We start from the raw sequence: 144,179 nt of genomic DNA, 5'->3' as shown, positions 1-144,179 counted from the left end.
CTTGTAATTAATGTGATATACTATTGCTACTTATGGTCGTGTTGGCAATCTGCAGGAAAATAATGATGTCAATACGAGAAGGGAGAAACCTTGAGAGAAAATTGAAAATACTTTTTCATGGAGATAAATTTGATTAGTTTTTGGATTATATCCCACAATAGTGGGTTATATTTTTTGGTACATCTTGATTTTTGCTAAAATCATACATATTTTAGAAAATATAAATATTTAAGCTTTAAGAGGTCCCATTTGATGTAATTAATTGAAGAGAGTTAGATCAAAATTTCTTGGATATAACCTCTCTACTTCTAATCATACCTATAATGGAGTCTCCTTCGCACCTATCAAAATGCTAATAAAAAACTATTTTTAGATTAGCTTTTGGGTGGTCAAAGGAATTCATTTAGAAGTGTTTTTTAAAGTATTTATTCCTTATTATAAGCTTTCCAAATAGTATAATTTTATATATATTTAATTTTATTAATATATTTATGGTCTATTTCTTATGAATGTATGTTTTTCGTTGAACATTAAGGATTTTGTTTCACACATTCAAAATTTAAAAAAAAAAGAAAAAAAAAGTAAAAAGTATCTTTTCCCTAGGTATTTATATCCTCATTTCAATACAAAAAGAAGAAGTTAATTCAAATGCATACAAAAAGAATTTATACGTTACAGAATACACCTTTGTCCAAATTATAATTACTTTGAGCTGAAAAATAAACTAAAAAAATATATGTAACAAAAAATTATGAAAAAATATCCATCCACTAGATATTGGTGTGACAATTATATATTTTAAAAGTTAGAATTTCCTTCTTGCTATAAAAATGTTATGCATTACAAAATAAATGTCACTTTTGAAAAATACTTATTATTGCAAATATCAAGTTATTAAAATTTACATGGCAATATGGACAATTAATCTAGAATTATTTAAAAATATATATATTTAGCATCTATATGAAAAATATCACATATTAGTAGCTTACTTCATCTTTAAATTATTAATGCTTCAAGTACTATAGGTTTTAGAAAGTAAAGATCTAATGCAAAATTCTAATTTCAGTGTCAAATTTGGCCAAAAAGCATAACCATGTATTATGGGATTTCATTTTTAAAAAGTACTAGTACTAGAGATAAATAATATTAATATGTTGGGAGACTAAGGTTGTGAGGTTTGAAATTTGCAATGACTAATTTATTTTTTCTTTGAGAGGGAATTTAATTAACTCTTGTGAGGTGTTAGTGGGGTTTAGGGTTTGGGAATCCCTAGCTAAGTTTGAAATTTGGATGGACACTTGGATAGGCCTTTAGAGAGAGTTGTGTGATCATTTTCCTTGGTTAGAGAAAAAATAAACCACTAGGATATATTAAATTTAGGCAGGGAGCAAATGGACATGCATTAATGCATGTATCACATGATTTACCAGCTCAAAAGTCATCATAATTGGGAGTGATGAGTTTTGGGGTGCGGGTCAGAAGATTAAGAGGGTGTTCAAGTGATTGTCCCCCTCTTTAATGAGGAAAAGTCCCTTATTAATGTAGTGGAGTACACTCTACACCTCCTCATCAAAGGCCCCCAAGTTGCAACTCCTTTATGTCTAATTTGTGAAGGAGTTGGGTGTTAGCTACTTCTCATTTTGGTGAAAATATTGTTCTTTCTTGTGAAGAAGGATTTGGGTTTTAGTCACTTCTCCTTTTTGAGAAAATCCTGTCAAGTCTCGAGAAGAGAGGATAGAGAGTTGGGAAAAGAAAGGAGTTCTTCCAATGTGGAGATAATGATCAAAATGGATCGCATAGCTTGTCTAGAGATTAGTTTTATCTTCCCTTACATGTTTAGTTAGTTTTTCAAATATGTTTTATCGTATGTCCTTAAGTTGAGAAAGAAAATTTACGTTGAATTAATATATTGGGGTCATTTGAAAGGATGAAAGTGCTAAAGTTTTTGGTTTTGTGATTTTATTGATAACCGTGGTTATAAAGGTGGTTTCTCTTGGTTGGGTGTATATTTGCAATCACTTATGGTTTGATGATATCACTATATTGTAGGGTGGAGAGGAAGATGATTCTAATATCATGTTTTTATTTTAATTTTGGATGGCAAATATAATCAATCATTTGATATTTTATGATTAAAAAATGGATTGTTTTATTTCCATTGAAGGTTTGTTGTAAAGAAAAATGTCATAGAAAGGAAAAGGTCGTAGTTAAAGCAAGACAAAAACCTCTTGCCTCTAAAACACACACTCATTCAAATACAAAAGCACAAGGCTACATTGCAACAACTCAATTATTTTTTATTCTCTCCTTGCAATCAAACTACTCATTTGCACCAAATTGAATTACAAAATTTTGACCTTCCATTGGTCTTTAATGGGTGTTACCACACTCTATTTGCACATCCCATACTCAAAATTATTGGTCTTATTTTATTCTCTGGCTGATTCTACACAACCCCTTAACTATTGGGCCAATTTATTTGGCAATATCATCTACCACAATCCAACTCAGTTTGCCTTGGGTTGCTAACTCTATTTTATTTATATCTTCCTCATTTCAGATAAGCTTGGTGTCCATACATATTCTTCTCCCAATACTTGGTCAATTTCATCACTGGTGCTCTATATACCATTTGATCGCTTGTTTCACTTCCTTGATATGTTTTATACACCTTCACCACTTCATCTGGTATAGAAACCGAATCAAATTTGCACCTACTAATATCATTTGTTGGATAATCCATTTTGTGCATATCTTGCAATAATTGTAATATGTTTGTGTGACCTATATATACTTCCATATTTTTCTTGCATATCTGCCAGTCAATAATTCATTTGTCTCTTGGACTAATTGACTTTACTTAAATTAGTTTTGCATTTGTCAATTTGCATTAGTTTGAATGTTTCTAAGTCCTCCTACAAATATATTCTTCTCACTGAATGACTTCTCTACATAATTCAACTCTTGTATTTATATTTCTTTCATTCTATATTCCATTCTTCTTCACTGCAAACCTCTTCTCTTGCAAATACGACTCTATACATGTGATGCTCCCTCCTCTATCCTACCATTTGAGAGGTAAGTGCACCAATTATGGGACCTGAATTGATTTCAACATCTATCCATTTTTCTTTTTTTGAAAATTCTTCATAGATAATAAAATTTGATGCTTATGAAAGACTCCATTTTGATTCACACTTGAGAGATATTGGCAAAGGTTGCAGAATTTGGTTTTATTTTAACTTTCTAAGCATAGTGAACCAAATAGAGAAATACTAACCAAAATAGAAAACCAAAACAAAACAAATTGACAATTATTTTTTGGCAGTGCTAGCTACTTGTCGGACTTTAAGCTCTCCTGCACCAAACACGTTGGGTGGGAAAGTTTGTGAGCATAAGATCAAAAAACAAGGCTATTTAGTAAAAATACTCTTTTAGGTTTAAACAACCTATAGTAGACCCCATTAATACTTCAAGTACATCAGAAGTATTCTTCCTTCACCTCCATCTCATGCTTAGCTTAAACACTTACCGACCTCATCCACCAATTGTGTCTCCTCCTCTTCCCTCTTGTAGACTCATGCCCACCAAAGTGTGACATCCTCCACCAAAAACTCCCTCCTCTCCTCTTCTCCTTCATGGAATCTTGTCCACTGTAAACTGACCACATCCACCAAGTCTCCCCAATAACATCAACTACTTCCTCTATATGAATGCATTAAACATTCTAAAACCAATCTAAAACATCCACTTCCATTGCTATAATGTCATCTTCAGCATTCATTGCTGCAACTTTCTTTGTTGCTTCACTAAACAACCCTTCAATTCTCTCAATCTCTTCCTCAAACAATGCACAATCCTCTTTCCATCCTTGATTAAATATTAAACCCTCATTAACCTCTCCCTTCTAATCTACCTCCTATTCTAATATCTCAACTCTCGAGGTATTTTTTCCCCATCACATTCTCAGCTTTCATTCACAAATTGACGGTTCTCCATGATCATTCTCTACCCTTTTTCTCTTCATTAATGTGGGCTACTTTGACATCTTTCTTCTTCCAGCTACAACTATCATTTCTCAATGGGAATCCCATAATCCCATAGCTATCTTTCCAATATAATTCTAAAAATGAGATCAACATGGGCCCCTTAAAGATCCACCTTGTCCTCTTCTTTGGAATCATCTTCTTATTTGCTGTAATATTTCTCATGCATCACACTCTTTTTTATGTCTTTAAGCTCTTAACTGATCATGACTTTGCACACCTGCAATGATCCTTTTGAACTCTCCACAACCACTTCATACTCTCAATTGCAAACTACCTCATGTTTGGCAATATGTTCTCACAACTCCACTCTTCACCTGCAAGGTCCTGACTGTTGTGCAAGTGTAAGGAAAAAACCTAGATAATTAAATATTGCAAAACAATTTAGATAAAAAGAAATATTGAAGAAAATAAATGAACATCAAAACAACACAAAAGAAACAAATTTATGTGGTAAAACCTTGACCAAATGAAAAGGAAACATCCATGAGGCAAGGTATCAGTATTCTTATTTATCAGGAGAAAATATTTAAAAACTCCATAGCTTCTCTTCTTTTGCAGTCTGAATTTTGAAAAACACAACAACTATTACAACATTTTTGCCTTCATAGGCAACATAGATATATACAAAAAAAATTATAAATGAAACCACCATGAACATAGAAATATTCCACTCAACTCCTTAAAATAAAACATGAACTTTCTCACAAAAAGGAAATTCTTAGAAGAAAATAGAAACTTTCTTACAAAGAACTCCTTAAAGGAAAGTAGGAACTTTCTCACAAAGAAGAAGTGATAATTTGAAGGTGAGAAGAAATTAGGAATTTCTCATTTCTATTATTTGATGATTGTAATTGTTGTCACTATCTAAAAATCCCCACCTTGACAACAATTTACCTGATACCTACCCAAAACAACCATCACCCCTTTTGCAAGCTAAGAGAAGCTAGAGTCCATTTCAACTTCTCTACTAGTACTAGTTTAGTAAACATGTGCACAATTTTTAGGTGTATGAACTTTCTCAAGGACTATTCCATCTCCATCAATAACCTGTCTTACAAAAATGGTAAATAATTTCAATATGCTTGGTTCTACTATGATAAGATGGATTTTTAGCCAAATGAATAGTACTTTGACTATCACAAAATACAATCACTTTGTCCTGCACCTTTCCAAGCTCACCCAAATAACCCTTCAACCAAATTGCCTCTTTACATGCATGTGAGTCAACCATGTACTTTGACTCAGTTGTGGATAAAGAAACAATTTTTTGAAGCTTTGGCATCCAACAAATAGCTCCACCTACAAGAGTAAAGACATAACCTGATGTAGATCTCCTTTTGTCCAAATCACCTGCAAATTCAAAATCAACATAACCACACACTAAACCACCACAACCATCATAAGTGATACAATAATAACTTGTGCCTTTGAGATACCAAATAACCCATTTCACTGCTACCCAATTCTCTTTACCTAGATTTACCATGTATCTAATGACAACACCAATTGCATGTGAAATATTCATTCTTGTACATATCATCACATAAATTAAAATTCCTACTGCATTAGCATACGATACACAAGACATATAATCCTTTTCTTCCTTAGTACTAGGACATAAACTTGAAGAAATCTTAAAATGGGAAGCCAAAGGGATATTTATAGGTTTCACATTTTTCATACCAAATCTTATGAGGATCTTTTCCATATATTTCTTCCATGGTAACAAAATCTTACCATGTTCCTCATCTCTATGTATCTCTATGCCCAAATTTTTTTTTTCTACTCCTAGATCTTTAATATCGAATATCCTAGCCAACTGCAACTTTAACTTATTGATTCCAACCATGCTTTTACTTGTTACAAGCATATCATCAACATATAATACCAAGATAATGAATAAGTCATTTTTCAAACTTTTAAAGTAAACACGATGGTCATACTGACTTATTAAAAATTTTGGCTCACCATTAAGGAATCAAACTTCTTATACCACTGCTTGGATGACTGCTTCGGGCCATAAAATGACTTATTGAGTTTGCAAACAAATTTCCTATTGAAATCTTGAACAAAACCTTCTGATTCCTCCATATATATCTCCTCATCCAAATCTCCATGTAAAATATTGTTTTAACATCTAGTTACTCCATCTCAAGGTCAAGTAATGCAACTAATGCTAATACAACCCGAATAGAAACAAGCTTAACAACTGGTGAAAAAACCTCATGAAAATCAATACCTTCTTTCTAAGAATATCCATTTGCTACCAACCTTACTTTGTACCTTACAATTTATCATCAACACCCTTTTTCAGTTTGTAAAACCACTTGCAACCCACAAGTTTTCTACCCTTTGGAGTTTCTACCAAGTCTCATGTCTTATTCTTCTCCAAGGCTTCCATTTCTTCTTTCATTACTATTTTCCATTTAGCATTTTTAGTGTCATTCACTGCTTCCTAATAACAACCTGGTTCCCCATCATTAGATATCAAAGTAACTGATGAAACAAAATCATCATATCTTTTAGGAGGATATTTGGCTCATGGAGATCTGCTTAGAGATGGTTTTGGTGTTTCCACACTTTATTGGATGTCTTGTAAATCCGCACCTTATTCTTTAGAAGGATTTTCTTGCTCCATCTCTTTGGTAGATGGTTGAGTCTCCAACTAGCCTTGTTGACATTGGAGTACTTTCTCCTATTTCAAATTATTTTCTAGAATATCTGATTTTGTTAGAGAAGATTCATCAAATACTACATCTTTTCTAATGATGATTTTGTGGTTAGTAAGATCCCACAATATATATCCCTTAACACCATCACCATAACCAACAAATGATATTTACTAGATTTAGGGTCTAACTTAGAACATTGATCCTTAGAAACAAGAGCATAAGAATCACAAAAAAAATATTCAAATTTGAATAAACATATGAATAACTTGTCCATACCTCTTCAGGAGTCTTACAATCTATTGCAACTGATGGTGACCAATTTATCAGATAGCATGTTGTATTGATAATATTTCCCCACAACTCTTGCTACAATTTGGCATTATTGAGCATGCTCCTTTATCTCTCTAGAAGAGTCTTATTCATGCATTCAGGAACACCATTTTGCCAAGGAGTGTAAATCGTAGTTTTATACCTTACAATCTGGGCTTCCTTGTAATAATTTTCAAACTCCAAAGATGTGAACTGACCTCCATTGTTTGTTCTTAAACACTTGATTGATCTTCCAGTACTCTTTTCAACCAAAACTCTAAACTACTTGAATACACCAAACACATAATTTGATTTTCTTTTAATAAAATATACCCATACCTTTCTGGAGTAGTCATCTATAAATGTCACAAAATATGATGCTCCCCTAAAAGAAACTATAGGGGATGGACCTGAAACATCTGAATTTACATAGTCTAGAACACCTTTACTTGTATGGCTACTTGATTTAAACTTCTATCTACATTGCTTCCCAAAGACACAGTGCTTGCAAAAATTCAAATTCAAATATTTTAAACTTGGAAGTAACTTATGGTTTACTAGTACCTTTATCCCTTTCTCGCTCATATGACCCAATTGCTGATACCATAAATGAGTAAATTCATCATCTTCTAGCTTGCAAAGGTTTCCAAATTTTATAGTCTTCATGACCACTAAAATTACCTTAGACACTTTAAGAACTCCACCTTGACAAGAGAATTTATAACCACTAGAATCCAAAACACCCAAGGAAATCAAATTTTTTTCAGTTCTAGTGCATGTATTACCTATGTTAACATCTTTACAACACCATCAAAAATATTGATTGTAATGCTCCCAATTCCAACAATCTTACAATAATAATCATTTCCCATAAGAACAACACCTCCATCAATAGGTTGGTAGGTGGAAAACCAACTCCTATGTGGACACATATGATTATAAGCATCAGATTCCAAAATCCATTCATCTTGATGCTATAAGATATTACAAACAGATAACACTTCACCAACCATACCTAAACCTATCAACATATTTTTCTTCCTTTTTAGATCTATAATTCTCCTCTTTCCTCTTCCAACAATCTTTTTTGAGATGCCTTGACTTATTACAATACCAAAATGTCATACCCTTTTTGCCTCTTCACTTGGATCTGGATTTATCTCTCGAACCCTCCCCCTTTTCTATGGATCGACCTCTAGTTACCATTTTTTCTGATGTGGAGGCTTCTACATTAGAATTTCTTTGTACCTCTTCAAACAAAAAAGCTCCCACAATAGAATCAAATTCAACAAAGACAATTATACTAAAGCTAATGGAAGTGACTAAGTGATTTCATGATTCGGGCAAAGAACATAACAGTGTGGTTGCTTTGTCTTCATCTTCTATTTTTACATCCATACTACCCAATTGACAAATAAGGGTATTGAAAACATTTAATTGATCGATAATTTTTGTACCTTCCTTCATTCACAAACTATACAGTTGCCTCTTCTAGTAAATCTGGTTTGTCAAAGAATTTGTCATGTAAACACTCTCCATTTTGCTCCATAAACATATTATTGTATTTTCTCCAACAATATTAAAGAGAACCTTGTCTAGCAAACACAACCAAATTGTGCTTAGAGCTCTCATATCCAGATCTTGTCAATCCTCATTGGACATATTTGTAGGTTTCTTTGATTTTCTAGCCAATGCCTTGTGCAATCCTTGCCGCACTATCAAATATCATGTCTTGAGCTTCCATATCTCAAAGTTATTTTTTCTATTAAATTTATCTACCTCAAACCTAGCATTCAGAGCCTTTTCCATTTGATGTTTGAAAAATCAACACCAAATTCTAAAACAACCACTGCAAAAAAATATTACTCTAATACCACTTGTTGTGCAAGAGGAGACAAAAATCCCAGATAATTAAATATTTTAAAACAAGTTAGATGCAAAGAAATATTGAGGAAAATAAATATTCATCAAAACAACACAAAAGACATGAATTTATGTGGTAAAACCTTGACAAAATGACAAGGTAACATCCACAAGGAAAGGTATTGGTATTCTTATTGTTCAGTAGAAAATAATTACAAACTTCACATTCTTCTTTTGCAATATGAATTTTGTAAAACACAACACCAACAATTACAACACTTCTGCCTTCAGTGGAAACATAGATATATATAGAAATTATTCTAAATGCATCTGCCACCAACATAGAAATATCCCACTCAACTCCTTAAAAGAAAACGGGAATTTTCTCACAAAGAAGAACTCCTTAAAAGAAAACATAAACTTTCTCACAAATAAGAACTCCTTAAAAGAAAATTGAAACTTTCTCACAAAGAAAAAGTGCTATTCTGAAGGTGAGAAGAAATTAGGAATATATATTTTTTATTATTCCATATTTCTAATTGTTGTCTCTATCCAACGCCAATACACATCACTCCACTTTCGATACTCTACCTATGCATTCAAAACATTTGATTGTGATACTATTTGATGCAAGACAAAAAAAAAAAAACCTCTTTCCTCTAATAGCAGACTGTGGGTTGGATTCACGAGGAGTGGGGAGGCCACCCAATGTAGCTAGTAGAGATAGGAAGAGTCGGGCTTCCATTGTGGACAGAGCCCAGAGTCGAATGTTACTAGAAATGGGGATGGGATCCCCCTCTCTTGCTAAATGAAAATTATTTCATGGGATATAAGGGGATTGAATCATCCCCATAAGTATGACCTTCTATCCAACCTGGTTAGGGATCATAAGCCAGATATTTTGCCTTGTTCAAGAGACTAAAATACCTAGTTGTGAAGTGGAAAAGATTAAATTGGCGATTTTTAGAGATTGTGGTGTTCATTGTGTTGATGTGAATGGTGCTTCTGGCACTATTGCCACCCTTTGGAATCTGAGACTGTTATGTGATAAGGTGGTTCTCTCTTCTCCTAATCACATTGCTACTAGATTCTATAATCTTAAAGATGGATCCTCTTGGATTATTTCCAACATCTATGCTCCTAATGGGAGATTTGCTAGGAAAGTTCTCTGGTCTTCCATTTTTTAGGCTAGATCACTTTTCCCTAATGAGAAATGGATTATTATGGGTGATTTCAACACCCCTCTCTTAAACTTGGAGAAATTTGGGCGCATGCCTATTTCTATTGACAATAGACAAGACCTGGCTGATATGATTAGTTCTTTGAGCCTATTGGACCTGGATCTTATTGGGGACAAATTCACTTGGTATAATAGATGAAGTGGGGATGACCTCATATAGGTTAAGCTGGATAGAGGCCTTGTCTCTCCTGACTGCATACAAAATGCTTCTTGTAAACTCAATGCCTTGACCCGATTAGGATCTGATCACTTCCCTATTTGTCTTTCAGTGACTATGTTGTCTAGTAGAAATGCGTACCCCTTTAGATGTGAGAAAATGTGGTTGATGGCCCCTAACATCCATGATAAAATTATGGAGTGGTGGAATATTGATATCTAGGGTACGACCATGTTTCGTATTGCCAAGAAACTATCCAATGTCAAGTCCAATGTTCAACATTGGAACAAATTCTCTTTTGGTAATATTTTAAAAATTAAGGATAAGCTCAAGCAGGATCTTGAGGAGGTTCAGAACATATCCAAGATTTCGGGTTTGATAATGACATCTTGAACAAATAAGTTGAGATTTTAACTAAACTGCATGATATTATTGCTAAAGAGGAGGAATTTTGGAAGCAGAGATCTAGAGCCTTATGGCTTAAAAGCAGTGACAAAAATACTAAGTTTTTTTATATAATGACCCTCAAGCTAGGCCTGCTAATAGAATCAGTAAAATTTAGGTTGCCCAGAGATGGATTGATAAGAATGAAGATATTTTCCAGGAAGCCATCAATTACTTCAATAATCTCTTATCGGTTGATGACCCTCTTAATGCTTTGGCCCAAGATGAGATTTTGAAGGAAGTTCCCAACATTGTCTATCAGGATATGAACATGGAGTTAACCAGAATCCCTTCTCATGATGAAGTTTGCAATGCGGTCTTCTCTTTTGAAGGTAACAAAGTCCCTGGCCCTAATGGTTTCCCTTTGTTCTTCTTTCAAAACTTTTGGTAGATTTTAGGCTCTAATGTGGTCATAGCAGCGCAAGAACTTTTTCGGTCTCACTCTCTTCTGAAGGAGCTGAATGCCACCTTCTTTGTCCTCATTCCCAAGAAACCTAATGCCTGTTCTTTTTCAGGATTTTAGACCTATTAGTCTATGCAATTCCATTTATAGAATTTTCACCAAGATCCTGGCTCTTAGGCTTAAGAAATACCTTCCCTCTTTAATTTCAAAACACCAGAATGGATTTGTTCCTTGGAGACAGATTTTGGAGTCCATAATTGTGGTGCATGAGAACATTCACTCCTTATCTATCAATAAAAAACCTAGTTTTTTTTTTTCTGAAATTGGATCTATTGAAATCTTTTGATAGAGTCAATTGGAGTTTTCTTCTCAGAATTCTTAGGGTGTTTGGATTTAGAGATAATTTCAGCTAGATTATTGATCAATGTGTGTCCACTCCCAAATTTTCAGTCTTGATCAATGGTGTTGCCTCTAGTTTCTTCTCTGCGTTGAGTGGCATTAGATAGGGGGATCCTTTATCTCCTTTCCTTTTCATTCTGATGAGTGAAGCACTCAATAAAATTATCCAAAGGGAAGTTAGAAAAGTTAATCTTTTGGGCTTACCTCCCTCTTCTCAGGCCTCTACTTGTTCTCACCAACAATTCATGGATGATACTTTGTTGATGGAGGAAAGTTCAGTTAAGGAAGCTAAGAATTTAAAAAAGACTCTAGATACTTATGAACAAGGTAATGGACAAAAAATTAGCGCGGCTAAAAGTTCCTTTGTTTTCTTTAACACCCCAGATCACAGGAAAGTGAAGATTGCCATGATTCTGGGATGTAAAGTTGGGGTTCTACCTGACTCTTATTTAGGCCTTCCCCTCTGCCATGGCCCAACCCCTGATTCCTTCTGGGTGAATCTTATTGATAGATTCTAGGATAAATTGGCTAGGAGGAAAGGTACTTTTTAAAGCCAGGCAGCTAAGCTCCAGCTTCTCAAAGCTACGCTACAGAGCCTCCCAGTGTATGCTATGAGTTTATTCAAAATTATGTCAAAATTGCAGATAGACTAGAAAGAATTCAAAAAAAAAATTTGTGGACAGGGACTGAAACTAAGAATAGGTTGCATCTTGTGGCTTGGAAACAAGTTTTCCTTCCCAAGTCCATGGGGGGTTGGACATTAGAAATATGAGAGAATTCAATAAAGCCTTGATGGTCAAGCAAATGTGGCGATGCCTTATAGAGAAAAATGAATGGATTGATATTTTCAAACATAAATACCACATCCAGGGTATCCAAAACATGCTTGAATCTTATGACCTTCCCAATTTTGTCTCTGATTTATGGAGCAACTTCTTTGGTACCACCAATATTATCTTGCATGGTTGTAGATGGGTGCTGGGGAAAGGAACTAAAATTAGATTTTGGGAGGAATGGTGGATTGGTGATGGCCCCCTTTCAGATTCTGTTTGGACTCCTCCTTTCAAAGAATTATGTCTCAAAAAAATTGGCTCCTGGGTGGCTGATTATATTAGGGATGGAGCTTAGTTAGATCTCAAATTTGTGGATGATGCTTTGATACCTTTGCATCCTTAGTTAAACCATATTCATATCCCTCACTCTCATGTGGAGGATGAAGTGTTCTATAATTTCTCCTCTTCTAGGAAATTCAAGGTTGCTAATGCCTACAAATTCATCTCCAGAAGTTTCTCTCCTTCCCTCTTCTGGGTTGGTATCTGGAATAAGCTTTTAACTCTGAAAAATTAACATTTTTTTTTGTCTTTTCATGAAGAGTAAGATCTCTACCATTGACAACCTTTGCAAAAGAGGTCTTCCTATTACTAATAGATGCTTCCTATGCAAATAAGCAGAGGAAAGTGTTGGATGTTTGTTGCTTCATTGCTCTTTTTCTATGGAAATCTGGAGTTTCTTTCTTGATATTTGGAACACTGATTGGGTCTTCCCTGATTTTGTTCAAAGGTTGTGGTTTGAATGGAAGTGCCCCTTCAACAATCAGGCTTTGGGAGTCCTCTAGAATATGTCTCTTCCTCATATTGCTTGGGGTATTTGGAAAGAAAGAAACAATAGAGTTTTTAGAGATTTGGAATCTCATGTGCTTGTTGTGGCTATTATAATTAGGAGTGCTATCAAGGAGAATTTTATTCACTCCTGCCCTAGTAGAAGAACCGACCATCCTCTCCCTACTCTTTAGGATGTGTGGGATATTATCAAACGGTGGCAAATTGGATGGAATATCTCCATTCCTATGCACAAAATTAAACAATGCAGGAAAAATGTTCTATGGAATCCCCCCCTATGGGATGGATCAAACTCAATGTGGACGGGGCGACTAAAGGGAATCTTGGGCCAGCTCGGTGTAGAGGAGTGGATAGGAATCATATGGGTCTTCTGGTTTCTACGGTGGCGCTCCCTCTGGGCACCTAGTCCAACCATTTTGCCGAGGCAAGCGTTGCTCATGTAGGGTTACACATGGATAAAAGGGAAGGATTTAGAGAGGTCTGGTTGGAATCTGACTCACTTAACATTACCAATTGTTTGAATGGGTGTACGGATCCTAGCTAGACTATTTCCAACTTGATCAAAGACTACTGTGACATGATTAAAGAGTTGGATAAATTCAAAATCTCTCATGTATTTTGGGAAGGCAATAAAGCAACAGATTTATTGGCCAATATGGCGGTGGGCTACGTGGAGGCAAAATGGTGGAGCAATCGAGACTCTTTCCCAAAAAACTTGTGTGACCTAGCATATGATGGTACCATCCACTTGTGGTAATTTATGAAGAATAATCATGATTTGATTAAGTTGTTGGAGAAATGGTTTCATTTCGATTTCCCTATTCAAAAATCTAGAAACTTCCCTTGTCTCTAGATTTTTTGTATTCTTGTGTGGCCCCTGTCCTAATCCTATTTGGAGACTTGTCTTGTGTGACCCATTTCCTACTTCTATTTTGCGACTTGGACCATTATGGATGGGGGAAACAATAGGAAAGAACAACCCACTTTTGATAAATGGAAGAAAAATAAGGAGGTGTGGTAGGAAATTGTTGATGGGGAAATGGTTCCCTTCTTGGACAAACTCCATGGCTCTTCTCCTCTTCTCACATAAAAATTTGTCAATGGGTGTAAGAAAGGGATTTTGACGGCTTATGGTGCTAATTACCAGGTGGATGAAACCTTGGTGGCTATGGTTATAGGTTTGGCTATGAATGGTAGAAGGTTTTACAGAGACAGAAAAACTGGGGAGGAAAACATTGCTAATTTTTTTTATAAATATAAGGAGCGATTAAGAGTTAACAAATTGGTGGATGGTGGCTACAACAAAAAATAATTAATAGCTCCCTAGGTGGATATGGCTGAGTTAATCATTAGGTACATTACGCTTGATGGCAGATATACCAACATCTTTTTTTATCATTTTACTATTTTTAATCACTTTAGGCATGACAAAGTTATATCGATTCCATTCTATCTCGTTTCTTCGTTGGAGAATAGTCTTGAAAAACATGTCAAGCATCCAAATAATCCGGTCCTCCATAAAGGGATTATTGTGCTCATTATGGAGTATGTCAAAGCCCATGAAGTTGTGCCCTCTCTCTCTCTCAGAAAAGCCAAATCCCTATTACTGATGTTCAAGATGTCTCTGTTATGGATATGGAGATTGAGGATAGTGGGAGCGCCAAACCTCTTGTTGACCCTGATTACAAGTTGAATGAAGAGGGTTAGATGTTGGTCACTCCTGAACCCATAGCAGTAAGAACCCCCCTAGATGGGCTGCAAGTAAGTACAAATCAGCTAGCAAGATGGTCTCTCAAACTGAGCCTTATTCCAAAAGGAAGAAGTAGGCTGCTAAAGACTATGGTACCAAGACCTTTGATCGGGAAATCAAGCTAGACATTCCTCTTCATGTCCTGAAGGAGAAGAAGGGGACTCTACCCAAAGATGTGGATAGTGGCTTATAGAAGGATAGTACTATGATGAACCTAGTGATGGAAGTGACTAGAAGTCATGAGAACTACTGGAAGTGGGTGGGGATGGAGATTGATACCCTCAAAGATGGGATTAAGGAGATAAGTGATATCTTCACTAGTTTGCCTAAGCCAAATGAAACAGAGAAACTCATGATCATGACCTAGAAGATTTCCCATGATGTGGAGGCTATGAAATGTAATCATGAGCAAATAATTGAGAAGGTTGAGCAGTCTATGGGGGAAATCAAGAATTGTTAGAATAACCAGTGGACAACTAAGAGGGGGGGTGAATCAGTTGTTAATAGATTATATTAATCAAACCACTTTATAACCTCTAATCAGAGCACATAAACATTGAATACCAGAATAGTAGAGAAACAGATACCGATAAGCAATAAAACTTAATAATGAAACAGAGAATTAACACAATGCAACCATACGACATAACCCATGATTTATATGTGGAAAACCTGGTAAAGGGAAAAACCATGGTGGGAAGCCTACCCACAGTCAAATAATACCATTGCAGAAAGTATGTGATACAATAAGGGGCCTGCACATGTAGGAACACACACTACCTAGAGTGTACAACTCATTACAAAGGAGTCTCACTGACTACATAGCACTTTATAACCTCTAATCAGAGCACATAAACATTGAATACCAGAATAGTAGAGAAACAGATACTGGTAAGCAATAAAACTTAATAATGAAACAGAGAATTAACACAATGCAACCATATGACATAACCCGTGATTTATATGTGGAAAAACTGGTAGAGGGAAAAACCATGGTGGGAAGCCTACCCACAGTTAGATAATACCATTGCAGAAAGTATGTGATACAATAAGGGGCCTGCACATGTAGGAACACACACTGCCTAGAGCGTATAGCTCATTACAAAGGAGTCTCACTGACTACATAGAGGTTATAACCACCTCAATATAATTGGACAACAATCTAGAAGAATGGACTACCAATGATAGCATCTACCATGCTTGATTACAGTCCCAGTTAAGCTCAATACCGGAGGCCTGTTTCATGACCATGATTTACAATGAGTTCTTACATCAATTTATACAAACCCTAAGGTATAAATTAATTAAGTTGGCCACCTAAAAGATATTACAATAAGATCATTACATACATCCATATTACAATGATATACCATGTTGTCTCTAGACCAAAACAACATTAACCAATCCATAAATCATCCTAGTAACGTGTAAAGAACACGTTACATGATATGAGTCCACAACCTAGATAGATACCAGACCTAATTAGATCCACCACACCAAAGTGATGTCTCCAATCAATCAAGGCATGAACAAAGATCACCTTATACATCATGAATTCCATCTAGAAGCCTCACCAACACCACTTATCCATCCTTTCAAATATTCTCAGTAGAAGCTTTACTGGTAAAGCCCTAAACCCTTACCGGTATAGGCTTACTAAAATGTATGATAGCAATCGATAATCAAGTCAATACCAACTGACCAAAACATACTCCAAAAACATGCAACACACTAAACCAAACATATTTCATTGATCCAAACATGTCAGGAGTATCCAACTGATATTCCCTTCTGTCGGTAACACTAGCTCTTCTACCGATAACCAAAATTTGTCTGCCGATAACCAATCATAACATCTAGTGTTGACATCAATGACAAAACATCAATGTAAAATATAATCAATTCTTTCATATTGCCAACAATCTCCCCCTTTGGCATTGATGGAAACACTAGATGTGAAAAAAGAAAACATCTAAGTGCTAAGAAATGCCAAAAATTTCTCATAGAAGATATAACAATGAAAAACTGAAAAATCCCAGCAACTCCCTCTGAGGGGTGCAGACCAATCTGAAACTGATCTGAATCTCTCTCCTCTATGATATATTATGAAATTATTTTTCACATTATGTATCTCCCCCCCTTTGACATCAATGCCAAAAATATGAAATAGATATCAAAATCATGTGAATCTCAAAGATGACTACCCCCCCTGAGTAGTAGTACCACTACATCAATCTAGAGCAAAGGATAAAGTTGATGATGCATACAAGACTGATTCTCTACTCCATCAATTAAGTTTTTTCCAGAGGGGTAGATACCCCTAACTTGTCTCTCAACTATTCAAATGATTCCTTAGATAGCAGTTTAGTGAATATATCTACAATTTTCTCTTTAGTGTTCATATAAACCAATTTGACTTCCTTTTCTTCCACTTTTTCTTTCATAAAGTTATATTTTATTCATATGTGCTTAGTCTTAGAGTGAAATACAGATTCTTAGATATGTCAATAGCTACAGAGTTATCATAATAGATAACTACCGGTTCACTGCAATTTACCTTGATATCCTTCAACATTTGCTTCATCCACAAGACTTGAGTGTAATTAGTTGTTGCTGCAACATATTCAGCTTCTGTAGTAGATAAAGAAATGCATGATTGTTTTATGTTGATCCATGAAACCACTTTCTTTCGAAGAAAGAAAGCTCCACCAGAAGTGCTCTTCCTGTCATCAGTATCTCCTGCATAATCTACATCTGTATATGCACATAAAGTGAAGTTATCATCTCTAGAGTACCATAAGCCATATTATGTTGTTCCTTGCAAATATCGGAATATCCTCTTTACTGCACATTCATTATTTTCTTTAGGATTAATTTGATATCTTGAAACAATACTTACTACATTCATAATATCCGGTCTAGTGTGAGTTAGATATAACAAGCCACTAATCATAGACTTATACCTTGTTGAATTTACTGGTGCAGATGTGTCTTTCATAGATAATTTCTCACTTGTCACCATAGGAGTACTTACTGGTTTGGAATTATCCATACCAAACTTCTTCAATAATTCCCTTAGATACTTCGTTTGACACATAAAAAATGACTTTGTTAGTTTGAGTAATCTGCAAACCTAAGAAAAATCTCATCTCACCAGTCATAAACATTTCTAATTCATTCTTCATATTATCAGAGAATTCCATGCACAATTTATCTTCACCTCCAAAAATAGTATCATCAACAAATACTTCAATAATCAGAATATCATCATCAGTGATCTTGTAATATAAATTACTGTCAGCATTACCTTTAGTAAAACCAAGCTTCAAAACATATTTATCCAACCTTGTATACCAAGTTCTAGGAACTTGTTTTAATCCATATAATGCTTTCCTTAACCTGCAAACCATATATTTGTCACATGTCAGTAAAAATCCATCAGCCTGCTTAATGTATACTTCTTCCTCAAGTTCACCATTCAAAAATGCACATTTAACATCCATTTTATAGACATTCTAGTTCTTGTATGCTACATAGGCAAGAAATAGTCTAACAAATTCAATTCTAGCTACAGGTGCAAATGTCTCACCATAATCAATTCCTTCCATTTGATAATATCTCTTACAAACCAGTCTAGCCTTGTTTCTTACAACTTGACCATCCTCATTTAGTTTATTCCTGAGAACTCATTTAGTTCCAATAACATTCTTATTTTTTGGCCGGGGAACTAAAGTCTAAGTCTTATTCTTCTCTATCTGATTTAATTCATCTTCCATAGATTTTAACCAATATTCATCTTTACAAGCTTCAATAACAGATGCCGGTTCAATTTGAGAAATAAGACACACCTCTTCATTTGCCAGTCTTCTTCTTGTCATAACTCCCTTGTTCCTATCTCCAATGATTTGATCTTCAAAATAATTTGATCTTCAGAATGATTATATCTTACATACCTTGGTGTCTTCTGAACTTCAGGTTCTTTGTTTTGTTCAACAGTCACAATTGAATATTCTGATTATACTGGTGTAAATGTCTCAGTGTCTTGTACTGATTGAGGCATTCTCAGATTATATTAATCACATCTAGGATCAAACTTCCCAATTTAATCATCCCTTTTGATATAACATTTACTTCCAAAAATTCTGAAATCTTTAAGAATAGGTGTATGTCCAAACCATAATTCATAAGGAGTCTTACCGCTTTCACCTTTGATATGAACTCTGTTGAATGTGTAGACTCTTGTAATCATTTCTTCTCTCTAGTAGATTTGAGGCAATTTGGCTTCAATCATCATGGTTCTTGATGCATCCAAAATGGTTCTATTCTTCCTTTCCACTACTTTGTTCTGCTGAGGAGTTCGAGGTGCAGATAATTGTCTCCTAATTCCATTTATCTCACAAAAACTGTTAAAAATTCATGAGATGTGAACTCGTCGCCTTGATCTGATCTCAGACATTTAATTTTCAATCTAGTTTATGTTTGCACCATTGCTTTAAAGATCTTGAATTTCTCATAAGCTTTAGACTTCTCCCTTAGAAAAGTCACCCACATCATTCTAGAATAATCATCAATTATTAGCATGAAGTACCTATCACCTTGAAAGATTTCGGTCTTTGTTGGACCACATAAGTCAGTATGAATCAAATCAAGCACACCATTAGATTTATCATGTATGCTCTTAAAAGAAGTTCTAACTTTCTTTCCCAATTGACATTCCTTGTGTACCAGATTATGAGGCTTTATAATCTTAGGTATATCTCTAATTGCCTTTGTTGAACTGATCTTAAAAATACAATCAAAATTAACATGACACAACCTCTTATGCCATAACCAACTGTCATAAATATGAGCGATCAAACATGTCTTATCACTGGTGTTCAAGTGAAAGATATTATCTCTAGTCTGAGTAATGGTTGCAATCTCCAAAATAGGTCTCTTAATGATTTTGCATTTACTATCTTTGAATTGAAGTTGGAATCCCTTATCCACCAATTGACCAACACTTAAAAGATTGTGCTTTAAACCTTCTACATAGTAAACATTGTAAGTATTATACTTACCATCCAGAGAAATAATACCTCTACCTTTGATCATAGAAGCTTTGTCATCCCCAAATCAGACTTGACCGCCATTTTATTCTTGCAAGTACAAAAAATTTCTTTTATATCCAGTCATATGATGTGAGCATCCACTATCAATTATCCATTCATCCTTGTCTTCAACTTTTTCTACCAGGGCCTTTTCTTCATTCTTGATAATCGGTTCTGGTTCATCTTCCTTTATAGCATAGAACACCCATTCCTTTCCATTGCCGAATCCACTTGCAGAGTCTTTATTGTTTCATCATCTAAGTCATCACTTACTCCTTCCTCATCCGCTATGTAGCATAGTTTGTTTTTCTTGAATCTATATTTGTTCTAATTAGGCTTAAATTATTTCTTAACTCTTTCTTCAAATCTTGCATTCCTTTCAGGACATCTAGATGCAAATGATCAATCTTATTAATGCAAAACATTTAAAAGGTGCTACTTCATGTCGATCCTTTAGGTACTCTTCTAGCAAATAAGGCTTCAAGTTGCTCAAATTCTTCATCCTCTTTCCTCATATCTTCCAATTATTTTGCATATAGGAATTTCCAATCACTTTTCGGTAGATGATGATGCATAAAAAGCAGGTTCAGATTTTGCAATTCTAGAGGGTCCCAATTCTTCAAGCTCAAAAATAGATAACTTCCTAATTAGAATGTCTTTGTTAGCTGAAGTGTTTGCCATTTCTCTCAATTCATTAATTGTAGTAGCCTTCATCTTGTAAGCCGGTGGTAGGGCTCTCAAAACTTTAGAAACTATTTCATCTTCACTCAGAGATCCTTGACAACATTGAATTCCCATGACAACCTCATTTACTCTTTCCATAAATGTAGCAATTCTTTCATTTTCTTCCATCTTCAAGTTCTCATATCTTACCGGATAACCATCAATTTTGGCAATTTTGATAGTAGGGTCACCTTCATTTAGATTTTGCAATTTATCCCACATAAACTTTGTAGATGATTTATTAGTCAATCCCATGATTTGTTGATCAGTGAGTGCACATAAGAGGGCTTCATTTTTTATATTTTTGTCCAAGTTTGCTGGAGAAGGATTGCCCGATGTCAGATCATAAGGTATATATCATTTCTCAGTGATCTCTCAAATATCCTTACCAAGACATCTAAGATGAGTCTCCATTCGGATTTTCCATATCCCATAGTTTTTTCCATCAAGCTTAGGGATTTCTCTTTTGAAAATAGCTATCGGTGGATTTGAATTATTAATTGCCATAGGATCTACCTCAAGAAGTTAAGATTTTGTAAAAGAGGACCAAATATAAGATACCAATTGTTAGAATAACCGGTGGACAACTAAGAGGGGCGGGGGGGGGTGAATTAGTTGTTAATAGATTATATTAATCAAACCACTTTATAACCTCTAACCGGAGCACATAAACATTGAATACCTGAATATCAGAAACAAATATCTGTAAGCAATAAAATTTAAGAAAGAAACAAAGAATTAATACAATGCAACCATACCACATAACACCATGATTTATATGTGGAAAACCCGATAAAGGGAAAAACCACGGTGGGAAGTGTAATGCCCCACCAGGAAACCCCGAAGAGATAAAGCTAAAACACACAAAAGGAGTGCAATAATTTTTTTTTTTTTAAGTTAAACACAACACAATGATACAACGAGATATCAAAGTTCAGATTATACAGCGGAAGACATCAACTAGCACCTAAAGGGTTTCCCAACGTGATGACTTAATTCCACATTTAACTTAACTCACACTAATTAATCCAATAAGCTGATTATCTTAATAACGAGATAATACTTTAAACAAGGATAATTTCTTTCAGTAAGATAAAATTATAGATCACATGATAATGTTCATCCATTAAGATTTATTCATACCTTACATTCAAGCTATTCATTTAAATATAAGCCATGCATCTAATTTTATAACACACTTTAATTTCATCATAAATTAATGAGATCTTTCCATGCATAATTAATTTACTTAACAATAACTGAATATATTCCATTATTCTAATCTACATTCTTTCATGATCCAGTTTACTGCATTTTAAAGACGACTACAAACATGCATTTATGATTAATCTCATCTAATCCACTTGTACATTCTATCAAAATGTCATTCATACATGCTAACATTAAACATGAAACATAAGAACAAAAGCATCTCATAACACCAAATTGATCTTGGAGTTCACCCTTAGAGGGCTACATCTCCGGGTCAGCTCAACTGCAAGACCCCTCTGATAATTAAATAAGTTAAGAATACATGAGGTTCACATCATTTACAATCCTACCATCAAGGCAAAACATAACCAATATACAAATGACCACATCGGTCAATAAATACATAAATGATCCCTGAATAGGAAGGATCCAACTGAACCTAAAAGAAGCAAATACAAAGGTCCACTAGAGCATCCACAAAACTAAGTCATCGCAACCCAAGGTCTAGCATGAAACCAGGTACTCACAAGGGTATAAACAATAGGACGACTCCACAAAAATGCTCCTATCAAGACAACACACAACACACTAGTGAACGTAAGGGACAAGTGTCATCACACAACGTGGTATGGTTACCAAGGTAAGTCTTCATAGGTTCTGGCACCATACACTGGGTTACCCTAGCAACCTAATCCGAACCTCTGACCCATGCAAGCATCATGTGGACCCACACATCCTTTCATGACGACAAGAATGATGGTTTGCCATCTCAGGCCTTCTCACAACATGTCGAGTCTGTGTTAGCACTCATCCCATGTGTGAGGCACAATTATCTCACTTAGAGATTACCATTCTAATCTACTATTGGGTTATCACTTTTTAGACACACTTTCGATGGGTTACCCAGTAGCCACTTTAGGCATAGCCCACAAGTGAAAGTCACTTTCCCATACGACACTAGACTATACTCAGATGAACTCAAAATCCAAGGAACACACATGGTCAAGCAAACGGAGTTCAAAATGGAAGGAACAACCATTTGGTCAAACATGACTTCATAAGAGGTGCACTGACAGACGGTACTCTAACTAGAGACCTGACCAACTATGGTCAACCACAAATCATCATTCGACACCCGCACAAAGGATATGACCAATTACGACACCACCACAAAGAAACAGTCAAACTTGAGACCGAGGACTGAAACAGGTACCCCAAATCAATCCATACGATAGGGTCCTATCAAACAAAACAAGGTCTTGCCATTACTTAAGCAAAAGAGAATACAGAAATTAAACTTGCATAAGCAATAATCGGTAGATACAATCTTTTCCCATGTTGATTTAGACATAAAAGTCGATCCAGTTTTCTAAATGGTCTAAGTTTTCTAAATACATTAACAGAAAAATCACCATTACAAGGTGAATACAATACCTCAATTGCAATAGTACCATTTGTCTATTTCTCAATATAGAGGAAAAATATAAACTAAACCATTTGTTTTACTAAATGAAATATCATTATCTTACAAATTTTCCAAACGATACATTATTAAATTTCCAATATTTCCAATAGTATATCGTTTAAATTTTCAAAATTCCCAATGATAAAATATTTCATCTTATTCTCAATTACTCAAATAATATATTCCTGAACAAAATATAATTTAAAATTTATCAATTAATAAATATATTTTATTTCAACAATTATGCAATAATAAAATAAAATAATATTTTATCTTTTCCAATTAAGATACTTCCTGCAAGCATCTAATAAAAGAAAATGCAAATTAAACATTAATTAATATATATATTAATTACTTATTAATTAAATATATACATTAATTAATAATTTAATAAATAAAATTTATCATTAATACTTTTTAATAAAAAAAAGTAATATAAAAAAAAACTTTTATTAAAATAAAATTAAAACTTTTTATCATAACATAAAAAAAATACTTAACAAAAACTTTATTTAAAAGTTAGTTTTAAACCCACATGGGTTGGCCCACCACGTGGGTTGAGTGTTCCCCATTGTATGGGGAACAACGCTGCTTTATGGGCAGCGCTCCCCATATAATGGGGACCATAGTCCCCATTGTGGTGAGTGGGTTGAGCCTCGTGCTCCCCACTTGCCACATTAAATAAGTTTTTATATTTTTTTCAGAACAAAATGGGGATATTTTTCAGAATAACAAAAGACCAGCATAAACATTATTTTTTTAAAAATGAAAACACCAGAAAGCCCCAAATATTGAGACTGGTAAAATTTCTTTCATTCTTCCATTTCCATTTAACCAAGCTCAACAGATCTCTCTGATTAAAGCATGAAGTTGAAAACAATTATTTGGAATTTTAACAAATTTTTATTGTAAACAGTCAATCCCAAGTTTATTTTTTATTTTAAAACAACCATAGAAACCATAATCTAAACTTGGAATGGAAACAAAACAAGAGGGGATTGGATTGGAATTTAAAAATTACAACTGTTTCATTCTCCCCCAAATAGATGAGATTTTCTTTTTTTCTTCACAAACAGATTTCTTCAAAAATCCAAAACAAATTCTTTAAAACAAGAAGCCAATGAAATAAACCAAAGACCTACCTAGCTCAACAATCATGGCAAGATTGAAGAAGAGCCCAATTCTCCAGCTCAAGAAATTCCTTCTCCTCCCAAAACCTCTAAAAATATTTTCCAAAAATATTTTCAAAAAAAAACAATCTCCCATATTTTTCCAAAAACCTAGGTTAAATGGGAGAAGTTTGACCAAAATTTTATTTTTGGAATTTAAATATTGCCTACCCATAGTCAAATAATACTTCTGCAGAAAGTATGTGATACAATAAGGGGCTTGCACATGTAGGAAGGCACACTGTCTAGAGCGTATTGCTCAATATAAAGGAGTCTCACTGATTACAGAGAGGTTATAACCACCTCAATATAATTGGACAACAATCCAGAAGAATGAATTGCCAATGATAACATCTACCATGCCTGATTACAGTCGCGGTTAAGCTCAACATCAGAGGCCTTTGAACTCTTACATAAACCCAATTCGATCACCTATGATCGACCAAATCCTCTACCTGAATGATATTACATTATTTACACATTTCATTCCATTTTCAGGACCATGATCTAAAATGAGATCATACATCAATTTATACAAACCCTATGGCCTAAACCAATTAGGTCGGCCACCTAAAAGATATTACAATAAGATCATTACATACATCCATATTACAATGATATACCATGTCGTCTTTAGACCAAAACAAGATTAACCAATCCGTAAATCATCCCAGTAACATGTAGAGAATGCGTTACATGATATCGGTCTATAACCTAGACAGATACCAAACCTAATTATATCGACCACGCCAAAGCGATGTCTCCAATCAGTTGAGGCACAGACAAAGATCACCTTCTGTATCCTAAATTCCATCTAGAAGCTGCACCAACAACACTTATGCATCCTGTCAAAGATTCTCAGTAAAAGCTCTATCAATAAAGCCCTAAACCCTTACCGGTATAGGCTTACTAGAATGTATGATAGCATCTGATCATCAAGTCAATACCAACTGACCAAAACATACTCCAGAAACATTGAACACACTAAACCAAACATATTTGATTGATCCAATCATGTCGGTAGTATCCAATTGATAGTCCCTTCTATCAGTAACACTAGTTCTTCTATCGGTAACTAGAATTTGTCTGTCAGTAACCAATCATAACAGCTAGTGTTGACATCAATGACAAAACATCAATGCAACACATAATCAATTCCTTCATATTGCCAACAAGAGTAACCTTAAGAATCTGGTCGACATAAGCAAGGAGGCCGTGAGAAATAGTATGGAGGGGTGGGAAAAGATTAATGCCATGGTGGCAGAGTACAGATCCAACCCTATGGATAGTGATTATCCTGGTGACAGTAACAGAAAGAAAGAACTGGGTGGTTAAGACTCTGATGTGGGAGGCAACAAAATTATGGGCCCTACTTCCAGGACCAGAACCAAGAGCAACAATAAGGGTACCTCCAGGTTCATCATGGAGGACTTGGAGGAAATCAATAAGATTACCATCTAGAAGAACAAGGAGTTGGTAGACTCACTTAACTAAGTGCTTGTCTGTACTTTGTTTTGTTGTTTCTTTCTGCTTTTGATCTTGGTTTGAGGTGTTCCCCTCTTTTGCTGTTTGTTTCTGTTTGGTTGGCTGATGGCCAGTTTCTGTAAAACTCTTGGTTTCGGGTCCATGTAAAACTCGTTTATCTTTATCAAAAACATAACAACTCAAATTATTTTTATTCACTCCTTACAATCAAACTATTCATCTATACCAAGTTGAATTATAAATGTTTGACCTTCCATTGGCCATTCATGGTGCTCTATATACCATTTGATTACCTGTTTGACTTCGTTCCTTGATGCATTTTCTGCCCCTTCAATGCTTCATCTGGTATAAAACTGAATCGAGTTTGCACCTGCCAATATAATTTGTTTGACAATCCATTTTGTACATATCCTACAATCATTCCAATTCTTTCCTACATATGACCTATCTGCACTCTCACATTTTGCTTACATATCTACAAGTCAATAATTAATTTGACTCTTGCACTGATCGACTTTACCTAAATCACTTTTGCATTTATCAATCTACATTGGTTCAATTATTTCTAAGTCAAACAAATCTATTCCTCTCATTGAATGGCTTCACTACATGATTCAACAATTGTATTTGTTTTTCTTTCATTTCATATTCCATTCTTCTTCACCTTAAACTTGTTCTCCTCTAAACTCAACTCTATACATGGGATTATCCCTCCTCTCTCCTGCCATTCGATGGGTAGGTGTCTTAATTATGAGAGTTGAATCCATTTTGCATTTGTTGAGAAATCTTCATACATAGATAATGTAGACTTTGATGCATATCAAAAAATCTATGTTTGATTTACACTAGAGAGATATTGATCAAGGTTGCAGAATTTGGTTTTATTTTAACTTCCCTATCATAGCTAACCAAACCGAGAAATGGCAACCAAAACAATTCAAACTCAAAAAAAATAAACTGATAAATATTTTTGAGTGGTGCTGATTACTTGTCAGCTCGGGTGCTCCTGCACCTTTAGCCCTTCTATCATTGAAAAAAAAAAAGCATTATAAAAATTTCAAGCTTATTCAAAGAGTAGAACAAGTTTCTTCCATTGGCATGTAAATCACTATATTTATTAGGTTTGATATGTATGGGATATAGGAAATATTGATTGTTGAGGTTTTGCATTAAGGAGACATTAATTGTAACATTTGAAACTAAGTAAATAAATCAACTCTCACTTGGTAATAAAGACAAAACACATTTGTTCAAATTGTAATAATCAGAGTAATTAAATGTTAGCCAATCCAAACTCCTTTTTGTTAACTAATCCTTCTAGCTTGAAAAAATTACCATAATTTAATGCTTGAATAATTACAGTGGAACGGACCTTATGTTTTTATTCATTTCGTGATCCCAAATTTAGGGCATAATAATGTGTGGAAAATAGATTGTATAAGAATATATTTCTTAATAATAACCCACAATAACAAATTGGCAGTGTATCTCCACATTTGTTCCTCGATAAACAATTAATATATGTTTATATAAAACCAAGGAAACAAATGGATAAATACCAATAAATAGACAGTGTGAAAAGAAAATTAATATTTTCAGATTTATTTTAACATACTAGGAAACAATATTTCCATGTTTACATCAACATATTAGGATGAACATGTTTACAAATTTTTTGAAATATCACTAAATGTACACATTTATTATTCCAAGAATATATATATATGTTATAAGCACATCACAATCTAAACATAAACTCAATTATATTTGAGGTGTATTAAAATTATAAATCTAGAAACTTTGGCTACATATTTTCAACATATAGAAATAGATACATTTATATACCCATGATAGATAGAAATAATAATGCACTTGCACAGTAATTTAATGGTTGGAGAGAGATTAATGTTTATGTGTGGAGCATATGGACATAGAGCAAACACCCTTATTCATATCTATACATGTAGATTTCATATAGATATGTACTTTGTAGGGACTATATTCATAAAAGAAAAAATAAGTGTGTAAATATGTTTTGAATATAATTATAGTAATTATATATAACATAAAATGAATTTTCTTTTATGCATATTTTTCTCATTATGTGTATAAGAAAGTATAAAAAAATGTTTGTGTTAAATAGAGATCTAACTGTCTACAATATGTTCACAATTTTAGAGCATTGTTTTGTGTATTAATAAATTAATAATATTTGCAAATTTATGTAAAACTTTCTTATAGAGTGAGGCAATACACTTTTTCATACAAAATTTTGTTTCAAATTTGGCAAGGCAATTTTACATGTGCCATTAAAATGGAGCTACACCATTTGTGATAAATAATAAGGAATAATATTATTAAACTTGTATTCACTCAATAACATGCTTAGAAAACCTTTGTCACTACAATGCTTTTAAGACCAGTATGGTGCAATACTTAGTAGCAGGATCCCACATGACCAAGTGGTAAAAGCTGAAGCCCATTAAGTCCCTGCGCATAATAACTTTCCCTTGTCATTTTGTCTATCAAGGCCTCCATAGTGGCAACTAATATTTAGCTCTAGTGCCTCCATCTCTCATATCATCTCAGAGCTAAAAAATAGAATAAAAATATCACATGAGAAATTGAGGTAATACAATTTGAGAGTATGTGTACATCACACCTCATTCTTCTTTAGACTTATCGTATGGATTTGTAATATGAGATTGGCTTGAGCTTGTGAGGGTAATTGAAGCAATTTTCATGATACATCTAATGAATAAAAATATAATAAACAAGAGCTTCGATGAAACTAGAGAACTTCTCTTTTTATCAAAAAAAGGAGATTTGTTCTATCTATAAAACATTTAAGCAATAGAAAGAAATAATTGATTGCAATGTAGGGAATAGTTTTCTTTTTAAATAAAATGCAACGACTTGAAAAATATATTGAATATTAAAGTAGGGGAATTACAATAACATGAAAAAGTAAATAGAAGATTTTAAGGGAAAGGAATACCAATGTAAGGAATAGTTGTTTCATGGTAGATCAAACTTTAGTGACACCTAAGTTGTTTCTTTCCTAATTTGCAAACAAAGAATTGGTTGAAAATTAGTCTATCCATACTGATATTATAAAGAAATTTCTAGTTCTTTTAACACAAAAGTACCCATAATCCTATTGTCTTGAAGCTGGTGCTTCAAACATTTAGTATCAGACAAGGTAGCAAATTGTTTTAGCATATTTATAGTTCAAATGATAAAATTATGAATTTTAGGTGCCTAGTTTTCCTAGTTGTAACTCAAAGTTCCTGTTGAGAATATATAGGTCAAATCAAAGCCTTTAATATTATTAAACACAATGGTCATCAATTACATAAAAACATAAAGATCAATAACTTTTAATTGTTGATGTAAGATTTGGCACCTTTAGGATATGGTTCAAAATCAAAGTGTTTTTTGTTATATGTATTTAAGACATCTATCTTAAAATTTAGACTACAAAATATTTGGTACAAGGTGAAGATCCATGTTCATTATGCAAGATCCGTAGCTTAAATTTTGAGTTACATTCTTAGGATGATCATCTTGTGAGTACAGAAATTGAAGATGAATTAGGTAGTGGGATATCCACAATAATTATTACGATGATCATATTGTGAGTATACACATTGAAGATGAATTAAGTCGTGGAATATCCACAATAATTATGGATTACCAAGTGCATAACTAATTGTTCCTTTAAGTTTCCTAGCCCTCGCTTAATTTCTTTATCTTCTAAATCACTATATTCATTCTTATGCACTCAATGGAAATTCTTTAATTATGCTAAAAATATTGCACTTGTAATCTTGTCCAGATAGTTTTTCTATTTCTCAATGTCTACTTAAAAAACAACCACTTTTTCAGTTTTTTTGTTTGATTTAACTTGTGCCAACAATTATATAGTTGTATCTAGTAGACATATTTTTTTTAATTATTAAATAGCTAGAAGGGCCAACATCCATTATATTAAAATAAAAAAGAGAACACAGAAAAGAGGAGTCTGTAATTGTCAAAAACCCAAATGAAATTACAAAACAAATTTTTTTAACAACATTGTTAGAACAATTGGTTATGTTAGTAGATTTATATTTTTTTCTTAAAAAAAATAGTTTCTAGTTTTTTGTGTGACTTAAGTTGTGCCAATAGTTCTATAGTTGTATCCGGTACGTACATTGTTAAACCATCTAATATGTTAGTAGAATTTTTCTTTTCTCTTTAGATTTGTTAATCTAAGGTTTGAGTTGAGGGATACTTGAAATGATGGAATTTATTTCTAATGGGTTTATACACTGGGAATGGTTACAAATTAGAAAATCTTAGATAGATATAAATGCTACTATCAAGAGACTTTTAGTTGTGCCTTTTTAGATATTAGTAGCAGAGTTGCATAGAAATGGAAACAATATCTATAAATAAATAAAAAGTTAAAGATCCTTTGATGCAGATACAACTAGACACAAAAATTATAAAAATATACATATATTCAACTATTTAAAAGGTTACAACACAGTAGAATATAAATATTTAAATATTATTTTATATATGTTTCCTTTTTTATATTTTAGTTTATAATATTAGTGTTGTTATATTACATTTGTACCTTTATTATTTTTATATGTGTGTGAGAGATAAAAACATTTTTTTATGTTTATTATTATTTTTTTAATTAAATTTTTTTTAGTGCTTTTATAAACCCTAAATAAGACATGGTGCTAGAGGATGTGGTGCCATATTCAAACCTATTTGAATAAGGTACGAATATAATGCTCAAATATGGATAAAAAATCTAGGCTATATAGATATGTATTATAGGCATGTCTACTTTGCGCTACACTACACGTGTTCATATGAGAGGAAGTATTCGATAACTCTACAAGAAGCAAAAGTTCTAGTCCATTAAAAACGTAATTTTTTTGATAAATTCAGACACCAAGATAAAATGCCAAAAAATAGTTTAACAATATCTATCATTGGCAATTAAAACTAGGCTGGATCATAAAAAATACTTTTATTCAATCCAATTTCTCTAATGATATTCTAAGATCCCTTCACTTAAATCAATATCAAAATTTATAAAATGGGTTATATTAAACAACATATCTTCTAATATATTGCTACTCTTTTCTAAACTTTTCCTATTGGTTCGTCCATGTCTACAAGAACTCATATAGACTTGGCTAAAGAAGATATTTGCAATACAATAGCACTTACTAGAATAACAGTGTTGACATTTTGAGTTTATTGGCATTTTGCATAGAGATCGCATTAATGATATGTGGTCATTGATGTCAATTGAAATGGTAAAAGGTATTAATGGTATTGCTGATATTGTTGTTCTTTATATTGGCTAGTAACCGGTAAGAAGAGAGTTGTAGAAGATATTGTTACTGGTATGTAAAGTTTGTGAGTTTAACCATTGAACTAGTGTAAAGGATCAAACCTTTCTATGTAATGTAACCGGCAAACTCTATCAGTTGTTAAACCCTAACCGATCAAGTTTGTTGGTTTATTATCTGATGAACGACAATGATGGAGACACATGTGCTCAATATATGAGGATAAATTCAAATTCATTTGGTGTGTTTTCTTATTGTCTATTGATGGAGGAAAGTGGATTGCATTTAATGCACAATGTGTGATGAGTTACAAAGTCCAATGGAGCGGTGATAATGGAGTGGTTGGAATTGTCTTGAAGAATGTGAAGAGGTTTTCATGATTTCTAATTATCAAGATTGAACTGACTTGTTTGTAATCTCAATGATGAGATTTAGGTTTTTATTTTGTTACTGACCTAATTGATTTGTATTTAAGGTCGATGAAGTTGTTTGTAAATATTGTTGGAAAGATTGGTAGAAAACCTATTGAGTATGTGGTCGCCCAACCAGTGAATGGATCTGCACTTTGAGTGAAGGAAGATTGAAGCTTAGAAGGATCTGATCAAGCAAATGTAGTGCTACTCAGATAAATCAAGAAAACCTGTTGTTTTCTAACAATTATAGTAGAAGTAAAATCCCTTAATCGGGTAAGCTCTAACACGCCTGGTTACTCATTAAATCCTCTAACAAGGTGGTCCATTAGCTTGGATTCTTAAATCCTCCAGTGAGGTTACTCCTAATAGGGTATTGTGCTTCTAACAAGGCATATTTGTAAATCCCTTAACTGGGTGATTCCTAACCGGAATTAGTTCTTAATTGAAGTTATGTAAAGCTCTAATAGGCTTTGGCTCCTGACAGGGCAAACTTCAAAAGAGTTTAGATAGTTATCCTTGTGAGTCCCATCTCACCGTGGTTTTTACCTATTTGGGTTTTCCAAGTATAAACATTTGTGTCAAGTGGTGAATGCTTTTGTGGTTGTGATCTTATTTGTTTTGAACCTCTTGGCATAGAATTTGAAAAAATTCCAATAATATAAAATATTAAATTTTGAGTCTAGAAATATGTAGTTTATTTTAGTACTCATATGATACAAATTAGGTTTGAATAGGTTTGTACAAAAATAACTTTTTGAAAGGTCATACTTTTAAGACCATACCATGCACATGTCCAATAAGCATAATTTGAGCTAAAAAACGTGTATTATTCTAAATCCATTTTAGAAAATTTGTGCATTATACTTAACCGGATGAGGATATTTTCTAGATATCTATTTTTTATTCATCTCTATTGATGTTTCTTAAAACCCTTCATTTTTGGAAAGCATAATTTGAGTTAGCTAGAATAATCCTTTTTTGATTTATTTATTTTTCATTATGTAAATTTTTTTGCATATTTAAATGGCATACATATATTAAATTAAAATAAAAAAAATAAAGAGTTACTAGAAAAATTAAACACCTAACATTTCAAGTTTATGGAATAGTTTGCTTAGAAATTAATTAAAACAGAAAGAAAAAAATCCAAAAATAAAAAAACTACATATTTGAAAACTAGGCTCTATCATCTCTAATGGGTTTTAATTTCACAAAAAACAAAATTAAAAAAGAAATCAGACCATCAATATTGCTAAAGTTAATTTTTTCTCTTGCTTTTATTATGATCTTGTACTTGTAGGTCCAAGGCTAAAGGTTGGGTTACTATGCCTTTTCTAAGCCTAAAACCAAATGAAAAACAAGGTTATTGTTTTCAAACATTTTGGAATGAGTATCCATGTTAATAAATGAGTTGGTATACATTTGAAACTTCTCATTAAATAGAAAATTTTCTTAAGAAAGGAGTTAAATGATTTTTATTAGAAGCCTCTTGATCAAGTTCTCCTATCCATCCAAATTTACAACCAATTAGAGATTATTACTTAGTTTTTTTTGGAGATATGATTAAATGAATACCTCCTAAGATGGATCTTCACCATTCCATAAAACTAGTTCTAGGGAACTAGTCATCCAACATCAAACCTTGTAGGATCAATATATACAAAAAAAAATGGTGATAAAAAATATTGTTCATAAGATGTTAGAAACAAGTATTATCAAGCATAGATAGAGTGCTCACTTCATGCACATGGTGAGGTTACATTAGAATTCTCAAACACAAGGTGCATGTGCTCAATCTACAAATTTCTCAACATTTACACCATCTAAGGTAAATTTCTTATTCCAAGGATTGATCATTTACTAGGAGAACTAAATGAAACTTATTTTATAAAAGGATATATCTCAGATCGAGTTATTGAAGAATATATTAACAAGATAAAATTTAAGGCTAGTGAGGATTATTATGAGTTTTTTATGATGTCACTTTTTCATACCAATTTAGAAAATTTTGAGGAATTTTCTATTAATATTCTTTGATGAAGTGTTAAATTATAACAATACATTGGAAAAAGTTTTGAAACATGTATATCCAAAATTAAAAAATTGTAAAGATCACCCACCTCTATGTTAATGCTTTCAAGTATGATTTTGGTCTCAAGGAGGTGGAGTTCTTAGGAAACATCTTTGGATGAAGGAGTAAAGGTTGATCGTATAAAAATTAAGCCTATCATAAAATGGCCTATTCCCAAAACCATTCAATGATTGAAGGGTTTACATGGGTTGACTAGATATTATTAAAGATTCTTGAGAAACTACGGCCATATAGTGGTAACCCTCACAATTATATTTAAGAAGGATTATTTTGAACAGAATTAGTTAGCTAATACAATATTTGAGAGATTGAAGGATTTTATGTTTACAGATCTTCACTTCACAAAGGGTTTTATTATAGATTATGATGCTTCTGATGGTATAAGAGTAACTATCATGTTGAGGAGAGTTAGTTATTACTTTTGAGAGTCAGCAACTAAAGAGTACAAAATCAACCTAAATCTGTCTATAAGAAATAGTAGCTATTTTTTATGTAATAATTTAACAGTGGAGACCATATCAAAAGGAAAGACACTACAAAGTTAAGAAATTTTATGATATTCTTTTTGAATAAATATTCTCTTTTAAAAAGGAACAAAAATGGGCCACTGAGATGTTGGGATATATGACTTTGAGATTTATAATAGAATGTAAAGGAAACTATGGTGATAGATGTTTTATTTGGAAGGATGAAAAATATAAAGTATTATTATTTTTCATTTTAATATTTTAACCATCTTAAGTAAAAAAATCCAAATTAAAGTTGTGGATTGCCTGGCTAAAGATCCCACATTTTATTATATTATCTTATCCCTTTATAATGAATATAATAAAAAAATATTTTAGAGAATATACATAAGCTATATTTTATGCGTAATATTATTCTCATTGACTGTGATACCATATTTACTAGATAATTTTGTTAAATAATATTATCTTGTTTGTGTACTCAATTGGCCCATAGCTCTTCATACCATCCTCAATTGGATGGAAAAGATATTGTTGTTAATATCTGTTTTTAAGTTTTTTCATTTTAGATAAGTCTTAGTGGGTAGATTAGTAACCACTAAGAATATGGTTATATAACACTTCCTTCCATAGTTTATAAAAAATGTCTCTATTTATGGCACTCATCCATCAATAACAATACAAATGGGGGTGAACCAAAGAGTTCAATATTTGGATGAACATATGCATCATCAACAATAAGTTCTTTCAAGACTGAAGCAGAATTTGGCCATGACACAAAATCAAATGAAGTAAGAGACCGACCAACATCATAGAGAAATGAGTTTAAATCGGGGAATAGGTTTTATTGATATTGTAGGGTGTTATAAGAAAATGTCCTTCAAATAATTAAAACGAACAAACAAACAAACAAACAAACAAATTATAAACATGAACAAAGAAGTTAAGGATTGGAACACTAAGTATTTACTCAATGGAAAAGTTTACTAATTGAAGATGCCACACGGGCATTTAAAAAATCCACACTTGATCTTAGCATTGAGGATATAACTCTTTAAAGAGGCTGGCATACAACACACTTAATTCCTAGAATATGCATAATGTGACAAGTAGCCAAACTTTAACTTCTATTTAAGTCATATTTTTTTTGTGTAGTTATTTAGACTGGCCTAAAGCTTATATGTTATTTTTTAAGATGGATTTGGTTATATCTTATACATAATTAGGCTATATATAAGAGGTGGTGATTCTTATTTAATTATTAGATTGTGAATGATATTATTGTTTTAGATATTTTGAGGTTTTCTCCCTCAAAATGACTTGCTATGCTTATTTTTGATTAGTTTTACTATTCTTATTTTTCATTAAGAGTCAAACAGGTTTTGAAATCAACATTCTTAGTTATTATTGAGTATTTTAAGCATATTTCATGTTATATTATTCTCTTGTGGTACTTATTTCAGTACACCTATAATAGAATGTTAGGTTTAATTTTTTTAATTTTTTAATTATTTGTGTTTATCTCTTAGTTCAATTTTATGATAAATATAAATAACTTGCAACACTTACTTTTTAAATAATTTTGACTATATAGATATTTTCAATAAAAAATAAAATATATAAACTAATTAAACCATTTGATATTTAAATTAAAATGGAAAATTTATTTCTCTTTGAAATATTTGGGATCCCTCATATAATTTATTTTCCTTTTATGTTGAATAGGAACATGTGGTTTTATTTTTCCTTCATCTTTTATTTTCTCTCACCTCCTGCACTAAATCTATGCACAAATTTCCTTGTACAAAATATTATAACTTGAAAAATCACCAAAAGTTATGTCACAACCCTCCTTTATCACTTTTGGTTTGATACAATTTCTATTATATCTTTTTGTGTGGTTGAGCTATTGAATATGGTTGAATAAATATTATAAAAGGTTAAAAAATGGACCCACATACACACTTGGAGAATATAATTTAAACAGGCATTTTTTTTATTTATTTATTTTCCCATTCCCAATTATGGCACATGTTGTAGGAGAAATTAGAAGCTTCTAGATGATTCTTCATTCTTTAATACCTTGCATGTAATTCCCCCACTAGGATATTAATCAATTTTGCATGGATCTAATATTGGAAAAAGAATCTCATTTTCAATTAATTTCTCTAGATAGTGGAATTAAGGGCTTTTTCCTATATATTGTATACAATTTTTCAAAAGAGGGAGTTGGATATGCTTTGAAGAAAGTTTTCTCAAGTGGTTTTTTTTTTGTAGTCATATTTTTCATTTTCGAGAATAGTTAAGTTGTTTTGAAGAACTTTTCCAAGCTTGCAAGGAAGGATCAAGGAAGGCTAGGCTTGAAGATTTGGAGGGGATTCAACATCAAAAGGCTTCTCCAAGTTCCCTCTCTTTTTGGCATCTGATATTTCTTTATGTAAATTTTTTATATTTTCAAAGGAAATATCTCCTCTTAGACTATTTTCGTTGAACACAACTTTCTGAAGGAAATCATTTATTAATTGTTAGATAGATTAATTAGAAATGATAATCTATTTTTTTTTCATTAAAGAAATGCATTGATAAAAGTTTCTTTTCTTTTTAAAATGCAAATGCAGATTTTTCTTTTATTTGTTAATCTATTTAAAAGAAAGAAATCAGATTCTGTTTTTTTCTGTTTTTTTGGTAATCTAGAGGGAATCTTGAATCTGCAAAAAAGAAAGCATAAATAAATCATGCTTTTCAACATCTCCATTTCTTTTTCTTTTAAAAAAAATAACTCAATTTCTATTATCTCTGAATTCTTCTCAAATTTGTTGTATAAATCCTTGTGGAAAATATTATCTTGTTATTTTCAGAAAACCCTCTCTCTGTGAATATTAATTTCCTAAGAATCTCTCAAAGAAAGTTTTGTTTATCTCAACATAAGGCAAAATTTTTGGATATGATCATTGTGAAATCAAAATTCAAACATTTACCTATCTCTGAGGAAAATTTAGTTCTTTGTTGTATTGCTGAAACAAATTTCTCTATTACCATTCACTCCGGTGATTAAATTTTTATTCCTATTCTTATAGTAATATTTTTTATATATATCCCTCTTAAATTATTAAATAAACTATGATAAAACCATATATATTTATATTTACATTTTGCAATGTTAGAACTTACACAAAAAAATATATATATATAAAATGTTACGAAGTAGTCCGAAGAATAATTTTTTTCTTGCATAGAATAATGGGCCAATGCAGCGGGCAGAGTTATTACTACTGCAGGGGAGTGGAGGGGACTACAAGGGCAAAGTTATTACTACCATCGGGGAGTGGTACCCACCACTACCCTGCGGTCACTGTTACGGCAGTGGCCCACAGGGGAGTGGAGTGGACCAAGGTTGTCCCCTCATCAATGCGGGCCTACACCCACAAGTCTGCAGTGGTGATGGGACCCGTGGCCCCCACTCCCACTTGGATTTAAAAGCCACTACAAAAATCTAATTCATGGCAAATTTGGATTTTGTTACCTTTTTTTTTTAAATTTAAATTTTAGTTTAATAAAAAAATTGAACTTAGATAAATTTATAATTAAATCATCTTTAGTAAATTTATAATTAATTTACCTTTAGTAAAAATTTAATTGTAAATTAAATTATATCCAATTTTTTTATTAGAATCTTTCAATCTATTTAAGATTTATTGGGTCACTTAGTTGGCATTTTAGATTCATTAAAAACAATTAAATTAATATCATTGTGATTAATCCAAAATTTGTCTAATGCCTAAACTGATTTCTATTTTTGAACTAGTGACTCTATAAGTGATTATTCTCATGGTAGAAATAAAACATTGCTTAACCTTACATGTAACTTACACTATCCTTGCTTCATATGAATTACTTATATGTTAATTGCATTTATTGATGAGCAGGTTACATTTTCATCATCTTCATGCAAGTCACACATTTTAATTATCAATATGTGAGTTAATAATTGTTAATATCATGCAAGTTATATTTCAATATTAAATAGTTTAGTTGTAGAAGGATGGTATTTTTTTATCAAGTGGTACATGAATTCCATAGAAGTAGTTATTTCAATTAATTAAACTTTGCAATGTCTAATTATGTACATTCATTTCATAATTGTTTCAAGCATGATGTTTTCATATCTTTTTAGTTAGAAAACTAAATAAAGGAAGTCAAAAAACCAAAACCTAGTAGTGTTTGGTATTTACGGTGCCTCTGGGTCATGCTTATGGGTAATGCCATCGTGTTGAACTACTACACTTAATGCCTAATAAAGTTGCATCAACGACGTCTGTGGCATCGTCCCTATAATTTGTTGGGGAGTAATAAGGGACATTTGGAAGTTAAAATCCAAGGGGCAGGTAATCCCCCTTGGATTGATAATCTAATAAGACAATCCTTAAATGATTTTACATCCGTTGAGTTAAACCATAGTAAACCCTCTTCAGGGTTGATTGAGTGAAATAATTTTATGAAATTGATTTAATTTTTTTGTAGAGTTGTTGTCGAATGACAATTGGGTCAAGGGTGATGCTTATGATAGGTATTAGGATCTAGTTGTTTTAGGCCATAAGAAATAGGCCATCTTGAGCCTTTGTTTAAGTGCTACCATTGTGGGTAGCAACCGCAAAGAAACTGTGTGGGACATTGACCCTAGAAAGGGTTGCATACCCACCAACCAGTTTACATCAAACCATAGATTAGAAAATAGAACTACATACTTTACACCTTGATCCCGTGGCGAAACGAGTATGTAGGTAGTCTAGGGACGGACTTGTCCCTAGTACTCAGGCGTTTGTGGATGGGGTCTAGGTTTTGGTAAGAAAAAGGATTGAGAAAAATCCTAATTTGAAAGATAAGTGAAATAAAAGGAAAAAGTAATTCAATGCATTCTTGGAAGGAATTCCGTATGGATTCGCTTGAATTATCGAGGCTTTAAGCCAAATTCTGAGGCGGAATTCAAGCTTGCACTATGTTATGTTGATTTCTCCTAAGGATGATGACCTCGGTGCACTCCTATTAGGGGAGTGTAGTACTTAGCGAGTGACTCAGGACCCGAATGGTCCCAATGAGTCTAAGTCTCTGGCCAAAGCACCTCCTGTCCCAATTAGATAGATGCCTATGCCATATGGGTAGATACCTATCCCGTATTGGATAGATGAAACCTTTTGTTCCGTATGGACAGATGCCTAACCCATATGGTTAGATGCTCATCCCAAATGGATGAATGCCTAATCCAAATGGATGGATGCCCAAAGTATGCGATTGAATCAAATACAATGATTAAATTAAACAAAAAAAAAGTCCTCAAATTTTGTTGAGATAAGTAAAGTGGGTTATTACATGTGGTATTAGAGCTAGGTTCAAATATAGGCCTTGTGGTCACTTCAATTTACACAACTAAGGGAATGTCTTGCAATGGTAGAAATTAAATTATAAAATCGTAAATCAAAGAACTAACTACATAATTTAATTTTTAGGTAAAAACCCTAGATGGCTAGAAGAAGAGGAAGAGGAAGAGGAAGAGGAAGGGGAAATGGAAGATGTTTTACCACTAGGAGACAAAGGGAGGCTAACCACAAGGAAAATCATGAAGAAAACCATGAGGAAGACCATGAAGGAATCAACATAATGAAGATGGGGTTAAGGCTATAATCAACCTACTAACTGAACAAAGGGATAAAATCAACTTCTTGGAACAATCAATGCAAGACCTTAGGGCAAGGCAGAATGATATTGAAAATCGAAGTGGAATTGAAAATGGAAACCTTGTTAGCAATCAAGGGAATATGAAGGACAATAGAAAAGAAAATAACATATTGGAACTCTCTAAGGATTTGAAGAAAATCACCCCCCCTAAGTTCGATGGGAGGCAAATTGGTGAAGGAGCTGAAAATTGGTTAAATGAAATGGAAAAGTATTTTGAACTAAGAGATTTTAGCGAAACAACCAAGGCCTTATGGGGTTCCTATCAACTCAGAGGGGCGGCAGCTAGTTGGTGGACCAACACCAAGGAGCAAAATGGGTATAGTAGGGATACGATCACATGGGATCAATTTGTTCACCACTTCTGTAAAAGGTGGCTCCCTCAATTGTTCTTTGATGAGAAGGTGACAGAATTCCATAATATATGACAAGGGCCCCTATCAATCCAACAATATTGGGATAAGTTTGCCAAATTGCTTAAGTACGTACCTATGTACCAGAAAGGTGAAGAAGGTCAAGTGAGGAAGTTCATTTTGGGACTAAATACCAACATAGGGGCAGCGGTTGACATGCATGAACCCAAAAACATGAATGAAGTACTTGAAAAGTCTCTAAGAAAGGAGAGAAATATTCAAGCCCTAACAGCACCAAGGCAGAACTATAATGGGAACCACTCTTTTAAAAGGAAGCAGGAATTCAAGGGGAACACTAACTTCAACAAAAGTCAAAGGAATAATTCTTCTGAAAGAAGGCCACCCCCTAATCAATATTAGAGGAATGGAAGTAATAATAATAATAGGGGTGACTATAATAGGAATGACCAATAGAACATGATAACTTATCCACCCAAGGCCAATGAAACAAGGAATGATCCCCCTAGGAATCAAGGCAGGAGGGGTCATCCAGGTGGATGTTTTATGTGTTGGGAAAACCATTTTGCTAGAGAATGTCCTAGGATGCAAGGTCATATTAGGGCCAATCAACCACAACAAGGGCCCCAACAAAGGATTCATGCAATAGTTAGGAACCGAAGAGAAATATTCCAGAATGTTGCCGTGGAAACTACAAGTACAATATTTGAACAACCGATTTCAATTCTATCAAGGGCACCTTACCGAATGAACACAACTAAATTACAAGAGCTCAAAATGCAATTAGAGGAACTCTTAGCTAAGGGATTAATAAGGCCAAGGGTATCACCATGGGGCGCACCTGTCTTATTCATTAAGAAGAAGGATGGAACCTTAAGACTATGCATCGACTATAGGATGTTGAACAAGGTCACAATAAAGAATAGGTATCCCTTACCTCGAATGGAGGATATTTTTGACCAAATGAAAGGAGAAACAATTTTCTCAAAGATAGACCTTCGATTGGGATATCATCAACTCAGAATTAAGGAGGAGGACATTCCGAAGATAGCTTTCAGGACTAGATATGGGCATTATGAATTCACAGGAGTACCTTTTGGTGTAACAATGCCCCAACAACATTTATGAACCTAATGAATAGTGTACTCCATGAATACTTGGACAAATTTGTTTTGGTATTTTTGGATGACATCTTGATTTACTCTAGTAATGAGGAGGAACATTTAGTACACCTACAAATGGTTTTGCAAAGGTTGCAGGAACAAAATTTATATGGGAAACTATCAAAATGTGCCTTCTTCGAGGAAAAGATTCACTACCTTGGGCATATAATATCAAAGGAAGGAATAGTAGTTGATCTAGATAAGATAAAGGCAATAGTAGAATGGTCGATCCCTAAAAATCTTTATGGGGCTACTAGGGTACTATAGGAGGTTTGTGGAAGGATTCTCTAAGATAGCGAACCCCATCACCTCATTGCAAAGGAAGGGTAAAAGGTTTGTGTGGATAGAGAAAACTAATAAGGAATTTCAAATTTTGAAGGGGAAACTAACTTCAGCACCCATTCCAAAAGTACCAGATCTAAATGGACACTTCACAGTCGTAACTAACGCTTCTATTGAAGGTGTAGGAGGAGTACTTGTCCAAGATGAAGGGGTAGTAGCTTACGAATCTAGGAAGTTGAAGACTCATGAAGTTAATTATGCACCCCATGACTTAGAGTTAGCAGCGATTGTGCATACCCTACAGAAATGGAGGCACTTCTTACTAGGGAAGCCCTTTGAGTTGAAGTCAAATAACCAAGGACTAAAGTACATCTTTACCCAACCCCACTTAAATGCTAGACAAAGAAGGTGGTTAGAGTTTCTAAGTGAATATGATTTTGAAATTGAATATATTAAAGGGAAGGAAAATAGGGTGGCAGATGCTTTAAGTAGGAGGAGACACTTGATGACTATAGCAACATTCAAAACTTCTTTCAAAAGGAAAGTAATGAATGAGTAGGGACATGACCCATGGTATGAGCAAGTCAAATTGACTTTAGAATAGGATCCAACTGATCCTAAGATTGAAGGGTATACATTAGATGAAGATGGATTGCTCAGATACAATAATAGAATCTATGTTCCTAGTTCAGGGGACTTAAGGAAGGTAGTCTTGTCAGAGGCTCATAATGCCCATTACTCAGGGCACCCGAGGGTTAACAAACTTTATGCAGATCTAAAGAAGCTATACTTTTGGAAAGGGATGAAGAATGACATATTCAAATATGTGGCTAAATGTTTGGAGTGTCAAAGAGTAAAGGAAGAGCATAGACATCCAGCTGGATTATTACAGTTACATGATGTACCTCAACACAAGTGGCAAGTTATTAGCATGGATTTTGTGCAAGGGTTGCCCATGTCACCTTCTAGGCATGATATAATAATGGTGGTAATTGATAAACTCACCAAGGTGGCACACTTTATGCCAGGGAATCTGATGGATGATGCACCTACCTTAGCAAGGCACTTTGTTAAGGAAATATTTAGGTTGCATGGAATACTAGAGAAAATCATATTAGATAGAGATGCTAGATTCATTTCAAGCTTTTGGAAAACTCTTCAATCAGCTCTGGGAACTCGACTAAATTTTATTACTGCATACCATTCTGAAACTGACAGTCAAACAGTGAGGACAAATCAGATTTTGGAAGACGTACTTCGCATGTACTACATGGATGAACAGAAGAAATGGGAAGATTACCTACCTCTAGTAGAGTTTTCTTACAATAATACATATCAAACATCTTTGGGAAGGACACCTTTCGAAGCATTGTATGGTAGGCCATGTTGAACACCTTTGAGTTGGGATAGTCTTGAAGATAGATTAATTGTTGGACCAGATATGTTGAAGGAAATGGAAAGGAAATCTAAGGAAATAAGGGAAAGATTGAAGGAAGCTTCAGATAGGTAGAAAAGTTATGCAGACAAGAACAAGACACCAAGGGAGTTTGAGGTGGGAGAGAAAGTCTTCCTAAGGGTTAGGCCACACAAGAGTCCCATAAGGTGTAATGCCCCGCCAGGAAACCCCTAAGGGTTTAAGTTAAAAACACTCAATTAGAGTGCAAATTTTTATTTTTTTTTATTATAATAATTAGAAGCGTTAATACAAAGTTACAACATTAAGGTAGTTGAAGTTATCTCAATTCATAATTAGATACGACACTAAAATACAATGGAGATTATCTGTCAACTTAGATATCACAGCGGAAGGCTCAACCAATCCTAAGGAGTTTCCTAACGCGATTACATAACCTTACACCTAACTCAACTTGCGTCATTAGATCTATTAAACTGGGTAACTTAATTACGGAATAACGCATAGATCTTGATTAATGGTTTGGCATCTTCGAATTTTAGGAATCGATCATCTACTTCGGGTGGATAGGAGGCCCTTGATAGGTTATTTAATTAATGCACTTTATTTTCATAATTTCATTAAGAGGTCTTCCAAAAGGGTTCATGCTTTTAATATAGAGAGGTTCATTCCTTGGGTTTGAGGTATCCATTCACAAATGATTTCATCCTTTAATGTGTTAATAATAGGCTTAATGAGATTCATACATTTAAGGTTAAACTATGATTAGTAAAGCGTGGTTTCCTTCATTTGACTTTAAAATATTCACCCACATTTGATACCTCTTTTAAATTATTAAACAATATGGTTAATACGATAAACTTGTTTCTTTCGGATTAACTTCCATGAGTAGAGTGAGGTCTCTTCATTTGTTATCATGCGTAGCCTACTAATGAGTTGAAGTTCGTTTATGAAAGGTATAATGTGAGTAGTCATGGAATTCATTTGAAGTTTTAATAATGCAATAAATGGACTAACTTCATTAAGATGGATATGCATTTGGACAACGGAAAAACACCCTTTAACTTTAATATATAGTTAGCAAGATAATATTTAACATTTCAAGATTAAAGTATAAGTTCCAAGAGATGTTCTTCCATTAGGTTGGAATTACAAATCATCTTGTGGAATATCACCCCTTTTTTTTTGTTAAATGAAGATAATGTGAGGGAGATTCTTTTATTAGATTTAATGTATCAACAACTAATTGAATCCCTTCTTTTTCAGTTCATCTTTAACAATCGTAAAGAAATTCATTTGTTGGGGTTATAATTAGGGTGGACTAGTTGAGTTTCACCAATTATCAAGTTAAATTTCGGTAAGGTTGCTTTGTTAAGATTAAATGTAAATGACCAAACATCTATATCCAATATAATGAAACATAATTAACATAACGTTTCCCATTCTAGTTCAATCTTAGCAAACGTGAGGAATTCCTTTTATAAAGATTAACATATGGGTTTTCTAGTTGGGTTCACCCGGTTATCAAGTTAGTCTGATGAGTATTTTTGTTAAGATTAAAATGTGACATAACTTAACCATTTCGTCCAATGTAATGAAACATAATTGACATGGCGTGATTCATTTTCTAAGGTAAAAAGATAGATATTTATATGATGTTCATTCTTTAGTTTTCCATTTAAGAATTGTGACATAAATCTTAACTTCATTTCCTTTTTACATCCATTCCATTTATATACTTAATAACAAGTTAACCCCATAAAGTATTCTAACAAGATTCTTTCCACCATTACAACTTAAATTAACATTATCAATTTACCTTTTCCACAACTTTAATCTCAATATTTAAATACCTTGCCATATTCATAATTCACCACGTTTTACGAATTTAAAAGACTATATTTATCCATTTGAATAATGTTATGCACTTAAATTTGATTTCATTAAATTTCCACCATACACTTAAGCAAGAGTATAACCATTCATGAACAAGTACGCTAAAAACATCACATAACACAGGTATGATCTCGGAGTTCACCCCGGATGGGCTACATCTCCGGGTCTGCTCAACTGCAAGACCCCTTTGGTATTATGTCGTTAGGAATACAAAATTTATAAGTCTTTTACATCTTGCCACTTAGGCGAGTAAAATCAATATTCAACAGACACTTCAATCGGGATATACATAATTGGTCCCTTCTAAAGCGGATCCAACAGACAATTCAAGCAAATACAAGTTCTAATGACTGACAAAACTCTGACTAGGAACGTAACTAGCTATGACCAACACAAGAAAACAAATGACAGAGTCCAACAACAAACCTAGCAAGAACTTGCCAACACTTAACACCAGCTAAGAGCATAAAATGAACTTGCCATCTTTACCATTATATATTTCACATCATCAAGGGAGGAATGACTAAACTATTTGTTTTACTAAAAGAAGGTATCATCTACTTCCGAACCTCAAAACGACACATTATTAAGTTTTCTGGTGATCTCGTTAGCGTATCAGTTGAGTTTCTTCAAAATTTTCATGATGATCTTAAAATACTTTAGCATTTAGATTCCTATTTCTAGGTTCACGGATTGACCAGATCAAATCACAAGTTGCTGCTGAATATCGGAATATTTTTAAAAAAAAGTGAAGTCATCAATTGTTAAGACGCTATTCAATATACACATATAAAATGTCCTTCAAATATATATATACATATATATTAATCATATTATCTAATAACACTCGAGTTTCGAATTCATTATTTATTAATACATATACAAACTCCACATGGAATATCTATATTAATTAATTATTATTTTAAAAAAAAACTTTATAAAAAAAAACTATTAATAAATCTCAAATTAACTAATTTAATATACCGTGGAGATTGTTTATTTCATTTTTTTTTTAAATTAAAAAAAAATTTAAAAACAAATACAAAAAAAATTACTAACCATACATTGGGGTGGGGGTTCCACGTGGACTCCACGCGGCCCCCTCCCAAGGCAGCTCACGCTACCATGGGTAGCGGCTGCTACCAAAGGGTAGCAAGCAGCTGCCATGGCAGCGCTGCTACCATTTGGTAGCAGTCCGCTACCATGGTAGCAGACTCTGCGCTCCACACCCCGTGGTGGGGTTTCAAACCAGCCATGGGGTTTTTTTTCTGCGTTATTTATTTTTTTATTTTTTTGTTTTATGTATTTTTTGAAATATTATTTTTTTAAAACGAATCTTTTTTTTTTTACTGTCAAAAATGAAAAGGGCACACAGCAAAAACGAAATACAGACTGAAATTTCCTTCTCCAACAGCTTATATTCCCTTTTTTTTTAAAAAAATTTAGCAATAACCAAAAGGATTGACAAAGGGATTGTAAAAACCCTACACCCATTTTTTAACAGCCATAAAAAAGAATTCACAGATTTATACCAAAATCTTCATTATGGGAGAAAATGTTTCCATTCAAGTTTTAAAATCACAAAATTCATTAAGAGCAAGGATCTGATTTAAGAACAACCAAATTTGGGAGGAGACTGAAAACTAAACCTCAAACACATTCATGGATAATACCTTTTTTTTGAATTCAACAATAACTTAAAAAAAAGAGGCCCGAATCCTACCTCATAATGAAATTTCCGGGCATGAATCTTGATGAAGAGCTTCAGCCACTCCAAGCAAGCAAGAAAAAAACTCCATTCTTTTCTTCCCAAACCATGTTTTTTTCAAAAAAGAGACCAAAAAGCCAAGAACCCCCAAAATGCTTGCAAAACTAAGATTAAAAGAAAACCCCAAATTTTGCCCTAATTTTCAATTTCGAAATTAGGCATTTATTTTTGAAATAAAATGAATGGAAAATGAAATGGAAGTCTTTCATTTACCTTATTTAATACATCTCATTGTTTTTCCTTATTAAAATTATACTGCTTCTATTTCTTTTTAAATTTTTAATTTCTCAATATCGATTTAGTTCTACATTTATATTTTGGAACTATTGACCGGATAAGGCGTTTTGATTAACATAATTTTCTAAAAATCAAACCTTTATATTATGTCGACTTTACAAGTAAAGAGAAACTAATTTCATTTAAATAATAATAATTTACCCCTTTTCTTCCAAAAATGCGAAAATGAGTAATTTAATTCTATCTCTCCAATGACTCTAAAATTTTTCCCTTTCTAAAATGCATAACTCAATAAATTCGTTATTTTAAAATTAGCTATTAAATTAACTCGCTATAACATAATAAAGCGACATTTTTAAATAAATGACTAATCTAATGCAAGAGCCTTTTTTATTCAAATTTCTCAACTACATGTGCGTAAATGTTACAAATGCGTAAATGAGTACACTAACCCCAGTTAAATACCTTAAGCTAGCTACAATCATAATTTAAAGCAAATCTCTTTAATTACTAATTAATCGTATAAAAGAAACTTCCTATTTAAATTTCTATATCTCTAATGTGTACGTTTAATCATAATTTTAAATTTAATACTTAGGATAACATACCTCACTTACCTCGCGCAAGGCATGTAAATCGAGGAAGTCTTCCAATTCTCTCGACACGCATCCCAATGAAAGAAAGCTCCATGAATCCACGCACGATGCTCACCTAACCATGGCTAAGGCAAGACGAGAGTTATATGACCACTAAATCCGAATTCAAAAGATGAAGGAGCATACTCAACCTTGCAAATTCCAAAGGGGATGAACCTTGCCCTAAGCGATGTTGTACCTGCAAATCTCCTGCACCCATGAATTCATACAAGCATGCATATACAAATACCTATTCAATGAGGACGTTAGCTCAAGATTTATCACAAGGGTAAGGAAACAATTACATTTACACGAAAATCGATGCAAAAGCACAATAATAAGTATGCACAATTTATTTATATTATCTAAGCTACACATTGCATGTCGGTTAATCTACCATTCGAGAATGCCACATAGGAAGTCAATCAAGGTTAAACGGGTTTTAAAAATCCGACTAGGGTATGGGCATTACATTCTCCCCCCCTAGGTTCCGACTTACTCCTGGAAGTCGCAAAGTTAAACGGAAGTCCTGCAACACTTATTAGTCCTTAAACTCAATTAACAATTATCAATTTACACAAACAACTATTTTGTCAACAATTTAAAACATTATTCACCAATAAAAATGCATCTAACATCATTCACACCTTCAAATATTCTATAATTTTCACACAATTATAGCAAAGATACGAGACTTTTCCCTCCTTATTACACCAAATTAAAGCAATTAAAATACACATAGACACAGCTATCCTTCTCATTTATCAATCATGACAAGAAAACAGGCTCTCGAGGTCAATTTCTTTCATCAATTCCTCTCTTTCACAAGATTTTATCACATAGAACTAGTTTCTCATAAAACAATTTCCAGGGTCAAGTTAACTTCTCAACAAATAAGAACAACATAAGAACTCAATCGTTTACATTTTTCAGACATACAAGATCCTTCCCAATGACTATGCCCCATAACATAGTGACAAGTTAATACCATTTAATCCATGATTACACATAATATCCATCCACAATACTGGTTTGCACAACACAATAGGCCACATGTGAGTATGTCTAATGCTCGGTCAAAGGTAACATATATGATCCACATCTCTATGTCTGCTCTCAGAATACATACATGATCAACAAATATCCATCATCTCACTCAAGGGCTTGATGGTGCTAGGGTACACCATAGCGGTGCCACCTTCCATACAAGTCCCCCGTGAATATCCCTTGTTGTGTAAGGTGTTTAGCCTCCAAGAGATAGTCACCACTCAAAGGTAGGTAGTGGATCTTAGCTGTTTTCACAGCCTCACATACCTCCATCCTCAAGGTTCCTTGCATCTACTTCCTCGTATACACTCATCCAAGCCCGTCTCCCACGTTCTTGGAGAGGAATTCACATTACAACACAAGACCAGCATTCAAAAACAACAAGGATAAACCGGTTTAGCCACCAAAGTACAAAAGATTTAAGGTAATAATTGTCAATTCCAACAATAAAACAAGAAAATAATTTCCGGATTTGCAACATCAAATCAAGTAAAATCAAGATCGCAAGATCGTGGCTAAACTGTCGAGGTCAAAGTAAAATAAATTTGCTGGCCCACAAGAAAATAAATAAGTAAATAAATATAAGAAATTCATAAGTGCACATTACATCACTATGTCACTAATAGCTAGCCACCAACGAGGAAGGAAGGAACAATCGTCTAGCTATCCTAGTAGCTCATCATGTGGTGTGACCAAGTCACACATCCACATGGCATGGCAGTGTGCACCTCGGCATCACCCCGCATCACGTCGTCACGTGGCATGGCTCTACCCTATACCTATTGGTAGGCCGCATGGCGATGTCTACTACATCCCGCATCGTGTCTCAGCACGGCATGGCAATACTCCAAGTGGACAAAGCACACAATGGACGTATCCCGCATGGCAGTGTACCCCGCGGATAAGGCACGCGCTGGTCACACTCCGCATAGCGATGTTCCTCTCAGGATATTCGCCGTAAGCCAGAGGTATACATGGCTAAGGTCTACCCATAAGTCTACCAACACTAACCAGTTGGTAACTTATGTAGAACAATAACACGCCTCTCATGAAGACAAGGCAACAAATGGTCCAACATGTAAGAAAGTACCACGCCTCTCATGAAGACAAGGCAACAAATGCTCCAATATGCAAGAAAATACCACGCCTCTCATGAAGACAAGGCAACAAATGCTCCAATGGAATCCAACAATATGCTCAAAAACTGTCATCTATATGCTCAAGATAAAGGATAGGAATAAGGCTGGCACACATGAACCTCATAAATCGGTTCATCCCAAGGGGAAGTATTGAGTACACCTATGTTATAGTTTCGTTACAAAACCATGTTTTTCCTCGAAATAGGGAAGCTAAAGTCGCTTCGCGTCGACATTACTCATACGCTGTTCATTCTATTCAAGGAATGGTGACTTCTACTACTACCCCTTCACATACTGACTTATCAACAACCCGTGGGTTGGCACTCAGTAAGGGAAACAACAAGCAACATCACATAGATAGGTATGGTTTCCCATACTCATAAACAAACACATTCCCCATGGTTGATTACTTCACCATCCCATGGGCACACAAAGCAAGTACGGGTTTTCTCACGACACACACCGAATAGCACTATTACTGGTTTAGTCACATTTACGGGGAGTACTTTACATTATGCTAACATATACTTAAGGGAAGTTTTAATTATGCTTTACACATGAATCACCAAACAATGTTTACTCTTGATCCACATACTAAAATTTTCAACAATTCAAATTTACACAACGAGATAACATCATTCTAATATCTTTCTCAATCTTCCCTAAGTATTTTCATTCACATTATTAACTATGCAATTTCCCTTTTCAAGATGAAAAACTTTCCCCTTTCAATTAGAAGCCCAAAGCAACATAAAATTTCACATGCATTATAGCAAAACTTCTTCTTAAATCACTGCATTCTAAATAGTGTTTCAAAAACAACAATTCCTATATTTTAAACGAGAGGAGGAAGAGAGTTGGAAAATCAACTATTTCCTATGAATACACAAAAATTTCAAAATCACACCATATGCTCGGACATAATTTTATCATTTGAGTTGCACGGTTTTCATTTTGCTATCTTTTAGGAAGGTTCCAAAACATCCTAACATGACGTTTCTAATCATTATTGCTGCACTATAATGTTCTAGTTTTCCGGACAAGAATTCAAAACAACCAATTTTTCTTTTGTAATACAAGTCTTCTAAAGCACAATCACTATTCATAATATGTTACAATACAATAATACCTCAAATTTAACATTGAAACTTCATAATATGATAAGGAGGTAAATAAAGAGCTATCTACTAGATTTTTTATTTTTTTTTTTACACATTTAATGCATACAAATCAGCAAGTCTTTTATTTACTCATTTCGAAACACAATAAGACAATTACCCATATCTATAGTAAGTTAAAAGTGCACCACTAAATAGGTCCTAGTCACACTAGTTGAATAAGCACATAAAACAATCTTTTGAGGAGCACATCAATTTACTCTTGAAACTACTACAACATGTCCTCTTTTGGTTTTCCTTTCACATCAAGCAATTTTCACAAAATCAACTATACGCATTTTGAAGCACCTTACTTAAGATGAAATTTAATTATATTACTCCTACCAAGCACATGGAGCACCCTTTAATGCAACCATACAATTTTCTATCATTAACCAGAAATTTACTCCTAAATCAATCCTTTTCACAATCTAAAGCACAAAAAAAACGTTATGAAGCTCACACAAGGCTCAAGAATATCATCCTTTCTCTTGCAATTAGAAAACTTAAATAAAAGATAACTATACATATCAATTCCTGTTAATTTACTTAGAGAGAGAAGAGGAAGAGTCATATTCACTCAATTTTCTACAAAATAAGCATTAGCATTTGTCATACTAGCCTTTCAAGTGGACAATCATTAAAATAGATCAAAACCATAAACAAGCACATTTCATACTTTTAGGTTCAAAACATTAACAACCAACTTAGATGGATTAGTCAAAAAGTAAAACAAAGCAAGAATGAAGGTACATACGAATCATTTTCAAAGAAGAGAAGTCATAGACCAAGACCTCAATAGGTAGACAAAACACCCATAATTATTTCCAAAACACCCACATCAATAAGGTGAAAACAAAGTGTGAACACACATGTTACACACAAATAGGGTTTGTTAAATCACACCCTCACATCAAGGTGGACAAGCATACAACATAAAGATAGACACGCACACAACAATTGAGGGCACAAGCGAAACCAGAGATCCCAGTGTTGCAACATGGGCTCTGATACCAAGTGTAATGCCCCGCCAGGAAACCCCTAAGGGTTTAAGTTAAAAACACTCAATTAGAGTACAAATTTTTTTTTTTTTTTTATTATAATAATTAGAAGCGTTAATACAAAGTTACAACATTAAGGTAGTTGAAGTTATCTCAATTCATAATTAGACACGACACTAAAATACAATGGAGATTATCTGTCAACTTAGATATCACAGCGGAAGGCTCAACCAATCCTAAGGAGTTTCCTAACGCGATTACATAACCTTACACCTAACTCAACTTGCGTCATTAGATCTATTAAACTGGGTAACTTAATTACGGAATAACGCATAGATCTCGATTAATGGTTTGGCATCTTCGAATTTTAGGAATCGATCATCTACTTCGGGTGGATAGGAGGCCCTTGATAGGTTATTTAATTAATGCACTTTATTTTCATAATTTCATTAAGAGGTCTTCCAAAAGGGTTCATGCTTTTAATATAGAGAGGTTCATTCCTCGGGTTTGAGGTATCCATTCACAAATGATTTCATCCTTTAATGTGTTAATAATAGGCTTAATGAGATTCATACATTTAAGGTTAAACTATGATTAGTAAAGCGTGGTTTCCTTCATTTGACTTTAAAATATTCACCCACATTTGATACCTCTTTTAAATTATTAAACAATATGGTTAATACGATAAACTTGTTTCTTTCGGATTAACTTCCATGAGTAGAGTGAGGTCTCTTCATTTGTTATCATGCGTAGCCTACTAATGAGTTGAAGTTCGTTTATGAAAGGTATAATGTGAGTAGTCATGGAATTCATTTGAAGTTTTAATAATGCAATAAATGGACTAACTTCATTAAGATGGATATGCATTTGGACAACGGAAAAACACCCTTTAACTTTAATATATAGTTAGCAAGATAATATTTAACATTTCAAGATTAAAGTATAAGTTCCAAGAGATGTTCTTCCATTAGGTTGGAATTACAAATCATCTTGTGGAATATCACCCCTTTTTTTTTGTTAAATGAAGATAATGTGAGGGAGATTCTTTTATTAGATTTAATGTATCAACAACTAATTGAATCCCTTCTTTTTCAGTTCATCTTTAACAATCGTAAAGAAATTCATTTGTTGGGGTTATAATTAGGGTGGACTAGTTGAGTTTCACCAATTATCAAGTTAAATTTCGGTAAGGTTGCTTTGTTAAGATTAAATGTAAATGACCAAACATCTATATCCAATATAATGAAACATAATTAACATGACGTTTCCCATTCTAGTTCAATCTTAGCAAACGTGAGGAATTCCTTTTATAAAGATTAACATATGGGTTTTCTAGTTGGGTTCACCCGGTTATCAAGTTAGTCTGATGAGTATTTTTGTTAAGATTAAAATGTGACATAACTTAACCATTTCGTCCAATGTAATGAAACATAATTGACATGGCGTGATTCATTTTCTAAGGTAAAAAGATAGATATTTATATGATGTTCATTCTTTAGTTTTCCATTTAAGAATTGTGACATAAATCTTAACTTCATTTCCTTTTTACATCCATTCCATTTATATACTTAATAACAAGTTAACCCCATAAAGTATTCTAACAAGATTCTTTCCACCATTACAACTTAAATTAACATTATCAATTTACCTTTTCCACAACTTTAATCTCAATATTTAAATACCTTGCCATATTCATAATTCACCACGTTTTACGAATTTAAAAGACTATATTTATCCATTTGAATAATGTTATGCACTTAAATTTGATTTCATTAAATTTCCACCATACACTTAAGCAAGAGTATAACCATTCATGAACAAGTACGCTAAAAACATCACATAACACAGGTATGATCTCGGAGTTCACTCCGGATGGGCTACATCTCCGGGTCTGCTCAACTGCAAGACCCCTTTGGTATTATGTCGTTAGGAATACAAAATTTATAAGTCTTTTACATCTTGCCACTTAGGCGAGTAAAATCAATATTCAACAGACACTTCGATCGGGATATACATAATTGGTCCCTTCTAAAGCGGATCCAACAGACAATTCAAGCAAATACAAGTTCTAATGACTGACAAAACTCTGACTAGGAACGTAACTAGCTATGACCAACACAAGAAAACAAATGACAGAGTCCAACAACAAACCTAGCAAGAACTTGCCAACACTTAACACCAGCTAAGAGCATAAAATGAACTTGCCATCTTTACCATTATATATTTCACATCATCAAGGGAGGAATGACTAAACTATTTGTTTTACTAAAAGAAGGTATCATCTACTTCCGAACCTCAAAACGACACATTATTAAGTTTTCTGGTGATCTCGTTAGCGTATCAGTTGAGTTTCTTCAAAATTTTCATGATGATCTTAAAATACTTTAGCATTTAGATTCCTATTTCTAGGTTCACGGATTGACCAGATCAAATCACAAGTTGCTGCTGAATATCGGAATATTTTTAAAAAAAAGTGAAGTCATCAATTGTTAAGACGCTATTCAATATACACATATAAAATGTCCTTCAAATATATATATACATATATATTAATCATATTATCTAATAACACTCGAGTTTCGAATTCATTATTTATTAATACATATACAAACTCCACATGGAATATCTATATTAATTAATTATTATTTTAAAAAAAAACTTTATAAAAAAAAACTATTAATAAATCTCAAATTAACTAATTTAATATACCGTGGAGATTGTTTATTTCATTTTTTTTTTAAATTAAAAAAAAATTTAAAAACAAATACAAAAAAAATTACTAACCATACATTGGGGTGGGGGTTCCACGTGGACTCCACGCGGCCCCCTCCCAAGGCAGCTCACGCTACCATGGGTAGCGGCTGCTACCAAAGGGTAGCAAGCAGCTGCCATGGCAGCGCTGCTACCATTTGGTAGCAGTCCGCTACCATGGTAGCAGACTCTGCGCTCCACACCCCGTGGTGGGGTTTCAAACCAGCCATGGGGTTTTTTTTCTGCGTTATTTATTTTTTTATTTTTTTGTTTTATGTATTTTTTGAAATATTATTTTTTTAAAACGAATCTTTTTTTTTTTACTGTCAAAAATGAAAAGGGCACACAGCAAAAACGAAATACAGACTGAAATTTCCTTCTCCAACAGCTTATATTCCCTTTTTTTTTAAAAAAATTTAGCAATAACCAAAAGGATTGACAAAGGGATTGTAAAAACCCTACACCCATTTTTTAACAGCCATAAAAAAGAATTCACAGATTTATACCAAAATCTTCATTATGGGAGAAAATGTTTCCATTCAAGCTTTAAAATCACAAAATTCATTAAGAGCAAGGATCTGATTTAAGAACAACCAAATTTGGGAGGAGACTGAAAACTAAACCTCAAACACATTCATGGATAATACCTTTTTTTTGAATTCAACAATAACTTAAAAAAAAGAGGCCCGAATCCTACCTCATAATGAAATTTCCGGGCATGAATCTTGATGAAGAGCTTCAGCCACTCCAAGCAAGCAAGAAAAAAACTCCATTCTTTTCTTCCCAAACCATGTTTTTTTCAAAAAAGAGACCAAAAAGCCAAGAACCCCCAAAATGCTTGCAAAACTAAGATTAAAAGAAAACCCCAAATTTTGCCCTAATTTTCAATTTCGAAATTAGGCATTTATTTTTGAAATAAAATGAATGGAAAATGAAATGGAAGTCTTTCATTTACCTTATTTAATACATCTCATTGTTTTTCCTTATTAAAATTATACTGCTTCTATTTCTTTTTAAATTTTTAATTTCTCAATATCGATTTAGTTCTACATTTATATTTTGGAACTATTGACCGGATAAGGCGTTTTGATTAACATAATTTTCTAAAAATCAAACCTTTATATTATGTCGACTTTACAAGTAAAGAGAAACTAATTTCATTTAAATAATAATAATTTACCCCTTTTCTTCCAAAAATGCGAAAATGAGTAATTTAATTCTATCTCTCCAATGACTCTAAAATTTTTCCCTTTCTAAAATGCATAACTCAATAAATTCGTTATTTTAAAATTAGCTATTAAATTAACTCGCTATAACATAATAAAGCGACATTTTTAAATAAATGACTAATCTAATGCAAGAGCCTTGTTTATTCAAATTTCTCAACTACATGTGCGTAAATGTTACAAATGCGTAAATGAGTACACTAACCCCAGTTAAATACCTTAAGCTAGCTACAATCATAATTTAAAGCAAATCTCTTTAATTACTAATTAATCGTATAAAAGAAACTTCCTATTTAAATTTCTATATCTCTAATGTGTACGTTTAATCATAATTTTAAATTTAATACTTAGGATAACATACCTCACTTACCTCGCGCAAGGCATGTAAATCGAGGAAGTCCTCCAATTCTCTCGACACGCATCCCAATGAAAGAAAGCTCCACGAATCCACGCACGATGCTCACCTAACCATGGCTAAGGCAAGACGAGAGTTATATGACCACTAAATCCGAATTCAAAAGATGAAGGAGCATACTCAACCTTGCAAATTCCAAAGGGGATGAACCTTGCCCTAAGCGATGTTGTACCTGCAAATCTCCTGCACCCATGAATTCATACAAGCATGCATATACAAATACCTATTCAATGAGGACGTTAGCTCAAGATTTATCACAAGGGTAAGGAAACAATTACATTTACACGAAAATCGATGCAAAAGCACAATAATAAGTATGCACAATTTATTTATATTATCTAAGCTACACATTGCATGTCGGTTAATCTACCATTCGAGAATGCCACATAGGAAGTCAATCAAGGTTAAACGGGTTTTAAAAATCCGACTAGGGTATGGGCATTACATAAGGTTTGGGAAGAAGACTAAGCTTGCACCTCGTTATGTTGGGCCTTTTGAAATATTGTAAAGGATTAATCCAGTTGCATACCGATTGGCCTTACCTCCCCAGTTGATCCGAGTCCATGATGTCTTCCATGTATCTCTTCTTAAAAAGTATGTACCTGATGAGAAACATATTTTGAATTGGGATGCCTTGCAGGTCTAGGAAATAGGAGGAATAATGATAGAGCCATTCAGAATCTTGGAGAGGCGCCAGTGCCAATTGTGCAATAGAGAGCTTGGTCAATGCAAAGTACAATGGAATCAGTATGATGAAAAAAATGCCACATGGGAAGATACTAGGGAAATGCAATAGTTGTTTCCTTTTTTGTTTTAAACTAATCATGAACTATAGACTCGATTTGGATACATTCAATAAGTGCATCGCGATGATGCACAAATTAAGGGGGGGAGGATGTCACAACCCTCCTTTATTACTTTTGGTTTGATACAATTTCTATTATATATTTTTGTGTGGTTCAGCTATTGAATATGGTTGAATAAATATTATAAAAGGTTAAATAATGGACCCACATACACACTTTAAGAATATAATTTAAATAGGCATTTTATTTATTAATTTTTTATCCCATTCCCAATTATGGCACATGTTGTAGGAAAAATTAGAAGCTTCTAGAGGATTCTTCATTCTTTAATACCTTGCATGTAACTCCCCCACTAGGATATTAATCAATTTTGCATGGATCCAATATTGGAAAAAGAATCTCATTTTCAATTAATTTCTCTAGATAGTTGAATTAAGGGGTTTTTCCTATATATTGTATCCAAGTTTTCAAAAGAGGGAGATGGTTATGCTTTGAAGAAAGTTTTCTCAAGTAGTTTTTTTTGTTTTTAGTAGTCATATTTTTCATTTTGGAGAATAGTTAAGTTGTTTTGAAGAATTTTTCCAAGCTTGCAAGGAAGGATCAAGGAAGGCTAGGCTTGAAGATTTGGAGGGGATTCAACATCAAAAGGCTTCTCTAGGTTCCCTCTCTTTTTGGCATTTGATATTTCTTTATGTAAATTTTTTTATATTTTCAAAGGAAATATCTCCTCTTAGACTCTTTTCATTGAAAACAACTTTCTCAAGGAAATCATTTCTTAATTGTTAGATAGATTAATTAGAAATGATAATCTATTTTTTTTCCATTAAAGAAATGCATTGATAAAAGTTTCTTTTCTTTTTAAAATGCAAATGTTGATTTTTCTTTTATTTGTTAATCTATTTAAAAGAAACAAATCAGATTCTACTTTTTTTGTTTCTTTTGTAATCTAGAGGAAATCTTGAATCTGGAAAAAAAAAAAAAAAAGAATAAATAAATCATGCTTTTCAACATCTCCATTTCTTTTTCTTTAAAAAAAAACAACTCAATTTCTATTATCTCTGAATTCTTCTCAAATTTGTTGGATAAATCCCCATGGAAAATACTATCTTGTTATTTTTAGAAAACCCTCTCTCTGTGAATATTAATTTCCTGAGAATCTCTCAATGAAAGTTTTGTTTATATCAACATGAGGCAAAATTTTTGGATATGATCCCTTTGAAATCAAAATTCAAACATTTATCTATCTCTAAGGAAAATTTAGTTCTCTGTTGTATTGCTAAAACAAATTTCTCTATTACCATTCACTCATGTGATTAAATTTTTATTCCTATTCTTATAGTAATATTTTATATATATATCCCTCTTAAATTATTAAATAAACTGTAATAAAACCATATTTTGTTGCATAGAATAATGGGCCAATGCAAGGGGCAGAGTTATTACTACTACAGGGGAGTGGAGGGGACCACAAGGGCAGAGTTATTACTACCATTGGGGATTGGTACCCCCCACTACCCTGTGGTCATTGTTAAGACAGTGGCCCACAGGGGAGTGGAGGGGACCATGGCTGCCCCCTCATCACTATGGGCCTGCACCCGCAGGTCTGCAGTGGTGATGGGACCCATGGCCCCCACTCCCACTTGGCTTTAAAATCCACTACAAAAATCTAATTCATGGAAAATTTGGATTTTGTTAACTTTTTTTTTAAATCTAAATTTTAGTTTAATAAAAAAATTGAACTTAGGTAAATTTATAATCAAATCATCTTTAGTAAATTTATAATTAATTTACCTTTAGTAAAATTTTAATTGTAAATTAAATTATATCCAATTGTTATATTAGAATCTTTCAATCTATTTAAGATTTATTGGGTCACTTAGTTGGCATTTTAGATTCATTAAAAACAATTAAATTCATATCATTATGATTAATCCAAAATTTGTCTAATGCCCAAACTGATTTCTATTTTTGAACTAGTGACTCTATAAGTGATTATTCTCATGGTAGAAATAAAACATTGCTTAACCTTGCATGTAACTTACACTATCCTTGCTTCATGCGAATTACTTATATGTTAATTGTATTTATTGATGAGCGAGTTATATCTTTATCATCTTCATGCAAGTTACACGTTTTAATTTTCAATATGTGAGTTCATAATTGTCATTATCATGCAAGTTATATTTCAATATTAAATAGTTTAGTTGTAGAAGGATGGTATTTTTTTATCAAGTGGTACATGAATTCCATAGAAGTAGTTATTTCAATTAATTAAACTTTGCAATGTTTAATTATGTACATTCATTTCATTATTGTTTCAAGCATGATGTTTTCCTAGCTTTTTAGTTAGAAAACTAAATAAAGGAAGTCGGAAAACCAAAACCTAGTAGAGTTCGGTATTTACGGTGCCTCTGGGTCACGCTTATGGGTAATGCTGTCATGTTGAACTACTGCACTTAACGCCTAATAAAGCTGCATCAATGACGTCTGTGGCATTGTCCCTAAAAATCGTCGAGGAGTAATACGGGACACTTGAAAGTTAAAATCCAAGGGGCGGGTAATCCCCCTTGGATCAATAATCTAATAAGATAATCCTTAAATGATTTTACATCCATTGAGCTAAACCATAGTAAACCCCCTTCAGGGTTGATTGAGTGAAATACTTTTATGAAATTGATTTAATGTTTTTTGTAGAGTTGTTTTTGAATGACAATTGGGTCAAGGGTGACGCTTATGATAGGTATTAGGATCTAGTTGTTTTAGGCCACCAGCAATAGGCCATCTTGAGCCTTTGTTTAAGAGCTATGACCGTGGGTAGCAACCGCAGAGCAACTGTCTGGGACATTGACCCTAGAAAGGGTTGCGTACCCACCAAACCATAGATTAGAAAATAGAACTACATACTTTACGCCTTGATCCCATGGTGAAACGGGTATGTAGGCAGTCTAGGGATGAAGTTGTCCCTAGTACTCAGGCATTTGTGGATGGGGTCTAGGTTTTGGTAAGAAAAAGGATTGAGAAGAAGCCTAATTTGAAAGATAAGTGAAATAAAAGGAAAAAGTAATTTAATGCATACTCAGAAGGAATCCTGTATGGATTAGCTTGATTCCCTGAGGCTTTAAGCCAAATTCTGATGTGGAATTCAAGCTTGAACTATGTTTTGTTGATTTCTCGTAAGGATGACGACCTCGGTGCACTCCTATTAGGGGAGTGTAGTACTTAGCGATTGACTCAGGACCCGAATGGTCTCGATGAGTCTAAGTCTCTGGCCAGAGCACCTCCTATCCCAATTGGATAGATGCCTAACCCATATGGGTAGATGCCTATCTCGTATTGGATAGATGAAACCTTTTGTTCCATATGGACAGATGCCTAACCCGTATGGTTAGATGCTCATCCCAAATGGATGAATGCCTAATCCAAATGGATGGATGCCCAGAGTATGCGATTGAATCAAATACAATGATTAAATTAAACAAAAAAAACTATGGTCGAATTTTGTTGGGTTAAGTAAAGTGGGTTATTACAAGTTAACTAATATAATATCTATTTTTTTAAATATAAAATAATACATGGTGTTCTATGTATACATGAAATATTTTTTATATGTTTTAAGTTGCCTTTATAACTAGAATGAAGATCCTTTGAAGGAAGGTAATTGGATGGCTATTTCCAGGTTGGTCCTTCAAATTTTCTCAAAATTTTGTGTTTGAAATTTTTGGTTTGGACTAATAAATAAAATAAACATAACATGATAATTTATATGATTAAAGTCTTTAGAGTAATTTTTTTTAAAAGTATAAATTTTAAAATACATAAATTGATAAAAAAAATTATTTTATTTTCTAGTAAATTACGTTGTTTATCGAACATCAAGGCTTTTGTTCCACACACATGAAAACATAAAAAATAGAGAAATTAAAAAAATAATCTATACACTACATATGGATGTATTTGTTTCAAAAATAGTAATTTAGATATATTCAACAAGTTATGTGCTATAGAATAAAATTATTTTAAAATTATAATTAATTTCATATTAAAAAATAATAATAAATAAAATATGTAATAGAAAACATGTGCAACCTACATATCATTGGTATCAATCTATATTTAAGAAATTATAATTTTATCTCTTTTTTTAGTAAAAAAGGTTATATATTATGAAATAAAAGTCAATTTAGAAATATTATAACTATAACAAATTTTATTGAAACATAAACAAAATATATAACAAGTGTATATACAATCTAAACAATTTTTTTTAAAAGCTACTAGTTCACATTATCTTTGGATCCTTAATGATTTAGATCTTATAAGTGATAGAAAGAGAAAATTTGGTTGGATACATTGTTGTGAGATAAACTTTATTATTGTAATTTTTGAAGTGTAAAAGATCAAAATAGTATTTTACAAATGTACTTTTGGTCCTAAGATCAACATCCACTTCTACTCAAAACCTGGAATACAACTTGTAATCTTTTAATTGAACAATTCTCTACTATTATGGGTTGGCCTCCCAAATCCCCCACTTCAATTATAGTTTGATGTATGTTTGAAATCCATTGGTAACTCACTTGGTATCTTCCTAATAATTATATAGTCACTTCCAAATTTACTCATACTAATTTTTCTTGCATCTTAGTTAATTGAAATACCTTAAAAATATTCCTTTGGATATTACTCCAAAATCTGTCGATGATTTTTAGTCTCATCCATTTAACTATGAGGGGTTGTCTTTCCGTTGTTATATGTATTATGAGACAAGCCACCTAGTATTGAATTTTCCTAGGTACATGCATAAAATTGACTACCAAGTGACATGATGGAATGATACTCTATCGTATCACTTTAATATTTGATTCCAAAGTCACCAAGGTTAACAAGTGTGCAATAAATACTTAAGAAATAGTTACAGAAATAGTTTCTAAAGCTATGTGGTGGTCAATGTTTGCTTATAGAAACTCATAACCTTTTGTGGATACATGGAATATACTGCAAAAGAATAAAAAAGGATCACTATAAAAATGTATAGTCTCATGACGTAATTACCATTCACATTTTAAAATGGGTAAATTGTATGACACTCATGTTTTTGGGTTTGATACCCCTCTTTTATTTTATATAACAGGTTCGGCACCTAAATGTTTCTCCTTGATTAAAAAAAATTATCTATTGTTTACAAGTGAAAGATGTGTACACTTTGTGAATATTTTTCTTTCTTTTATATTTATTTTAATAATTTCACTAAAAATATCTATATGGCTCCCATTAACCCGTAAAAGGTTTGTATCATAAATTCTCAAAATAAAAATAAAATAAAAATCTATAACGACATCTTGATTTTTCTACCACGGACCTCTATATGAAAACTAGAAGTAGGAAACAAGAGAAGAATACCCTAGGTTCATCATGGATGAGATCCAGGATATCAACAAGATGTTGATTCTGAAGAATTCAGAGATGTTGCAATCTCTAGTCTAGTGAGTTTTGGGTTTTTACTTGTTGTGTTTTATTTTTTGTTGCATAGCTTGGCCCCTATTTTTGTGGTTGTTATGCCATTGGTTATGGACTGGTTAGCGTTTTTTTTTTTTTTTTTTTCTCTTTAACTTTGGGTTTAGGGTCCCTGTAAAACCTGTTTATCTTAATAAAAAATGACATATTGAATTTTTTTAGCCAATGAATCTAGATAAACATACCTTCTTAAATTGATAGGAAAACTATAATGGCGTTTAAAAATTACTCTTCTTATATGATTTCATTTATTTTATGAATATTTAGTAATAATAATTTATGGAACCATCTTGCACTTTTGTTGTTCAAAGCACATCTACTAGGGAAAAAAACGGTTTTTTTGGCTTTGAGATAAATTGCCCTTTCCTTTTGATGTTTGTTACATGTTCACATCTAAATTTTCAAGATATCTTCTTGTGTCTCTTTGGATATGGACTTAAATAATGCTTCTCTCAAATATTTTTCAAACACATTTACAACAAAAAGGAACAAAGTTCCTTGGAGAAGATTATGAGAATTGTGAGAATTGGTGCTTATAGGTTGTTTTATTGATTCCAATATCCATACTTAGGAATACTGTTACGATACTTTACAACCATGTAAATCTAAAGTATGAAAATAGTTCCATTGCTAAAAAAATTGTGATTATATGCTTAGATTAGTTTTAAATCAAGTTGGAGGAGGACCTTAATGGGAACAACCTTCGATAAAGAATGTATTAATTGGTAGATTGATATTTTTGACCAAATTTAAATACCTTATAGGAATGAACTGTAGACTATTAGAAACTCTATGCATGGATTCATTGAAATTATCCTATTCACATAATAGTTCTTTCTTCTTCTTTTTTTAAATTATTTAAAAATAGATTATTCTAAGTAAGGGTCCATGATTTCATGAATTAAAATTTGATTTATAATACTCAAACTTGTGGTGAAATAAATAGTTATAGATGATAGACACAAAAGATATTTTTTTTTTTAGCATTGTCATAAATTTAGACATCTAATTATGTATTATCATGAAAAAGGAAATAATATTTTGATGAAAATGTTAAAAAAACTAAACACTACTATAGCTACATACCCACAAGAATTAACCCACACAACTACATATATAACAACATAATGAAATTACATAACTACTTAGAGAAGAAAAAAAATGAAACCACACAACTATTGATTCCTCTAGAGGTAACAACTTATGTAGATGAGATAAAAATGAAGAAAGATAAACAAGTGTCTAGTGATGAGTACTTGTCATTTTAATATTGTAATAGAAGTAATAAATTTATTAATATAAGTATATAATATTTTAATTTTATATAACTATATTTGGTTGTTTGAATTAACTGATTTGATTTATATAATTTAAAAATAAAAATAATCAATGTCATTCGAACTATAATTGAAATTTAGAGTTTGAATTAGGGTTAAGTTAGAGTTATGTTTAAAGTTGGTGTTAGGTTAGACTTAGACTTTAAATATTATAAGATTCAAGTAGACATGTGATTAGATTTAAGATTAAGTTAGGGTTAGAATCATATAGATAAACATTAGAATTTTTTATATTATTGTATTTTAATTATTATATTATTAATTTATTATAATTATACTATAGTATTATTTATAAATTTTTATTTATCTACTATGTTATTTTATTATCAATTTTTTTATATTATTAAATTGCATGAGGAAAACTAAATAGTATTATTAATTTATATTTTTTTATAAATTTATTTATTTGTATAAAGCTTTAAAAGATTTAGATAACTATTCTAAATAATTTGGTAAATATTTTTTTATTGGATGTGTAAAATAAATTTGAAAAGGGAATTTAAACATATTAAATATTATCTTAGTGTATTTAAAAATTTGCCTGAAAAAAATCATTGAAATCTGGTTATAAGGTGTAAATTTTTTGAGATAATTATATTAAAAAAAATTCATTTCTATAGTTTAAAATCTTAAAAACCATGCATATTAACTTTTGAAATATTGAAGAAATATGTTAAAAGAAAAAATTCATAATTCTAATTGATGAAAAAATGAAAAAGCTATTGAATAATTAAAAAATAATTTACAAAATTCAATTGTAACCTATTGCAATAATACGAAAGTACTAATAATAAAACCCAATTGAAAAAAAAGTACAGGGAAAAAGGCTTACCCTCTGTTTTTAATTAGATCATCAGTGAAAGGAGAATGAAAAGAAACCATTCCAATAGAATGAAACCCCATTAAAAATATATGTTAACTCACTTGATCAACTTCTTACACAATCACACCATTTATATTGCAATACACAAACATTTAGGAGGACACGTATGGTGCTGCCGTGTAGAGATTTGCAGAAGAATGAAGCCAAGTTACAAAACAGGCATGCCACTTATCAAGTTGTATATGCCATCTTTTCGCAGTATATTGTTTCACTGCATTGAGTTTCGTTTTAGTTTCGAATTCACTTGAATCGAGACATTTTAACCCAATTAGCCGTACGTAGTCAAAAGAACAATTATTGTTAGCTATTATGTCTAATTATATTCAATCAACATAATAGTTGTCTGAAGTGATATAAACCCTACATATTATATGGATCTTTTTTTTTCAGCAGAATTCTTGGATAATTTTCAATCCTATTATAAAGTTTCCATAATATCATAATTTGCTTGGTAACTGCAATGGTATTGTAAGGGTCTGCCACATACTCTTAATGTTATATTTTATAAATAAAAATACTTTAGTCAAATTGATATGTGCGAAAAATATTTAAAATGATGTGCAAGTTTGGTGGCAACAAAAGAGCTTGGCTGGGCACTACAAATAACACTTTAGTAAGATTAATTTGCAATGGAAAGAGTGCAGAGGACAGAGAGAGGGAGAATATTGATTGAAGTGGCAGGCCATGAAATACTTGCACATTTTCTATGGTGGTAGAGTAGTATGATTTAACATAAAGAAAGAGCGATAACAATGAAAAATGGGGAAGCATCTGAAAAACTTGAACATGGTTGCCCACTTGACCATTTTCCATTTTCAGTACCGAGCTGTGTAGTGCTTCGAGATGTAGTGGGAGAATGATATCATCACTAGCGTGGACTGGTAAAAATTAAACTACATTTTAATCTCACCTTAAGAGATTTTTTACACATATTATCTATTTAAATATCTTTGATCCATAAATTTTATAATGGAACAAATCTTTACAGGCTCTCCTGTTTTAACAATTAGTATCAAAGTTAGATTACAACATTGACTGCACATATCAATACTGAATCTATAAGAAAAACATTACCAAATTTAAAAAGAATGTTTGATTGTAGATATCATTGCAAATGACAAATAATGTATTAAATGAAATCTTTATTTAGATGATAGTTGCTGATAAGTATCGAGAGTGGCATTATCGGATTTAATACAATTTTCTTTTCTTCTATCTCACCTCTATTGTCAATGGAATTATAACAAAACATCTCTACAAAAAGAATTTGATAACAAATCATGCCAAGTGCTAGTTTTGACAAATTGATTGTGTGAAAATGGAGGACCTCTAGTCAAGGAATGCAAACCAGGGACTTATTCATAAATTATTTCTAAACTTTCATTAAGGAATAACAAATTAGACTAAAATTTAGTCTTATTGGAAAGCTAAAAATTGTGATCAGTTGTTCCCTTTAAATGTGATTGAATATGATTAGATATGACTAAATTGAAGATGCAAGAATTAGGTAAAATGTAAGGAAATTGACAAGATTCAGCATTAAAAATAGATCAAAAAGCTAACACAAAAGTAAAAATATACAAACAAGATAAAAGAAGGATCCTATCACTATAATATGAGCCACAAAGTGTTGGTCAAGTGTGCTAAGCACCCTAGACCTAAAGGTGCTTATGTCTATTGAAACTTTGGATTTCTAAATTAAGATTCTCTATAAATCATTCCTTCCACAATGCAGTCAAAAGTACTGATCATGTATACAAATCAATATAGACTTAGTGTTTTCACCCATTTGAAATATGAAATTTAATGTCTTTGTTGCTATTTACAATTTTGCTACTTTTGTTGATCGGATCTATAGCTTACCAAAAAAAGGGGGAAATGTTGTGCTACATATCGACTTCCCTAAGTAACACTAGGTAACTATTTTCACTTCGACTACAACAATGTTGGATGAAAGATATCTTATCCCTTATCGAACAAAGGCTAAAAACTTTAAGGAAAATCTTGAACTGACAAATGATCTTGATATGAAACTCCTTACATTGAATTCTTGCATAAAGTTTGATTTTGATTGATAGGTATTAATGCATGGAGCAACACATAACTTGATCATGATTACTAAACATGAATGCTTGAATGCTTGACTTTAGATTTCTCCTCAATTGCATTGAAGATTCCTAATTGAAATGCTCAATTGGAGTAATAGGAGAGTGATTTCTTAGAGATAGATGTTCAAATGAGGGAGGGAGATGCATTTATACATAGCTTACACCTTTTTAGGTTTAAATTTCAAAGAAGGTGAACATCATGGATCACTTTCCTGCTAACCAAAATCTTGACTATTAGGATTTCAAATTTGGGCCCAGAATGTATGGACTAGGATGCTAGGTACCATAGTCTAGGATGTCTATGGCACTAGGCTCCATAATCCTAACTTTTTGAGCCAAAATCAATGTCAATGAACTTGGAATTGTGTTGGGTTTCCAAAAAAAAGGCCATGGGTTGAGCACAATTAGACATGAATTAGGGGCATGAAGAAGAACCACCAAAGTGAGCCCAAAATGAGTGTGAAATTATAGAGGGATAAAATTTATGACATGATAGGATCATATTATATAAGTAATTATATAAGATTTAACATGCTAAAAAAAACACTATAAGCACCTAGACCTATTGCTTGAGGCTCACATTTAGACTATATTGCAAGTTAATCACTAAATATAACATACACACACACACACACATATGGATGCATGCATGCACACATGCACGCACACACACATGCCCACATGCACACACACACATGCACACACACATAAGAATAATAATTTTTACATGCAACTGCATGCACACAAGAGTATAATCATATATCATGGAATAGTTCATGCTAAACATTGAACGTCATAACCTTGCACACAAATACAACAAAAGGGAGCAATTTTGAACAGAAATATTGTTTCATTTATAGCAATTGAATTACATGTTTTTACATATATCTATCTCAAAATATAGGCATGAATAAAAGTTGAAGTTCTTCTATTTCACCTCTACCATTCTTGTGCTCTAGAAGCATGCATAAAATAGTAAAATGTTACATTTAACTAAGGCCCACCTCTAGTCTTTCTTCCTTTTTATTCTTTAATTACTCTTAAATATTTTGTTTATTTCACATGAGCTCCTTTTTTTATATGAGAGGTTACAATATAGATTTTTAAACATAAGAATTGTCTTCCTTTTTTTTCTATTTCAACCTATAAATGTCTCCTTTCTTCACATAAAAACTGCTTTGGTATTTTTTTTATGCTTTATCTCCCCTCTTTTAATGGCCCCCTCTACTTGAAATCCCTCAAAAATTGATGTTTTTAGACCACCAAAATCTTAAAAAATTATGTTAGTCTTACGTAAATGAAAATCTCACTACCAAAATCTCCTACCCTTCTCTCTTCATTGTTGTTGTTCATATACACAACTAAAATTATGTAAAATGATTCAAAATCAAATAGTGGGTAGGAGTGTTTGTATTTACATTGGTTATGAGAGCTCCAAAATTTAGATAGAATCGTACGCAAGAAGAATGATGATTGCATAGGTGCTTTAAATGTACTATACTCTTGTACAACTTTCATGGGTTATCTAATATTCAAACCTAGGACGTCTCATTTGTAGCTAGGGTGCTCTACCATCTAGCTATCAACATTCTTGGTCAGTTATCCATTTTTGGTTTAGCTTTGGCCCATTTTCCAACACCCTCCCGTGAGCCACAATACAAATGATCAAGGATTATAGGTTATCTTGGCTTTGCTCAATTATGTTGTGATACCATATTTAATATTTAATAGACCAAATATTGTTTTAACCTAAGGCCTCCAATTTTCTTCTTTGTTACTTTACCTTTAAACATTGGACCCTCTTGATGACCAATCTATCTTTCATTTGGATGTGACCCATTTTCTAATAGCCCCTGCAACACTTAATGGAAATAGTTTACAAATATTCTATTCGTATAAATATTAAATTAGAAACAATATAAGATTTCAACCTCAATCTCAATCCCTTATAAATTAATATTTTCTTTGGTGAATTTGTAAGCAATATAATATTAGAAATCAGAGAAAATAGTTATGATTACGAAGCCTGTATATGTTCCAAAAAAATCGTCTCGATTCAACACCATATTTCGTTAATTCGAATCAACTAAGCTAAACTAACATCTAAACATGCCAATAAGGATTTGTGAACTAAAATGAAGCTGATTCGTAGAAAATTGCACGACTCTACGTGGGCTTAATTTAGCTGGGCAACTCAAAGAAGTGAAATAATATGGAACAGAAAAATGGCATATAGAGATTTATAAGTGTCATTTGTATTTTGTAACTTGCCTTCATATTTCTGCAAATCTCAACACGGCAGCACCGTACGTGTCTTCATCAATGTTGGTTTCTTGCAATATAAATAATGTGATTATGTAAGAATTCAATCGCCTGAATTAACAGATAAGTTTAATGGAGGTTGACGCCATTGGAGTATTTCCTTCAGATTGCCCTTTTGCTGATGATCTAATTAAAAACAAATGGTAAGCATTTTTCATTATGTTTTTCCTTCAATTGAACATAGTGTACTAATGAACAGAATGTCTTTGCATTAGGGTTAACAAGTGAGTAATTTTAATTTGAAAAGTGGCCTAAATATTGTATGTTTATGTTATTTTTTAAAAATTTATATTGATTATGCTTTTTTAATATGTACATTGTTCTAAAGTTTTAGTACTATGTATAATATCTCTCTACATAGTAAGGTTTATGTTCAAGCTTCATTTTCAATTATGTCAAATGATATTTATAGATGAGTTGTAGTTGCTGAAATGATTTTTTATAATATTGTCAACATACTTATCTATAATTTGTTTATAATTATAGTTTTTATTGATAATGACTACAAAAGATATAAATTTTGTTTAAGTAGTCTTTCTTTAAAAGAAAACATTTAATGAATCATTTAAAAAGTAGAAAAATGATTTCTTTTTATATATTAAGCAAGAAAAGGATCTTGATCCCAAGTTTAGAATAACAAAATAACCATCATAAAAGCCAGAGAGTCAAGCAAACCCCAACCAAGATCAAAATGGCACACAAGCCACAAATAGTATCAAATTATGAGTAGAATAAGATGTACACGGACTAATGTGCCATAAAAAATGGCACAGAGGTCAATAATAACATAAATAACATAAATAGAAACAAAATGTAGAACCAAAACAACAAAAGAGAACAACATCTAGAATAAAAAATTGAATGTTGTGAGTAAGATTATCTAAAATTATGAGCTTTGTCCAACAAAATGGTTTACCATTTGAATCCTAATAAGATTATCCTCATTATATGAAGAAGAGTCAATAAGAACATGAAATCATTTATTGAATGCAAATAGATAAAAATAGAGGGAGACATTTTTCATGCATGTATATTTAAGTTATTATTCATTGAACACTCTTCACCACATTTATCTCATATGTAATGGACAATAATCATAATGGAGAGAAAATGTATGGGAGAAATTAATAAGGGATATGTAGCTCTAGAAAGATCTATATTATCACTAAATACAATGAAGATAGATGGATATTATATCATAGATAATGGAGAAGTGATGAAGAATCAGTTTGGTTTGAATGCCTAGAGTATATACTTAAGAGGTTGCTTTCAACCTTATTATTGGACATCAATTCCTATTATTTTGTTGTAAGGATTGGAATGTAATATTTAATCATCTAACAATTTATATCTGTATTTTTAGATATAAATCCATAGGTTATTCTCTATAACGAATCACATGTCATGACATCTATTGATGTGAATGTAACTAGAAATACTATCACATTTCATCTATTTTTTCTAAACACCCAAGTAAATACTTTAGAGCATTTTTTTAAGCCCTATTAATGGCTTTAATTCCCATTTTAACATTTAAAAGGTTGACATCTAATATATTTTTATCTCTAAATTTTCTAACAAACTAACAGGTCTATTATAATTTATTGATACCATTATCAATTTAGAGAAAAAAAATTGTTAGATGATAAAAATCTTATTTCAATATTTTCAATGAAAAATGACCAATAAGTTTAGAAACATGCTCTCAGGTATACACTCTAGATATTAAAACCTAATAAATGAATTTTGATATTACTTTTCTCATACTCACATTAGTAAATGGAACAACATGTGATTCAGAATTGAAGAATGTCCATGGATTCTTGTCTATAACTAAAAAAAGAAATCTATTAGAAGATAAAGTCCTATTCCAATCTTTACAATGTGAAATCAAGTATTGAACTCTATTAATAGGCTCAAAAACCTCCTCTCAATTATATGCTCATGGCATTCAAACCAAACTTATTCATCATCACTCCTTCCATTATCTAGAAGAAGATATCCCTCTACATTTATTATATTCAATGATAATACAAACATTTATATGCCAATGTTTACATTTTCTCATCGTCATAAGTTCAATCCATAATTTGTATGATATTATTGTGGTGAAGAGAATTCAATCAAGAATGGCTTGAATGTGCATGCATTAAAAAAATTTCCTTATATTTTTATCTATATTGCATGCCCTAAATGATTTAATATTTGTATTATTTCTCTTTTATAAAAGGATGGAACTTGTAGCTTTAAAATGGTAATTCATTTTATTTGACAAAGATCATAGTTTTAGATGGTTTGCTTCACCACAGTAAGTTTTTCATTTTAGAAAATGACCACAAAATAGCTAGAATTATTTAACTTTATTTTTTAGAAATAAATTTAAATTAAAATATAATAAATTTGGTATTAGATATTGTAAAGCAGACAAATCGAACCCTAATCGTTCTCCCCTCCCCAACTCGGAGGAGAGAGAAGGGAGGTCACTAGGGTTGATGGTTTTCACTTAGGAGAGACTTTACATTCAAAAGAGGGGTTGAAACCCACAAGATCCAATCCCTTACAATGCAGGATTGGATTCTAAATGAGTTTCAAGGGTTAAGACATCAAGGATACCCTCTTTTGTAAAGAAATGTAGATAGGATGATTGAACTAAGAATGCATGTAAAATAGGAAAGATTCGCTTATAAACAGAGATAGGGATACAGGATGAAGTTGCGGACCTGGAATTAGCAGTAAAATGTCAAGACGGTGCTGTTCTGCAAATTTGAGCGAAAGTTGATGAGACGATGGCGCCCGGCGTGCACACGGTCCTCCGAAAAATCCGCGAAACGAAGGTGGATCTGTTCGTCTCTGCACAAGGATTCCAGATCTTCAATTACAGCCGCGTACCTGCAACCTACACATAGAAAAGAGAGGATGATTGGGGGGTTAGCGATGAGGGGTTTGCCTTTAGGTCAAACCCCGGTTTTGGAATTAACCAAGAAATGAGAATGTTGTAAATGTAAATGTTTGTAATGTAAACAAGTACTGATACCTTGTTGTAAGAATGTTTGTATTCTTACATGCGAAGGTGTAATGTATGTAGTATGTTGTATGTTGTATGTGATCTCCTCTTCAATGGTTGAATCCTTGTCTTGAATGCAACACTTAGCCTTGAATGGAGACTTAGAATGCTCAATTGCTTGAAGGAATGCTTGAATGCTTGAATGTTTGAATGTTTGAATATTGCTTCCGCGTCTTTCACACATATGTCCTCCTCCCCCTTTTTTCCTTTCTAGGAGAGGAAAAGTAGTTTATATACTCGTCAATTAGGGCTGATAGACTGATTTTTCCGACCTTAGGCCGACCAGGAAACATTATTTCCCGAATTGCAAACTTAAAGACCCGATGCCCAAAAGGAGACCGGGCCCAAAATAGGGCCAGGGACCAGGGCGTTGGGCGCCATGGTCCTAGGGGACCAGGGCGTTGGGCGCCATGGTCCTAGGGGACCAGGGTGCTGGGCGCCCTAGTCCTGAAGGACCAGGGCACTGGGCGCCATGGTCCCACCTCCCGGGATAGTAGGGTGCAAGGAGGGATCATGCCAAGGTGCAGAAAAATGCAGTTTTTGGTGTCACAAGCAGGTTTCGGGGTCTCCATTCAGGTTTAACGTTGCATCGCCATCGTGAAGACCCAAATGCAGTCAAAATTGCAAGTGTCGCAATTTTAGGATGCTACAGATATATAGTAAGAAAATAGTAAAATTGGTATATCTTTATAGTGAAAAATAGTTAAAAAAAAGTATTTAATTCATTTTGAGTTTATTTGTTGTGGATACCTCATATTTTATATGAACTTAGAAATTAAATTGAAATAAAAACAACTAAATATTTTATTAGTCAAATTAATTCCTCAAATAAACATGGGTTGTATGATCCACTTCAAATCAAATTTATTGCATGTAAATATATATTAGTTTCAATGTCATTATCTTATTAGAAAAGGTAAGAAATTTTGATAGCAATATTATTTTTACATTAAAGGATAAATTTGATAATTGACCTTAATTACTATAAATTAAATTTTTATAATAGTAGTTCATTGTAATTTGTAAGTCCAAGTGCACAAATTCTCGCATTTCGTCTAGGGCAAAAGGGCAGTCGTTATCCAGTTGTTCCTATTATAAACCATTAAGAGTATTAGAATCCAGTCATTATCAAATTTGTGCACTACAACTCATTTAAGGGTAAATGTGAAGGCATCACTACGTTAACGAATCAAAGATGTCATTGAGGAGTACAAAAGGAACCTACTGTTTCTTTCTCTTCGACCTTGATTTCTTCCCTCTAGATGAATAGATTGCTATCTTTGGAGGTGCTTGGTCCACCAGATCTGAACCATCACGAGGTTTATAGGAGCTGCTTCAGATGTACCCTTTATAACAAAAGAGGAATTGTTAAAAAGAAATAACATTCGGAAAAATGGAAAGCATACAATATACAATTAAAATAATACAGTGGACACTATAACTAAAAATTACCATATTGTTTACTCCCTTCCTTTCTTGTATGCTAAAAATTACCATATTGTTTACTCCCTTCCTCTCCTGCATACAAGAAAGTTGGGAGATATTGAATCTTTCATTTTTATTTTTTTTTCACTTAAATAACTTTATTAAATAAAAAATGATAGCCTCGATATCTCTCAACTTTCTTTATATATATATAAGTTAGTATTAGTCAAAGTTACGTAATAGAATCTCTTTGTCCTTTTTGAAGCTCCTCTTTTCAAACCATGGAATTTCTATACAATGAAAAACAATGTTGATTATATTGCTTTGAACAATTAGTATCAAGTTTGCATCATTCAAAGTAACATAAGAGCTTTGCTATGTCTTTTTTGAAGATCCTCTTTTTAAGCCCTAGAATTTGTATGTAGTGAAACACAATGTTGTTAGATGAGATATCCATAAGTTAGAGTTATTTTAGATAAGTAGATTTAACCAAAAAAAAAATTTGAGTAGGAGGGTAAATCTTGTTTTTTTCTCTTCTTCATCATTTATTGTCTACTTGTAGAAGATAAATTTTGTAATTTATTAGTTTTGGTATATTTTCTCTATTAAATAAGGGAATAATATAGTGACAAGTTTTACAAAGCTATAAATTCTTAAATTATTAAATCAAATTAGACTTACATGATAAGTAAAAGAGAAATGATAATATATACGTATAAAACATGAATAAAATAAGTAAATTGTTTAGTGAAATTCCTTACAATGATGTCAATACAACTATAGTTGGTTATAGAAAATATATTTTGTAATTTATTAATTTCAATATTTTTTTTCTATTAAATAAGGGAATAATATAATGACAAGTTTTACAAAGCTATAAAATCCTAAATTCTAAAATCAATTAGACATAACCATGACATGCAGTCAAAGAGACAAACCCTTTCCATCATTTAACAACATCTTGCAAGCTCTAATATTTTGGGTTTGATTTGAATACTTCTCAAGATAAAATTAGTGATACGGCTAATATTTCCCATGCTACTAAAAGAATAATTAGTACAATAGAGATCTTCCATTATCACACGGTCTCATGAATTTCATATCCACTTCACAATCCAAATTATCTAACATTGTTGGCTATATGGAAGAGTTTTACTGAAGGAGTTTTGTTTATCTTTCAATCACTGGATAATTATATACATTTTCATACGAGATATTATGAAATGGAAAAAAAATCACATTTACTCTTGTACAGTGTTATATATGCTCATCTTTTCATATGGGACAAAAATCATGTATAGATCTTGACCAAATCAATCAATGCTATTAAGGAACTATTGGACCATCCTAGAATGCTAAAAACTATTCAATATAATTTCATGTCTTTTCATTTCAAAAGACATTAGCACTTATTTACCAATGTGGGCTTTTTGTAGTGGAATTTTTATATGATTTTGTAGCTTAGAGAAATCAGAGCAAGAAGATTATGCAACTGAGGTGAGTTTTACTTATATTTTTTATTTTAAGTTCACGTTGTCAAATTTGATTAGATAGAATTCAAAATAATAAAATATATTTTAATTTCTGATTTTATTTAATTGTTTTTATTAAAAAATTTCTTATATCTTAACTCCATGCAATATCTTCTCTTTTTTTTAAAAAAAACAACAACATTTATTAGGATTGATTTGTGCGATGTTGGCAAGATTGTGAATCTACTTAATACATGTTAGTTCTATTTTATTGTGATTTTGTCACTGACATATCCACTTTGTTCTTCCTACAACCTTTTTCATTCATGAGACCCTTTCTTTGATTTTGTCAAATAGTTCACATGTATCCTGTATGCTTCCATGATCCTTGGGCCTTGAAGTATACGAGCTAATGAAAAAACATATAGTTTTGAGGAAATATAATGTATCATGTGTAAATCTTGTGAAAAATAATTTAAATTATAAATTTAACATATGAAGATGGTTTGAAATCTACTATTTGTTATGCATGGAAATAGTTTTTGTTATGAATTCTTTTGCAACATTTGTAATATATGGTATGCACTCAATAGTAACTAATAATTCCATGCAAAAATCCTCATAAACATAATAAATAGAAAAAATAATAATAATTTAAACTCACCAATTAAACATAAATTCATTTCAAAGTTCAAAATATCAAAAAACAAATATGAATTTGACCATTAGATATTAAAATAATATTAAACCTAATTTCTTAGGATATCATGTTTCTAAATCCTAGTACCTTCCACAGATCTAAACATGCATTTTTTAAGAATATGGACATGGTAGGATTAAAATTCCATTGCAAGTAATTTCATTCTTTAGAAACTTTTATCTTCTTGAAAACTCATTAACTCGTGACATTAATCATATCATGGTTGGAAATCCCTATGGAATGTTGGAATGTGAAGTCCAAATTGGGCTCTTAGCTTGCAGTGGTTGCGTCATCTTGGATTCCCATCTAGTAGTGGTTGGGTGATCATGGCCTTCTTAGCTAGTAGTGGTTACATCATCATGGATTACCCTCTAGTATTTTGACATGTGTTTACATGTAGTTGTGCGATTCATACTTACTATAAATAGTAATTTTGACATGTGTTTACATGTAGTTGTGTGAGTCAAAATTACTATATTTAGTAAGTTACCTTCAATTAGGATTTTGCAAAGTTCAATTGTTTTATGCTCGTCAAAGTCATGTTTTGATGTACAATTTAGAGATTGTTGTAACTCTATAATTCCTAAGAATCAATGCGAAAGTATTTTGCTAGTTTTGTTTTATTGGTATATTTTTACAAGGTTTTTCCACGTAAATTTGAGTGTTATGTCACTTTGTTCTTCTCAAACAATTTTCTACACTTGTATTTTTCCTTTCAGATTGCCAGTGTTGTCTTTTTAAAAAAATTAAATTTACATGAGTCGTGGGAATATAAAACTAGAGCTAGACTAATTAAGACTAAATTCATAATCTTATCTTATTCCAAATAGTAACTAAATTTAGGAAATAATTATTTAGAAAAATCCCTTTCACAGTTTCCCTTGGCTTATAAGGCTGAGAGATATCTCTTCCATTAAAATTATCCATGACTTACATCTAGGCTCCTCAATTTTTTTATTGGTATATTTTTACAAGGTTTTTCCACTTAAATTTGAGTGTTATGCCACTTTGTTCTTCTCAAACAATTTTCTACACTTGTATTTTTCCTTTCAGATTCACAATGTTGTCTTTTTAAAAAAATCAAATTTACATGAGTCCTAAGAATATTAAACTTGAGCTAGACTAATTAAGAATTATTCATAATCTTATCTTATTCCAAATACTAACTACATTTAGGAAATAATTATTTAGAAAAATCGCTTTAATGGTTTCCCTTGGCTTACAAGGTTGAGAGATATCTCTTCCATTAAAATTATCCATGACTTACATCTAGGCTCCTCAGTTGTGGTATGTTTTACATAAAATTTAAATGATAATTTTCATGTGCCTCTTTGAGCATTTATACTTTAGGAATTTTAGTACTTAAAAGAATCCACCAAATTCATCTACGAGTTGTACATATATTTATTTTGTGGGATTGAATTTATTAATTTAAAAAAATAAATGTGAAAGGATTATGTTCTTAGAAATAATTATATTTTAAAGAAACTTTACTAATGATAAATTCAAAAGTATTTATGTTGATTTAATCCTATGTCTATTAAAAATAACTATTCCAGGTTGGTTGTGTAGATAATTGACTTACCACATAAATTTAGAAACATTGTAATTGTGGCCATTTTAACCCTCATATGATTCATCATCACATTATGGTATGTTTTCTTCTTACTCGATATTTAGATGAATTTTATATGAATTTGATGATAAACAAGAGACAATGCGTCAAGATCTTGACAATAGCATAATTAGTTTAAAGTATAAAATAGAAAAGAAGGAAGAAGAAATAAGGAGGAATAGAGATAGAGAGACATACAGAGACATAGAGAGACATAAAGATATAGATACAGAGGTGTAGCAAGGGAAAGTTGGAGAGAGATAAGTGGGAGAAATGTCTAGAGATAGAGGGAAGAGAGAAATATACAAAGAGATAGGTTGATCAAGAGAGGAAGAGATAGACAGATATAAAGGAAGAGGGATAATGAGAGATATAGATGGTGACATAGAGTAATAGACAAATAGAGATATAATAGGAAGAGAGAGATAAAGAGATAAGCATGGATACAAATAAATAAAGAGCAGAGATATACAAGTATATATGGAGAGAGGGAGAGATTGAGAGAAAGGAGGGAGACACATATATAGTAGACTACACTTTTAAGTGTTACTATCCTCTCTCCTCTCCATATTAAATAATGCTAGCATGTATTAGCTTAATCATTCGCAATAGTAAATGAGACTCATTCTCCTTTCAAGGGAAAGAGAAATGATAAAGTAATTGAATGTGTAAGGCTATTCCATATAATGTATAATAATAAATATAACTTAACAATATATTTTTCATAAATTGTATATCTATTTAAATATTGAATATACAAAAATACTCAACATATAATATATTTAATGCTTTATTTAATATTATGTTTAAAAATAATAATGTGAATTAAATTCAAACAATATCTAATAATAAATATAATTTAACCATATATTTAATAAATTATATATAAAATTTAATTATTATACACATTAATTATATAGTATATTGTATTTCTATTTAATAGTGCATGTTATAAAAAAAAATATATACTAATATTAGGTTTTATTCATTGTTATGTTAGATTATTATAAAATTTGTTTCTTGGTGTCAAATAATTTTTAGGAACAAAAGTTCGCATAAGAATCCTATCAATTCATTACAATATTTATTTTGATATAATATTTTACCTCTAATTTCCATCTAAATATTCATAGGTTGAAATATTTCATATACAAATAGTTAAAGAAGGTATGAAAATATATTATGAATCCAATTTGTAGATATTATTGTGTGAAATGATTGAGAAGGACAAAGTAAATGTAAATTCTACATGGTAAATGAGAGCAACTATAAACTTAATCTCTTTTATCATGTTTTTTTTTGTTAATTTTTACCTCCTACATATCTACAATAAAGAACAAAGAAAAGTCATTACATACTTTTTTTTTTTCTATTCTTTAAGTATTTTAGAATAGATAATTTATATTTATAAATAAAATTAATTTTTTAACTTGCAAAATTTAATCAAAAATATTTATTTATAATAATATTTTATAAAATTGAAATATATATTTTATTTTATTTTTGTCTATATCAAATTATATAAAAATAAGATAAAAGAAAAATATTATACAATTAATTAAAAAAAATTCTAATAAAATTTTATAAATTTATAAATACCTAATATTAAATCTTTACCAATTTCTTTTAACATTTAAGAATTTTTTCTTTTCAATTTGCTCATTTCAAATAACCATCTCACCATATATATACCCAATATACACAACATGCATACAATAATTAGTATAAAATATTTATGCCCAAAATACATATTTACCTATTATTAATTCAAATTTGATTTCATTCATTATTTTTTTAATTAGTATATGAGATTCAAGTAAAAGCAGATTTTATAAATTAATCCTTTTATTTCCTAGACTACCATACACCACTATGAACATTTTAATTCTATATGTAATTACATTCTGAAAAAATGAATATGATCTTCGGATCAAAAAATAAAAAATAATAATAATTGGATGATATTAGCTGTTTACGACACGATTTAGTGTTCATTATTTAAAATGTCGTATTTTTTTCATTTTATTTGGTGGTTCAGTCCCATTATATGCATTTCGTGTGGTAAAAGCTGATTTGATTATGTAGCAGTAATAAATGATGTACCTTGTTGTTTTATTTTAATTATACAATAGTAATAAATGATGTACCTCTTTCATGTATGATTATATGTTTTCTTTTGAAAATTTTAAATTTTACAATAACATAAATCAATAAGAATAAAGTAAAATAGGACTTTTTACAATCATTTAAAATAAATAAAAATTTGGATTATAGAATTTCTATTGAAAAAAAATTAATTTTATGCATTCATTGGCTAAATTAATTAAAGAATTGAATTCAATGAATGCAATAGTATCTTGCCTTGGTGGGAACTTATAATGCCTTTGGGTCATAGTATGATTAATATATATAATCCTAATACATTTTAATTTTTCTATGTTTAAATTGTATCAAGTAGGGATTAATGAGAGCCATGTACTCCACAGAGATAATTTTTATTGATTTCAATTATGTTTTATGCTCTCATTTCATTTAAATCTAATTAAAGCGGGATGTGTCTGTCAGGCCCCACCTTTAGATACAAATTAATTATTTATGTTTTGATGCTACCTTGAGTTGGATTAGTTGATTCAAATGGTTTAGATAGATATTTTATGATAAGACCTTCATTATGACTATGCTGCATGAGTAAAATGGTTTCATTATACTCATAGAATCTTTTATAGTTAAGGTAAAGATGGAATGCAAAAATGACTTTGTTGATAAATTGTATTAATGTAGAATGGACACATTTAAAAGGATAATATATGATAATTATAAGTTCATGTTACTTTGATTATAGTACTATGTTGTATTGGCAATTGTGATTAAGGGTGATTCGACCTTAGACTTAAAATAAGCAAGTTGAGGGAAAGAAAGCTCATGATGTTAAGGTAAGTACTTTTATTACTTTGCCTTGCTTTGTATTTTGAAAGAAGATTAAGAGTAAGGATTGAGTACCAATTATATTTGATAACTCTAACGGAAGGAACACCACTATAGTGAAATCAATGCGTATGCGAAGACTAAATCTTGAATAAAAATTAAATAATTTTTATTATGTGAATAGTGTTCTTTTATACAATATGGTTTGGAAGATTTAGTTATTTTAAGATATGTGGAGTATGAATAAATTCACTTTCTTGGTTATATTACCATAGTTTACTAATCAATGCACTTGAGTGTGATCTAAGCGTAGGCCTGAAGAAACTGTTCAGAAGAAAATAATCTCCATATGAGGAGAAGATATATTTATGTAAAGGTTACACAAAGGACGGAAGCTACAAGGAGGTATGGGTTATTTTGAAGAGTTCGCCTAATTGATCTTAATTAATTTTCAATATGAACCTATTGAAATTTACTAGTATGTTACCAAAAATGTAATAGTAAGTAGGAAGAATGGAAAACCCATTAGAAAACACTAGAATCATTGAATATTAAGCTAAATATGAAAGATATGGATAATACTACATATGATTAAGGATAGTTAATGGGACATTTGGCATTCTAATTAATAACTATTGTGAGATCCATGTACAGTCATATAAGTATGTATCTATTCTTTATATTTCTTTAACCTTGCAATGAGTTAATGTTGGATCTAATATAAGGCCCCACCAATAGATAGGAACATACACTTCATGTTTCGGTGTTACTTCAAGATATTTATTTGATTTAGATGATGTGGGAATTCGATTTATGATTAAGTCTAGATTTCAGTACATTTCAAGTGTATAGAGGTATAATTATAATTTTGAATCATTCTAGTGTGATTGGATTGTACTTATGTTTCTATTTTTAATCAAATTTTGTTTGATAGTGGAATATACCTTTAGTGATATGGTAGGTGATCCATTACAAGGCAAATCACTCTAGTTCATATCATGGTTGAGTAAAATGTATCATAATTATATCAATTGATTACACATTAATTTTAAAGGCATACATGTCAAAAGTTGTTTACATCCTTGATTATATGCATTTTGTTAGGGTAAGATTATAAGTGTGAATTAAAAATTGTATGATGTACCTATTGATTATTTTACCACTAGTTTCATATAATGATCACCTCTGTGTTGGAATAATGAACATAAAGTTTTAGAAGAACCAAAATGAATTATATTAATACTCCAATATCAATACTTATTTCCATGACAACATCTATAATATGTTAATACAAGTATGCTCTCTTTTGGGCAGACTAAATATTCTAAATATTCCAGTGGATGTAGCTATTCATAAAGATTCCCACCCCACCCATCATACTATAAATCACTAAAACTTTGATTAAGAAATCATGAGTGCACACAATGAATTAAAAATAGTCTTATTCATATCCTCAACTATTATAATTCTTATAGTCTGACACAAGTATAGTATTCAACACTTGGACTTTGGAATTAGTATTATAATAGAGACGAGGATGAGTTTTAATGCCATTACTTGGGAAGTGATAGCCTAGCCGACTATCCTTACAAGAGCCATTAATTAAACAGGCTGCCAACGATTTGAGGCAATATGTGAGTTAAAAGAATTCAAATACTGTCTTGTAGTCAATTGGCCCTTGGTCTACTGGTGAAGTTGAATGGTTCCAAATGAGCCCACCAGAGATCAAGTCTTGCTGAGTGCAAGGCTCCGACATCATAAAGGATGAGGCCGGAATTGTGCCCTTGTGAAGGCCCTCGCTGAACTGACAGCTCACAACTCACGGGAATCAATTTAATGTAATACTCCTCCTACGTAGGCTCACACTCAACGATTTCATAAATATGAGTAGTAAATGCTGACAGGGGGTGGCAATGGAGGTCATGGCGCAAACATGTGTTGTGTTGAAATTAGATGAGAGATAAGAAAGAAATTAATGTGAGGGTAGGCCAGAGGTAAGGGCATCATGATAAGAAAGTCATGGACAGTATGGGGGAGTCCACCTTATTTTTTGGGCATTTTTCTAGCAAGGCAGTAGTAGATACAGGGTCTGGCAAAAAATTCATTGATTTTTAAGCTTTGATGGATGTTGCCTGGTTATGCTCGAACATCTGATGTAGTTCATCAAATATATTATTTAGGTTCTTTTATTTAGCAACTTTTGTTGGAAGTTATCCCTCTGGCGTAGCTGGTCTGGAGGACTGTAGATCAAATTTGGCCTTACGCCTGTCAATTACAATGGCATGAACAGTTTATAATGCCTTTTCATCAATTCCACTTTCTGCACAATCTCGTAATTATTTTATTTCATGGGACTGCGACTCCTTCAGGCATTCTGTAAAAATAATGGTGTTATGGGATGAGGCGTGGCAATATGCCAGTTCAAAAGCTCCCATTTTAGCTCAAGTCGAGAGGACACTGCGAAAGATTTTGGCTTACATCTGCATTTATCATTTGCTTGAAAGCTTCTAAAGCCTTTTCAACAAATCCATTTTTTTTTCTGGGTGCGCTATCTACAATGATGACAGCTGCAAAACCAAATCCCCAGTAGGCCCCGTATTATGTGTTCCAGGTTGGGAGGATACTAGCAACAGAGTTGGCTTTCATCTGCCAGTTTTATTTTCATGACATTTTCTAAATCCCTTTCACCATATCATTGTTGCAAAACCATGCAATCATCGCATTCCCTAGGAGGACATTTCTTTGTGGAATTTCGTAAACAATTAAGCTCCCACACTGGCACATGTCGGGAGGAAACTGTTATGTGGCGTCGAGTCACAAGTTGGAAGCTGGCGATGGAAGCAAGGCTGCCTTCTGGGCGTTTGAAAAATCTTGTCTCTGATACTTCATTTATGCTGGGGAAACTTTGCAAAGGGATGTACCTGTGGAAAAGCATCAAGGGCATTATATTCTAAGTTTTTATCCTGGAGCTAAAATGGTAAGTAGATTTTCTACATCTACTTTAGAGTTTGAAAAAAATCCACGTTGCCAATTAAAATAGTGCAAGTAATTGTTTAAAATATTGTGTATTAAAAGTCACATTAGGAGTTAGATCGACATTGAGCTGAATTCAAGTCCTTAGTTCATTTGTTTAAGTCGATAAATTTTACTTCAATTCTAATTTATTTGAGATTCAATCCTTGTTAGCAATAATACTGTTAATTCTGAACTTTTATTACAAGGTACAATAACCAAATATGGAATTGTGTAGCTGTATACTCTAAATAGTGTCACGAGATAAGTTTCTTAACTCTGTTATATATATATAAGATGTGGCAAGAGCATTTGAGTAAATAATTATAGGGAGGGCCTTAATATGTATAAATATGGAATATGCTTACCCTAGTCTCGAAGAAAAGAAAATCATGGATTCATTGACCTAGAGGTTATATCACTATATTATCCAACTACGTGGTCTATGCTCATAGATCTCCTTTGGAGAATGTATGTTTTGTGAGGTCTTTATCGTCTACATAAATCGCATCTGCACTTTTAATTCTTGAAATCTGTATATCCTCAAAATGAGTTACCATGAGAGTTATAAGAATCATCTCATTGTTTAGAACTCTTGGGAGGTCACATAAATGAGTTAGGGATAATCAATTCATGAAGCATGTAGATTGGCTTTTACTTTTATTATAATTTTATAATGGACATTGGTCTATGGATTATGGATGGTCCATTTGTTCTAGCTAGGTCATCGTCCCTGTTTCACCTAAGTGGGTGGTAGCCAACGAGCAAACTATCTAGGGACTGGGCCCTAGAAAGGGTTGCATACCCATTCTAATACTTTCTTAATAGATGGATTTTAAATTGTTTGTTAACTATGAAGTCTCTGAGCATTCACATAGGCAAGGCCATCTATGATGAGCCCCCGAGACACTAGGTCTGGCCCTTAGGTCTTGTCTATCTAAGTTCTGATTGATCTTGCCAGTCCTTCCCTATCTTAAGGATTCTCTATTCATCTATGGAAAATAGTAAGTGTTTGTTGTAAATTGATGCAGTTAAATTAATGATTCCTGATAATCATGTATCTAACTATCAATTGATCTTATGTTAGAACTTCTAGACATATGGACATCTTGCAGGTGTAGGAATAGAAGGTAAGGAAATCACATCATGAAAGAATGCAAAAGAAACTTGAGTAAGAAGGAGGTATTTAGTGTTGGCAACAAAGGAAAGAATTAATTTAATGTTTATGAATCAATCCTATTCGAATGGTAACTTGTTATTTTCTACTATTGCTTGAAGTGTACAATGTATTATGTTGTGGTTAAAAAGATATTTGCAAAAATAGTAAACTATGGTATAATTTATTGACTCTTAATTTTACCTTAAATGCTAACAAGCTAATGAGAAATTCAATGATGGGGGACCTTTTGCGCAAAACTCACTGAATGACCTTCGGGTTTGAGAAGCCGACTCTTCATACAATTGGAGGGAGAAAAGGGAAAGAAATAAACTTAAAACAAACTATCTACACTACTTAGGCGATATGCCAAAATATTTTGGAAAAGCATTAACAACATATAAAACCCAAAGACAAGCAACTTTAAAGCTCGTTCAACAATCTACATGTTCAGAACCATTCAAGAGAGTAATTCAACAAAAACTCATTCAACATAAAATGACATTAACCATTCATCCAACAAATAACAAGTCTTAGAACATAGTTTAATCCATGGAGTCTCACAACAAATACTATAGAAGTTATTGAATTTGAAAACAACACAGAAGTCAGTGTTTTAAGCTTCAAATAAAACAATCACAAAGGTCATAGGCACAATCTGACATGTCTATCATTCACCAAATTTAATTAACATAAAGGCCTCCTCAATGAACCAAAGTCTAAAAATATCTCTAAAAGTCTGAACCCCTAAAAGAAAGAAAAAGAAAGCATAAATAAAGCCCCTGACTTCTAACTAATAGCTCGCAACATCAACAACATCCTAGCAACAACTTATGACAGAAACTCCCAGTGTGGCACTCCGCGAGATGCTACCCAGCAAAACTGCCTTAAAAGTTGTTATCCCAACCATGTCATGGTGACCCCTGCACCTACCTAAGAAGAAAACCACAATGCAAACCACATTCTGGTTCATGAACTACCATGGAAGATGCGTGATGACTTTGGGGAGACCCGAAGTCAAGCGTGAAAAGAGAACCAGATTGTGCAACATAGGGACACCAAGTGTCATCATCTTCACACGATGGATGGTGGGGCCGAGAAGCATACACCGATATAAAAACTTGAGTCATGCGGTAGCTCCGCGTTCTCTCAACTTTGAGCGAAAAAAGCGAGTAACTCAGGACAACGTCGAGACACCACTTGGCACACATCCTGACGAATGAGAAAATGGCCAGAAATTAAAAGAAGTCGCTGCCACTTTACAAAAATGCCACTTACAAGAAATCCTGAAATAATATTAACATTTCTTGGCAACTAAATGGGGAATTTTGCCTGTGGAATGCTAGAACCCAAAATTGCTAGTTCAGAGACTAGACTTCATGCCAGAACAGGGAAAAGTAGATTGAAGACCTGCTGCAATAGAATGCATTCATCCTCAGAGGGTAGCACCTGTCCTTCCAGATTCTGGTAGCATTTATATAAACAAATTACTTCAACAAATGGCAAGTTCACTGGTTCATTATGGACCAGTTTCAAGAGTGCATAGAGTTGGGCCAAAGGGTGCAGGAGATGCTTGACTTCCTTTGCCAAAATAGGATTTCTCAGGTGTTGTAGGAAGGTCCTATCTTGCTATAATTTCTCTATCTCGCTCAACACTTGTTCAATCCCTAGCACGGAGCCATCCACGGGAAAAGGAGAAGGTCGACCCAGGAAAATAAACTTCTCTATGCGCTCCTTGATATCTAGAACCAAAATCTTTAAAGGCTCAAGCACTACTGATACATGCATGATTACCCTGTGCTAGTTAATGAAGACATTAGTCTTCCTAATTAATTGCTTGCGGTCTGTAATTCCTTTTTCTCTCAACTCTTCATCTTGAGCAGCATACAACAACTGAATTAAGCTCTAGGCTGCGGGGAGTTTAGGACCAATAAAAAGCATAGAGTTGTTAATGAGAGCACCTTCTTCAGCACAGGGAGATTTTTCTTCTCCTAGAAATCTTAGTACAAGTTGCAGCGAAGGGCAATACTGATTAATTATTTTCCAATGGGAAACATACAATTCCACCAAAATTGGAGAGAAATATTGAGGAACCTCCAGAGGCTCCAGAGGGGGAGTAAGGTTTGATAACCATGAGACTTCCTCATATTTTGCTCCTATCTCATCTTGCAGCTCCTTGCACTTGTCTTGTTCATGGACCACCTCACTTTCTAGAGTGAGGATTTTGGCATTTCCATCTTGTACAACTTGTTGAAGTCGCGAGATGTGATCTCACTATTGCTCCAACAAACCTTCCATATCCAGGAATTTATTTTCATCTTGGTCCATGCTACTCCCTTTTTCACGCAAATCTGTTCCAAACCTTTCTCTTTCCTCTGAAAGCGTGACCTGTGCATCACTTTGTTGTTGAGCGTATTCTTCATTTAGGAGGACCTCCTCATGGAGCTATGTATGAATTGGGGTAGCACCTCTGGAAGCTTCTTTTAGCTGTTGTATTTCTTGCTCCCTCTCCTGCAATTCTTTCAAGGCCACATTCCTCATTGTCTCCTATCCTTTCAACTAAGAACTCACATTATTCAGGGTGAATTGCAACTTTCCTTTTTTCAAATTACCTTGGGTTAACAATCCCTGCAAGTGATTGATCTCAGCATTCCTAGCTCTGTCTTCCTTTCTTTGGTTGTCCAAGGATTCTCGAAGACTCACCTTCTCTGCTTGCATTTTATCCAGATGACGACTCTTTTTGATGAAATCTAAAGACACAGCCTTCAAAGTTTCTTCCATCATTTCTACCTTGTCAAATGTCATAGCGTTCAGGAGATTTACCCTGATAACATGCAAGGTGTAATTGTTGGGTCTCATTTGGGATTCCGGCTTGTCGACCTTGGGGAACATGGTCGCAAAGAGAAAACTATCCTTTTCTTCACTGAAATGTGTCTGTACATGCGGATGGGCTGGCCTAGCACCATCTTTCTCCTTTCTCTTACTGGTCCTACCAATACGTGTAGTCTTGGAAAAGGTAGCCTGTTGCTGATAAGCATTCAGGTTCGCAATAGGTTGGCCTGCAAACACTACACCAAGAGGGATTGCAAAGGGGAATTGGGAAATAGGGCCACCGAAAGAGGTCTCAATGGGATGTGCAAGTGTAGTTGGAGAAAACAACAGGACAAAAGGAGAGGCTCCTGAATAAATTGGATCATTGAACGCTACCCCGACATTTAAGGGAGGAGTGGAGTCTCCAAAACCAAGCCTATGCAAGACAGCTACTGCATCAAGCTTTTGTGGGGAAAACGTTGCAGGAATAAAATCAGGAGTAGGGAGAGAAATGGAGACCTGTGATGATGCAACTTGAGGGTCGACTGGAGCCCTAATGGGTGCTAATGTGAGAGTATTGGGGATTTGGGCAAGCATAGATGTGAGTTGGGATGCTATGAAAGATACAGATTGAGAACGAAGAAAGGGAAAAGAAGGGCATACCTGAACTATAGAAGTCACTGGTTGCTGAGAGGCTGAGGGAACCACACAGACCTGAGAAAATTAACCCTTCTTTGTAGGACCTAGATATTGTTTTTTTACTGGAAGAGGAATTAGGTGCCTACTTCTTAGTCGATCTTTTGGTGCTTTGGGAATGGGGTTTCCGAATTGAACCAACGAGAGGAAGAGGAATACTAGACTCGGTCTCTTTCTCATCTACACTTATAACTTCTACCTCCTATTGTTGGGCTGCCAAGGGGGATGAGTCAACATGTGGGGCTCATCACCTATCTCTTCATCTGACTTGTTGTGTTGTCGCCATTCATTCTCAAAATGCTCGTCAAAAGGAGAGTTCTCAATGTTAGCTTTGGGCTGATTCACTTCCTGATGGTAGATCTAGAAATCCTCCCTCTTTTTTTTAGGCCACGAATCCAACCTCATGGCTTCTAGCATGCTCCAGGGAATGGGCTTCATTGTATTGTACTTTTGCATGATAGAGTAAAAATTGAACCACGAGGGTCATTTCAAAACAAGAAAATCACTAAGATCCACATAGAAATTTGGGTCATTCACTGGCGGGTTAGTGCGTCCTTCCCACAAACTCTATGGTTCATGATTAACTACATTTTTTCTCTCAGATAGACACCCATCTGGGTCGTAACTCCACATATTATCAATTACTACCAAGCCAAGTTGCACCATCTTGGAGGTCAAGACATTTTCAGCAATGCTCCTCTGAATGAGAGTAATGGGGTGAATAGCTTTGTGGTCCTCTGTTATGGAGGTATCATGTTTTCCTACCCCTGTAGCTCTATCAATCTTCACCAACTACTAGGAAATTTCAAGGAAAAGGATTTTCTTTGTGACTTAGGTAGGTAGGCGGAAGGGCTCTTTAAAGAAGCCATGCACCCAGATAAAGGAAAAGTCACTACCCAGAAACCAGTCACAAGGGGGGTGTTCATTGTACATCCAATTAATTTGTATCTGGGAAAAGCAGGAAAGAGGCTCCTTGGAGATCAAACAAAGATCTCGAAGGACGGGAGTTAGGAAATAGTCAAAAAACTGGTAGGCATCGTAAGAAGCTAGCAGGATGGGCGTCTAGTCCAACACAGGAATATTGTTTCCTAACTCATCATGGGTAGCCAGTCGCATGAATTGGCGAAAAAAGCATCATTCTAGTGCAAGAAATGGTGAACTAGGAATGAGGAAAACCTGAACCGCCAAAAATGTTGAAATTTAGCTAGTTGCTTCACCATCTCTCCAGCTATTAAAACAGAGAAGTTGAAATGAAATGGTCCTTTCTGTTTCTGGCATTTGAACAAGAAACCCATCATAGGAGCAGTGATCTCGCAATCATTATCGCGACCGCATAGCCATGCAAGGGTCAAGGAAATATCTTTGAGGTCATCATGCCTCAAGTCATTGTAGGATAGAGGGAGTCTTGGAGGCTGAGTTGTTAGACTCTGGTTCAACACACCATGACAAAAAGAGACAATATCTCTTCTACTACTCCAATATTCCTCCATGGAACTCTCCATGAACACCTCCATTTTGTCAAAAATGGGACAACATATCATATCTCTCACAGCCTCTGGGGTTATAACTACTCTCAGATTAGAGCCCTGAATTGAAGAAGAAATGGGCTCAAACCTGTTGGTGCACGCAGCTACAAACTCTAAATAGTGTAGAACCATGGGAACCACGAACTGAGGAGTACCACTATTTCAGAAATTGATTTCTGTAGATTGTGGCTAATTTTTGTGATTTACCATCCTACCACAAGTGGCCTCTCTGAGGTTCTTTGGCTGCTTGTGAAGTTTGGGCTCAATGACATTCTCTAAATAATCTATCACCGTCGCTAGGTTGTGGCTGGCCAACTTTGATTTAGCTTTGGTTCTTTGATATTTTGGCTTTGGGGGCATGGTGTGAGAGGAATACGAAAGCTCCCTGAATACATCTACCCACATTTTTCCTTGGAAAGGACCTGAGGAAGCTGCTTCCATCTCCATCTTCTGCAAGAAGGCTTCTCTTTCTGACACCTCTAAAGATTTTCGACGCTTGAGGTTGTAGAATGAACAATATGATAGGCACTTTTGGAGACCTTCTTCCTTAAATGCGTCACATGCCTAGATTTGTGTGAAATAAGACATTTAATGATGAGTTCTTGTCCGCACATATGCCAGTTCATTTTCCTAGTTACAATTAACTCTAAAAAAGAATAAGCGCCGCCATCTTAGATTCTTGAGAAAATGCATATTGAGTCCATCATTACTTAGAGCCACTTGAGGTGATCTATTTGTCTAGACAAATCTCCGCATTGAGGAGTATCCATAGCAAGCGAGATGCGCACGAGTTATAATAGACCTGTGGGTTTTCTGGCTTAGACACAATGTACCTATATATACGCACGACATCTAAGGATACTGCTTCTATTTTTGAGGTACAAGACAGGGCATACACAACCATCAAGCCAGACTTCATCTACTTGTGTGAATTGATGAGAGAAGACAGTTGCATCAAAAATTGGGAGGACTGGCTTTCCACTTCATTCATCACCTGGAGCTAAAAATCCGCTATAAATATGTCTTTTTAGACATTCTTTTGCACAGTATCCAGCTCAACGACGGAGTGTCCTGAAAAATGGATACTCCTATCAGGCTCACTAGAAGTAAGGCTCAAGTCACTTTCTTAGGAAATATTTTAGACTAGAGGTTATAGGGGATGACGCGATGCAAAAATCCTCTGATCATTGCTACCATCAAATGGGTGCTTGGGGAGGATTTCATTGACGACGTGGACAGATACCATGTAAACACAGATATATGCTCACATTTTGTGGCTTCGTTATTGGACGTCGAGATGACTGGTTATCTTACCTCAGAGCTAGCTAAAGCACTATTCTCTTTGGAGTATCTAGGTGGCCTAGAAGACATTGTGGTGTACTACATCCCTTTCAGAGGCTTACGTCTGGCCTCAAATTTGTAGCATTTCATCACCCTTGGTGAGGAATTGTCCTAGTATCCACTTATAGGCAGTCTAAAGACCATGTCATTGTCATCTCATCACTTCCGAGTGGAGATTTTTGTGGAGTTCCTCCTCCGAGTTCATTTGATAGTGCCTGTTTGGGCTAGCACCAAGTGGTATACTAAACTCAGAGACTACATTCCCATAGATCTTCATGCTGCATGTCCCCCCTAACCTGGTGTTTATGTCGATAGCTCAGGATCTTGATGATGACTCTGGCCACAAGTGATCAGGGGGAGATGATGTTGAAGATGAAGATGATGACTCTGAATTCTAGATGGATGAGGATGATGATGAAGAAGATCATTGAGATACTGCCACCCTGTTTTAGAAAGTTTTGTCTCTTTATTTCTCAAATCTAAGCTGCAGACCTTCTGCATATATTTTACCAAGATACTTATATTATAATGATTTCCTTTTGTTTGATCAAGGTGTATCTTGTGATTCACTTTTTCTCTTTGGGAATGCATGAAGAAACACAATTAAATAAATAAGGCACACTAAAATACATTATTTACATTATTGTATATTAGGAAATTTGCTGCTAGTGAAAGGGTTTAAGATGAAACCTGTTGATCAAAATTCTGAGAGATTCTCTCTGCATATTCTAAAGATCAAAAGCATTGAAACCCTTGCAATTTGTAATGTGGAAGGGTTCCTCCCATAAACCATCAAATTTAGCATGTTGACCGGGCTTGATTACCCTCTCATTGTACTTCAAAACAAGGTCACCTTGCTTGAATCCTAGGATAGAACATTTTTTATTATCATACCACCTCTTGATGGTTTGCTAGCGGTTTTGGATGATCAAAAATGCCACTTCCCTTGCTTCCTCTAGTTCCATAATCTCTGCCAATCTCACCTCCATGGGACCATTTTTGACCACCTCAATAGATTTGAGTAATTGTAAGGCGGGAATCTCCAAAGACATGGGGAATAATGCATCCTTGCCGTAGACCATCTTGTATGGGGAATTATTTAGAATTTGTTTGGACGTTATCCAGTTTTCCCATAATGCGCTTCTCAAGTGGTGATGCCACTCCCTTTTGTGTTTAAAACCCATTCTTTTAATGAGTCTTAGGAGATTCTTGTTAGTGGACTCAGCTAGGCCATTTCCCTATGGATAGTAGTTTGAGGAGGTCTTCAGGTAGATACCTCTACTGAGAGCGAACTGGGTGACTCATGATCGTATGAAAACTCATGCATTGTCTGATATTATGGTCTTTGGCGGACCATATCGGGACATTAAATCTTCCAGAAATGCTAATATCTCTGCCTCTGATGAATTCCTCGAGAGGATAGCCTCAGACCATCTGGTGAAGTAGTCGTAGTGGTTAAGATCCTCTTGTGTCTAACCGAGCTTTGAGGGTTGATCATTTCTATGAAATCAAGACCCCACTGAGTGAAGGGTTCTTCCACCATTATGGGCCTGAGCAGCATTGCTGCCTTTCTACACCTACCATTGTAGTACTGACATTCTTTGCATTCTCTTACTAGAGTATGAACATCTTTAAACACAAAGGGCCAGAAGTACCAAGCGCAAGTGATCTTAACGATGGTGGTTTGCACTGAAAAGTGGCATCCTAATAAACCATAATGAAATTCATGTAGAAGATTACTATCTTGGCCTTGGTCCATGCAACGGAGTAAGATTCTGTCAAAATTTCTCATAAAAAGGACTCCTTCCACTAGGCGGAAGCTACTATTTTGCAACCTGTAGAACCTCCTCCTTTTTGGGAGGGAGGCCTATAGGAAAAATTCCAGTCTTCATAAAATGCTTTTGAGTCTCTATCAAGCAAGCTTCTGTTGGTTTAGAGGTGACCATTACAACTTTCTTTATAGTAACCTCGACCTCTTACGAGTCAAACTCTTGGGCTATATATTCACACAAACCTTTGCCACATATTACCTTGGTGGGTTTGACATCAATGTCATATTCTAGGATTTTGGTAATCCAGTTCACTCTATTCTCTATAATGTCGCCTTCCATTATATATTCCCTGACTAAAGGGTGGGCGACATACACAGTAGTATTATTATAGGCGATAAAATGCCTAAACTTTTTTAGGCCCTTGATGATGGCCAAATCTTGCTTTTCAACAAAATTGTATTTAGCCTCGTATTCTTTTAGAGTTTTGGAATGGAAAGCTATGGGATGCTCACCTCTTTTGTCTCCATCTTTCTGGGTTAGAACCACGACAATGCTATAATTTCTAGAGAAAACATACATTATAAAATCCTTGGACATATCAGGGTTGGAGAGCATGGGAGTTGAAGAGATGGCATCTTTGATCCTCCCGAATGCCTCTTTAGCTTCAGGATTCCATTTACAATGTATTTCCTTTTTAAGCATTAGAGTGATGGGCCTCACCATCCTAGCAAAGTCTGAGATAAAGCGCCTAACAAAGTTAACTTTACCTAGGGAGGATTGAATGCCCTTCTTGTTGACAAAAAGAGGAAGCTCCTTTATTGCCTTTAGTCGATCTAGATCGATGGAGACTCCTTCTTTTGACACTACATGCCCTAGTAATTTTCCTTGTGGGACCCCAAAGATGTATTTCTTTGGGTCTAATGAGATGCCAAACTCCAAGCACTTTTGGAACACTAGCTCAAGATGATTGAAGTGATCTTCTTTGTGCTTTGAAAACATGGTCAAGTCATCCAAGTATATGAGGATGATTTTGTTAATGAGCTCCTTGAAAGCCAGATCTATAGCTCTCTGAAAAGTGGCACCGGCATTTGACAACCCAAATGGCATTTTCTAATAAGAAAATGTTTCCCATTTGTTTGTAAAGGTTATCTTATGTTGATCTTCTGGCTTTACCAATACTTGGTTATAACCTGAGAACCCATCCATCATTGAGAGCATCTCCAACCCCGCTAAAGTTCTTAACAACTGTTCCATTGGTGGAAAAGGATAATGGTCTTTAAGAAATGCTTGGTTCAGGTCATGGAAGTCTACATAGAGCTGGATATCTCCATTCTTCTTCTTGACTGGAACCAAATTGGATACCCATGTACTCTGCTTGATGGGATAGATGATCTTTGATTCCAATTGACAGGTCTTTTCTTCTGTCGAATCAACTTGGCCCCATCAGTGAGCTCAATGGTGTGTTGAATGGTGCTAGAATTGTATCCTTTCAAATATTCATATGACCATGCTAGCACGCCCACATACTCATCACAATATTGAGCCAATCTCTCTCAGTCTTCTGAGGGAACTTCCTTTCCAACCTTAAGTATTCTCCCATTCCCTACCGACACTTCAACATAGTCACCCTTATCGGCCATGAGTTTTCGCTTGTCATTTTTGGCATCATCATGGTCAAACAAATTTTCTAGGGTGATCAATCCATTAGGGAGCTTGTTGGATTTCAGTTGAATGATCTGATCCCCGTAAGCCTCCTTTACTTTAGGCTATAATTGATCTCTTGAGTTTTGAATGAACAAAGTGATTTTCTTATCACTCTCAAAAACTTTCCATTGGGTTTCATTGTCTAGAATAGCTGGTCAAATGATCATGTTGACCACCTAGGGATTGGCAAGCAGGTCCACAACAGGGTTGAATTGGAACCCAATAGTATCCATTCGATGAATGGATGCATTTGTCTTTTGTGGAACCCTCTGGATATTGAAAGCATCGAAGCTTTCGATCAGATCCCATGTCCTATGGTGGTAGGATCTGATATGCACGTGCTTGGCACTAGAGATTCCTCAAACCTAGTGTATGATCAGTTCAGAGTCGCCCAAAACTTTCAACTACTTTATACCCATCCTTTCTGCCAAACTTAGGCCTTGGATCAACCCTTCATATTCTGCTTCATTGCTGGAGCAAGCAAACTGCAAGCAAAAAGACCTCAGGATTTGTTCACCCAAAGGTGAGGTAAGGTAAATCCCAGCGCCTAAACCTACTTTCCATCTTGCATCATCAAAGTGTAAGGTCCAAAGCACAAAGGACAACTCTTCTTTGGTTAGTGGATCCTTAGTTTTTGGATGACTTGATCTTCATCAAAAATATAGTAAGTACCAAGACCTATGACATGATAGTTGGAGTATGGATCAGAATTTATGAATTCATTGAGAAAAACCTCCTGCTCTGGTGTAATATCCCCAGTCACCTCTTCATCTTCAAGAAGCTCTACTATTTTTCTCTCTTCATTAGAGATGGAGGTATGAGTTGGCTCAAATTTGAGCATAGCTTGATCTGCTACGTGCTCAGTCTATAGGGGTTCTAAATGAATTTTGAGTTTAGCACCACGCTGGGTTCAAAGGATGAGGCGAGACCAGTCTAAAGATTGATAACCTCCTATTTTGGCAGTGAATTTTCGAGAAAGGCAGAGGCCAAAAATAGGCGGAATGTCAATAACTACTACTTCTTGAGACACAATGACACTAGGACACACAAACAACATCAGTGGAAGGCTTTTGATAAGACCCATGGTTTGGACCTTATTTTCATCTAGTTGGATAACACCCCTATTTAAAGGCTCATATTTAATATTCAAAACCTCGGCAATTTTCTTAGGCATAACGGTAGTGCTAGCACCAAAATCTATCATAGAATTGTGTAAAAGTTTGTCTCCTATTATGAGGGTCAAATAGAAAGGATTTAGTTTATGCTTACCTTCCACTTGGGATTTAGGAGGTACAACCTAATTTGTCAACACTGTCAATGATCATGATTGTTTCATGGGGAGCTCACAAAGAACTGGTAACATTCTCGTCAGTAGGTTTCCCCACCTCTGAGAGAGCTTCCTTCAACCAATTCTTCTGCTCTAGGATACTAAGGAGATCCCATAAGGAGATGTTGGCTGAGGCTTTCTTTATCTGCTCCACCACATCCAATACTGATGAAACCGATGTCTTTGCCTCTCTCGACTTATAGGGAATAAATCCTTTCTCAAGTATGTGGTAGTAGTTGTGGGTTGTTCAGGAGCTTTATTTGAGGTGAATCTCCCCTGCGTGCCTACATTCTCTCTCGTGAAGCATATTTTTGACTGAAGGTTGTAATCTGATTGCACTTGAGGAGCCCCTAAGCTTGATGTGGTTGTGCCATTCGTGAGCTAGAAATCTTCATCCTCCATCCAAGAGAATAGTGCATGGTCCAGAGCTATCTCCATTTCTTGCTCTATTGACATACCTTGTATGTGTGTGATGAGAGATGCATTGTCCATGTCAAGGGATGCGTAAACTAAATCATCCGAAGCCACGCCTATTTCTTGTTGATATATAATTTATTGCTATAAATTGCCTCTTGGGCAATTTCTTGGGGTGTGGGCGTTGTTACATGGAAAACACCAAGAATTGGTATCATCCACTAGATTATTTTGTCCCATGGTCAACTCTTTACTAGTGTTGGGATAGATAGTTTGTAAAGGATTGGGCACTGGAACTATCTGGCCATTTGGCTAACTTGAGGAAGTTCGGTTATTCACATATTGGTTTTTTCTAATATGGGGGTCTATTCCCTTGGAAATTTTGTTGGAAAGGAGGTCTAGTAGGTGGGATTTGGGACCTTTTCAGATTAATAATTTCATTTGAGAAAGATCTTAACAAATTTTTCATATCACTGACCTCTGCAGCTAGAGATGAGGGACAAGGAAGATTTTCTTGTTGGGATCTGAGGTACACATACATAGATTGGGGAGTAGATGTGCTTGGCATGGTTGGCTCAGGGACCTGATTTGATATCTCAGGAAAGACTGACATGAGCGGTCGTGGTTCAAGCTTTCCAGCATTGATTAGATTGTTTTCTCCTTGGAGTGCCAAATCAAACGCATCCAGGAGGGTATTGCCTCTGAGAGATTGGATCATCATGGATATATCTGAGTTGAAGGATTTCAGATAAAAAAAAAAATGCCATATCCACAGGTTGATGGGTGGACAACTCTATTCTTTGCCAGGTCCTCTAAAACCTCAAATAAAATTTTGTCACCGCTTCTTATGGGGCTCTCTTTATGGTAATCAATTGATGCATCAGGGATGACCTATCAACCTTGTCAGAGAATCTCTGAAAGAGCAGTCACCTAGATGATCCCAATCGGCTATAGAATTTGGGCCAAGGCATCTATCCAAATCTAGAGCTTTCCTATTGAATGAAGCCACAAACAATCTTAGAGCCATATTTTTCTTTGTGATGTTATGGATGGTGCAGACATCAGCCACATCTTGTAGGAGCTCCCTAGGTGTCTTGGTGCATTCTCTAGTGAATTTAGGGATAGATTTTAGCCCAGAAGAGGGAATTGGCCCCCATACCGCAGGTGGAACAAGAGGAATGAGAGGGAAATTTCTATTCCAAGTCACGAAGTTTATAGGAGGGATCTGAGCCATTATTATGGGAACAAATACAGGGAAAATAGGTGGATTCTGGGAAGAAGTAGCTATGGGCGAATGGACGCTTACCAGGGGTGGGTGAAGCAAACTGGGATTTAAAGTTGTCTGGCTCCTAGTAACACGCCTATGGCTCATAAATTTTTTTAGAATTGTTTAAAATTATGGTCCCATCGGGCATGCCAGAAAAAGACCTATTAACTCTTAATTTTACCTTAAACGCTAACAGCCTTATGGGAAATTTAGTGATGGGGGACCTTTTGCGTGAAACTCGCTGAATGACCTCCGAGTTTGAGAATTTGGCTCTTCATACAATTGGGAGGGGGGGGGAAAGGGGAAGAAAGAAACTTAAAATAAAAGATCTACACTACTTAGGTGATACGCCAAAATATTTTGGAAAAGCATTAACAACATATAAAACCCAAAGACATGTGGCTTTAAAGCTCATTCAACAATCTACATGTTTAGAACCATTCGAGAGAGTAATTAAAAAAAAATTAATTTAACTTAAAATAACATTTACCATTTATCTAATAGATAACAAGTCTTAGAACATAGCTGAATCCATGGAGTCTCACAACAAATACCATAGAAGTTATTGAATTTAAAAACAACACAGAAGTCAATGTATTAAGCCTCAAATAAAACAATCACAAAGGCCATAGGCACAACGTGACAGGTATATCATTAACTAAATTTAATTAACATAAAGGCCTCTTTAAAAGTTTGAAAATCTCTTTAAAAGTTTGAACCTCTAAAATCAAGAAAAAGAAAGCATAAATAGAGCCCCCGGCTCCTCACTAATAGTTTGCAGCATCAACAACATCCTAGAAACTGCTTCTGATAGGAACTGCCAGTGTGGCACTCTGCAAAATGCTACCCAACAAAATGGCCTTTGAAGTTGTTATCCCAACCACATCATGGTGACCCCTACACCTGCCCAACAAGAAAACTGCAATACAAACCATATTGTGGTTCATGGACTACCATGGAAGACATGCGGCGACTCAGGGGAGACCCGAAGTTGAGAGTGAAAAGAGAACCAGATCGTGCAACGTGGGGAGACCAAGTGTCATCATCTTCACATGATGGATGGTGGGGCCAAGAAGCATACACTGATATAAAATTTTGAGCCACACAGAAGCTCCGCGTTCTCTCAACTTTGAGCGAGAAAAGCAAGCAACTCGGGACAACACTGAGACATCACTTGGCACACATGTTGACGAACAGGAAAATGGCCAAAAATCAAAAGAAGTCACTAACACTTGACCTAAATGCCACCTACGAGCAATCCTGAAATAGTATTAACATAGTTCATTTATGTTTGGTGTGCCTCTTAAGTTTTTATGGTTTGAAAATTGCATTTCCATTAAACTATTATGTTATTTGTGTTAAAGTTTAAAAAAAATTGTTAGTGTTGTGTCATGTTCACTTGGTAAAAATGTTGGCATGACAATGTTATTTAATTGTGGGTTTTATCACAAAATATTATTAATAGGCCTTAAATTATGAGTACTATTGTCTAAGATAAACACTTTACATTAATATTGTTATTGTATCTAATTCTTTTCTAGGAAGATGACATGGAATTTTTAGAAGAAGTGTTGTCTCCTTGTTATTTTTATTTTTACATCTTCTAAGCTTTAAAATATGCCCTATAGAAAGTTTATTTGTATAGTTATTAATACTATGCAATACTACTTGTTATTGACCATTAAGATCCTAGTTATTCATGAGTGGCATGTTCAAATACTATATAAACTAGACTAGTGTAGCGTCCTAAAATTGCGACACTTGCAATTTCGACTGCATTTGGGTCTTCACGATGGCGACGCAACGTTGAACCTGACTGGAGACCCCGAAACCTGTTTACAACACCAAAAACTGCATTTTTCTACACCCTGGCCTGATCCCTCCTTGCACCCTGCTGTCCCGGGAGGTGGGACCATGGCGCCCAGCGCCCTGGTCCCTGGCCCTATTTTGGGCCCAGTCTCCTTTTGGGCATCGGGTCTTTAAGTTTGCAAATTGGGAAATAATGTTTCCTGGTCGGCCCAAGGTCGGAAAAATCAGTCTATCAACCCTAATTGACAAGTATATAAACTACATTTCCCCTCTCAAAAAGGAGGAGGACATATGCACAAAGAGGCGAAAGCGATATTCAAACATTCAAACATTCAAACATTCAAGCATTCAAGCATTCCTTCAAGCAATTGAGCATTCTAAGTCTCCATTCAAGGCTAAGTGTTGCATTCAAGACAAGGATTCAACCATTGAAGAGGAGATCACATACAACATACAACATACTACATACATTACACCTTCGCATGTAAGAATACAAACATTCTTACAACAAGGTATCAATACTTGTTTACATTACAAACATTTACATTTACAGCATTCTCATTTCTTGGTTAATTCCAAAACCGGGGTTTGACCTAAAGGCAAACCCCTAATCCCTAACCCCCCAATCGTCCTCACTTTTATGTGTGTAGGTTGCAGGTACGCGGCTGTAATTGAAGATCTGGAATCCTTGTGCAAAGATGAACAGGTCCCCCTTCGTTTCGCGGATTTTTCGGAGGACCGTGTGCACGTCGGGCGCCATCGTCCCGTCAACTTTTGCTCAAATTTGCAGAACAGCACCGTCTCGACATTTTACTGCTAATTCCAGGTCCGCAGCTTCATCCTGTATCCCTATCTCTATTTATAAGTGAATCTTTCTTGCTTCTACATACATTCCTAGTTTAATCATTATATCTACATTCTTTACAAAAGAGGGTATCCTTGATGTCTTAACCCTTGAAACTCATTTAGAATCCAATCCTGCATTGTGTGGGATTGGATCTTGTGGGTTTCAGCCCCTCTTTTGAATGTAAAGTCCCTCCTAAGTGAAAACCATCAACCCTAGTGACCTCCCTTCTCTCTCCTTGGAGTTGGGGAGGGGAGAACAACTAGGGTTCCATTTTTCCGCTTTACATTTTGGTGAACCCGATGTGAACATCCTCATTCTGATTATTCATGGTTAGATCTGAAAAATTTGCTTCCTTAATTACATTTCTATGTTTGATCTTTTGCAAATTTTAGAGGTTAATTGCATAAAAACCCTAAAATTTTCTTTTTAGTAATTAAGCTTGTGAAATGTTTAATTGTTAATGCTTGTTTTAGATCTACCCTTCTATTGCAAATTGTCAGTTCATAGTTGTGCTTTAATTCTGAAAATTAAGTGGTTAAGTGTCAAAACCCTAATTTTTAAAACCCTCTTGATTCAAACTTTGACTGATAATTTCGCTGATCAAAACACCTCCAAATCGGTTGTAATTTTGGATTCCGTAACAAAATCACAATATCTCTCATCCCTGAAAATTTGGAAAAAAGTTGCGAGAACCGTGTGCACCCCGAGCGCCATCGTCCCTGACATTTTTTCTGAAATTTCGGGAGCTAGATCTTACTGTATTTTTCTGCTAAAATCCAGAATTTTGGCTGATTTTATCAATTCTAAAACTTTCAAAATTAAAGTCAAAGTTGGTTTAGTGATTGCTTGGATTAAGGCTTCTAATCATTCAAAAATTGTTGAAATTGAAATTTGTGTCAAAATTGTGTTTCTTACAGTCCTAAATCTGAAAAGTGTGTTGGCATTCATTCGAAATTTCAGTGCTTTATTCAAATTTTTACAATTTGTGACTTTTGAAATTAAGTGTCTAATTGCGATAACTCTGATTTCCGCTTTCAAATCTGAATTTTGCATGAAACTGAGTCAACTTTTAAATTTCAAAGCCTGCATTGCTTTCAGTATTCCCTCTAAAATCATAAAATTCAAAATTTCAGTTTCCCTCTCTTTTTCAAAATTCAAATTTTGCATTATTCAACAATCTTGGTAGGGTTCAATTTTGAGATTGCAACTTTAATTTGGCCTATCTACAGATCGTAAAATCACTCAATTTTTTCAGATTAGCTTTAAAATCATCATAACTTTCATCCTTGAAAATTTCAAAAAAAGTTGCGAGGACCGTGTGCACTCCGTTCGCCACGGTCCCTGACATTTTTTCTGAAATTTTGGGAGATTGTCCTGATTGTATTTAACAGCTTAAATCTAGGAGATTGGCTGATTTTATTGAAATTTGCTACCTTTAAATTCAAAATCTTCTCTCTCTCTTTAGTGCATGAGTTTTACAACAATAAGTCCTACTTACACTATTCCCGTTAGACGAAGCCTTAGAATTAAGTCTTTCCAAGGTTTAATTATGGAGGAGATGGAACCTAATTTGAATGGCCTTTTTAACGAGGACATGGGTAATTCCTCTAATCCTCTTAATGATGAAGAAGCTCTCCATGAGGTTTCTGTAGAACAACTTTCAAAATTGGATAACCAATTTGATGATTTTCGACAATGGATGTCTCAAGAATACCCCGATAGTGAAGCTCTTTCATTAATTGAGGGTCTAAAACGTATGGTTCAAAATGATAAGAATGGAATTGATATTTTGCGTAGTATTGCACACATTGTGGATTCGAATGTGATGCCTATGAAGAGTTGTGCTGAAACCTTAGGTTATACACAACCTCCTACTCAAGTTAATCATTCTACCCTTTAACAACTCCTATTGCTAGTATACCTACTTTTACATCAAATATAATGACTACTTCAATACAAGACATTCCTCCTAAGATCACTAGTCATGGGGGCAATCCCTCTTCTTCAATCAACCCTCTTCCTTCATTCAATCCGACTTCTTCATTCATTCCTTCAATGAGTGTTCCTATTATATCACCACAAATGAACATGGCGCAAGGGGGTAATTCATTTAACCCTTCCTTTCCTCCTTGTAGTGTTCCTCCTTTCCAATCATCTCCTATGACTAACTATCATAGTGTCCCACCACCTTACTCTCAATCAATACCTTCTTTCAATAACATAATACCTCCATCACAATCTAACACGTCTAATATGAACTCTTCGACTGAAGCGACCATTAACAATCTTGCACAAACTGTCTCTTCTTTACAGCAACAAATTGCCTCTATGAATCAATCTAAGACTAGTGTGCCCACATTTGATGTTGCAAGCCCACTTTCTCTTGACATTGTTCGAGCTATCCCCCCTAAACATGTTGAAATTCCACATTTGGAGCTTTATAATGGTAAGGGTGACCCTCTAACACATGTTAAGACATTTCAAACAATATGTACCGATTTTGCTTATGACCAAAAGTTGTTTGCAAAACTGTTTACTAGAACATTAAGAGATAAAGCCCTACAATGGTATTGCTCGTTACCTTCCTATTCTATTACTTCTTTCAAACAACTTGCAAATGCTTTTATTCAACAATTTCAAAACAATATAAGTCCTAAAGTTACTTTGATTGATTTAATGCATTGTAAACAAGGTGTTAAAGAAAAAGTGACTGATTTCATTGGTAGATATAAGCATTTGTATGCTCAGATTTCTTTTCCAGTACCTGACAATGATATTCAATGAATCTTTATTTCTAATTTACAAAAAGATATTAGAGAAAAACTCCTGTTTTCTGAGTTTACTTCTTTCCAACAGTTGTGCGCAACTCTTCACAATTATCAACTGACTGTGAGTCAAATGGAACAAGCAAATCCTATGGCTCCGAGTGATAAGGGTGATAGTAGTCAACAACCATTTGGGAAGTTTAAACCGAACAGAGAGTCAATTAAATTCAATGAAAACATCATCAACAACAATGTGAATGCAGCATCAAGTGTGCCTCCTATTTCTAAGTTTTTCAAGAAAGAAAGAAAGTTTACTCCTTTGAATGAATCATTGCATAGTATTATGAATAAGTTATTGGAACAAAATGTGCTCACTCTTCCTCCTATAAGGCAAATAGATCCTGCAAAAATTAATTCACCCTATTTTGATAACAAATCTTTTTGTCAATTTCATCGTCAACCTGGGCATGATACTGAAAAATGTTTTGCTTTAATGGGTAAAATTCAAGATTTGATTGATAATAATACTATCTCTATTTCTGGTATGAATGATAAAGGCAACACATCTGTAGCTCCTCCTAACCAAAATCTTAAGATTTTTACTGATCCATTGCCTTCTCATACCTCTAATGCGATTGATACTAATGATTCCTCTGTCTCACCTGATGATCTTGTGTCTATGACTCCGAATGTGATTAACTTTGTGGAACAACAGAAAATCCCTAAAGAACCTTCCATCACCTTTGATTCCAGTGAAACTATCAGGGCACCTGATGGTCCTTTATATATAGTTACAAAAGTCAAGAATACACCTTGTCGTGGAGTGCTTATTGATCCTTCTTGTATGGTTAATATCATTACTGAAGAATTTCTTTTTACTTTGCAATTGAATCAAGTGATCTATGACGAAACAAATGTGGTTGTGAAATTATTTGATGCATTTTCTTCTCCTGCAATTGGTTCTATTACATTGCCTATTGAGGTTCATAACAAATCCCTTGATGTGGACTTTGCTATTATTCCATCGTCCGAACAATTTCGTGTGAAGCTAGGCTATCCTTGGCTATCTTCCATGAAAGCTACTGCTTCTCCTATTCACAAGTGTTTGAAATTTCCCCATAATGGTGAAGTTGTTACTGTCAATCATAGTCTCTTTAAACCAGCTGAAAGAACTTCTAGCGTTCCTATTGATTACTTTTGGCCTAAACAATTCCAATCTCTTCCTCCGCGAAGTGATCATCTTTTTAAATCTTATCAAAACTGGAAAAAAGATATGATCCTATCTCTAAGTGAACCTAGAACACCCAAACTTGATATTCCTATCATTCTTGAGAAGGAGGTTCTTCCTTTGAAAGATAAAACTAATGTCTTTCCTCAAGAAGATTCCCAACCCATCCCTATGAATGTGATTATGCCCATATTTAATAAACTTTCTAAAAGTAGACCTATACCTCCTTGTCATGATGGACTTGGTCTCCTTCCTAAACCAAATATTCCTCCTTTATATGGAGCAGTTCCTCCTCCTTCCTCTTATGGAGAGAAGAGAGCTTCCTCTTCTCCTATTATTCAACCTAAGAGACCACAACCTAAACACCCAAGTGAAAAGGATGAGAACATTCCTCCTCCTCAATCTTCTCAACTTCCTACTAAGACTAGACAAAATTGCTCTGCACGTGAACGCCGACGAAAGCATCGTTTTAGAACTCAGGCAACTGCTTCTCAAACTTTGCAATCCCCAAAAACACCTTCAGCCAGTATTATTCCATTTTCTCCTCAGCTGAAGATTGAGCCGAAATCTCCTAAACATAAGATGCATGATGGTCTTGATCTTGTGCGAGTTAAAGATCCTATTTTTATAAATCTTGATGATGATATAGATGAAAATGTTATTCATGATGAAAATGTTACTCCTGTTCATTCTGATAGTGAATATGAATATGTTGATGTTGATAACCATTTATCTAACGAATTTTCTAAAGCACTTATCCTAGCTCCTAGACAAGAACAACGTGGCTCGAAACATGAACATAGCCCTTGTTTGGATCTTGTGATAGCTCCATCTGCTGTGTTGGATGTTCCTCCTCTAGCATGTTTCTTGCCTTCTCGAAATATTGATCAGCAAGATTGGGGGGTAGATGACGTGCTAGACTAGTTTCATTAGCATAGCAGACTCTCTCCTCCTCTCTTGATCTCTTTTGTTACTTCTTCTATGTGTTACTCTCATTCTTCTATTTGTTGTCCTTAGTGTTGTCTACTTGAGGACGATGCAAAACATTGAGATCTCTTTTGGTCTCTCTCATGTTGACTCAAAAGACACATGTGTTCCCTTCTTCTAGGTGACCTTCCTTGATTCGGGAATGAAGAACAATTATGCATACATACATATGATATACATGAATTATCATACAGCATACTGACCCCGAGGAAAGCGAAGTCACCTTGTGATTTATGTTTTGTGTCTATTATCCTTGGGCTTGTCTCACACTTGGGGGCTAAATCCTTGTGATAACGTGCTCCTTTCCTTTCTCATTTCTTATATGTATCACTACCTTAAAGCAATCACCCCCGGTGAGTCATGTGCGATCGCTTTAACGTAGGGGGGCATACATCCCATTCATATGTTTTCAAGATACTTGAAAATTTCTTGACAAATTTAGCTTTGCCTTGAAAATTTTTGATATCTTTCTTGCATGACTCATAGTGAGGGAGCCTTACTACTGATAGTCATGGTTCTCCCTCATGATCTTCCCTTTTACTTTGTGAATCGAATTCGTAAGATCCTTAGTCCACTAGGGGCTTGGTGTATCTTGCCTTCTTGACGTGGTGAAAGATTTTCAATGTTGTTTCCTTGTACTTTACCGAAAGTATGAGCGTACGCTTGTACTCTCGCTAAAGTGGGGGCTAAATGTAGCGTCCTAAAATTGTGACACTTGCAATTTCAACTGCATTTGGGTCTTCATGATGGTGACGCAATGTTGAACCTGAGTGGAGACCCCGAAACCTGTTTACAACACCAAAAACTGCATTTTTCTGCACCCTGGCCTGATCCCTCCTTGCACCTTGCTGTCCCGAGAGGTGGGACCATGGCGCCCAGTGCCCTGGTCCTTCAAGAATAGGGTGCCCAATGCCCTAGTCCCCCAGGACCATGGCGCCCAGCGCCCTGGTCCCTGGCCCTATTTTGGGCCCGGTCTCCTTTTGGGCATCGGGTCTTTAAGTTTGCAAATTGGGAAATAATATTTCCTAGTCGGCCCAAGGTCGAAAAAATCAGTCTATCAAACCTAATTGACAAGTATATAAACTACATTTCCCCTCTCAAAAAGGAGGAGGACATATGTGTAAAGAGGCGAAAGCGATATTCAAACATTCAAACATTCAAACATTCAAGCATTCAAGCATTCCTTCAAGCAATTGAGCATTCTAAGTCTCCATTCAAGGCTAAGTGCTGCATTCAAGACAAGGATTCAACCATTGAAGAGGAGATCACATACAACATACAACATACTACATACATTACACCTTCGCATGTAAGAATACAAACATTCTTACAACAAGGTATCAGTACTTGTTTACATTACAAACATTTACATTTACAGCATTCTCATTTCTTGGTTAATTCCAAAACCGGGGTTTGACCTAAAGGCAAACCCCTAATCCCTAACCCCCCAATCGTCCTCTCTTTTCTGTGTGTAGGTTGCAGGTATGCGGTTGTAATTGAAGATCTGGAATCCTTGTGCAGAGACGAACAGGTCCCCCTTCGTTTCGCGGATTTTTCGGAGGACCGTGTGCACGTTGGGCGCCATCGTCCCGTCAACTTTTGCTCAAATTTGCAGAACAGCACCGTCTCGACATTTTACTGCTAATTCCAGGTCCGCAGCTTCATCTTGTATCCCTATCTCTGTTTATAAGTGAATCTTTCTTGCTTCTACATGCATTCCTAGTTTATTCATTCTATCTACATTCTTTACAAAAGAGGGTATCCTTGATGTCTTAACCCTTGAAACTCATTTAGAAACCAATCCTGCATTGTGTGGGATTGGATCTTGTGGGTTTCAGCCCCTCTTTTGAATGTAAAGTACCTCCTAAGTGAAAACCATCAACCCTAGTGACCTCCCTTCTCTCTCCTTGGAGTTGGGGAGGGGAGAACAACTAGGGTTCCATTTTTCCGCTTTACAACTAGTAATATGAAAATATTAGGTTACACCTTAGTATAAACAAAATCAAAAGGTTAAGAAATGCAGCCTACACTGGGCTTCAACTTGATATTCGAGGAGGGCATAAAAAGGTATGGTTGGAAAGATATTCTCTTAATATCATTAATTATTTGATTAAAAGGACGCCTCCTAGTTGGACTATCAAACATTTAATCTAGGATTGTTTCGATTTGATGGTCAAGATGGATGAATTTCGAATTACTCATACATTTATTGGGAAGGTAACCAACCAGCAGACTACGTGGCCAATTTGGGGGTGATGTATGATAAAATCAAGTGGTGGATGGAATGGGAAACCTTCCCAATATACTTGTGTGAGCTGACACGAATGGATGTTGCTGATCTTGCTTGCTCTCAATGGATGAATATTAATGATGATGTCATTTCACATGAGTAGAGCCACTTCTTGTAATAAGTGGAATCAACACAATGCGAGGGCTTTGAGATTGTTCCTGGCCCCCTAGTTTTGTGTTCTATGGTTTGTGATAGGGTTTCAAAAGGTAAACATAATAAAAAAAGACAATCTGAGTATGGGAGGTGATAAAAATAGAATGGAGCCGACTGCATACCAGAATTGGCAACAAAATAAGGAATTATGTATAGAAATCTCAGATGGTGGCCTTGCCCCCTGTATGAAAAAGTTGCATGGTCAAGACCGGAAAGTGACAAAAGGTTTTCTAGAAGGTTGGAATAAAGGCATTCTCGGGGCTTATGGAGTGGAATTCAGAATCAATGAGATTTTCATTACAAAAACACTAGGCTGTCGATGGAGGGAAATAAATTTTATAGAGAGAATGAGGCAATGGAGGAAGCCCTTTGTGTGGTCTTTGACAAGAAGAGTGAATGAGACAGGGTGAGAAAGATGGATGATGGGGGATATAACAAAAAATATTTGGTGAGCCTATGGGCCGATATTCCAGAGGTCATCATGAGGTACATTACCTTAGATGGGGGGTATGCAAGTATTTTTTCCTATCATTTTACTATCTTAAATCACTTTAGACATGATAGGAAGATTTCTCTGTTGTTTTATCTTCTTTCTTCTCCAAAGAATGGTCTTGCTAAACATGCTAAAAATAGTGATAACCCTATGCTACATGAGGGGCTTATTCTACTTATTATGGAATATTCTCAATTGAATGAGGTTAAACCTTTCCCAGCTCACAAAATTGAGTCCAACCCAAAACCCTCCTCTGGCCCTGATGTACATGTGGTGTTAGACACCAAATATGAATATGATAAGGGGTTGGATGAGATGGCCATGGATTGGAATGATCTTCATGTGTCTAATGATGGCCCAAAGTATTCTCCGTCTGAGGAAGAGCCCCCCCTAGAAAGAGACGTTTTGGCACTAATAGTAGCTGAAAAAGCCCTAGATTTGTAGCTAAAAAGTACAAAACCCCACCTTCCAAACCCCAAGAGAAGGACATAACAAATCTAAAAAACAAAAGTGGGGTAACAGGTGGATACTGAGGACAAAGGGGAAAAAGAGATAAAGTTGGATATTCCCCTTAATATAGACCAAATGGACCCCGAAAAATAGTGAAAATATTGAAGTGGATATCAATACTCTTTTGGCTAATTCCACATCTAGCCAAGAGAAATGTTTCTATAAGGTTATTAGTGAAGTTCTCCTTAAACAGTGCATTAAAGAGATAATTAACACTTTCACTGAGAACCCCATGCTGGATAAAACTAATAAGCTGTTGAAAATGACTCGCAATATGATTGAAGATGTGAAGGTTATGAAAACTAAACATGAAGCTCAAATTTTTGAAGTTGGAAAAGGGTATGGATGAATTAGAAGGTAATCTCAAGGATTTGGTGTATATCAATAAAGAAGCCATTAATAACAATGGTGATGGTCTCAATAAAGTAAATGAAAAAATCAATTTTCATATAGCCCAATCACTAAGTAGCATTCCACCATCAATTGTTAAATCAAAAAAGAAGAATCTGGGAAAGAATTTGTAGGGATTGGAAATGCAACTTTCCACAAGACCGTCTTCCAGAACCAGGAGCAGGAATGAAGAGATAAGTGACACAAGGAGCATCTTGGAGGAGCTTGAAGGAATTAACAAAAGCATCTTTGAGAAAAATTGTGAGCTTATGAAAGTTCTTGGTTAGTTTTTTGGTAGGATTGCCTAGGTTTCACTGTATTCTTTTTGTTGGGCTCTATGGGGTGTTTCCCATGATTTTGTCTTTGTTGAGCCACTCGCTTTAGATTTTTTTTCTTTTGTTTAGCTTTTTGATTTTGGATTTAGGTTTTGGGTCCCTGGAAAACCCTTTTTATCTCAATCAAAAACAAAATCAAAAGGTTAAGAATGATACGAGAGAATTCTCATCCTCATATAATTATTTAATGGATTTAGTTTGATTCCAATTAATAATATTTTATGCTTGAAGAATGATTTTTTTGTAATGATGAAGTCCTTCAAAGAACTTGTAATATTTTATAATTATGTATTGATATCATAGACTCATGTTTTAGTAGGATGTCATCATACAATCATCTCAGGATTTGCATAATTATTCTATTTAAACTATATGTTGATTACTTATGCCCATGTTTAATATATTTAGACTTTTATTGGTTATATGTTATGTTGAATATATTTTGATTACTCATTAGGAGCATTTCATTATAATTATGGTCTACACCTCATAGATCATTATTGTGCCAAGTACTATTGCTATTAGTTCTAAGATCAATTAGCATGAGTGACATTATTACTATCAATATTATTACTTACGCAAGAAAGTATTTGGGAAAATCATGTATGTAGGAAATTAATACTAGTACAATAAAATATATCCTTTAAATTTCTAGGTATGTGTCTTATGTTAATCCCCAACCTTCAAACATAGTTTATCATTACTATGGATTGGGCATAGTGACAACAGAGTTATGAACAATTATGATAAATTCTTGTGGTGATTGACCAATCTAGAATATGATATTTCAAGAGTTCACGTCAAACTACAAAGCCTCTAATAATTTACATAGGCAAGCCTATCATAGATGAGCCCTCAAAGCATAGGTCTACCCCTTTAGTCCTACCATTATAAGACTTGTTTTGAAATTAAGTATTTCTTCCCAATTATATGAATGCCTATCCATCTTTACAAATTTTGTTTAAAATCACCATCTAGTTGATCAATCTAATGTAATGATGAATCATATGTTGATGATCATATAACTAACTATTAGTTTGTTCTTAAGGTGTCTGTCGAGTTGTATAGACATCTTGTAGGTATACGTATTTGATTTGAGACAAATACATTGTGGAGAGATGGGAGAGAAACTTGGGCAAGAAATAATATAGTAATTTATTATTTTAAATTAGTTCATTGTTAATTTATTTTTTATTAAATGAATAGTAAGTGTATGCTCCAAAAAAAAGTAACTTAGTCAAGTTTGTGCATGTTAGATATGGTTGTGTTACATCCTTAAGTGTAGTATTTTTTAGCATTACACATTTATAATTATGATTTTAAGTTTTATAAATTTATTGCACCGTTAATGCTCTAAAAAAGAGTGAATCATTAAATTAATTGTGTTAACATGATACAATTATAGAGGCTACTATCATACCTATCTTGAAAAAATCTATCTAAAATACACCAAGAGATATACTTATTAAGGTGTTTATTTCTAAATTATTTTTTTATATATAAGTAAAATTAGAACATCAAGAAAGATATCTGGTAACACATTTTAAATAATTTTTCTAAAGATAGGTATGGTAGTTAGAGTATACATATATGATTATTTTCTTCTAACTAATATATATATATATATAAAATCTTGCACATTTAATTTAAAATTAATAAAAAAATATTGGTTAACTTGGTAACCTTTTATGCGGTTTATGTGGTTTGATCATCTTGGGTATTATCGCCTCTTGCATTAACACACACAATCCAAACTTATAAGTGAAATTTCCTTAAAAAGGCACAATACTATTAGTGTGTATTAACAATGCTAATATTAGCCAATAGGCTATCTTTACGTGGGGAACCCCTCAACAAGAAAATGTCTTACACCGTCAAATAGTTTTTGGTTGTCATTAAATTGCAAAATTTGTCCGTTGTTTTCCGATTGTTGTAAAAAAATCTTGTTTGCATGGCATTGCCTAAAAAATATTGATTTATTTACACATTCTGTGTAGGATTTAGCAGCATTGGATTAACTTTTTTGACATTAACATACTCAAACAATAAAGCACACAATAACCAGTCAGATTGCAATCTGAAAGCCTGAAACTCAAGAAAAACATAAAATTGTGCTCCAGAAACGTAAATTGAAAAACATAGGAAAAAAAAACTACTGCTTATCAAGTCCTTTCCCTTGCTAGATCTTTGGGATATAATAAAGTTTGTCTTAGAGTGAGATTCTAACAATATTGTGAAATTCCTAAAGGTTCTATCCTCCCCATCATGGATCATTAAAAATATTATATCCTAGACCAAGGAGATAATTAAGTCTTTCGAGCAGTGTGTTATCTCTCACCGTTATAGAGAGACCAATACTATCGCTGATTGGGCTTCCAACATGGCTGTCTGTGCTGAACATTTGATCAGCTGGTGAGGTGAGCTAGATCTTCCTCATGAGGCCCGTGCCATCCTCTTCTATGATTGTGTACATAGAAAAGAGGGAGTGATAAGTGATGATTACAATATACTCATCAATGAAATTTTCCATAACGAATTGGAAAGAGAGGCACTTGAATCTTGAGCTGGCTTTTAATGTGGATGGGACTCCACATGCTTTTTGGGTGCCCATTTCTATCTTGAGGGTTTCTCTGCTATGCACTTTGGTCTCTATTTTTGCCCTGTTCTGGACTATGAAGAGAGGAAGAAATTATGCCATTGACACTATGGGAGGCAATAGTAAAATAATTGAGGCACTTTCCTATGATGAATGGAAGAAGAAGCCGAAAGCATGGGCTATTTTGGAGACTGCTAAGATGATAGGGTATATGGAGTGAATCCTAGGTAAAAATCCTACCGTTACAAGGTTATTCGAGAACAATTGGAAGGAGGGAAAAATAATCATAGGCACAAGAAAGTTGGAAATTGATGAAGCGATGATTGTTGAAGTCACTGGGATGGCAATGGAGGGCAAAAAATTTTATAGGGACATAAATATTACCGAGGCAGCTATTAAGTGATTCCCAAAGGAAGAAGCTGAGAAAACCAAATTGGTGAAATCCACCAAGACCTACTACTTGCTAAAGGTGATTAAAAAGGTATGGAGATGGGTTCTATTTTCACTATGATGCAATATTTGACTCTTGATGGTAGATATTCTCATGTTTATGGGTATCATTTTGTGCTATTGAATCATTTCTGCCATAAAGATTTGGTGTCCATTCCCTTCTACCTATTTAGCTCCTTAAATACTAACATAAAGGATTTTAGGGTTAACCCAGATAGAAACCCTCCCATGCATGAAGATTTAATGTTTCTTTTATATAATAATATCAAGGCCTCATCTGTGCAACATTCAATCACTGAGCTTTCAGAATTGGAAGGTGAGTCTAAAAAATTAGATGACAGTGATGATGAGGGGTCTAATACAGAGTTGGAAGACGATTTTGAGAGGGTTACCTCTGCTAAAGGAAGTGGAAAGGGGAAGGATAAAGATACAGCTTTTGGGTTGGGCAAAAAGATAGTTGGAAAAGGGGTTAAAAGAAACAGGAGTAAGAAGCAGGAGGACAACTATTTTGAAGAAGATGATGAGGGGATGTAGACTGGTAGCGATTATGTTACCCCACCACCCAAGAAGAGAAATAAGTGGAGCCCTGTCATCATTGATATATACCCAGATAAGGAGGACGGTACCTCTAAGATCCATTCTACTCCTCAAGACCCTAAAACAAGACTTGTGATGTTGAGAAAGAAGGGAAGATGGTGATTGTAAGGTGAGACTCCATCATCCAATGACAAAGCACCTGGTGCTGATGTGGACACCCTGAATAACATTATTGTCTTTCTAGAGTTCCACAAAGGTAGCAACAATCCTCTGATGACCATTCTTCATACCACGAAGAATATGATGATGGAGTTTTACAAGGTTATTGAATGGCTCTATTCGGAAATGGATAGCTTGAAGACCAAAGAGGCAGAATCTTCCATAAAAGTGGATACTTTAGAAGCTGTTAGGACTGGTAATCTTAATTTCCTGCCTAATTATCTGAATGAATTAAATAAAGCCATTAGCGATGTAGAGGCTATCAATGGAGTGTATGGCTCTTAATTCAAGGTGGTGGAGGGTAGGATCAATGATTTGGAGAAGAGGGTTCTCGCCCATGAGAATACTCTGAAGAAAATTGGTGAACAAAGCCATAAAATTCTGAAACCCTCTGTCGATAGCTTCAATGTGATGATTAGAAAATTGGAACAAATACAATAGGAAAAGAACACAATTGATATTACTAAGGATAGGTTCCGACCCTTGATGGGGGAGATACTAGACATTGGAAGACAACCCAAGCAAGTACGCGAAAGATGGTTCAACAAGCCAAGGACCTGGAGGATCTGAAGAGTGCTACTACCTCTATGTTCCAACTAGAGAAAAAAGCTATGGAGCTTCTAAAAATATTCTCTTAGGCCTCTTTTTCATTTATCTTGGGTTGTCCCTTTTTTGTTTCTATGTTATCCTTCAGTTTCTTTTGGAGCTTTTGCTAGCTTTTCGTATCTGCCAACTATTTCCTTTTTGTATTTTGTTCTATCTAGCTGGGCTTTTAATTTTCTTTATCTTTTAATAATCTGATGTAAAGGGTTTCAGGGCCCCTTCAAAAACTGCTTTTCACTTAATCAAAAACATGATTTAGATGGATTCCAAGGAAATACAAGGAAACTAAAGTGAAGGCAAAGGAAAAGTTAAGCTTCGTTGAACATATGTTTACCTTTACTTGAATGCGAGTGAGTGAATGGTGAAGGGAAATGAGAGAAACAAGTGAAGGGTGGGCTCAATTTGTAGGCGTGAAAAAGTTGTGACTATAGGATGGCCAATCAAAATCGAAATCATAACAACACTTTACTCTTGACATCCACCATACAATCAATTCATTGTAGCTTTAAAAAGGAAAAATGCATGCAGTTTGCTTTAATTTAAGTTGCTCTCAGTTACCATAGTGAACCATATTGTCCCATCCTCCAAAATCTAGAGAAAGTGACCCTTGATGTTTAACTATAAATAGATAAAGTAACCTTTGCACTCACTACCTCTATAACAATTGGGTGAGTGGGAGGATGGTTAAAAACACGGGTAATATAGGTTATGAACATCAAACAAAGCACAATAGATGGGCATATTTTCCAGATATTGTAATTGGGATTGCTCTGATAAACATGTATCCAAAACTAGGAAGCATAGACAAGGCCCGCCAACTATTTGATAAGATAATTTAAAGAGATATGTTCTCATGGACTACAATGATTGTAGGATATGCACAAAATGGATTTATTGAACAATGTTTAGAGACTTTCAAGAAAATGCAAGTGGAAGATGTAAACCTAGATTCAACAACCTATATCAGTGCCCTCCCTACTTGTGATAAAATGGGAGCTCACATTTTTGATACACCTACAACATTTAATTTTTAGAATTTTCAAATTCTAGATATCTCATTGTTATGATTATAATAATTGACATTCAATGAATATTACTACCACTTGACAAAAAAAATAAAAAAATGGAAAACTTAAGCTTTCCCTTCTCTAATACTAGAAGAAACTTGGTCAAGGATTTCATTACTATCATAAACATTAGCTTATAACAAATAAGATATTTACATAAAATATCGACCCCCCAAAAGAAAGTAAAACTTAGCCTTAAGGACACCGTCTATCCTTTTGATGCACCTAACTTAGATAAAATATTTGTTTTCTAACCTCTAACAAATTCAAATTATAAGCTTTGACATTCTTTTGAAATTTTTGAAATAGAGATGGAAAAAGTAAAACATCAGTCTCAAACATAAATGCTAATAACTTTGACCCCTAAATTTGGAGGTTGGCTTGTGTCATCTTTAAATCAATCTATTATGTCATAATTTATTAGTACTTGTCATTAGGCTAGTACTATTGCAATCAATTGCATTGTTTTTTGTTAACTCATTATTATTCAATTGTTTCTTCACCAATTAGAACTATGTATTATTTGTTTTGATCTATGTTTTTAAAGTTTTATAAAGTTAAGATGCATGATTTTTAAGTTTCTAAATTATAAAATTTATTTTTCTCCAATCTAGTTGGCTTGGAAAATTTACATCTTATTAGCGGATTTTCAGGATCCACTATCTCAATGATTTTTTTTAGGCAATTTTTTTAGATACGTTAAAATAATATTTAATATGTTTAAATTTTCTTATCAAATTTATTTTACACATCCACCAAACAAATATTTAACAAATTCTAAAACTTTTAAAAATTATATTAAATTTAAACTATTTAAATTTAATCAAACATTTTTCAAACTTCATGGACAATTAAAAACATCATTGAGTCCACCACGAAGTTGCTTTAGGGGTTTAAAAAATGCTACATATCGCATGTTTATAGAGAGGCCAATAGGTGTGATGACTGGGATGCCAATGAGGTAGTATGAAGCGAGCAAATCATTACTTGGAATGGCGAAGGGGAGCTACCGTGTGCAGCATGTGATATCTTAACTTATGAAAGATTGCATGGTAAGCATGGTCAGATTTGAAATCACTTCTTGAGGTGTAAGGAGAGGTCGTGGCAGCAGGAGTTGGTTTTGTATGTAGCCAAGAAGGAGGTACAATTATCATTGCAAGATCACTTCGCATGCTTTATGGGTGTTTTTATCCCTCTCAAGCCAAAGAATTAGAAACTCCCACAAAATTCTTGTGGTTTCTCACAGAACGTTTACTCCAAAGAAAGGTATCTATTGGAAATTAAAAACGATAGATATCAATTACATTATTGGTGGAAAATGCAAGAGAAAGGAGGCTACTACCATTGATAAATGGAGGAATCATTCACAAGTCTAGGTGGTACTTCAAGCTCCCAAGATGACTGATTTTATGGAGCGCATGCAAGAGAAATGACCTGAAATTACTAGAATCTTCAAGAAGGGATAGAATAAATGTACATTAACCATAAGCAACAAAAAGGTCAAGGTGATTGAAACAATGATTGTGGAGGCAACGGGTCTTCCGATGGACGGCATCAAGTTCTACAAGGATAGAAAGATTTCAGACGCTGCCGTGAAGAAATTTCCGAATGATGAGGAGGAGAAAGCTAGACTAGTGAAGGACAACCATACCTACTACTCACCAAAGGTAATTAAATTAATTTGGCAAAGGGTTTTTCTTGCTATAATGGAAATTATCACTCTTGATAGTATATACACTAGGGTTTACAGCTACCATTTTGTCTTTCTTAATAATTTTAGGTATAAAGATAAAATTTCTATTTCGTGTTATCTTTTCTATGTCCTTAAAGTTGGGATCAAGGATGCAATATCCAATCCCAATATCAACCCAGCAATGCATGAAGGTTTGATGGTGATTATGTATAATCACATCAAGAACACTACCATCCAACTGAATGTAACTGAGCTCTATGAGTCAGAAGAGGATCTCGATGACTCTGATGATGAAGAAGGTGAAGGCTATGACACAGAGGCAAAGATAGAGGATGAACCCCAAATTGCTGGGTCGAGCAGAAAAAATAGAAAAATAGAGCATGGGAAACAGAACAAAGGGTCGACCAAAATGAAGTAGAGAGGGGAGGATGAGGATAGTTGGTATGAGGAGGATAATGAGATAGATAATGACATGGATAATGAAAGCGAGGAGGTCCAAACCCTCGTGAGCCAGAAGTAGAAAAGGAAGACTCCTAAAACTAAGGAGGTGGAAACCAAGAATCAGTCACCTCTCATGGAAGATTCTAAGGATAACGACATGATGGGGGAGGATACGAACATGAAAGAAGCTCAGAGCTTTGATGTTAGGGAGGTAGGAGTAGAAGTGAATCTTGAGATGACAAGTGATAAGACCCAGGAAGAGCATCACCTAGATATTGACCTCTGTATCAATAATGCCATGGATAGCTTCAAATAGGTGTTCCTCTAGATGCGAAAGGAAATTACTAGCATTAAAAACAAGCAAGCCCAGGAAGCAGGAAAAATTGAGACCATACAAGCTTTAGGCTCAGGTAAATTCAATTCCCTCCCTGATTGCCTCGATGAGCTTACCAAAGCTATTGGTAATGCAGAGGAGATCATCAATGCTAATTGCAATAGCTTTCTTAGCGTGGAGAACAGAGCACGGGCCACTGAAAAAATACTCGATGGAGTTGAGAACATGCTCAAAAAAAATGGTTAGCAAAGTCATAAGATTGTTAAGGCTGCCTCGGCTAGTATGAAGGCTCTTATTAGTAAGCTTGACAATGACCATGGGGATAAGGCTTCGGCAAGCATTATTGAAGTGAAGGAAGATACCCCAGATGATAAGGAGACAGGGCTTGGGAGAAGAACGCGAGCGAGCACCAGAAAGATGCAAAGCCATAGCAAGGAAATTAAGGAAATCAAGCGGGTGGCTAATAATATGGAATAGCTAGAACTGAAAGCTGCTGAAATGCTTTAGAACTTATCCTAAATTTGGGCTCTTTCTATCAGTCCTTTTGGTTTTTTGACTAGCTGTCTCTAGTTTGCTGGCCTTTTACTCGTTAGTTGTATTTTTCTTTGGTGTTGTCTTTTGTGTTTTGCTGCACCTTAATGTAAATCTTTTGATCTTTTAGCTATAATGGGTTTCAAGGGCACATCAAATCTCATTTTCCCATATTCAAAAACTTTTTTCAAACTTTTTAAAAATTAATATATAATATACACAACATTAAAAATATAAAAGTTAGATTGGGTTAATCCTTATGTAATTTAGTAATATAATTTTCTTAAATTTAATGAAAATAATATAATACTAGAAAAAATAATATAATAATTAAAATGCATACTATAATAATTGAACATTTAAGTGTAATTTTAATTGGGTTTTAATCTTTGTTTTCAATTGTAAATGTCATGATAGTCGTAATGTTTATCCAAGAACATTGACATTAACCCAAACCTAACTTTAAATCTAACCCTACCTTTAATTCAACCTTAACATAAGGCTAAATTGAATATTTAAACAAAACCTAACATAATGATAATTTTAAAAGTAATCATAGGTTAACACTAATCCTAACTCTAATTGAATCATAAACTTAATTATTAATATATCATATTATTATTATATTAATTATATTTTATTGATATTATATTTTATTATAATTATTATATTATAATGTATTATTATATTACTAACATATTAATATATAATTCTAATTATAATTAGATATAATAAGATAATGTAATTATATCCTCCCCTCAAGGGACTAGTCTCACCTCAGCTCACGCCTTCCTCGATCCCAACTTGGCAATAAAATAAGTCCCAACTTTTACTTGGGTACATTTTTTTTTCAATTTGCTTTCCACTATCTATGGGTTAATCCAAGAACGAGGGACAAAATTTTAACAATGTTAATGGAACTTTGTAAACTTCTTAGGGAATATATTCTTTATGCTTGAACACAAGAAAAAATGGTTTTGAATGTGGAAATCCAAGACTTTATTTTTCTCTTACCTGGTTAAATATTTTAATGGTTAAATTTTTGTGGATTTAATTTTTAAAATTATGATTAAAATTAAGTTGAAATATTTATAATTTTAATATAGAATTAGAATTATATATATTATTATAATTTTAAATTTAGAACATAGTAATTATTATTTTAAATTTAAAATAATTATACAATATAAATATTTTCATCAATTATATTATAATTATAATGTTAATTAATAATTATTTTAAATATTTAAATTAAATCATTATTAATTAAGATTAAGATAATAATTAGTGGCTAAATGGAGAGCAAAATGCAGAATGATAAGCAGAGGAGCGAAATGCAGAAGAGCACAAACGAAATGCATAATGGAGATGATGCGGACACGGGAATGCGAAGACCCGCGAAATGGCGAATACTGGAAGTAGATTGGGATAATTCTGAATTTCCATGCAATGAGCAAACAAAATCAGAAGGAGGCGCAGACAACAATGGAGATAGAAAAATCCATCGCCCTTCTACAGAACAGGAGAAGTCATCCGGTGGCATTGAAATTGACCTAACCGAAGACATTGATAATGAAAAATTGATCTTTGAACGACATGCGATCATCGTAAAAATTATGGGGCCTAAATTACCAAGGAAAACTATTCATGCCTGGATTGAGGACAATTGGGGGAAGTACATAATGATTTAATTTCTACCCAAGGGCTTCTTTGTTGCCGTTTTCCCTGAAGAAAATGAACGAAACCACATATTGTGTCTCAAAAATTGATTTTTGGACAATCACCCATTGTATATGCAGCCCTGGTCTCTGAATTTTGATCCCACATCGCTGGCAATTTATGATAAACATGTATGGATCCGACTGTAAAACCTACCAATTGAATATTGGAGCGAGAGAAGTTTGGAAAATATTGGAAGAACCCTAGGAACTTTACTGGAAATTGATGAAGATGTAATTGAGGGAGATCTATATACTTATCTCATACTCAAAATCACAGCCGTGAAGACAATTCCCTCTTCGGTGATGTTACTCTCTATGAATGGTGAATGAAAACAATAGATAGAAGTGGAAAACAAAATTAGGGCTTGTTCGAGATGTGGAAGTTTACTTCACAATGGTGAAAAATGTAGATTATTTGTGAGAAAGGCCTTCAGCCACCCTCCCAGAAAACCAAAACAAGTATGGAAGGAAAAAGAGGAAAATTAGGAAACAAAAACCCTGCTCTTATATGCTGCTAAATCCGCCAACATTGAATCAAAACAAGTTGGAAGCATGGAGACTCCTACACAAGACAACCCATTGGATAATAACATTGACATGAAAATGATCCCAATTGAAAACCCCACTGTAGAGGTTGCACTACAGGAATCTGAATCAGAAACATCTGAGTCAGACAATGAAGGAGATGAGTTGAATCTGGTCAATCCCAGATGTATCAGTCAGTCTGCTAATACCATCCTTGGATGTGCAAAAAGCAGAAGAGGAAGGAAAAGTCATAAGACAGTGAGGGAGCAGAGGGCAAATGAGAAGGGTATTGTAAGTATGTTAAAATTTTTGAATCACACCAAGGGAGGAAAGCCCTCCCTTGGGGGAAGATGAGGATCATCTCATGGAATGTCAGGGGCTTATTGGGACCTGACAAAAAATGCTTGGTCAGTAGGACCTTGGCCAAGCTTGATTCAAAAGTATACATTCTATAGGAAACAAAGCTAAGTAAGGATAAGGCAGTTGAGTTCATCAAGTACCGTTTTAAATGGGAAGGCATTTTTCAGGATGCCAAAGGCACGGCAGGGGGTTTGGGAATCATGTGGAACCCCTCCAAAATTGAAGTACATCTAATAGCTTCTTTTGATCATTGGATGGCTTCCATCATTATTTGCAAAAAATAAAATCTTTCCTATCCATTATTTAATATTTATGGACCTACCAAAACTAAGGAAAAATTGAAAATTTGGAATGAAATCACTAGCCAAGCTAAGTTGTTGGATATGGGCAAGGTCATAGTTTCTAGAGACTTCAACACCCTTTTGGACATTGATGAGAAGGTGGGAGGTCTTTGGAAACCTTCGAAATTCATGGAGGACTTTAGAGATTTTGTATCTAATTGTAAGTTGATCGATATCATTCCTAAGAATGGTAAATTCACATGGACTAATAGGAGGCTAAAATTTGCCAATATTTCTTAAAGACTGGACCGATTTCTGGTAGGTGAGTGTTGGATTAGTTGCAATTACTCATTGGAAACTAAAATTATTCCCAAATTGGATCAGATCACCTGCCACTATCCCTATCCATGGCTTTGGTCACTCATAGCATGAAGAATTACTTCAAATTATTAAGCATGTGATGGCAAGATGAGAAGTTTCTTGACAATCTGAAAGAATGGTGGAAAGAAGGTAACATCTATTTTGGTTCCCCTAGATTTAAATTTGTTAAAAGAATTCAGTTCCTAAAAAATAAAATAAAAGATTGGAACAAGGTGTCCTTCAAAAATGTTTTTGTTGAGAAAAGTAGAATTGAGGATGAGCTAGAAGAAATTGGCAATCGAGTAATGTGATTCAGTATGACCAATGTAGAATTTGAATTGGAGAAAAAACTTAAAACCCAGTATATGGAAATTTTGAAGCGGGAGGAACTCTATTGGAAAGATAAGGCTAGGGAACTTTGGATTGCTGAGGGCGATCACAATACTAAATTCTTTCATGCCTCTTCCAAGGCTAGAAGGATCAACAATAAGATATGTTCGATCAAAGATGAGAATGGGATTTTGAAAAACTGGGCCAATGAAATTGAACTAATTGCTCTCAAATACTACACGGATATATTGGGTTGTTCTGAGCAAGATTCAAGTTTGATGCTGATGATTGAGGAAGTCATTAACCCTCAGATTTCCAGCTCTGCTTGAGATATGTTACTTGCTCCATACTCTTTGGAGGAAATAAAACTTGCCACATTTTCTTTGCATCCCCATAAGGCACCCGGACCTAATGGCATAACGGAAGAGCTTTTTCAAAAATGTAGGGATTTCATGGGCAAGGCTATTTGGAATGTGGTTGAGGAATTCCAGAAAAAAGCATAAATTTGTGAAAGAGATCAACCACACTATTATCACACTCATTCCCAAAAAATAGGTCTGTGACTCCATGTCTTATTTCCGCCCAATATCATTATGAAACCTCTACAAAATAATATCCAAGGCCATGGCTGAAAGATTGAATAAATTACTACCAAAACATGTGTCTGAAAATCAGAATGGTTTTACTTCGGGCTGTGAAATTGCATACATCGTCATTCTGGTATCTGAAGTCATACACTCACTCCATAAGAAAAAATGAAAGGTATGGTTATCAAACTTGATATCGCCAAAGAATATGATAAGCTGATTTGGAATTTTCTTATGCAAGTCCTTTCCAGATTTAGTTTCCCTGCTAAGTGGCTTGAATGTATAAAATTCTCCACTAGCACTGTGAGCTTTTCCATTCTTGTCAATGGCAATCTGAATGGGTTTTTTGGTGCTAGAAATGGTCTACGACAAGGAGATCTGTTATCCCCTTCAATCTTAATTCTTATGATGGAAGTTTTGGGGAGGTTAATTAGAAAAAGACATAGTGAAGGCATTTGGCAAGGAATCAAAGTTCAAGATCAATTTGAGGCCATTACGCACTCCCAATTTGTAGATGATACAATCGTATTTGGAGAGGCCTCCATCCGGGAAGCAATTGGTATCAAGAACACATTGGAGGAATATACAATGGCATCGGGACAAGTTATGAATAGAGAGAAGTCTCAATTGCTCCTCTTTAATACTAATAAAATGGTTCAGATGAGAATTGCACAACACTTGAATATAAAAGTTGTTGAGATCTCGATCAAATACTTGGGGATTCGGATTGACAAAGGATGTAGACAATCTTGAATCTGAGATGATGTTATAAACACATGCTAGGTAAAACTAGAGAATTGGAAGAATAGGTGGTTGTCCCAGGTGGGCAGAATAACCATGATTAAATCAGTTTTATCTGTCATTCCTATATACAGTATGTCCTGCTTCAAAATGTCATTCATTGTTGGAAAAAGTCTGAACAATCTACTCAAGAAATTTGTTTGGGATGGTACCAAAGACAACAGGAAAATACCACTAATCAACTGGGACACACTGTGCTTAATTAAGGAAGATGGGGGAGTCATCTTAAGGAAAATGGAGCTTCAAAATTCTGCCCTTGATGCTAAGCTCTCCTAGAAAATGTGTAAAGAACCACAAAAACTCTAGGATAGATTGTTTTGAAAGAAATATCTAGACTCCCAACCGAGTTCTCATAGTGGCCAATTCGGGTTGGGGCTCAGCTACGTGGAACTTCCTATGGGATTGTACACACATTATCACTAAACATATTTCATGGCAGATCCACAATGTTTTGGAGAGATTCATGGAATGGATTTCCATCTCTCTTTGAAACATTTGAAGATAAGGAGTGGATAAATCTAGTCGAGGATTGCATTGGGCGACATGTATGCAATTATATGGGAAATCATGAGGACATAAATGGTCTGAGAAAATGGGAAAGAATCAATATTGGTAACCCAATATTGTGTGTGAAACTTTGGGAAGTTATTAAAGATAGGAAAATAGCAGCCTCTAGAGAAGATGATAGCATATTTTGCTACACCTCAAAATCCGGGGAGTATAGTGTCAAACTTGGATATGAAATAGAAAGACAAAGGGGTACTTGTGATGCGTGGCCTCATAAACTATGTTGGAGTAATAAAATATTGCCAAAAGATGGGACATTCCTGTGGATTGCACTACATGGTAGAATCCTCACTGGTGATAGACTTAAAACTATAGGCATCTCGGGTCCCAATCCATGTGTGATGTGTTGTACAGACGAAGAGACTGCCAACCACTTACTCTTGAATTGCCCAATGGCATAAATTTGTGGGAACTACTTCCTCGCCCAGATAAATTGGACTACGACCAAGAACGAAATGGTCTTGGACTTCCTACTTTCCTGGCCAATCAGACAGAAGTCAATATGGAGTGATCTATGGATGATTGGTCCATCTATGATTGTTTGGCACATTTGGAAGGAAAGAAATAGAAGAATTTTTAAAGAAACATCACTATCAAATATTATGCTGATAGACAAAATAAAAGGTGCAATCGAGGAAGTGATAAATGGTAAGATACTAAAGGGCGGCCCTAAAAAATACAATAACTAGGACAGCCAAATGGAAAAGTATTGGTCTCTTAAAAGATTAGATAATTATTCCCCCCTTTGAAGTCTGTCAATAGAAACTCTGTCAGATGGAAGGCCCCTGTTAAAGATTGGACAAAACTCAATTTTGATGGAGCTAGTAGAGGGAACCCTAGGGAATCCAGTATAGGTGCCATAATCCGAGATGAACATGGTAATATTATTAGTGGACTGTATGAAGGGATTGGATCTGCAACAAACAATGAAGTTGAGATACGAGCTCAGGAGGTTGGTTTACGACTTTGTATTCAGCAGAAGATCACTCATGTCATCATAAAAGGAGACTCACAAATTATTATAAATGGGGTTATTAAGTCAAATTTTCATAATTGGAAACTCAAAATGTGGTTGCCAATAATAATCGATCACCTCAAATCAATCAATAGCTATGAAATAACTCATGTGTATAGAGAGGGCAATCATGTAGCAGACTTTTTAGAAAACCTTGGGATTGAGAGGAATGATGGTCTTGTCTCTTTCAGTCATGTCTCGGCTGCCAATGATATCAAAAGACAATGCTTGAAGGACTATTGTGTTTCCCCACGACAAGGTATTGGATAACAAATCAGCTTTAATCAGATTCGCACTCGATCTTGGGTTATAGGTGGCAATAATATATGCCTCCGTAACATGTAGATGAATACGAATCTGATTAAAAGAGGCAGGGTGTCTATGCTCTGATCTCGATATCTAAAATTGATGGCAGATTGGTACATCACATGGATATGTCTTGGCCTATGCACTTGGGAAGTACTGGATGCAGTTTGGGACACATCTTCACTATGAGATTGTTGTAGTTCAGATTTAGAATCTAGTTGATTTTGGCAGAATGATGATAATTGGGATCTGGTTCATGCTCCTTTCCATTAATACTTGCCAGTGGATATGTTACACAATGTTCTTTGTGTTGTGGTAGTGAATGGCTCATTTCAAAGATGTTAGTTGTGTCAATTATAGCAATGCGTTAGGAACACAACTAAGACATCTATTTGTCACGAAAGACTTCGTATATGATGCTATCCAGGGATTAATCGGCATCAGTCTCAATTTCGAACGACATTGGTGTGATGCTACTATTCTGGAGGTGTTTCTTATGCCCTTGATTGATGTCATAGAATCTGGGGAATGTGCAAAGGAACTTTTTGATGGATTTGTGAAACCATTCATTGCGGACAATGTGGCAAATGACATCCTAAGCCTAGATGAGGGAACCAAAGTGAGCATATTAAAGGTGTATTTCTAGGTTGATGATTACCTCTCCTCATAACCGGAGGATGCCCCTGAGGAATTTGATGAAGACAATGGTGGTTCTGTGGATAGCGATACCAGGTGGGAGTTGGCCTGGCGGGAAGTGTTGCTAGAGGAGCGCGAGCGACTGAAGGTGTTTGGGGAGAACGCATGGGAAGTGTTCCGGTGCGTGATGTTCAATGGAAACATGGTGCCCTTTAGAAACTTGACTGAAGTTACGGAGTGGTGGCTTCTTGAGTGGTCCACCAACAACGTCATTAGTATTGGAGAATATGCGGTTGTGATTTATCAAGCATTAAGTGGAAATATGTAATTTGGCTTGGTGGCCTGGAGACTTTTATTTTCTTTTGTATAGAATGTCTAGTCATATGATAGTCATGTCTAGCTGGCACAGTGGTGTTTAGCTAGATGCTCGAAAACTTTATGTAATTTTCTTTTTAAATTAATATAGGGCACTATCCCCATAATGATAGTACTTACTTTAAAAAGAAGAAGATAATAATTAGTGTTTTAATGTTATAATTAAAATAAATGATTATAACTTAAGTTATAATTATTAATTATATTATAGCTTTAATCTTAATTATTATTCTAAAATCATTCAAGTTAAGGTTAGAGTTAGGCTTAAACTTAAATTAAGGAATATGGATAGAAGTTAAGAAAAAAAATAGAATTAGGGGTTGTATTCAATGTTAGAATTAGGGGTTGTATTTAATGTTAAAATTAGGTTAAGAATTAGGGCTATAGTGAAAATTAATATTAATGTTGGAATTAGGGTTGTGGTTACAACTAGAATTTGAACTAGGATAGACATAAGATTAAAATTAATGTTAGTGTTAAACTTAGATCAAGGGTTAAGATTGGGGTAAGAATTAAAATAAGAACAAGAGTTAAGATTCGATTGATGGTTATTGTTAAATTTATAATTAAATTTATAGAGATTATTCTATTATGTAATTATATATTTTAGGGTTGGAACCTATTAATTGTTATTCTAAAAATTAGAATAATTATGCAATAACTATAAACGTTTAATCAATAAAATACCTTCAACTTTGAATTTCAATTTGTTCATTATATACTACAATTTTGGGTACTCTCCAATGCATAACAACAATACATATGCCTTGAAAGTATGTTATCTCTAACTATTGTTGAAACGTATGTCGAAATTGATACTTTATAACTAATCTATAACTAGACAATTTTTTCATTATTGCAATACTATAAAGACAACAAGTATTGGCCACTATGTGGCACTTGTTTTATTGGCATCAATTTCTAATAGATTTGAAGCAAGGCTACAATGCCAAACTTGATAGCCTCTAATATCCTAATTTCATCCCCAACTTAAATATAGGTAAGTTTTTTTATATTATAATATTAAATTATAATAATCATAATAATCATGTCTTATTGATAGAATAATAATATTAATATTTGATAAAATTGAAGTGGAAATGTTTATTAAATTTGTACCTAAGGTTATGTTTATAATATTTGAAAATAAAACTTAACATAATACATATAAAATTGTTTTAGTAATAATATTTTAATACAAAATATGTATTTACTATCGATTTATTACTAACTATAAACTTAACTCTACCCCTAATCTATCTATCAATATTCTTATAATAAATTTTAGAAATTTACATACTCAATATTTCATATTATATTACAATTGTTGTTTGTTTACATTTTTGAGTTACTATTCGAACATTCTTATTATATTAAAATTATTTATTGTTCTATTAAATATGGGAAAATAGTAAAGTATTTTGTTTTGCATACAATATAGCTCTCATTGAGTAATTGAATTTGGAATTTTAAGGATCGCTTTTAGCGGTTACTTGAAGATATAGTGAGAGAAATTTTTCTAAGAGTTCCTTACATATTTCATAATAAGCTAAGGTATGTCTACAAAAATTCGAATGCAATTATAGAAAGTGGCAAACTCTACAAAGGAAGAATTAGTTTGGGATTATCTCATAAACGTTTTTGTTTTTTGGACCAATCTAATGGTTGTAATAGAGTAAAAATATATGATCTGTGGTCCACATCTCAATGTTTATAAGCCCTTCTATATACTCTAAATTCCAGTATATAGACTATTCACACTTCTTATTTGTCGATTAGAAATTGATTGTGATTGGTTTGAAATTTGAAGATGAACCAATGAGGACTATTATGGTTTTTCATTTTATGTCTTCTAGATGAAGAAAAGGAGAAAAAAATCATATTCATGAATTTGGCCACCAAATTCCATGTTGTGTATTACCCAAAGTACTGGTTTACTTTGCTTGAGAGAAACAATAAATAGTTTATGATATGCCCAGAGACAAATGGGATCTTCTTCTTGGAATCCAAGACCCTGTAAGTTGAATGTAGATTATTCTATTCATGGGATTTTCCATGTGGTGATCATATTATAGACACCTAAAATTATCCTAGCCTAATTAGATAAATATTTTTAGTTTTTTAATTATTTTATCCTTGTAAGGAAAATAGTGTCTCAACCTTGCGTTTACATGAGGTTACTATTTAGTGTATATTTTTTTGTTTCACCATAAAATGGTGAAAAATTTTCCCCAAAGCTTTAGATTGGCTAGATAAGCATGTTGGTAAATTTTCGTCACAAGATCATAGCTAGTTTTGAAGATATTAAAGTTTTCATTTTTGGAAGATGCAATTAAAGGTTTAAATTTAATTTTGAAGAATTTAGACCCTCCAAAACACCCTAAAAAGTGGCTTTAACCAACCTAGATGGTTATGAGGTGATAGATAAGTTCACTAGATTTTTGGCGCTTCAAATGGTTCATCGATCGAGCACTCCATTCACAAGTTGTGGCCTTTGAAAGCGTGGACTCCTGAAATAGTAAATATTAAATTATATCAGATACATAAATGGGTTATAAAAGGGAGGTACATGTGTTGATGTGTGTTTTGACATATCATCGGGCATCTAGATTGGACATAAGGCTAGTTGCAGTTTATTGGGTGGTTTTAGCCTATAGTTTTGTAATACCATTTGACGGTTTCATGTATTGTATTTGGACTATATATGAGGTGCATGAGATAGAGGTTGGGCATAAGAGTCTGATAGCTATTGAGTTACCTCTAAATCTCTAGTTGGTGGTACTCTGTGAAGAGATTTCTCTACAATTATATTGTAATCTACTATTGGTTTCTGAATAATATATATCGGCATCTTTTGGAGTGTGGCGTTTTTCTCCTAAAAGGGTTTTCCCCACATAAATGACTGTGTTGTGCTATGAATGTTATTCATGTTTATTTTTGTTAAGTTTCTATAACTATTGTAACGATCTATAATTTTTTTTACATTACCCTCCTCTCAAGGTTAGTGTAGGAAGTTGTTCCACTACTTAACTTCCTTACAAGTGGTATTAGAGCCTGATCACCTTTGGTTTCAATTGTGATTTGTTGGGCTTTTTGAACTAATTTAAATTTGAGTGGGAGCTTGTGAAAAAGATAGTTTTTGATCTTGTTGTAGGAATCTTTAGATGGCAAGTTCATCAGGGAGCATAGAGGTGGAAAAAATTTCTAGAAGTAATTTTGAGATGTGAAAGTTGAAGGTGGAAGATCTGTTAATAGATCGCGATTTGTGGGATGTTGTTGATGCAAATGTCTCAAGACTTGCAGATCCTATTGTTGTTTCTCAGTATGATGATATGGACTAAAAATCTAAGGATATAATTACATTGTGCTTGGCATACTCTTTTTTAATCAATATCTACAAAGAGTCATCTACAAAGAAGCTATGTACTAAGCTTGGTGAAATGTATCAAACCAGATCCTTATTGAATCAGTTTTTATTGAGGAAGAAATTGTATTCCTTGAGGAAGGATGAGGGTGGATGAATTACAGACCTAGAAACATTTAATATGTTGGTGGCTCAAACGACATCTATTGGTGTTAAAATGGATGGGGAGGAGAAATGCCACATCTTGCTTAGTTCTTTGCCTGATTTGAGAGATTCTCTTGTTATGGTTATTGGTAGTACTTTTGTTGTTTTGAAGTCTAAAGATATGGTGGTTCCCTGATTGGTGAAGAGATGTGAAGGAAGGTATCAATCAGTTCAAAGGAAGCGCTAACTATTTGTGGAAGACCTAAGGGAAAAAGTAAGAAGAATTAAAAGCATAATATATCCAATTCTAGAGGGAGATCAAAAACTCCTAGAAAGTCTAATGTCATCTGTTGGAATTGCAGTAAACAAAGACACATTTGTAAGGATTGCAAAGAAGAAAAGAAGAATAAAAATAAGAAGTTCGATTTTGATTCTAAGTTTGAGAAGGAAGATGGTGATGCATTCATTGCATCTTTGGCTACTCATGTAAGTAATGATGCATGGTTAATTGACTTAGGTGCATATTTTTAAATGACTTCCAATAGAGAATGGTTTTTTAAATATGAATAATTTAATGGAGGTAAGGTGTACCTCAGTAATGATTCACATTTAGATATTGTTGGTCTCAGTAAAGTTAGAATCAAGTTTCCTAATGGTAGAATAAAAAGGATTGGTGGTGTGTTGCATATCCCTAGATTAAAATGAGATTTATTATCTGTTAGAAAACAGATAGATGTGGATGTGGAGGTAGTCTTTTTTGATGCAGGATGTAAGATGATTAAGGGTGTTATGATGATTGCTAGAGGTGTCAGGTTCGACACTTTGTATAAGCTAGAGGCATACACTAAAGTGCCTCTCCTTGATCTACCTTTTGATTATACACTGATGGACATATCTAGACTCTTATATTGTGTTTTGATTTATGATTATGACTATTTATATTTCAGATGTTATGATGATGATAGACATTTTATATGGACATATGATATATGATGACTTATGTGGATGATGACATCTATCCTTGATTATTATTTTGATGATGGATTTGTATTTGATGATCTTTATATGCACATGATATCTAGATGGATTATATTACTTGTGAGATTTTGATGATGATGTCGTTAAGATAACATATTTCATGATCATGATGTTGATTTGATGCTAAGTGATTGCAATTGTCTTCTAGTGTCTTCATGATAGGGAAAATGTCATACCACTCATTATGAGAAGGGTATGGCTTTGTGATTCACTATCACTTTCTTGTGTATTTAGGATATATTATCGTACATGTCGCATCGTGGATTTCTGGTTGCAGGATTGCAAGTACTAGACATTGACTCCACCTAGTTTAATAGGTATAAGTGTGTCTTAATCCCAATGGAAAGTTGATGGAGATGGCATGTGTTCCTTCTAGACACTCGAGGCTTAAGTTGTCATCCCTTGTTAGTCAGTTGTCTTGGCACGAGATATTGTGCTAGCTTGTTGAGTTGTGGTGTTCTTATGGCTTTGTGAGTATTTAGTTAGTGCATGATTAATATAGTTTATTAATGTTAGTTTAATTCATTGTTATAGTTTGGTTAATTAAATATTATTGGATGGTTTATTATTATTTGATTATGCCTTGTGTGTATTTAGTAGTTTGTATTCATTTATTTATTATTCGTGGCTTTTATTTAATTATGATTTTATATCTCATTAGTAGTTTATGTTTTATTTGTGGATTTTAATTTATTATTAGCCCCTTGGTTTATTTTATTGGGCTTGGTTATTGTTATTTTTTTTCATAAAAATGGAATATCCACTAAACTTATATATTAATAATAAAGAGTTTACATCAGGTTCAAACAAGGCATAGTAACAAAAAAGAACCCACAAGAAAACCTCTGGTTGTAGCCTTTTAAAACATATACAAGTAGACACTACCCTTACAACATATATACTGTCCAGCCATACCCGCCCACCCTCCTATTTCTACAATTTTTACAAGAGTCCCATAAGACAATTCAAAAAACCAGAGTATCCCTATAAGAAGAATAGATGAACATGTAGAACCATGAAGCAGATAAATGAGATAAAATTCCCTTTCAGGACCATAGCTAATCAACCAAGCAAAACTGAAGCCATATATTCTTCAAGCCTGCAAAAAGCCATTTCACTAGCTACAAAAAATAACTTTGTTAGTTATCCAAAAACCAAGAGCTAGAGCTCTCATCCGGAGGTTCATGAGATGAGGCTAGAGATAGAATCACCCTCAGAGGGAACGCCACACAAACAGGAGTAGAGCACAAAAAACCCAAAGAGATTAATGAATGTAATGCCTGGAAGACAACCCAAGCTTTATCCACATACTGATCAAGAGCCAAATACAACAAAAAATCCATAGAGGCCCGAGTGTTTTCCATGGAATTGCATATCAATCCCATTCGTAATTCATGTAGTAAATGGCCAGACCAGCCATTAGCCAAAAGCTCATGACAAGGGAGAAAGCCACCATAGTAAAAAGAACCCATATCAAACCGATAACCAGCCAATGCAGGAGAAATCAATGCCCAATTGCACACTGTCGGAAAAACAAACATGGACACCAAGAGGCAGACCAAATTCATATCAAGTAAAACATCAAAACAAATAGTAACAAAGCAAGAGAGAAGCTCAGCATAAGAAACTTGAGGACAAACCTGCAACCACTGACATCCCAAAAGCCTACGAAATTCAAAATCCACTACAGGAGTAAACAAATTGAAAACCTTACCAAGCTTGACAGAATTGTCCTCATTTTCATTTTTTCCCCCAATGATCAGGCTTCTAAAACCACTCTGTAAACTCCAATTGGTAGAGAAGAAGACATTTGCAGTAGGAAGGGCTCCGAAAAAACCACAAAAATCATGTCATAATCTGCTTTGATAATAACATAAGGTAACGTATTTGAAAGAGAAACTGTCCTAAATTTTCCATAAAGACACTGCAAAAAATCCATTTCAAGCATGCTTGATTAAATCAATTCACATGAATTACTAGCCTTCCACTAAAACCCATAAGTGGCTCTCCCACAAGTAAGGGCGCCACCTACAAAAATGATTATCCCATAAGCCAATTCTGTCTGGACCGGACATACACAAGGTGGCTAGCGATATGGTACTTACATCAAGGAATAACACCTCAGGAGCATACCAACTATTTAAGAAGTTATAAGCATGCGAAGTCTTATTAAAGGACTAAAAATAAAGACTACACAGATCACACATACCACCAACCTATAAATCCTATAAATGTCGTTATCAATGCCAAATACTTCAAAGACAAAAAGTCGTATCAATATCAAATAACGACCTATATAATGCATCCCACTACCATGAACATAATCTTAAGGAAATCTCTCCTCAACCTTCAATATAGAAACAATTAAATCTTTAAGATTAAATTGCATACTTCAATAGACTGCAAAATCCCTTTTAACCATAGCACCCGGGATATACACCCCATCATCCAGCTCAAAACAAATTTTAGAAAACACCATATGTAAATAATGACGTAAGCCAACTATTTACACATGTGATGCAAATATAATTTGAACCGAGAGGAGGATGCCATGCATACCTCAAGCAGTAAAAGAGACAGATGATGTGACATAACATTCCATGTCCACATAGTTAAACCATTCAGCATAGAGGATTTTATATTATTTTTATTATACCTCTTGTTACTGCATGTGGGTAATAAATATAATATAACTTACCTACCCTTTATAATTATTGGCCAAAAAGCATTGGAAAATAAAATGTCATATTTGGGCAGGGTAGGTAGATTATATTGTCTTTTGGAATATTTTGATTGGTTGACTAATGGCTGTAGTTTTTAAATGAATACTTATTTATTCGGTTGCATGTGTGTTTTGTCGGGTTAGCATTTCTTGAGTTTTCTTCTGAATGGTTTTGGGATTTTGATTTGAAGCTTGTATTTTGGCTTGAGATTGCTTGGTTTCTACTTCAAATTCCAGGTTGGAGGATCTTACTATTGTATTTAATTTTGAAATTCTTGTTTGCCTCCTATCTGTAGAAAAGAATTTTTTCTGAGTGTTTGGGGAAATATATTGTCTATAGTTTTATGTGGTCTAAAGTTGATTTATTTACATGAGAATTATATTATATACCTTTAGCTATAGTTTTGGCAAATTATTATTATCATTCTGTGATTATTGTCTTGTCGTGAATGAACAACTTTGCAATATTTGTCTATGCATTTTGGTCTTTGGTTCTCTGTTTATGGAGTTGTTGAGAGTTCAGAAGATTGTTTCCTCATTCTTATAAGGTTTGGTTAATTTGGTGTTTGTCAGTTATTTCATTTTTTCTATGTTAATATTTCCTTTTTCAAGCTCACCAGAGGAATTTTGTATCAAAAATTTTATTTAGGCTCCGTGTATGATTTCAGTCTTTAAAATACATGAACTTGAGTCATTATTTTCAATTGTGGTTAATTTGAGTGTGGTGTTGAGCTATGTAGTAATCCCTGTGTATTGTTCTGTGAGAGTCCTTGCCGAAAACCATTAAGCTTTGTTTTGAGAAATATATAATCATAGTTAATGGTTCGATGTGTTGTTTATTTCAATCATTTCATTTGGTCTGGGTGTCTCTATCGAGCCCATTTTTGGGCCTTATTGTTATGCCTTGGATTTAATTTTCTTGCTGTAAATTTTCTTATATTCCATCTGAGTATTTTTGCATATGCACTAGACTAATGTATGCACTAGAGTTTTCCTTGGAAGCACTAATGTATTATTTATATGTGTCAACCTATCGATCAAAAGTGTTGTCACATTTAGTAAATGTCTAGATGTTTTGTATATTTGCTATTAAACATAATGAAGACGCTATGTCATTTAGTGAAAGCACTAAAGGAATTGTCGAAGGTGCTAAAACCTATAACAAAGGTGCTACACTATTCTATGTATGCATGATTCTGCCCAACCTTCTATGTTTTGATTTTTTTGTTAGTCTGGGTTGATTTTCTTAGTTTTGTTTCCATAATAGAGGCTTTGATGATGTTTTCTGAGATTTTATAATGTTATCTTTGATTAGAGTTAATTATTCTATTAATTTATAGCTCTGACAAGATGAATTGTGCCTTGTCGTGGAGGCTATTGTGATTGATCCAACAAGATGGATTATGCCTTGCTATAGAGGATATAATTATGATTTGCTCCAACAAGTTGAGATACCTTTATATTGAGGTTATGCTTATGATTTTTCTCCAGCAAGTTGATAAGCCTTGTTGTTGAGGGTTTTCTCTTATGTGTGATTTACTGAATGGCTCTATGATATATATTTGTCTACTTAATTTATGGTATCTTATTGAGGCTCTTGGTTGTATTTGTTGACATTGTTGGCTTTTGACAATTTGAGTTGCATTGTTGATTATTCATGTCCTACGGATTCTTTATTGATATAGAATATGAGCCTCCTTGTTATTATTTTTGTTTTGAGGTCTTGGAACATGGTTAGGGGGAGTGGACTTTCATGTGATGACCGGAGGTCATGAGAGATAGGCTACTAAGAGGTTCCTAGTAAGGATGTTGTCTAGACCACCAGGGCACATTAAAAGTTTTCTTAGATTTAAATAAGTGATAAAATTAATAATTAATTAGATGGGTGGGTAATTAGGATTCATCTAATCAATATAATAATGGATGTGTGCCCCAAGACTTAGTCTTAGGGAGGATGTTTTAGGATAATCTTGGGAAGGCCATAGAGATGGCAAGTCAATCTCCCTTGTTCTCTCATAGATTGAGATGGCTCCACATGTCTATCAGGATGATGCCCTTATTTGTGAGGATAGCATGAGAACAGGTAGTTATGTGACTACAGTGAGGATGGCTACCAACAGTGGTGGGGTCATGGGACCTCCTCAGAGAGATAGAGATTGAGGCGCAGGGCCATCTGGTGGATCATCTAACCCAGAGCCACATTGATGGATAGAGTCAGGTTGTATTGGTACAGGATAGCCTTGATTTGTATACTTAATTTATATTGATGGGCCAGTGTATTTTATTATTTTATTTGATATCATTGTATACTTGAATTTTTTATTGTTTTATGATGATCTATATGCAAACATGGACTCTATATGATGTTGATTATATGATTTATTATACATGCTACTTTGATGATGATGATCTATATGCATTGACTACATAGATTATATATGCAGTGATGGATGATGTTTTGATGGTCTTTTATTTCTTTTATTTTCATGATGATGATGTTCTATATGATGCAATGATGATGAATTGAAAATGCATTTAATTTTTTATTTTAATGATCATGGATGCAATTTAATGGTTATGGATGTAAATGAAAATGATTGTATAATGCTTTACTTAAATTATGTAAATGCAATGATCTATATGAGAATTCTTTTAATGATGGTGTATGTAAATGAATGTTTATTTGTTAACTCTTTCATGTATATGGATATGATGATAAAAATGATGAAATAATTTATATGAAATGTATTTAATTTTTAATTTTTGATGATCATGGATACAATTTAATGGTTATGGATGTAAATGAAAATGATACTAACTTAAATGATATGCTTGATTAAACTCATGTGATGAATACCTATATGATGATGCAGATGCTTATATAAATGAGATGATATTGTGAAATGCTTAAAATGATATGGTAAATGAATCTAAGTGCAAAGATGCCATTAAATGACCTTAATGGATAAAAATGAACTAAAATGATAATGAACCTAATGCAAATAAAAATGATATAGTACACATGATCAATGAAATGAACTTAATGAAATGCAAACTAATGCAAATGATTGAATGCAACTAAATGAAATGAATGATAATAATTTAAATGATTCTAAAGATAAATGAACCTACAATGATCAAAAGAAAATTGTTTTTGTTTGTCCAAGTATACTCAATCTTTATTTATGACCGTTGATCTTTGAATGGAATTAAATGCTTATAATGCAAGTGACAATGAATGCTTATACTGCAGATGAATAATGAGCTAATCTAAAATGATCTAACTAAAATGATACTTCCATTCTTCATATTCTATCTTATAACAGTGCTTGATTTCATCATTGACCTTTTAAAATGTTGTAAGAAAACAAAAGCAAATTGACATAATGATTCAAGCTGACCTAAGTATTTCTTGCATGGATTTTGATATAGCAAGTTTATACAAGCAACTTGATATGATGAATCAAGCTAACCTGAGTATTTCTTGCAGAACATACAAGGATTATCCTCTTTCATGCATGAGTCAGAACGACCTCCTTGATCTTTTACTGATCATATCCTTAGACAAGTACATACCTTAATAATAGATAAACCACAGACAAAAAAAAAGAAAATAATCATGCCACGGCATAGCTTCTCTAGTCATGGACATCCTTGAGTCACATAGAATACATGATTAGCGAAAATTCAAGATATAAAAAATTAAATTTTGTATGTCATACATATGTTCTCATGGTCATTAACAGATATAATCAACTTGATGAATAAGTATTGATAATCCTTCATTACTTTCTGGTTTAATCTTTGTATTTTGAGTTTCATAATTCGGTTGTTACAAATTCTTTGATCTTCATTTCCTTGTTGCTCATTACCTGTTTCAAAACCCTAGGTATTTTGTCTTTTTTAAGTTTTTTGAATGTTTTGGATTTTCAAATTTTTAAAAGATCACCTTAGCAAAAGGCAATTAGGATTTTTCCCCCAGTGGAAACAAAAATTTATTATGGATGTACAAAAGAGTGATCCAATCCATGGTGGGATATAATGCAGATATGATTGATAAAATCCAAGACAATGACTATGCGAAGTATGTCAAAAATTGATAATTGTTGATAAGCTGCATATTTCTATCTAATGGTTTAGAGAAATGGATGCGAAAGATAAATGGATAGGCTAGGATAGATGGAAATGATAGATGCGATAGGATCAAAAAGTGTGTGAAGCGATCTCATAGATGGAAGAACTCACTTTTAGATAGCGCCTCTTGTTGGAATCCAATAACACTAAGAGTGTGGGGGGTGAATTAGTGTTAGACCAGAATGATCAATTTTAGCCTTATTAAAACATGCATACACCAACCGGTATACCGGTACATACAAAATTAAAAGAAGTAAAGCAACCAATAAGCCAATCACATAAATGAATACCATAACACACACAATTATATGTGGAAAACCTCAAAGAGGAAAAACCACGGTGGGATTTATGACCCACAATATCAATTCATTTCTCATATGAAGAGATATTACAAAATATAAGGGGCATGCACTTTCAGGAAGGCTTACAACCTAGAGCACACTACCCAATCATAAAAGGATCCTCACTAACTACATATAAATCCAAACTACAATCCAGAGAAGTGTGTGAACTTCTAAGATGGCATCTTCTATGCCAGAATACAATTGCGATTAAGCTTTGTCTATTTCGGTTTGAAACCCCAAACCCTTTACTGAAATAACCCTTACATAAATATCAACACATACATGATCTCTCAGATATATTTTGCATCTCCTTCCTAATACATATTCACATGATATCAAATTCACATATCCATCACAATATTCCACTTCTATCAAAATGATCTAATCCAACTAAGCTATATACCCTATACAATTTATCATGCCTTATGTCGGCTTACAAAGATAATTACAATATCAATATACATGTTGGCTAGATAACATAAATACATGAATATGAAAATCAGTTGTCGATGTTGGATCCAAGAGATGTCGGCCTCCAATATCGATAACCATATTCTAAACCATGTTGACCTGCATTGCTGGTCGGTGTCGGTGAAGTGTCTTCCGGTACACAATTGAACCAAAACATGAAGCCGGAATAAGATACCATGTTGCCATCAATGACAATATAGTGAAACCAACCAATTGAGTGTCAATTGCCAACAATCTCCCCATTTGGCATTGATGGCAACACTCATGTGAAAAATGGTCAAGGTTTCATTTGTCGGTTTCATCTTTCCTGCTCCCTCCGAGCTGAATATTCATTAATGCAAAATACTCCATACTCCAGGGTTTTCATCTATATACTCCCCCTAATGTATACAAATCCCTCTTTTTTTTCACATCTATATCACTTCCCTTTTGATATCAATGCCATCAAAAATTCAAAAAGAATACCAAAGATCCAAAACTATATAATGGGTATCCAAAAAAATATCTTACTGGAGCTTAACAAATTTGATAATTTCTAGATATGCCTTCTCTAATAGCTCAAGATAAGTATCCCAACCAGTTTTGAAAGTGTCGGAAAGATACAAGTTCATTTAGCATATGTGAAAAGGACTCTTTCACACTTAACTCTGTTAGTGTGGGCTTTCCAACCATATCCATACACTCCTTATGTAGACAGAGTGAATCCAACCAGTGACTCACCAAGCCTCTAAGACTTCTGGCTCTTCGTATGATTTTGTCTTTTTCTTTCTCAAGAACAGAGATTTGGGCCCCCAAAACCAAAATTTGACCATCAATGGATGCATTCAATCAATTCAATCCATCAAAAGAATTGGCTATGCCTGCAATTTTATCCTCAAATTCCTTAATCTTCTTATCCACCTTAACTGTAAGTGCATCTATGTTACAACATACCCTGTAAATATTTGTACACTGATTCAAAGAATTGTCTATTAATTTTAACTTTTCATCAATCTTCTTCCTCTCGGACTCAATTACTTGATCAAATGTAGCTCTTTTAGCTTGTGTGAACCTCTCCAGTGCTTGTCAGTTTGAAATCTACTGCAAGGATTGACAATCCTTTGAAATGTGCTTAGTAATTGTCTTAAGCTTGCTGAATGGGCTCGCTTCTCTGTCAATTTTGCAATCTGGGACTAGTTTGTGCAAAACAGTGATAGACTAATCAATAATCCCTTTAATTGTAGATCTCTCCATCAATTTCTGTGCACCCATCATCATGAGTTCAATAGGATTAATCTTGGTTCTATTTTTCTTTACAACTTGCGAGGAGTCAATTGAAAACAATGATGGACTGACTACCAATTCCCTATCGGATTGCCCTGTCTTCTCCTCTGATGATTTATCCTTAATAGCTTCCTCACTTGCACCGGTGGCTTCGCCACTTGGTGCTGTCTCTGTAAGTGTCAGTTCCTCTATCAGAACTGTAACCTCAACTTGTACATTCATATCCGGATGATAGTTATCCTCAACATTAGTATCCTCTTCATCATCAACCTTTTCACTCTCTGTATTTGCTGCTATCTCAACATTTGCTTGTACATTTGTATCTACTGGGGGCATGATTTCCACTAGTTTAATCTTCTTCAAAATTGGGGGTGAAGTACCCATAATACCCTTTCCATTTCCTTCAACCGGGGTGTCTACAGTGTTTGTTTTTTATTCTGGTGAATTAAAGAAACCTCGGTTCTCTTCAAAGAACTTAAACCATGCCTTTTGGGTCTCCTTTATTAACTCATTTACCCTTCCTAGCATAAGACTAGTTATTCTATGTTTGTTGTTAAAGATTTTTCTATCTGCAACCTCAAGTGTCTTATCCATTTCCTCTGGAGTAATAGAAACACAAACAGATAACAACTCTTGAATCTTAATATGCTTGTCTTCTTGTATTGTTGATAGCCTCCTATCATCTAACATATCATAGAGTTCTGGCGGTATTTGATTTTCAATTTCTATGAAGGCTTTCTTATAGATATCCAAATATAACAATACTGCTTCCTCTACCTCTCTTTGTTTAACATTATCTAAACGATCATATTAAAACTGTACATTCTTTAACATGCCATCCTTAGTGATCTCATGAACTAATTCTGCATAAGTTTTTGGTGGAATGATAGTTGCATTACCAGATTGAATTGCCTGATCAATATCAACCTTCTTCTTCCTTCTCGCAGTACCGAACGGAGCTAAAGGTGTTACTTTTGGTGCTTTCTTCTGTGCCAGTAACTTGAATGTAACTCTCCTAACCAGTTTCCTTTTAGCCTCTACCTTGGTTTCCTTTGTCTTCTTCCTTATAACCCTTTTGAAAGCCAAGGGTGTGTCATCCTTAGATTCAGACTCTATTGTAATAGGCTCAATGTGTTCTTCTGGATCCTTCCTCTTCCTACCTTTCGCTAGGACAACATCAATCAATTCTTTAATATCTTGTGAAACCTTTTCTACAAACTTGCTTATCTTCCTTTCCTTCTTCTCTTTTCTTCTGGTTAAACTCTATTTCAACCTCTTGTGTCTTTTTCTTTGCAGTACCATAGGGCTTCTAAGCTTCATTAGTAGATGCATCAATTAACATCTTTGCATAATCATCAAGGATTTGTGTATCAACTTCATAGCCCATTTCCTCCATCTAGATCTTTCGGGGCTTGACTGCTTCCATAAGTGTTTCATCTTTCTTCACCATGAATCATATGTCAATTGAGTATTTTTCAGCAATATGCTTAGGAACCCTTTCTCTAGAATTCATAGCCTTCTAGAGAGCCTTAAAATATCCCCATACTTTATCATCTCTCTAACTGCTTAAAGTTGAAATTGACTGTTTCAATTGTCTCCCTACCAGGATATCAGATGCCCATTGCCTTTTCCGAAAACTGAGAGTACCATTTATGAAAAATAATATCAAGAAAACAATTAAGTTGCAATATCGAAACGTTCCTTTCTTTTCTCCTTTTATCTTTCCTAGGTTTCAGTTCATCTAACATCCAACCACATAGATCCAATTTCTCATTTTCTCGCATCATCTTGTAAGCTGCGAAAATGCAGGAGCTAGAAATAGAATTCAGTCGGTTTGACTAAGTTACCTTATAACCAGGGACCATGCTACCAAATCTAATGTCTATGTTGGTGATAGTGCTTAATCTCATAGATCTCTTGTTCGATGTTGCGTCGGTGATTTTGTTGACATAATTATTAGAAACCTTCTTGTCTGGACATTTCCCAACCTGTGGTGAACTGGTGAGTGCCCTGATGGCTTCCTTGGTGATCCTGTAAGGTCTATCCAACCAAATAAACTCTCCATGTACTTTTCTTAAAACATACCTAACTATTTTATCTTCGAATTTTGGAATTGTCCACAATGTCGGTAAACCCTTAGTCTTCAATGTGCTTGTATGCAAGTTTAACCTTTCCAAAATCTCCCATAAACTCGCTCATGTACATGCCCTTTATATCAGATGTCCCAAAATCCTCAATGTGACAATGTATGTATGCCCTAACATCTTCAACATAAACAACTCCCTCGGGAACACGGGAAAATGCTCCAACCGAGTCATCCAAGGTAGCCACATGCGGATACTGCTTGAAGTTGTCCTGGGATAGTCTTTGACCTCTACAATAGTCAAATTTGAAATAAGGATAGGAATAGATGATGATCTCGCTTCCATGATTAAAGAAAAGTACCCGGAAATCGCTTCTGGTGAAACCCTAACAAACTCTTTCAGTCACCAATGAAATTGCTCGAGAAGATATCTGATTGCTCTAAAATGCCTTTGATCACTCTTAGTCACTCTTAATCACACTAAATCACTCTAAATAAAAGGTGATAAAAAATGAAGTGAATTCGACCTTTTATCCTCCAAGAAAAACCCTAATCTTTCATTGACATCAATGACTTTCAGTGAAAGATACCAGATCTCGAACAAAATATCTCTATGCTGGATAAGAATATCCAATGTCTGGAACATCTTCCAAAACCTCTTCCCAGGGCATATGTAGTATCTTAATTAATTTTTCCAACCCCTAAGGCATCTGCCTCAGTTACCGGTTGAGCTTCCTGCCAATGCAGGAGCAAGATCCTCTGGTGGATAAGTAACTGATGCATTCTCTTTTGCTAATTGTTCTTTAGTCTTCCTAACCGATCTCTGGGTATGATCTTACTGGATTTCATTAACCTTCTCTTTCCCTTTCTCATTTGATCCTCCATTACCAACCAGTGGATTTATGCTTCTATAGAATTTAGCAATATGTCCAAGCTCATTACATTCATAACATGTAACATTGTTCCTTTGAATTGCTTTTCTAAAACCGGTGAAATTGTTTGACCTACACTGATTAGCCATATGTCCAAATTTTCCACATGCATAGAATTTAACATTCACTCTACAATCTTTTTTCTTATGACCATACTTATTATATTTAGAACATTGACTAGGAGCAGAATTAGGGTTCTAATTTGCTCTGTTTCTACATTGCCTAGCCATGTGACCAAATTTATTGCAAACAAAATATCTACCATTAAATTTATAAGCATTAAACTACCTTACTGATGCCTTATGGTTTTGATCTTCATTAGTAGTACCGGAACTCAGTCCTTGCTCAAATCCAAGTCCACTGGAATCTCCAATCTACCTTTGTCTCTTCAATAACTCATCCAGTTGTGCTGAACTAATCTGGAATTTTTCTTTATACTCACTTGCAATAGTTAGATCATCTCTCAGAATTATGATTTGTCTCTCAAGGTCTTTTTCATTACTCTGGGATTGTACTAAATCAATTATCAACATATCATTCTCATGAACCAACCTACCACATTCTTCAAATTTGTTCTTCGGGGATAGAACAAGATTTTCTTCCTTTTTCTTCTTGTCGTCAACCTCCTTAGACATCCTCATGGTTATAGCTTCTCAGCTTCTGACACTGTTCCTTAAGTGCATCTTTCTCTTCATCATCCTGATTTTTCAAAAGTTCCTTCCTCCTAGCTTGAACAGATGATAGCCTCTCCTATAGGACAAGAATGAATTCCTTAGCAGAATTCAATTCATCTTGGAGCTTTCAGTTCTTCAACATTTTAGCATCATAATCTTCAAGTGTCATCTCAAGTTGCTTCTCTATACCCATATCCATGGATTCCGGATTCAGGATCTCCCTCAAGCTGTTAAACTTCCTCTGAGGCACAAGGCTCTGATACCAATTGTTGGAATCTAATAACACTAAGAGGGGGGGTGAATCAATTTTATACTAGAATGATAAATTTTAGCCTTATTAAAACATGCATACACCAACCAGTATGCTAGTACATACATAATTGAAAGAAGTAAAGCAACCAATAAGCCAATCACATAAATGAACACCATAACACACAAAATTATACATGGAAAACCTCAAAGAGGAAAAACCACGGTGGGATTTGTGACCCACAATATCAGTTCACTGGCCACATGAAGAGATATTACAAAAATAAGGGGCCTACACTTGCAGGAACGCTTTCAGCCTAGAGCACACTGCTCAATCACAAAAGGAGTCTCACTGACTATATGTAAATCCACACTACAATCCGGAGAAGTGTGTGAACTTCTAAGATAGAATCTTTTATGCCAGGATACAGTTCTGGTTAAGCTCTATTTATTCTTGTCTGAAACCCTAAACCCTTTACAAGAATAACCCTTACATAAATTTCCTCACATACATGATCTCTTAGATATATTTCACATCTCCTTGCTAATACATATTCACATGATATCCATTACAATATTCCAATTCTATCTATTGGCATTTGCATGAAGATTGCATTTCTGATATGTTATGTTGTCATCGATGTCAATTGTACTGGTAATGGTAGTTATGATATTGCTGATATGATTTTTGTTATTGATATTGTCTTGGAATTGGTAGGAAGATCTTTGAGGATGATGTTGTAAACCGGTATATTAGTTTGTAAGTTGAACCAGTAAATCGGTGTATAAGGTTAAAATCCTTTCTA

This window comes from Cryptomeria japonica, chromosome 2 (assembly GCF_030272615.1).
Source record: "Cryptomeria japonica chromosome 2, Sugi_1.0, whole genome shotgun sequence".
Taxonomy (NCBI): Eukaryota; Viridiplantae; Streptophyta; class Pinopsida; order Cupressales; family Cupressaceae; genus Cryptomeria; species Cryptomeria japonica.
The sequence above is the reverse complement of the archived record's forward strand: the minus strand, read 5'-3'. Positions refer to the sequence as shown.